The sequence below is a fragment of the Acanthochromis polyacanthus genome, chromosome 7 (genome assembly GCF_021347895.1).
Source record: "Acanthochromis polyacanthus isolate Apoly-LR-REF ecotype Palm Island chromosome 7, KAUST_Apoly_ChrSc, whole genome shotgun sequence".
Taxonomy (NCBI): Eukaryota; Metazoa; Chordata; class Actinopteri; family Pomacentridae; genus Acanthochromis; species Acanthochromis polyacanthus.
Genome location: NC_067119.1, coordinates 28,510,139 through 28,636,448, shown reverse-complemented (window position 1 = coordinate 28,636,448; position 126,310 = coordinate 28,510,139). Strand labels below are relative to the sequence as shown.

The following is a 126,310-nucleotide window of genomic DNA, read 5'->3' as shown; positions in this document are numbered from 1 at the left end:
CAAAATGGGGCATTCTGGCACAATTTGGAGCACATTTTGTTGTATTTGTAGCCATTTCCAAAAACTAAATTAAATACATTTTTCATGTTTCTTTTCTAAAAATTAGTGATAGGTAGAAAATATGACAAATATAAACCCACTTGTCCTTGCGATCAAAACATGTCAACTAGTCCAGTCTATTATATTCTGGTCAGATTTCCACAAGCCATTCCAAAATGCCACATCAGTTCTTTTTACAAATTTGAAAAAGATGACAAAGGACTTGAATCTGGAATCAAGTGGTGACTTTTACTTTTTTCCTAAAAACAACTACATGTTAGGTACCAAATTCTCACTTCATTTTTATTTAGAATAAAAAGGTTATGTCATGACCTTCATTTTACTTAAAAATGTGAAAGAAAACTTCAACTCTGGGTTAACAACGGGTTTTCTGAAGCAGTTAGTTCTGTTTCAAAACTGTTACCTTTTTGAACAGAGAACTAGAATTTGAACACAGAATTTGTTTTGCCATTGAATGATATAATTTCGGGCACTCTATAAATCATTTTATCAAAAGAAACTAGGAACTTTATATTCCGTTGAAATCATTTGTCTCGTTCGTGAGAACGGGTTTTGTCGTGCCTAAATGTTTTAATGGGAGCCATTTTTGCAGTCACTGTCAATTCGTATCGCTGCGGACAACAAAACAGTAAGCACACTCAGTAAAGGAAGCGAGATCGATGCCTACACTGCGTTGCTCACTTTATTTTGATGACATGCGATAGTTTTGATACTTAATTTAACATATGTCTGTGATACACACCTGCTTTTAGCCCCGAAAAACGAAACCATGGAGCGCTGCCGCTTCTTGTCCGCCATGCTCGTTGTTCGCCAATCGGAATGACCAACATTTGAAACACGAACTCGCGGGATGTCATACGAGAACTGAGTGTTACCGACCAACGGGGATGTGCCTTGCTGTCTTCACCCACGGCGAGAAAAGGCTGCCATTCTGACTTGTTGATTTCAGCGGCGAATATACCGGACTTATGTGTCAATGCTTTCTAATATTTAGCATTACTTTTTTTTTTTTTTTTTGGTGCGGACCAGTGAGGCGGCAATGTCGGCAAAATTGTAATGAGGCGGTGGCCTATACCAGCGAGGCGGCCCGCCTCGTCTGTCATATAGGAGGGGAAACACTGATATATTGTATATATTATTGTTAGTATAATTATTATCTTTACTGTATATTGCTGCTGTCCTTTATTACTCCCCATGCTGACATGGGGAGTAATAAAGGATTATCTTATCTTATCTTATCTGCTTTCTTTGCCAAATCCTAACATTTTATACAAGACAACAAGCAAAGTGTCATTTTTTAAAAAAAGGACTTTAATTCAAGGTGTGCTGTATATTTCCTCTTGAAGGTAACATTTAATCACAAACACCAAACTCACCGTAAATACAGGTGCATGTTTACATGTGGTTGATGTGATGTCAGCTATTTCCCACATTACATAAATGAACTGGACAAAAGACCTCAGTGTCCCAACATTTTTATTTATTTATTCTTTCCTTTTGAGTTACTTGCTACTAAAGTCTTTTTATCAGTTGACACTTTTGTACTCTAAGTCAAGCAGTGTGAGGAGCTGTGGAAAGACTTTTTGTTACAATAGATACTGTATAAGACAGGGGTGTCAAATTCATTTTAGTTCAGGACCACATTTAGCCTAATTTGATCTCAAATGGGCCAGACCAGTAACATGACAGCATAATAACCTATAAATAACCACAACTCCAAGTTTTTTCTTTGTTTTCATGAAAAAAAATGCATTGTGAAATTGTTCGCATTTATTGAAATATCTTTTTACAAAACGTTACGAACAATCAGATTTTTTTTTACAAAATGAATTCAATTTCAACAATGTTTTGCCTCAGTTTATCATTTACACATTAAAATTGTATAAATCACCGAGGATCTACAAAGACACAAAACATTTAGTCACAGGTATCTGGAACTAAATGATATAGTATTTTACTTTATGATCAAAACGACAGAAATCAGACAGACAAAAATATGACAAAATATAACAAAAATGAGTTGCAAAATGACAAAAACGAGACACAAAATGACAAAAAAATGAGACAACATGAAACAAAACAAAAAAGAGACAAAAAATTAGACAAAAAAATTTCAAAGCAACAAAAAATAAGACAAACGACAGAAGCGAGACAAGCCCCCCCATAAAGCGACAAAAATGATGCACAAAACAACTATAAAGATAAATAAAGAAAAACACAAAATGACAAAACTAAGACAAAAAACAAAAAGGAAATACAAAACATCAAAAACACTAGACAAATGACAAATCAGAAAAAAAAGGACAGATAATAAAAGTGAGACAAAATTTTACAAAAATGAGAAATAAAGCGACAAAAGCAAGAAACAAATTGACAAAGAAATGAGACAAACGATAAAAATGAGACAACAGAAATGACAAAAGCGATATACAAAACGTCAGAAAAATAGACAACACAAATAAGACAAAAAGGAAACACAAAATGACAAAAATGAGAAAAAACAATATGAACATGAGACAAATCACAAAAGTCAGATGAAATAGGACAAAAAGCAACAAAAACAAGGCAACATATTACAAAATGAGGCACAGAATGACAAAAGAACAATGAATAATCTAGTATTTTATTTTATAATCAAAACAACTTGTCATGGTCCAGAAATTATTTTGAATCCATAGTTTTACAAATGTGCGATTTGCAGTTAATGTCTTCTCTCTAATTTTTACACTTTACAAAGTCGCCAGACTGGACTCTCTGGTGGGCTGGTTTTGGCCGAGGGGCCGCATATTTGACATCCCTGACATAAGACATCCCTCTGATCTTAAAATGACAGAACTGAATTAGAGTGTTTGGTCTAACTGGAATTGGAGCTGTCAGGGGAGGAAAATTCAACATCTAGTAGTTTATATTCTACAGTGGGTTGAAACTGCACTATAAGTGATGATTGAACTGCTGGATTCTGCAGGAGGTTCCCAGTCTGTTGACACATTATAGCAAACAGCTATTGTAAGTCACACTCATGGTATCAATAATAGCTTTAATTTTGAGCTATAGTTCATTTAAGGACAGACTTTCCTGGCAATAACATGTTTTTAACTAGCCGTGCATATTTGTAAATTTTACAAAAAGTAAAACAAATGATTTCCACATTTACACTGTTAAAAGGTGTTACATATACATACACTACAGTTCAAAAGTTTGGGTTCAGAGATATTACAAATGGCCCTATTTTTGAAAGAAAAGCTGCTTTTTTCAATGAGGATAACAGGGTTCTCACCAGCGCATTACAGCGTAACGGGCTGTTACGCTGTCAGTTTAAAAGATTACGCTGTGATGGACTAGCCTGCCACATCAGTTTTTCACTTTGATTTTGGGGTGTCTTGAATTTAGCCCTCCTGGGGGGTTGATAATTTTCATTCCCATCAAACAATGTGGCATTTTTCATTCCTAACACATTATCCAGTCCATATCAGTGCTAATATCCAGTTTGTTTTTTCCCCATTTTGAAATATGAAGTATTTTCAAAGTGTTCCTTTAATTTTTTGAGCAGTACATATATATGTATATATATATATATATAAATTTAAAATGTATTAAAAATTTGTGTTCTTAGTATTTTTTTAAATGTCTATTTATACAGGTAATCTCATTAAGACACAGAGTTTCATTCTCAAGAGAGACCAGCCCTTAAATAACGTAACAAAACAACATTGAGTCGCTGACAAACAACACTAAGGGGCCTGTACTAGACAATACCACACTGAGTTACAGACAGACAGGTTCATGACAAAACACAACATAGACATCGAAATGGATGTGCAAAGGCGCCAGGCAATAAAGTTAAAATGTAAAAACACTAACAACAAGAACAACAACTGCTTAGAATTTGTTCTTTTTATGGTGTAGAATATGATATTATGTTCAATTCAAGGAAGAGTGTTATTTTAATTGTAAAAACGAAAGAGGACAAGAAGTCAGAATTTCCCTCATTCGTGTTAGCAGACCAAGTGCTGGGTGTTGTTAGTGAATTCCGGTATCTTGGGCATGTGATCAGAGACGATCTATATGATGATAATGACATTCAACGTCAGTGCCGTAAATTGTATGCACAAGCTAATATGCTTGCTCGGAAATTCGGTAAATGTACGGATAATGTTAAGATTGCTCTGTTTAGATCCTACTGTACACCATTGTATACAGCACATTTGTGGTGCAGGTACAGTGCTGCAAAGATGAGGAAACTGCAGGTGGCATATAATGATGCTTTTAGGATTTTACTCAAGCATCCGAGATGGATTAGTATTAGTCACATGTTCATAAATAGTAATGTGCCAACTTTTTATGCCATCCTGAGGAAAAGTATGTATAGTTTTATGCGTCGTCTTAAAGTGTCAAGAAATAGGGTCATTATGGCCCTAGCGATGCCTGGACTAAGTGACGCAAAATATATGTCACGCTTCTGGAAGCACTGGAATAGATGCTTATATGTTATTTAACTGGTTTGTGTTGTTTATTTAATGTACTGTCTGTGTGCTTTGTGTATGAACCTGAGTCTGGAATAAAGTTTATTATTATTATTATTATTAAGAACAAGTCCTAAAAACTGATATTTCCATTCTATTTAAGAGACGTTTGAAGCCCACCAGGGGAATCCAGTTGGACAGCTTCAGACTCTGCTGTCGAGTTCCAGGTTGAGGGGGCAGAGTAAGAACAATCTGTTTTAGTATTCTTTTGCTCTTCTGTTTTTCTTTCTTATATTGTGTATACATAGTGTGTTTACCTCACCTCTTTAATTTGTAGTTGTGTTTTCTTTCTTTTCTTACTATCACTTTGCTGATGTGACGTTGCAAATTTCCCCTTATGGGACTAATAAAGGATATTCTATTCTATTCTATTCTATTCTATTCTATTACTTATATATATATATATATATATATATATATATATATATATATATATATATATATATACATGTGATATAATAACCTTCATAACAAAATCAAATGCTTCCAGAGGAAATAAATGTAACAGTAAATTTCTTCCATGCAGCTCTTTACTGTTTTTTAATTACTAAAATGTAGTTTTATGAATTTCCTGTGGCAGCTGTGCTGTCCTTTCTGTCTGTGTGTACTGACAATAATCCAACATCCATTATTATGTAACTCTGCTGAATACAGATATTTATAATCTCACCATGCTGGAGTTATGACATCATCCAGCGCTGCTGACCATGACAGGCGTTTGGGGAAACATGCAAACTCTTCTGTCATGGTAGGTTATTGCTTGTAACAAACAGCAAATGGATCGCTCAGATGTAATGCGGCTGGTGTGCGGCTTAACTTGTGTGTTTGTGTGTGCCAGGGGACAATGGGCTGTCAGAAGACTTGCAAGGTGGAGAAGCTCCTGAGACAGTCTCAGAGGGAAGCAGTGTGGAGCCAGAGACAAAGGTTAGCCACCGCAAAGAAGAGCAGCCGGATGAGGAGCACAGATAAGGTGAGTGTGGTGTGCTGTTTGCATTTGTGTTGTTTGCTGAGCTTTCGATGAATAACTGCGTCTGGACACTGGTAGGATCAGCACTTGTTGATGCCTGCGGCCATAATCTGACCTCAGTCTGCACTCCTCCGCCAAGGCTCTGTACTGTCACCAAGGCTCATCATTAACAAATGCAACCATATGTGGCACCGGGAGATAGCATTTCCATCTCTTACGTAGACGGTTTAGCTACTAAACAAGCAAGATACTGTAACGCTGTGTTTATTTTAAGTGGCATTTGCTTGTTTACAGAGATTACCCAACATGCCATTATGTAATATGCATTTTAGAAAATAAAGCATAAAATACACAATCTCCTCAAATTAATTGCTTTCGGGCAGGTTTGCTACATGCTCCGCAGTAGCGTGTAATTGTAGATTTCCACACCGAAACATGCATTTTAATATTTGTTGAAAGCCTGCCTACCTATTTAGTAATTTTGTCAGGTTTAACTTTCTAAGCACAGTACTTGGAGCAGAATGAAAGAATATTCATGTCAGGGATTTAGTGCGCCACAAGCGTTATTTTTCAGATGTGCAAAATATAGCTGTGTTGATAAATAACCTACGCAGCTCATGACTATGTCCATGAACACATTAACTGTCTTTACAGGGAGGTATGTGTTTTTGTATTGTGTGTGGAGGACTTTGGGGGATGTGGGAATGGGTGAAACTGCTGCGGGGGTGACTGTTGACTGTTAACATTTAACAGCTGGACTGGATATGTATTGTATACATCTCAATGTATGTTCTTCCAAGTCAGAGTGAATGTTTCATGAATCCACAGTGACATTCTTCAAGGACAAATAATGTCACTTTCGGCATTCTTTCTCATCACAGATATCTACAGTTTAACTGCCGAATCTGACTAGTCTTCATTTTTTTCAAGCTGTCTTTAATTGCTCTCGATTTAAATCCTTTTTAGATATCTAAAATTAAGCTCAAACTTGTCAGAATGATCTAGATTTTTTTTTAAAACTGGAAACATGACTAGTCATATTGATACAGACATCTCAAACTGGAATTCTGCCTATTCAAAATGTAACTACAGACGTGCTGAATTCAAGTTTTGACAAGGCAAAATGACATTGTAGTTGTCTGAGGTTACGTCAGAAGCTACAGCAACTGGGAGGCAGAGGCGGGGGTGGCTTGCTTGTCAAACATATTATGTAATCTAACTGGGCTGAAACCCTACATTTTCAGCTACCATTATTCAAGAATAGGAGATCAGTGTTTGGTTTTGACTCCCTGTAAATTTTGACCACAACTCTTATTACCGTGCTGAAAACATCTTCGTATTTCATGGAATTTTCTAGCAATCTTGTCCTCATGCACAGCAGTCGCCATTGCTTCTCCTAACAGTGCTCAGATGCTTTCTTGACCAATATCCAATGGGAAGCCTCAACTGAGCAACGTCAGGCACAACAGTTTCTGCTTGTCATCATGATGTTTGACATATCTGCAGCTGTTACTTTGACCATTTATAGTGAATTTCAAATATCTCTACCTGTCACTTTGGCTGGTCACAGTGTAGTCAGTAAGGATATCTGTAATGCTCTTTCTGTATAGTCAAATTCAGCTAATAATTGTTAAATTGGTTTGCTGTAGTGGTTTCTGTGTTTTCTGCACCTTGTTCAGAGTAGATATTTAATGGAAACTAACAAACTATTATCATAGCTCGAGGACTCGAGTGGAATTCTACAATCTGACTCTAATTATGTTGTGCCACACACACTGTTGGCACATCTGCACAGTGGGTTATATTACGATTGTTCTGAAAATTGAACTGCCAGCTTGATTAAATGATCACTGCAGGTGCAGTCATTTGCTTATAGGGATAATAAGAGAGGGGGATGAGGAGCTCTATCAGATACTTGTATAGAAACTAGCGAGAGTGTGGCCCCACATGCAGCCTGTGCTCTGAGAAATGCATCATTTTGTCAGAGGTTGTTTTGAAAATCTTCACATAGTGCTTTGATACAGTGGAGGGTGTTACAGACGACATCAGAGTGGTTCACTCTGCAAGCAAACAGCAGGAGGCAGGGCAGGACCCGATGTTGAAGAAACCATGTGAATCAATGTGACTGAAGTCGTGTCACTGTTCTGTAACCCTTTGAAGTAATCCGACCTCTATCCTCATCAAATATACATTTATTTACGCCTGAAACATTTGCTACTTCTACAGGCTTAGCTCTCCGTGTTGTTGCACCGCACACAGTTTTTTATTAATATGCAGAACCCTTCACAAAAGGGAATGTCAAAACAGTTGTTCACACCTCCAAACGTGTCTCCGTCAGCTCGGTAAAGGCAGGCCCGGAGCTGCTGCGCTGCATTCTGACATCCTTTGACAGCTGTCCGCACAGGTTTGGTTCCCTTTAACATTCTAAGGTTGGCAAGCGTCCACTGAATCATTATTCATAGAATAAAATAAACTACCACAGGACCAGCAGCTTTGATGCACCCTGCACAGGTCTGCCCCAGTGTAGACAAAATGCCCTGATCAAAGCTCAGACTTCATTTGCAGCTAGTCTTTAGCACTTCATGATTTTATTAAAGTGCTTTGTCACTCTTTTGTATTCCGTACTTAAATTTGAAAGTACAGTATTCCACTTGGGTGGCTATGATGTGATGGGAGAAAAAGTACAATAGGACTAGAAATAAAGGACTGCATTATCCTTTTTCATGGTGACACTTCAAATCTGACATTTGAAAGGCATTTATTAGACTTGCAGTGATGAATAGCAGGATAAAATCACCTTCATGAACACAGTTTCTATGTCAAAAAGATTAAAGAAGTGGAATGCTCGCAGGCGTACTTTTAATGCTATGATTTTAGCTCTTTTACAAATTGCCCTGGAGGAGATTTACAGTGAAGTTGCCCATAGCAGTGTATGTGACAGTGAAAACATCAGGTGTGCTTCCTGCTCATTGTCTGAGCGCAGCACCTCCCCATTTAGTGTTTACACAGCAGGTAGAGGACATGGGCGGGAACAGTTGACATCAATCGTGTGTGATGCCGTGGTGCCTTGAGTCTTTAACAGCTGCTGTGCAATATAAGCTCTCAATTGGGATTGCAGAGAGTGTCCCGCTGGAGGAGGGGGGGGGAGGGACGGCTCTAAACAGAGGTAAAGAGCTGCTGTGGTTGCTAGGCATCCACGCTGAGGAGAGCATATCTGTTTTGGGCCCTGCTGCTCCTCTCTCTCTCCTCTTTCCCACAACGGGCTGCAGCTCCGTTGTCAGCCACAGGGGGCAGCCACACCGCACACCGCTGTGCTGCTCTCCTTCATATCTCCTTATAGTGAAAAAACCCAGGATGGCCCAAATAATCCCCTTTAATACCCTTCTGCACTTGATTTCCTGATCCGTGATTGGACAGTAATGGTGTTGCTGCTGTTTGTGATAGCTGATTGGTCTGGCCCACTGTTCAGTGAGTGAGGGTTTGTCAAGCTGAGCCTCTGGGGGAGGCTGTGTGGCATAATGACCCATGACGAGGCAAGGCAGAGTCCCTGTGTCAGCTTGCAAAAAAAAAAAAAAAAAGAAAAGAAAGAAAAAAAAATAGCTGAGAGTTACTGCAACAAATCTGGAAGCATGGACCAAGGCGGACGGCGGAGAACCTCACATGACCTTGCCAGCTTCAATCATGGCTGCTCATCAGTGGTGGTTAGGTGAGCAGGCAGTGCCGTGGAGCACGTTCCTGCTGGGAGCGTTTATTGACAGGATCGTCTGTGACTGCTGAGAATAAGACAGAGAATGACCAATTCTGATTAAAGAGGATGAAAGGCATCCTGGAGAGGGAGTGCTGCTCGGTGCTGCTGCTGCGCACTGCACTGCCTCTGCACCCTTGCGTGCTCGTGTCTGTGTGACTAAGCGAGTGTCTGTGTGTGTGTGAGAGAGAGAGAGAGAAAGTGAGAGAGAGCGAGAGAGAGAGGAAGGGGGCGTGTTGCTGTGTGTGCTCTGCTGCACAGCCACGGTAGTGTGAGTTGAATGATGCTCGCTGGCCGCCTCTCTCTCTCCTCTCTCCTCTCTCTCTCCTTGCGCTGCCTGGCTGTGCCTCTTTCTGCCGAGCATTGATGAACCATTTTATGCTACATAGCTGCCATAGCCATCGTCCTGCTCCTGCTGCTGCTGGCTGCTGGCTGCTTTTCTATCCTTCCAATACAGTAGGAAACACCTGCCATTTCATCGGTCCTTCCTGCTAAGGTAGTGTACCATCTACTGTCTGCTGTCAAGCCGTGTATGTTTTTCTGAGCCGGGGATTGTTGTTCTGACTCTGCTGCAGGTTGCCTGTGCTGCTGATGCTGCTGCTGCTGATGCTGGTGGTCGGATAAGGATGAGCAAAACATGTCTCAGTGTCTTCGACTCTTAGCGGCAAAGATAATTGAAATGCTGCCCATTACACACTCACAGCCCGCTACCCTTGTATGCGTTTCTTAAGGGATGGATCTGGCTGTTTTGAGCTGCTCTGCACAGGAGTGCAGGTTTGACAGCACAGAGAGGAGCCAGAGGACATTAGACATCATTTGCATGCAGTCAGGATCCATTGTCATGTTTTTATGTTGTTTCATTCTCTTCACCTGATGGAAAACAAGCTGCAATGAAGAATATTCCAGTTCTAATCGCGAACAGTGTGTGTATTGTCTGCGTGTGATATAACATGATTTTTGGGATGGATGTTGGTTCTGGTAATCGCTGCCATGCCTGTCAGAAGATGTTTCCTGTAGAATCTACATGCAGAGGAGATTCCTCAGTTTTAAGTTGAGATGGTTTCTACGGTTACTAAAGTTGTGTCAATTAACTGGAGATGTGAATGCTAATTGGGAAAAGATGAACACATTTGTACAGATTATCCATCAGTGTGACATACCAGTCGCCTATTACCAATACCAGGCTGTCAGGAAAACAGCTGGTTTATTTACACAAACGGAAAGGGAGCCTTGTGTGTTTATGTGTGTGTGTGTGTTATGATTTGACACTGAGTGCTGTTTGGGGACATTAGCAGACATGTAATCGATGTAACTGTTTGTGAATATTGTGCCAGTGGCTTCAGTGCTCAATTTGCAGTGACACAAGATCCTATAGGTGGCAGTCCTGAGAGCACATAGTGACAGTGGGAACAGACAGTTAAGGCTGAACTGTGGTAGAATATGTTGTCTGTGTGTCTATGTGTGTGTTTGTGTGTACGCACAGGTGAGGCTGTTTTTGCTGCCTCCCAAGGTCACTCATTTGAAGAGCTTCCGTAATTAGGACTGTCACTCTCGGCTCACGCCTCGGATATGAGAGAGCACTCTGACGCCAAACTCCCATTCATGCCGTGGCTCCTCCTGCCCACCTTGACAAGCAGGCACGGCCATTCATCATTTCACCGGTTATCCCTGAGCTGCAAGCAAGTGACTTTTATCTTCACTATGCACGGGAGACAAGTATTCATATTTCTAACCTAAATTTGTGTGCTCTCCAGTGAGCTGATTGCAAGAGTGGAGGTGGGAGCGTGGTGTTGGTGGTGGTGAGGGGGGTTCAAGGAGGGAGGAAGAGTGCTGTTGAACATTTATTAAATCCAGCCCTAGGTCTAATAATATTTGCACTCACACTAAGAGGGAGGGGTTTGCTGCACAGGGAGTTCAGACATTTAGTTTTTTTGTCTCAGAAGAGTATGCTGGATTTTCATTATGAAAAACATCTTGTCACTTAACACCATATATCCATCATCTTTTATTTGCCTATAAAGCATAGAACTAAGTGCATTAGATTTTATAGATCTGATATTGATATAATGGCTAACATCTGTTTCTTAAATTCAAAACCGTTAAGTATTTCTTTTTATAAATATCAAGTAAAGTCCTTCTCCAGTCATTCATATAACCACCCTAGTGTATCAAAGTTACGCATTTAATTATTATTATTTTTTACATGAAAAAGGCCATTCCTGCCTTAAAATGGCCTAGATATCACTCTACACCATTGCTTCCTCTGTGTGCAGGTCTATAAACTTCCTTCAGTCACCCCTTCCCACTCAAGCCCACCAGCTCACCAATGACTCTGCTCAATCACTGTAAAACTACTTTATTCTACACTACAGAAAGTTGTAATGCTGCAGTAATTCAACCACACATGTTCAAACTGAAGCAATGCTGAATTAGAATAACGGTACAAACTGACAGGATTGGTTTCTGAGATTTGCTACGTGTGAAAGCCCGACGGTCTGAATCCATTTTTTTTAGACTGTCAGCAGTATGCTGTGACTTCAAGGTAGAAATGCTCAGCCATAGTGCTGACAGCCATATAAAAACACCATATAGACATGTTAACAAGGTCAAAAATAGGGGGGTCCTAATAAACTATAGACCATAAAAATACACCAATAAAAATCTGGCTAAATATGTAATCAGCAGAACATTAATCTTGCTTTACAGATGTTTTTGGGTGCAACAAGAACATGTTTCCAGTATTTACTAGTCTTTTTACTCTGTGTGTTACTCTTGAAGGAAATATGTGCCTCTTTGACTGCTGATGCTTCACCGTCATACCAAGCTAAACACAAACTTTGTTGGCTGTTTTGCTGGGTGGTGTACGATGGATTTATCTGAGTTCTTTGTTGTTCAAAGCCTGTTGTATTAATTCAGAAATGAGGCTGTGTAAAGTCTAAGAGTGACTCGAGTTGTGCGCTGTACAACCAAAACAATGAGCTGAAAGCTGCTAAAATGGTCATGAGAGGTGAAAGGACTGTAGAGCTTCGTGATAATTCTCTGTTCAGTCACTCTCTTTTTGCATATAAGTATATTTTTGATCTATTAATGTAACATCGCTAGTCAGAGCAGATTAAAATTTGAAAATTAAACTTGGCAGTTCTCTTGACAGTGCAGAGGTTTTTAGAGGAGAAATCATTTCTGTGTGATCTTAAACGTTTTTGTGTTTGGTACACTGATAATGAAATACAAATCAATACCTGCGAGTGCTGACACAATAGGCAACGTTTCAAGAGAATATTTGAAGGTTTCTTTACATTAACATGAGGTGTGTGTTTGGGTGGCCCAGTTGAAATCTTGCTACACTTTATGTGTAATGTGTACATCGTTTAGTGGGCAAGCTGAACAGTCTTATTACTGTGAAGAATTGTCTCCAGCGGTGGTGTTAGAGAGAAATGATGCGCTGAACATGGCTGCTCAGCAGAGGATGTGGCAGTGTGAGTGGAGCATGCTACAGCATGGTCTTGAGTGACTAAAGCTAGGCTGTAGTAACAGCTGGAACACTGCTGCTGCTGGCGCCTGGATGTGGCCTGGATAAGGCACGTGACCCTACCATAGTGTGAGGCATTAGTGATATGAACAGCAGGGTCCACGGCCGCTGTTACATAACACCATCTTCACTGGGAAATCTCTGTAAAGATGGCTCCAGGAGACACTGTGACAGCAGAGTGAGAGTGCATTATCATCGTCAGTGACCACATCACTTGCTCGGATTGTTGGACAGTGTCATGCATGACAAAGCAGCCATGTGTCTCCTGAGGGTTTTTTCACGTGATTGAAGATTTATAGAATACAGATGTTTTGTGTTTTATAAGTCTCAGGACTCACATGTTCATGTATATGTTCTTGTCTAAACATGCGTATACACTTGAATGTCCTTACACCTGTGTTGCAGTCTGTACCATTACATATATGCATGCGTGTGTTTGCATACAGCACATGTTCCAACGTAACTCCTGCGGCACAAATGTAATGTAAGTAATTATGTTGTGCCAGCTGTCGTCATGTCAGCAGTTTGACTGACTGCTGTGGTGGGAACTGACTGCTGACATGGCTTGAGGTCAGAGCAGAGTAGCCTGTAATCACCTCAGGAATCTGACTGCATTCATAATTGATTGTTCCTGGAGTTGATCAGGCTTGTCCACTCAGTGAAATGGACAACGCTGCTTTGGTGTAAACGGTATAAGATCAGATCCTACAGTTAATGGTTGGATGTTCTTGTGGTGCTGTTTGCTTTGCTTCAGTATGCAGGCAGGTCAGAATACTCATTTCACAGGCAAGACTGAAGGCCCTGCCATGGTACTACAACCTATACTAAAGCATTAATTCCATGAGTGTAACATTGTTATGGATATTGATTGTCTTCGAAGGAATTAATAGATAGAATTCTTTGTTAATCCTACAGCAGCGGTGTTGTAGTGTTACAGCAGCTACTTCGCATGAATTGCAAAACAATGAAAGACCTAATTATATATACTCCAATAAATGGAATAGAGTAAGGCTGAGAGAGACTGAATCCATAGCTATACTACAGTACTGTTTGCACATGTTAGTGTTGTACATTTAATTTATAAAATAAAATATTTTTCCCCATCAGTTTACATTTCATAACACATTCACCACAACAAAGTGAAAAGATGGTTTTCTCCATTTTTGAAAATATAATACAAATCAAAAACTGAAATCTCAGTTGAATCCAAGCCATTACAGCTTGGACTCTGCTTGGGTAAGTCTCTATAAGCACACCTAAATTTAGGCAGTTTATCCCATTCTTCCTGGCAGATCCCTTCAGGCTTCATCAGATTGGATGGGAAGCGTCTGTGAACTCCCATCTGCATCTCCCTCCACAGATGTTCTATGGTTTAAGTCTGGGCTTTCATTGGGCCACTCAAGGACAGGCAGACTTGTCCTGAGGCCAATCCAGCATTGTCTTGGCTGATTGCGTTGAGTCATTGTAGTACTGAAAGGTGAACTGCTGCCCAACTCTCAAGTCACTGTACAGAGGAGCAGGTTTTCTCTAAGGACCTCTTTGTATTTGACTGCATTCTTTCTCCTTTCAATCCTGACCAATCTCCCTGTCCCTGTCACTCAGAAGCAGCCCCACAACATGATAGTGCCACCACCGTGTTTCAGGCTTGCAATGGTATTAATGTAGCAACGAGCATCTGGTTGGTAGACCTTAGTTTGAGTTCTACTCTTATAGTTACATTTTCAACTCAGCAGATCAAAGAATCTTCTTCTTCAAGTCTTTCAAAGGTTATTCCTTTCATTCAGAGAAATGTGTTTTTTTTTGGCAGAAATCAATGTATTTTCCTGTTATTACTGAATCAAAATCTCTATATAATCTATTACAATATTGGAATGTGAGAAACAAGATATTTGGAGGGAGAGGAGTGTGGGGTTGGGAGAGGGGAGACAGACTTATTCATGATATTTATAAATTTTAAATGAGGTAAATTTCTACCATGCATGCCTGAACATTGTCTGACAAGTACCTGAGATAGCAGTGATTTTGATATAGTAGCTCTACAGTGATGAGCAAACCATAGTAAAAAATGTATACGTCTATGCATTTACTTATTAGTATGTGCTGAATTTCACTGGAAACTGACTGATGTTGTAGTTCAAAGGCAGCTAAGGTGCTGCCACCTAAAGTTCCGATAGCTATGTGGAAATGTGAAGTGGGTGGTAAAACTAGAATAAAATACTACTGTTAAAACCAGCAAGAGAGTCAGATACTGCCTGACGCTAGGCGGTAAAACATGCAGTTGTGGATGAGAGAGTAGTTGGCTCTCAGAAGAAATTCCAAAACACGTTCCATTGTGTCATCATGAACTATGCAGATGTGCAAAAGCAGAAGGGATCTGAATACTCTCAGAAATGACTGGGTGTACACTGAACAATGATAATATAAAATACACAGTTCATTCATACCAGGAAGGTGAATATTGTAGAATAAGCTGCACAGTAAAATGCAGAATGTTTAGCTGAATTAGCTGCACTGAGGACACAGTGCTGTGAAAAAGTATTGGCTACCCCTCAAAATTTTTTCTCTTTTGGCCTATTTCTCATGCTTAAATGTGTCAGATCATCAAACTAATTATGATATAACACACAAACAACCCAAGAAATCACAAAATGCAGGTTTTAAATGATGGTTTAATTTATTGAAGGAAAAATGCTGTCCAGCCCCGCCTTACCCTGTTTGCAGCTACCAGTCTACCAAATTACCAAAATCATTTGGCAGTTGGGATCAATTTGACCATTCACATTCACATATGATTACTGCCAGGCTTGTTAAACCTAAACATCACTAAATCCTGGAGAATGTCCACCCTCAGTTCATGACCTAAAGCTCAACACAAATGGGTTCTACAGCAAGACAATGACCCAAAACACACAAGCAAGTCCACCTCTGAGTGGCTCAGAAAGAACAAAATTAAGGTTTTGGAGTCAAATCTAACCTTAAATTCAATTGAGATGCTGTTGCAAAACCTTAAAAGGGCAGTTTATGCTCAAAAACCATCTAATGTGGCTGAATTGAAACTGTTTGCAGAGAAGAGTGGGTTAGAATTCCTCCATGGAGATGTAAAAGACTGATCACAAGCCATTGCAAACATTTAACTGCAGTTGGTGCTGCCAAAGGACCAACCAGTTATTAGGTTCAGGGGGGCAAATGCTTTTTTATTGGGGGGGGGGTAAGTTTTGAATAATTCTTTAACAGAGGGTATCTTAAAATCAGATGAATGTGAAAAGTACAAGATATGATAAAGGAGAACAAGCTAATCTAAAACAAAAACCCTGACAGAGCAGTTAATTACAAGAGAAGCAGAATTCCCAGAAAAGCATCTTTCTCATCTACCAAGAGGATTTTAGGTAGCACTAGCCAACCTTGGCTAACAAAACCCAAAGCAAAGAAAACATAATTTTGTTTTTGTGTGTGTGTGTTCTGCTCTGAGCTGCCAGTAAGTCTGTGTTTGTGGTCAGCTCAGCGAGGTGGAGGCCTGTAGATGAACAGGCCTGAGGGCGGGGGTTGGGGATGATTATGTGGATCTTGCCAAAATCCACAGACAGTGACGATTATTTGTCAGGATTTGCTTTGTAATAAAAAAGCTTATCTCCACGGGTTCAATCTCAGTCCCTATCTCTGTCTCTCTCGTTCTGCTTATAGGTTTTTGCTTACTGTGTCTACTTTGTCCACACTGTGCTCAGGTTTTCTTTAAAAAGCAAAACTGTGTTGAGTTTCATGTTGCAGCTTAATGCAACATGCACCTGCTCAATGATATTTTTTCGTTTGGACCTGCTCTGCTGAGTTATTCGGGTCATAGTGTAAAACAGGAGGCAACAAAAGCAGGATGTTTTGATGTGTGAAGTGGTTGTTGAATACCATCTCCAATGTGCATGGCTTTTATATGGACACACTTCACTCTTTGTATTGTCCAGTATTGAGGTTAATTACACACGCTTTGATAACATATTATTGGCAGGCAGTGCTTACAGAAACACTGTGCCAATCAGTTCAAGGCACACTTGCTGTTGCTACACCACTTTTAATGTTGAGAATGATTAATGGGACGCTAATGGGCTCCAGAGTTAATGCTTTGTGTTTATGTGGATATGTAATTGATTCTAATGTCCCGATCAAGTGGAATTTCACAGCAGATTACTAGGAAAAAAAACCGTCCGACTGTGTATTCAGGTCCACGGCACAGTGATTCCCCTTTTTTTCACTGATTCATCTTTGTTAACTTAATGATAGGGAACGCTACATTGTTCTATGTTATTGGTCTCTGTGGGGTTCATGAGCTTGCTTGTCCAATCCGCTGCGTCCATGTCGGCCCATCAGTGAACAGGGGCACAGGATAATTGCATGAAGAAGCCGTAATTAAGGTGGATTGAATTAGCTTTGGCCTGACTAAAATGAATTAAAGAGGTCGTCATGACATGCAGACTCCTGAACTGACTCATTATACCTGCTCGGCCAAATATATCTTAATATGGTGTATTATCGGAGCAATGGCGACAGTCTGGGACTGCAACACAACATGGGTCTGGATGAATAGCTGCATGCTGGAAAAAAAATCTTAAGATGACAGCAGAACCCGTCAGTCATGACATTTATGACAAATAAAGATGTGTTGATTGCTCTGATGCTTTGCTTGTCATGAAATGTTTGTAGAAGTTGCTCAATTTGTTGTTTGTGAGAAAATTCAGAATCAGAATCAACTTTATTGGCCAAGTTTGTACACACAAACAAGGTGAATGGTGAATCTTAGCTCTCTGTGAACAGAAATCAGGAAAAAAAAACTTACTTAAAGTATGGTAAAAGTTGAGGAGTAAAGAAATAAACTAGAGCAATAAAAATAAGAGCAATATAAACACCCATAAATAGGAGCATTTACAGTGCGTGTGCAAAGTGGCAGGGTTACTGAGGTAGATGTGGTACATTCATATATCTTGTTACACTTTTAGATTGATAAAAGCAGTAACTTAAAAACATAATTTTGGAAAGTAGCTGATGGATGCAGCTCTCACCATTTTAAGTTAATAATTAACAATTCTAAATATCACTATCAGGATAAATACCACACATGGCCACCTTGGCAAACAAGTGTTTGGTTGAACTTGTTAAACTTGTCTGCTGCTTAAATTCCACACAAATTCAGATTTTTACTTTTTTTTCCCCCCAGTACTGACTAAGGGTTGAGGATAAGTCCATGTGTGAATGACATCAGATTAGAGAGCAGAGCTTCTGAGCACCTCTGAAAGTTGAGAAAGATGGAGGGACCACATGGCTTTAAGAGTTGTGCCTTGTGGCGTGGGTATGGGGGCAGGACAGAGACAGCCCGTGTCCAGATGTCTGTTTGCGTTAGGGAGGTTTTAGCACTGCCTCCTGCCACGAGAAACAAACACTAATTGCCCATTGGCCCCGGGTTGGAGATGTGCAGCTGGGGACATGCGGCTAAAAATAGCTCTGCTTGTTCCCATCAGTGGCGGGCACACAGCAACGTAGCATTAGTATTCAGGACTAACGCGTGGCATGGACAAAAAAGGTCATCTTTTGGCCATGGCCGTAAATGTCAGGGTGGGGGAACAAAGCGACACCAACACAGGGTGGCGAACTGCGAGCGGCGCCTCAGGCTTCATCCCCATATGCACCAACCTACTGAACCATTGTCCTCTGTCGGAGCTCCGGCAGGAAAATGTCACATGACAACAGCTGAGCGAGTGTCATGACATCCTGTGTTTTGTTTGTAGCTCAGCAGCATCCATGCTTGTTCCATGAAGTCTTTACCTCCATGCAGCGATGGCCTTCCATGCTTGAGTTGAGTTACAGCTCTCCCTCTATGACACAAAAGCAGCATCTGGTTCCACCTGACTGGAGCCATGAATAATTTAATAAGGGGCATTATTATTTCCAGCCAGCTCCACTAGCTTGGCAATAACAAGCAGTTTAGGTAGTGCTATCAGCGCTGCTGGCTAAGTGGTTGGACATGGAGAGAGGATGTTATTTTACCTTGTTGGCATCATATACTTTTGTGGGTTTGTAAGTATCTGGTTGAATAAGTGCAGAAGTGTTGTTACACTAGATTAACATGTTGCCGAGTTGTCAGCAGATTTGGGAGTCTAAGTAAACAGAGCAGTGTGAAACACCTGGGTGACTGGGATAATACAATGAAGCTGCCATTAAACGAATCCATTAATGCACAATTAACAAGAGCAGCCCATTAGGACTTTTCTTTGATTGTATTATAATAAAACACATTATGAAAACATTGCTTTTCTGTTTTGGCTCTGTGATGTTTTCACCTGAATTTCGCAGCAGTGCTTTTATTTTCCATGTGATGAAAGCTTACTCAGATAAAGTGTTCAAAGTGTGCTGAAAGCAGCAGGTGGGCTGGTAGTCCAGGAGTCACTTTATTTCCTTTACTGTCAAATGGAGCTTGTGAAGATCAATGAAGGGAGAAGACGTTCTGGTTGCAGTGTGTGTGTGTGTGTGTGTGTGTGTGTGTGTGTGTGTGTGTGTGTGTGTGTGTGTGTAGCTGTTAGATGTTTTCCCACTCAGACCTCCTGCTGGCTCTGAGCAGCTACTCACCTACACTTACTGATAGACTGCTAGAAGATTTTGTCTCCAGTGCAGCAGTGGTGAAAGATTAGCCAGAAGCTGCACAGTCAAACTCTAAAAAACTTCTTTGACGATTGTGACAACTAAACATTGGACAGTGTCTTTTATTTGAACTTGACGGAAAAGCCAGAACTGACGGCAGCTTTGTGTTCTTCTCTGCCCCCCACCAACCTTACAGCTCAGAAATGAAGTTTTGCCACTCCACCATTTGAACAGCTTTTGTCTACTAGAGGACAACAGCAGAGCTCTGCGACACAACCCTGAGACCCTGAGCCACCAGAGGCGAGAGCAGAAGTTACTGGTGAGTTCTCCGTGTGAAAGGGATGTAAAAGCTTGTTGATGCTGGAATTTGCATGGACCATTAGGGGCAGTTGAAGACGGCTGTGGAGGCATTTCCCTTCAGCGCTTTGTGGCTTTCATGCTCTTCTCCCCGGTTCGGACTGTGAACTCGTGAACCGTGAGTTATTTCTCCTCCAGTTGTTAGTTTAATTTTAAAATGAGCTGTGATCACTTCTGCTCATGTTCATTTAAAATCATCATTGTGACTAACTGGGGTCAAAGTGACAATTTTCTTGGTACTTCCTGACTGCTGAACATATCATGGAAGAGTTAGGAGACAATAGCCCTTTTCAGACATGGAATATGTAACACTGATGGCTTCATCAATCTGTAGAAGTGACAGCACTCTGTCATTCAGACATAGGTCACTTTTATGTTAATGTTCCTCACAGCTTCATTCTGACACCACAGTGATGGAGAGAACCATGGTACAGGTGATATTGCCATACACACGCTGTACAGTACATCAGTTATGTATAATGCTTAATAAAGCACTAATAAACAAAAGACTGAATCTAAACTAATAGCAGCTCATCAATCTGTACAAATACCACATAGCCTGGTTTATTAATGATCTTACACTGCAAATTCTTTCCACGATAATCCAGCCACTACTTTACAATAAGTTAAATACAAATATCCTGTCAGTTGAGCTCATGTCTCATGTCTGTAGCATTTTATTTACCTGCACCTGATAAACTGTGACTCAGTCTGAAGTGTAGAAAGTACACAGTGAGACTTGCTGTCAGATCCTGGTCAGATCTGTCGCCATGTTGGGGATAATTTATGATTATAAGTAATTAATGAATGTGCATAAAAACGCACAGCTCCCTTGCTTTGGAAATGCTCACATGGGACTCCTACAAACAGCTGGAAGCAACAAACCGAACTTCAGCTCATTTTGTCAAAACCCTCCTTGCATTCTGTTTCTTTGGCTACTTCAGTTTGTATTAGATACGATTGGAGAATAAAATGAACAATAAAGGCATTTTGTGATTTTGACAGCAAGCTGTCCTCGGTTTTGTGCTGTGCTGAATGTGACAGGGAAATGTTGCCAGGTTTGATCTAGTGAAACTGTCATCACAACTTTGTCAGATAAGTGAGCAGGGTGCTCATTAAGACATGAAGCCGAGGCGTTCAGATGCCATCATATTCACAGAAAGGAGTGCCTGTCTGAAAGGGGCTAATGCCTCTTAACTTTGGCCTTCACATTGATCCCATACCTGTCCAGAGAGCAGACCAAGTCAACGGGAGATTGTTGTTCTAATGTTGGTTTAAGTTACAAAAAAATGATTCTTTAAATCAACCATTTTTTTTTCTATTGAAGAATATCTTCAGAGGCCGTTTTATTTCCTGTCAGTGACACTGTGCAGCTGTTGTTGAGGTTGGAGTGTTAGTTTTGTGTCAGACATTGTTTAGATTTTTTTTAGCGAGGATGCTAATAGCAACTGTATTATCAAGGCTGCTTTAATGAATAGGGCCGCTTTGCTAGTCATCAAGGTTGGATTACCGTCAGTGCAAAGGCTCCAGGTTCACTGTGTTACGGTGACTTTAATTTCATAGTTTTTCATAGTACATTTGTTTAAACTGCAATGACACGGATCCTGAGGGTGTTGCTTGTCTTATGATTGTGTCTTTGTGCCTTGTATTTTTGTTAAATACTGTGTTAACATTTCGGCTAATATTAATTTTACATTGGTCATATTTTTTATTGTGGGCTGCACAGTGGGTCGGTGGTTAACATTGTCGCCTTGCAGCCAGAAAATCCCCGGTTTGCATCCCTTCCTGGGCCAGGGATCTTTCTGCGTGGAGTTTGTATGTTCTTCCGGTGCATGCATGGGTTTTCTCTGGATTCTTCAGCTTCCTCCCACAGTCCAAAAATATGCTTAGGTTAATTGGTAGTTCGAAATTGTTCGTAGGTGTGAATGTGGGTGTGATTGTTTGTCTCTATATGTAGAACTGTGATAGACTGGCGACCTGTCCAGGGTGTTTTCTTCCTTCATCCTAATTCAGCTGGGGTAGACTCCAGCCTCCCCATGACCCTACTAAGGATTAGGCGGTGTATGAATGATGATAGATGGATATTCTTTAATGAAGAAGGTGGGGTGAGGCCAGGGGCTGCACCCGTGGTTTCATCCGGCCCTCCTGATTATCTAATACAGTAGATCAGTTGTTCTGAGTTGTTCTTTTCTATTCTTATTTTTTGAAAGTATGGTGGTATATATAGTTGTGAAAACAGTGTATAAAAATCCATTTATGGCGAAGTCACGTGGGTTTATTTTGAGTCGCAGTGTTTAAACGACTTGTTTAAATGTTTGTTGTTTATCAGTCTGGTTTAGGCACTGCTACACCTGCTCACTGTGATTTCTTTTGGAATGAGGAGACCCTGTGGCCATGTTGCTGAAAATGCAGTGGACAGTAAAGAGCAGGTTTCCAGAGTGAAGCTGGCTTCGTCTTCCTCAGGCTTCCTTCAGGCTGTGATCTCACAGCGGAGGCTGCTTGTAATTCCCCCGGCTTCCCCTGACGTCTGTGGTTCAATATGAATGAGCTCCATCGATTAGACCTCAGTGTGGTGCTTGCGCAAAGAGAATGAGTCGTGTGTGTGTGTGTCTGTCTGTGTGTGTGTTGGCTTTCTCTCCCGTGTCTCCTCAGCACTTACCAGACTGTTGTTTTCACAGAGAGCGATGGTATGGGTGACATCTTTTGGCTGAACCATCAACTGAAGCTTTGTTATTAACAGCTTCTTCCTGCGTGTTGATCACCAGTGGAGCTGATATTTCCTAGTGATATGAAAAGATTTAGGAATGATATTGGCTCTGCCAGTAACCTAAGAAACTAACAGAGTCTGTATCAGATTTATCCTGCCATGTTTCCTGGTTTTAGTCAGAATGCAGAACACAAACATGCAGAAACACAGATACGCTCAGATGCCTTTCACATCCCACAAACCTTCTTGTGTCACACGCTCAGAGTGAGGCCTTGTGTCAAAAGTCTGCCAGCTGTAGTCTATAGGGGTGCGAGGTTAGCACTACTGACTGTGATTATTTACATAATGTGGGTGGTGTGAACTTTATTTTTAAACTGTCCGCCTGCTTGTGACAAGGCTACTTGATAATTAGCTTGTCAACATTTCTTAAGGGCTCTACTGCCATTTCAGTCACGTGCAAGAGCATTTTCCAAGCAACCAAATGTGAATAATTCCATATTTTTAAAAAAAAAGTGAAATGTAAATGAATTTATTAATTTGTCAGACTCCCTAAAGATATTCCAGTAATTCTGTGTTAAGGACATTTAATGGTGCATTAGCCTGACAAAATAACAGACATCAATATTTAATGGGAAATATGGAGCTCGTGGAATCACTTGGCATTTGGCCTCTTTTCAGTCCCAGTTCACTCTATCTTCTGACAATTACAACATCCTTGAAAGTTCTTCACCCGTACCTGCCCTGGTTGCTGGGAAACAAGTGCTTTCCAAGTTAACACGCATGCTATCATGTCATTAGTTGGTGTTTTGCAGCGTTCAGTCAACAGAGAAATGGACTGGGAGGGACAGGGGTATCGGTGAAGGGGTGGGTGGGTTGGAGGCGGTGTTGTTAGTTCCCTCAAGTGGAAAAAGAGCCGATTATGAATCCTGAAAGATTGCCATAGCATCGGTAATTACCAACACTGCATGGTCCTACGTAAGACAGGGTAATGAAAAACTGACAGAGCATGCGGCACTTCTTCAGCAAGCTCCATTAGCCTGCAGCTCTGTTATCTTATGATGGAGATGCAATCAACAAACCGCACATACACCCTGGTAAAGGTATCTTCCTGAAACACAGCTGTCTGTAGCCATTAAATCTTTCCATCTTACACAGAGAATGTGAGCAAACTTCATAAAAGTGACAGTTTTTTAAACTTTGCCCCAGAGACTCTGTAGGCTTTTTTATTTTTTTCTATTTTTTTTTTTAGCTTTGTCGCTTGTTCTCTTTGAGGTTTGCAGATTGGAGCTGAAAAGAGAATATCACTGATACGGAATTATAGTTATTATTCTGCACAAGTTTTCATTTTGAAATTCATGTAAGAGACAGAAGAAAGAATGAATTCTCTGTCTCTTACCAATTTCCTGCGTATGAGCTGTGCATCTACCGTTTTGAAAAATGCCTTCATAAAAATGCAGTGCAATTCAAGGATTCCTTCTGTTTCAACTGCATTTACGTAGAACAAGTAGCCCTGTAACAAGTACGGCCAAACAAGTTTATTTTAAATTGATCAAAATTGCACGTGTCTTATGTGGTAATGCCCCATCATGTTTTAAATCTGCAATACATTAAATACTAAACTGAAACATCAAATCACATGACAATGTTTGATTGATTGATTGATTGAAATGTTTATTTCGAATAAAACAAATAAAAAACAATTCAGAAATTAAACTGATTACAAAACATATTATTCGAAAAGGAGTAGGTTGAAGTGAAACTTATAGAAACCTACCCCCTTTACAATCTTATATTCATGAAATTAAATTGACATACTGTTTTAGCAGCGTACAACTGAATTACTTATTACGTTATTACCATCCAAAAATCACAACAAACTCACACTTCTATTCATGTGCTGACATAACTGCACAAGGGTTTTCTAATCATCAGCCTTTCAACATGATTAGCTAACACAATGTAGCATTAGAACACAGGAGTGATGGTTGCTGGAAATGTTCCTCTGTATCTCTATGTAGATATTCCATTAAAATCAGCCATTTCCAGTTAGAATAGTCATTTACCACATTAACAATGTCTAGACTGTATTTCTGATTAATTTAATGTCATCTTCATTGAAAAAAATAGTTTTTCTTTCAAATGTAGGGACTTTTCTAAGTGACCCCAAACTTTTGAACGGTAGTGTACATATATTTTCACCAAATCTTTGAGCCCAAATATACAGCAGAGTACTTCAAGTTTTGAATATAATCTTCCTCATCCTGGCTGGTTTGATCAGCTGTCAAGTAAATCTAATCAATTCACATCAACAGAATAGCAATTTTCAGCCAGTCTTGTTTGTACTTTTTGTAAAAGGTGACCGATTTTCTTGCAGCTTGTTCTCAAGAATTGAAAAGCAAACGACATGGTACTTAAGTCGAGCCCAGCTTGTGGTCCTCTAAACCTTCTCCTCATTAAAGAAGTTTTGTGTAACTTTAGCGGAACAGTGACCTCTCTGGCCAAAAGTCACAGTCATCTAAAATTTGTAAATTTCGTGTGAGTGTAGGAAACACAGACAAGAGTTATTATGTGAGGGAAATGTTCATGAAAGACAGCCTCTTGTAAAAAAAAAAAAAAAGAACAAAAAACTTTTTTTTTTTACCTTGTTAACATCTCCATATGGTGTTTTTTATATGCTGGTAGACATAATCATGAGGGAAACAAGCAGCCAGCGCTGTGGCTGATCATCTCCATCTGGAAATTCAAAAACGTGGAGTGTCATAAGGCGCCATCATTATTATCATCAGTATTCTTCTGCAGATCAGTTTCTGAATGTTGCATGTACTGCATTGAAATACTCCAGTATTTAAACTTCTCATTGTGTAGTGAGGGCTGCACAGTAGCTCGGTGGTTAGCACTGTTGCCTTGCTGTTAGAAGATCCAAGATTGTGTCCCCACCTTCCTGGAATCTTTCTGCATGGAGTTTGCATGTTCTCCCTGTGCATGCATGGGTTTACTCTAAGTACCTGAGCTTCCTCTCACAGTCCAAAAACATGCTGAGGTTAATTGGTGATTCTAAATTGTTCGTAAGTGTGAATGCGAGTGCGACTGTTTGTCTCTATGTGATAGACTGGTGACCCATCCAGGGTGTCTCCTGCCTTCACCCCAGGTCAGCTGGGATAGACTCCACACTCCATAGATGATTGATGGAGTTTGTAGTGTAAAGTAGCAGAGTTGAAGGGGAGCTGGTGTGCTTGAGCCGCCATTAATGGGGAGGGGTGACCGGAGACAGCAACATCTAAACCTTTGAGACAGGAAAGAATAAATTTAATTGAAAAACCTTCAAAATATGTAACTTTGAGACATGTTTCCAGGGATATAACGTATGACTGGAAAAGTAACATCTATCTGAATTAGATAATTATAAACTACTCGTCATCCCAGATCAAGCAGGGTTGTATTGATGCATTTCCTTGCTCAGGTTTTCTGATTTTACTTACAAGAGGAAGAGAGCATTGTTTCTCTTATGTAACTTTGCTTTAAATTGTCTTAGAAAACCTACAGAAACAGCCTTAGAGGTGATAGACGTTATACTTGATTGTTTTCTTAGAGTTCTGCAGGAGTAAAAGATTGAGGTAATTGGCAGACTTTCCAGGGTGTCAAAATATAGAACATGAAAATCCATCAGAGAATGGTCGAAGCAAGCACTTTATAGCACCGGATGCTTGATAGATGTGAGTTTCATAAACAAATGTGTCGTTTAAAGCGGAGAAAATGAGCTAATTTACTGCCTGATGCAGGAATGTGACTTGCAACGTTTTGGTGAGGAGGTGAGCAATGTGATTCTTTTTCTTGGCAAAAAAAAACCAAACCCTTCTGTCTCCATGTCAGTTGTTTTTTTCCTGTGCTCTGAACGCGCCACTTGCATATTGATAAGCGATCCGCCTCTGGGAGTCTTATTGTCACAGCTGAGATGAAAAGAAGCAAGACTTATTGGGATGTTTGTGAACAGTTTCCTCTTGGTTAACTCCAGCCCTCATAACTATTCATGACTGGGAGCGGGCCTACAGTCAGGCCTACAGGTTTATTTGAGATGCTCTCAGTTTGATGGTCAAGTGAATCATCTGCCCACGGTGCATTAGAGGGCCGATCAGAAATATGCATCACATAGATTGGAAAGATCACGGTGACTTTGCAGTATATCCATGTGCTTTCAAACTAAAAGCACTAGAATATTGTCGTGTCAACTTTATGTCTCTCCTCTTCTCGCCTACGCCACCATCAATATCAGATTTATCATTTATTCATACATATTAATATTCACAAAACCTAAATATCTCACAGAAAGTGCTGAGAATCTGGTCTCGCTTTGAGACGACAGTACTAACCGCTGATCCTCCGTGCTGCAGATTTAATGACACTTTGAATGCATCGCCGTGAATAGCTGATGCTGCTCAATCTCTCGTGCCTCATAATGCCGATTTTTGTCCTCCTGATCCATGTTTAGTGCCTCACAGCTCTCGCTAACACACAGGCATGAAATCCCAGTACGGTGGGACAGGATGTTCTGTGAAACAAACAGGTGTAAATATGTGGTTTTGTAATTTCTTTCTACATGAGCAGCGTGTTTCTGTGTTTGTACATGCATTGATGTGGGAGGCCCCTGTGCTGGGGGCCAACCTCATGTTTACATCACTTGTAATGAAATTAGAGCCGCGTGGCGCCCACACTACAGGCCTCCGCTGATCCTCTAATTCAATTACTCCCCTTATTAACGCTCAGATGCTGCTGGCTGACCCAGGACCGCACGCTGCTTTTGCTACACACCATTCACTCAGAAACCCTTTCTGCTTTTCCAGTGGATTGACTAGTTATTATCGTTTCATCGATGCACAGAGGTCATCCAGGTTCCTCCTCAACACCAACACGTTTGTTTGTGACTCTAGAAGCAGCTGCAAGTTTCTAGAATGATAGATAGTACACTAAAAAAGGAATAGTTTACATAGTCAACATAATGCTGCACATGTGAGAGATGACAGCAGGATTGTAGCTCCGGAGTATTTTTGTATGTTAATCTGTCTTCATGTTTCTGTCACATCGATTCTAGATAGATATGCAATGATTATTTACAACTAATTTAGTGACTGTTTGTCTTTGCAATGTTAAATAGAAGAAACTATCAGAGGCTGAGAGATGCACATAGCCATGATGGACTAACATTCATCCTCAGTAACATTTTACCAGTCTTCACCTGAGAAAGAAGCTCGACTGATGTTGTGATCTTTACCTCATGATCCAGTATTGAGTCTACGGGTGCAACAAATAATCAGTGTAGTCAATGTTATCTCTGTACTGCCCAGTATTGTTGTCACATTTCCGACATTCTGACACGATGCTTCCTAAAATGTATCGATACTGAGACAATACCACAGCAGATACCTAAAGCACGACAGATGACAGAAAACGGATCTTGAAATATCTTCACAGTGTCAATTAAAGGCAGTGGAGGATGTGAAAAGATGCCATGAAACAATAGCTGTGAATCCCTATTTCTGTACGTGTTCTTACATTTAACATCCAACCAGAAGTGGAGGAACTCTTTATTTAGATCAGCTCTTCACACATTCACATCTCTGCACCTTCAAATGTCACACCGCTGCTAATGAAAGGTTAAATTCTTGCCGAGATAAATGCAGCAGTAGTTCAGTGCACATTTTAATCACCTACTGAAATTCAGCTGATCATAAGTGCTGTTGTTGATTTGATTTTTAGCAGTTGGCCAGCTATGGTAAAGTTAATGTCAGTGTGGACACTGCGTTTGCATATAGGGATGTTTTCCATGTTTGCCGTTTAGTTGCAAATATCAAGCTAAGTTAATTGTCACTGCTCTGAATCACCTCGTTGAATCCTTTGAACAAGTCAGCAAGTCAGTCTGCTGAGTGGAGGTTTAGGCTCCACTGGTTAGCGCAAGTTAAACATCTTGTACAGACGGGCTTTTCATCACTGTTTGCTACGTAAGCAGAGTAATTCATTCTAGGTACACACAGACCAAGTCCCAATTTAAAAAAACAAAATGACAACAACAACAAAAACATTCATCTGCAGTGATGTACTGAGTGTATACCAGCCCTCTCTGCAGCAATTCACCTAAATCACAAAAAATGCATATTGTATATTCCAAGTACACAGTGAGACACTTTACTGTCTTTATTGTTAGTTAGCTTTAAACAACCTCATGCTGAATTCATAGACTGAAAGCTGAACAGTAGCCACTGATGGTGAAATCCATAGTCTGAATAGTTGGTAATTCAGTTCATAAATTAAACGATTATTGGACAATCAAAGCACTTGTCAGTTGTGGCTCAAACTGAAGCCAGACACCTTGAAGATTTCACAGCTGCAAGTTAGGGGCTGTTTCCAAAATGCATTTAAAATGGTTAAGAGAGCTTTTAAGATTTTATTCAATGCCATCCTCTTTTTTTTTTCATGGACACCACCATCCATGCATTCTGAACCTCCACTTAAAAAATTGTGGTCAAGTGAGCTATTATGGGCTGTTTTGTAGTCAGTTCCTTGCTCATAATAATAGCTGTTTAGACCATATTAACCTTCTCTATTACATGCAAAACCAAACTACAATTTTAAAGAGAATTTATGCAGTTTAGTCGAGGTCAGTTCTCACTGATACTTCCATACTTTCAACTCTCGTCTTGTTTTTCCATAATTCATTTTCTATGGCCCATTAATAGTTGCACAGTTTTATGTAGACTTAATTTCAAGCTTTTTTTTACAGCAGGTTTTAGATATTAATTATGTTTCATTATTGAATTAATGAAGATTACAGTTTTGCATTTTCACCCCTCAAAAGAACCAATAAGATTTGTAAAATTTGTAACATTTTCATCATTTTTTTATTTCCAAATGCAACATGTACATTCAATGTATGACAGACTTTTGGTTACATTTGAACTTTTAACTCCAGTCACAATACAAGTTTGGAGATGCCATTCCTCTATTTGGTTTTTTGTATTGAAAAACTGACCAGTTTATGTTGGGGCGTCTTCTATTCCAAACATAGTGGGATAGGGAGTCAAGTTTTTGCCAATGTCCAGCTGGGGTGTGGGATCGCTGAGCTGATAAGGTTAATGCGGGAAAATATTTATTTTGATGACTGAAATATGGGCTGGGACTGACGCTGGCTGGAGCCATCTATTGGTGTCTTCTTCTATCTTTTTTTAGAATTAGGAGTAATTTGTTTTTGTCACTGATGACGAGGAAATACTAATTTTTATTCCCACATAGAGAACATTAATTCGGAGGGGTGGAGACACCTTACTTTTGTCTGTGTTAATCAGCATCAGTTCAGATTTTGACAAATTAACTTTGTATCGTGAAAGGTATCTAAATTTTACCAGTATTTTTAAGACAAATGGGAGGATAACTTGCACATTTGCCATGTAAACTCATGTATCGTCTGCATACATGGAGATTGCATGAGAAGTTGAACCAAATGTAATAGGGGACACCTGAGGGGCATTTCTAATCATTTGCGGTCCAATAGATAAATTAAAAATTAAAGACAATTTGTTACCTTGTTGTCTGCTGCGTTTTGTCAAACAGTCCTGAGAGGCTATAATCTGTAGCATTTAATAGAAAAGTAAAATTAGAAAGGAAAAGCAAAATTGTTGATGACTGTTCAATATTTTGTACTTGAAAAATGACTTCAAATCACAATTAATACGTTTCAGTTTAATAATCACGACAGTTTTGGCACTGATCAGTGCAGATATATTTGCTATCATTTTAAACGGTTCTGACTCCTGCTATTTCCTGACTGAGATTCAAGCTTTCTATGTAAACTGTAAGAATGTGTTGCTGTTGGAGCAACGCCCATTGCTTCTGTGCTGTAACAGGTCTGCAAGGAGCTGGCGGGATGGATGGCATTACTTAACACACAGGGTGTCTGGTGCCAGCCTGCACACAGACAAGGGTGAATACACACACACACACACGCACATGCACGCACGCACACACCCAGCACTGCATGTTTTCAGTGGTTGGGTTTTTGCTCTACAGATAACGGTACACTTGATGCTGAGATAATGTTTATCACAGCCTTATCAGAGATAGCAGAGCGAGTGGAGAGAGTCCTTTCCAGTCTCCTCCAGGGTCAGGTGTTCCTGAGCCTGCTGACACCAGCCACCTTCATCTCCAGCCTGACCTGACATGATAGTCATGGGTTTTAGCAGCAGACTTTATTCATTCAGCAATGCTGTGGTCCCAGGAAGGATTAAAAAAAGAAAATCACCATTACAGCCAAACATGCAGATTTGAGATAACAACATGTTGTTACAGTGATGCTAAGTGAAGTGTGTTATTATGCCGAACTAAAAGGGACTGCCTTAAAAACAGCAGCAGAAACGTTGCTGCATATCACAGATTAAATGCTGGGGCAAGTGTCTGAAGTTAAGCCGGTTAATGGGTTTATCACAGGTTTCCAGAATCCCCTGTCTTTTGACCCGCTTGAGTGCATGCATGATACAATAAGGCTAAATCATCTCATGCCCATATTCAGGATTTCAAAGCTAAATCTCTGCCAAGTTTCTCAATCTCGAGCCACTGCATTGAGCTTATTAAATTTTCAATCTGCTACAGGCTCTCTTTCTCGCCTTGCAGGATGAATGTGCCCTTTTAATAATGTAACCGGTTTTAACAAGATCGTAAATTGTTCATCTAACTTTCATAAGCTCTGTTAGCAAAGTGACAAATTCATATGATGGCAGGAATCACTTTGGCAGTCCCTCAGTTTAAGCAATGAGAACACAGTCGCATTTTTTTCTCCTTTCGGTGCTGCTCCCGCTGTCCCAAAGTTTGGGGCAGCCTGCAGGGACGGCTGAGGTTGTTACTGTCACCCCTGTGGCTCTGAAATAGGGGTTAGTCATGATATAGGAGATTTAGATTGGCCTTCTGTTAACTGATAGTGCTCCACTGGACACTCCCCTTCTCCGCTGCCTCATCTATAATGTAGGCGAGTTACACAGGGCTAAACCCTGCAAAAAAACGCAGCCTTTTCTGCCACAGAACGGCTTTTATAAATCTATTTATGGCTGATGAGCTCTCTCTGTTTTTACTGTCTTTACCAGAGTATGTGGTTCAGTGATATTAGTTGTATTAAGGCAGGGTCAGGCTGGTGTGAATGCAGAAGCTGCTAGCTACTTTAGTGTGTGATTCGCCCTCTCAGGCATTGTTGAAGTAATGTGACCTTCATAGGGAGATTAAAATATGTAGCAGGCGTGCATTGATTTTTGGACTGGCCGCTGGTATTTATGGACTGAGCCAGTGCATAAATATTGATACTCGCTCTTCTAAAGAAAGATCTGAGTTTGTGTGCTGGTGTGTATGGGCACTCGTGCCAACTGAGATAAGGAGGAAAAAAGTATTAAAGGATAGTACTTGATGAAAAAGAATAACTGGTAGCACATGTGTTTTGGTAACCTAAATCTGCTTGTGACCCAGCAGCAGCTTAATAAGGTCATTCCTATTATGTGGTGGCTAATTACAATGCCTGTTATTGAAATCCCCAAGCTGCACTGTCACTGTCAAGTGACAGAGCAGTTTAAAGGGACAGTTCATACCTGAACATAATGATACCTGCCTTTTGTACTGTATACCCCTTCATTTACATTTTTTTGTTGTTGTTTTTTTCGTATTTTTAGTAATCTTAATCTTTTGGCTCCATGCATGTCATCATCAGTTTGTTGATCCATCCATTTTTGGAAGGTCTCAGTGACTGTTGGATGTGGATGACAGATAGAGCTGCACGATATATCATTTCAGAATCAGCATTACAGTGCACATATGCGCAACATCCCAGGAAGTGTAATGTTAAATAAGGAAAATTAACCCAAACACAACATGCTACAACTTTAATCGCTGCTTGATACTAAAAGAAAACTCCCACGATTCTTATTTTCCATGACTAATCCACAGGAGAAGTCTGTCTGACGGTGCATAATTTACTCTGGTTTTGCATAAAATAAATAAATAAATTTCAAGCCATAGTGTTTGTTGACATGTGGGTGCCACATCTGTCAAAATGAGGGAGGAACAAAAAAAAAAAGAAATGCAACAGTTGCAAATGCAACAACTGTGTCAGTTTTAAGCCATACATTTCATGGAATATTTGTCACAATCACAGTTCTGAATTCATACAGTTCAATAAGTTTAATCAACTGCTGCACTGACATTTAAAATAAACGTATGCACCATGTTGATAAATGTAGATTTTGGTCACACCGCTGACCGACTTCCTGGGGTGCAATAACTGAGTGGAGACTAGAGGCTTCTCTATGCACCACTAGCTTTTTAATGTAGCCTGGGTATGAAGTGTTTAAGGGACATCGGTTAATTGTACTGTCTATGGATAAGAAGATGTTTAGCAAATATGGTGTTTTGGGTACAATTGAAGTTTCTTTTTGCCTCTGAATACACTGCATTCAGGCAAAGAAGAGCCTTATTTTTAGACTTGTTGTGGTGCAGATTTGTGCATATGCAGGAAATTAGCAATACAACATGGAAATGAAAGCCATGCTCTATTTATTTATAATTCAGGTTCAATACCAATGTTTTTTTCTGTAAAATCAATAAATAATTGTGATAAGTAGGCTAATCATAATCTCAGTATTAATCAAAATAACGGTGATTATAATCGTGCAGCCCTAGTCAGTCAGTCAGCCCGAGTCGGCTACAGAGAGAATCATGATGACCAAATACAGGCCATGTGTTGGCGATGTCTTTGCGACTGCTTCCACTGCACTATACAACTAATTTACTGTACCATTTAGATCAGCACGACACATCTCTGTATGACAAGTACAACTGCAGACGTTATGTAAAACTAAAAACTATTTCAGATGCCAGTATTCCAACATGTCAAAGGTTCCAAACTGTTTGTACTCAAAAATAAGTCATCACAAAACTCATTTTTCAGGTTATTTAAAATAATTTGCATGCAGATACACTCCCCTACAAAAATTTTACAGGGATTACTTATTTTTAACTAGTTATTCAAGAGAAAAATTTGCTGAAAAAACACATCATCAATATTTTTTCAATATCTTATGCCCAAATTAGCCTTTGTTATACTTTTGCGTAGTGCTAATTAGAAAATGTTATGATGGCAGTCATAGTAAACCTTCGAGCTACCAAACATCATTGTGTTGACATTGTCATTTGGAGCATGTCAGCGAGCTGATATTAGCACACTGTTGAAAGCATCACTGGCTCTAAGTACAGCCTCACATTACAAACGCTTCAATCCAGAATGTCCCACAGATTGTTCCGAGGTTTTCAGCACCAGCACTACAAACATAGCCTTGCTGTTCTCTTCTTCACTCTACAAGCTGTAAGCTGAGTCAATATGTCTCAAAATGTTCCATTCAAGTCAAAAGTTGTAGCTTTTCCTGCCTTCATTAGAGAGTTAAGAGAGATTGCAATACATAACTTGGAATAAGAGGAAGGAGTGTGCCTGTCTGTTTGTATGCAACATTACTCAAAAACAGACGGATTTCATTCACATTTTCAGGGAAGGTCAGAAATAACACACGGACCAACTGATTAGATTTTGGCAGTGATGTGGCTTATAGTCTGGATCCACAGATTTGTTTAAGATTTCTGTATCATTGTGAGATGGCAACATGACGTCACTGTAGCCATGACTACAGTGACGTCATGTTGCCATCTCACAATGATACAGAAATCTTAGATTTGTTTAAGATTTCTGTATCATTGTGAGATGGCAACATGACGTCACTGTAGCCATGACTACAAGTGAACACTACATCAGCTGCCTGCTGACGATCACATGATTGCGATCCTTCTACACATCCACCTTTGCGGACTTATCGGGACTTGGAAATGATACACGGAACAATTGATTAATTTGTGGGAGTGTTTTTGAGTCTCATCAATTCCCGCCACCTGCTACATGTTTAGGTAATGCGATTCAGTATCCGTACATAACGTACACATGCATAACACACACCTGTGCTCAACGCATCATCATTTTGTTTGTGGGTACATCTATATTAAATGTCCACAGTCTATGGTGCCGTGATTTCTGATCATTGATAACTAATAAACAAATACTGCATTTCTTGCAATGCCATATGGGGGAATGCACAGCCTTGGAGGGGTATTGCGCTCTCTGAGTCCTTTTCTAGTTTACATTTGACTTTTTTTTTTTTTGCAAAATCTGCACATTTGTAGAACATGCGACCAGCTCTGAAAGCTTGGTATAAAATCATCAGGAAGTGGTAAATTATTAGGATGCTCCGTCTAGGTCCCCTTAATTAGATTGCTGCTGGGGTGAAATTAAAGGCCAATGATGGCTACCAGTGCTTCTCGTGCAGACAGTGGCGCTGACTGATAAGCCGGCCACTCACAGTGTCAGAAGAGTTGCAATGAGCTGTGTGTGGAGTGTTGTTATTGTATCCCACTATAACCCTCTCCTGCTTTCTCGAGTTGCTCCTTTGTCTCAGTCGGGAATGCTTGTTCATCAGAGCGTTTTGTTCGGTGGTTAGGCGTTTTTTTTCTTCATCTCTAAGCTTGTTGTTGACTGTTATGTTCAGACTCCTGCCTCTTGCTCCATTTGAGATGTGGTCGTCTTTGAGGTTTTGTTCTTGGTAGGCACTTTGGGATAAGTGTACAGGGCAAGTGGTCTTGACAGGCCGACTTGGGATGACTCACACTACTGACATGACTTTTTGTCCAAGGAGTTCACATGGAAAAAGGTTGTTTTCTGGGTCATTTACTGAGATTGCATCTCTCTTCCTTTCTCCCTCTCCTTCTCTTTCTCTATTTGTCAGTTATCAGTTGATGTTTTAGGTATCACACAGTAAAATGAGAACCAGTGTGGGGAAGTTATGTGAATGTGACCATTAGAACAAGATCAGGCTGAATAAATATCACTTACATTTTGTATTTTATCCACATCTTAAAAAGAGTGCAAAGAGCCACTTTCACACTCCTGGAACTGCTTTGAACAGTATCCTGCAAATTTAAAGTCTGGCAGAGGTTTTACAGAGCAAAATATGGCATTGAGCCAGTTTTAAAGAGCTACTATTTAACCTGCACTCTGTTAGAGAGGAAAGAAATCGTCAAAAAGTGTCTGGGAGTCAAAAAAAACCCACCTCAATTTTCAGAAGATTGGCACTTTTGTTGAATAAACAGACTGTCTTCCACATGAAATTGTTATGCTGGCCTTGAGTTCATATTAATTTACCGTTCCAAACACTCTGCTTATCGGTTAGAGGCTGTGATGGCGTATTATTGGGTGGCTGCAGCTCTGGCTACATGCAGTAACTTAATCAGCAGGGTTGGATGGCGGCATGGGCTTGGGCTGAACTTGAGGATCGGGTTGCAGACTTGTGCTACGGTTTCAGAATTCTGCGAAGAGCGGTCCGACTGTCTCGCCATCTCCACCACGCTACAGGCAGACGTGTGGAGACCGAAACCTTCAGCATTGCCGGTTGCCCGTGCATGGTCTGGATATGAGGGAACTAGTCTTTAAGGCTTGTACTGTGTCTGTGTGGGAGAAGGTAAGACCTGCCTTGACAGAGGCTTTTGGAGGAAGTAGTCTTTGTACACCATGTGTGACAATGTTCAGTAGGTTCATGTAGATTGAACTGTGTCCGTTTTCTGTTTTCTTGATGGGAGAAATAACCCGTCTGTTTTCGTCTGCTGACAAGTTCCTTGAAGGAGTGTTTAACTAAGATGTTTTTTCTCAGATTACTATGAAAACTAATTGTTCAGTCTTGCTTTTGACATTGAACCTTTAATAAATACCAAAAACGTGAGATAGCACCACCTCCTTTCAGTGCAGACCTTCAGGAACTTTCTTTACATCCCTGAAAGTTTCTTGAAACAAGCATCAATACTTCATTACAGTCACACGGGCAGATTTCACCAGCCGACACCGGATTTAGTGTCAGACTTTCAAGAATGTAGTTGATTCCGCTTTTCTGGCTTTTGATGATATACAATATATATGTTTAGTTTTCTATGTAGACAACCTTGGCTGCAACAAGTAATTATGTACTGTATATTATTAATTAATCATCTTTTAGGGTAAAAAAATGTCACAAAACCATGGAGCTTGTCCTTCCTAAGTTCCCTTCTTCACATTTCTTTTTGTGTCACAAACACTTAAACAACAACAAAATCAGTTTGTAATGATATAAAATTAAGAATAGTAGCACATTCTTAAATTTTATATAGTAGATGCCCATGCCAGATAATATTCAGAATTTTTGTTTAAATTGAGCATAAAAAATTATTACAATTTTTTTTATATCGGCTACTCCACAAATTGTTTTAACTCGAAAATGTCGCCATTTAGTATATATTTTACATTATTATGCAGAATATTGCATGTTTACATACCATTTCATGCTACAGTGTTGCGTGCAGGGCTGTCTTCATTACAGTAACATGACCACAATGGAAAGTCACTCATTATTATTCAGACATTTCGGCTTTGGCCCAACTCAGCAGCGTCTGACTCTCTGATCATTCAATAGGCCACATTGAGCCGCTGTGCTGACCTGTTCTCACACAGCACAGACATGGCTCAGCCTTCTTTCTGTGCCGCTATGAATATGTCGATGTTGGGAGTCCTTTACTTGTGGTTGTTTGCTATTTGTGGTGGATATCAACCCTGGTAAAGGGCAGAGCATTTGGTGTTTCCTTGCTGCATTGCTTCCATAAGCACTGTCTTCGACTTAAAGAATGCCTCTCCCCTCTTTCTCTCTCTGCAATGATGATGACTCACACTCCAACACGCCCTGCAGAAATCTTCTCTCATGCACCCGACACAGAGAGAGAGAGAGGGAAGAGAGGGATGTGTTCTTTTATGTGGCTCGAACACACACGATACCTGCTCGTCGGTTCATGTGTCCTGATCTACCTGCTCTGTCTGTCTGTTTACCAAAGTACCTGTTCTCATCAGTATTCCCTATGGTGTCCTGCAGGGTGGAAATGCAGCTGGGTTTTTAAAATTTTTTTTGCACTGCTGAACCCTTGAGTGCATTTTGCTTTTATTTGAGCAACTTATTCTCCTATCTGCAGGAGTGCATTTGCATTCACCAGATGCGTGTAATATCTCTACGGAGGCAAAACGCAGCGTTTATTCTGGCAGGAGTGGAGCGTGCGATCAAACAGCCGGGTGAAAAGGTGCCATTTATAGGTTGTCCTCGTGATCCTCTCACCGTAGGCTGCCCTCCAGTGTGCGAGTTAACATTGTGTGACATTTGCAGTGATGCTGAAGTCCAGCCTACACGTGCTGCAGCGCCGTAGGTCCGCTGCCCTCGGGCTCCTGCTTCTCTGGAAATAGAAAATAATAAAAAAAAAAGAGCAAAGAGACCGAGCGTGATTAATGACCATGTATGTGCGGCAGAAAAAACAACAGGCCTGTCTGCCGCCATTTCCTAACACACGGCCCCACAGGCAGAGAATTACATAACAGATCTGCAAAGTTGCTCATGCTAATTCTTAATTGCTTCAGCTCGTTTGTTTTATGTGAACGTGGCTGCGTGGTCTTGCGTGATGCACGCGTGTCAGGTGGGATCAGAGTCGCAGTGAGATGTGAGTGGTTTCAGATACTGAGTGGTTTACCCGGCAACGCTTCACTCTGCTCTACTTCACCATGCCCCCGAGTTCAGCTCTCAGGACCGTCTTGGAAGAAATGTTTTATCTCGCCCCTCTTGTGCCAGTCTGGATTTGCATGGCACTCTGTATTTTTTCCCCGTTAAGAGTGTGCTATTTTTAGCACACTGTGTCAAAACACGGCTGTCTCATCCTGTGTATGTATGTGTTCACTGAAATAACTTCGCTTCCCCAGAAGGCTTGAGTGGTCTCTTCAGCTACATGTGCTGAAGTCCTGTTTGCTGTGCTTCACATCGCATGCAGAACCATTATGCAACCCCGTGCATCAGCCGCGGGGCCACCGGGCCAGAATGGCAGCCAGCTACCAATCACTCTGCCTCTCATCTTACCTTTCTCTAACGTTTTCATCTCCTCCTCCGCCTCTCTCTTTTACCCTGACCCCCTTTTTTTGTTCTTAGTACGTATTTTTCAAGGTTTTCTCGGTGCACTGATTCATTTGCATACCAAATTGCAGCGGTCTACATTTCAGAGAGTCGGTTAAAGCTGTGGATTGTGACCCATCATGCAGCATTTTTCTCTCTCTCGGCGTACGGGAGTGTGAAGGCGGGTCAGTGGGGGCCAGCAGAAGAAGAAAGGATGATCTGTCCTTTGTTGTCAGTGGGTTTCCTGTGAGCTCAGCCTCATCTTAATGCAAGGTGGAAGTTTGTGTTTTCAGAAGTATCAGACTTCTGACTGGACATAAAAGGCAATACTGTATTAATTGTTTGATCTGCCATATTGCACAGTGCTCTTTGCAGCTTCAACAGACGGATGAGTCTGACTTGAATTTCTAATATATCATCCATTGATACTGATATTGTGTAACAAGCGGATCATGATGATATTCTCATGAGAAACACACAGTAGCTTGATATTGATTGTTGTCAAAGCAGATTTGATTGCATGTGTGAATGGAAATAGAGTTGCTTTTGAGAGCCAGTGTATTTTCAGGAGCTCATTAAGTTTTCTGTTTCTGCACAAAAGTGTAGAGATCTCACAAATACTTGAACAGCAAATGCAGTGGTTGAAGAAGGATTTAGTAGTTACAAAACCAAAGCAGTCTAAATGTTCTCCATTATTAGAGCCCTGAAAACCTAAATGTACATAAGTATTATCAGCAGCATGCACTTTTAAAAGTACCTAAATATTATTAGGAGTAATCATTTTTAGATGTTAAATTATTGATGCATTAATGTTGAGCAGCATTGTAGCTACACTTAAAATGTGCTTGGCTAAGCTAACCGGCAGACGGTTATAATGTATATGGTGGTTTTACATTTAGTGTGTGGACTCAGTCATTTTCAGATCTAAATTAGAGTTTGCAACAGTACAGTTAGAAAATCACAAAGGTTTAGCATATATGAGGTGTAGCTAATAATGACACTAATGCTATAATTAAATTTTACTTAATTTGAGCGGCTTTGAAGGGTTGTTTACATCCTCTGCTTAGTGCATAGCAGGTAGTTCAGACATGCAGACTGTGCTTCAACTAACAGAAACCCAGTCCTATCATTTAATAGCCATGCCTCACTCATTTTACAAAAAATTGAAACTGTTGTGTCTGGTTTTACAATTTTCTTGCTATCATCCTTTCATGACCGTCGCACTCATGAGGTGAAGCTCCATTACATCTATGACACAGTAAATATTTAAATTAAGCTTAACTTTAACCCTGTATGACCCAAAAACAGAAAAAGTGACCAAAAAATAAATAAAATAAAAAAATATAAACCCAAATATAGAAAAATGTGCAGAAAATAAAACTAAAAATGTAAATAATAGTAATATTAATATATACACCCAAATATAGAAGAAAATGAGCAAAAAAGCAACTCTCTCTCTCTCTCTCTCTCTCTCTCTCTCTCTCTCTCTATATATATATATATATATATATATATAAAGTTTGAAAAAAATGGACAAAAAATACAACTCAAAAGCATTAATAAAAATAATAATAATAAATATCAACCCAAATATCAATAATATAATCAAAGCTAGTCAGCTCCTGGTTGTAAGATCATATGAACACACAGATATGAGGGTTTCATATTCTCATCAACTGCTTATTTCCTATTAGCGTCAAGCTATTCATCGAAAGCGAGAGTGCGGGACTTAAAAATAAAAATACAAATGAACGTCCTTTTCATTCAAATCCTTGCCAAACGAGTTCAGCCGAGGCAAATGTAATGAGCACGCATCAACAGTGTTTGTAATTATTGTAACTGGCAGAAGGGGCAGAAAAAAAAATCTGCACTACTGCTTTAAGTTTAGTTATAATGACCGCTGACTAAGCAAACCATGTTCTGTGTAATTTCCGGCACATTAAGAAACATTTAATTTGATGAGAGAAAACATAGAAAAGTTATGTTCCACAAATTAAAATCTCTTTACGTCTTATTCAAACCCACTCAGTGTCTGATTTGACATCTGAACCTCAGGCATCAACATTAAGCAGAGTCTATTAAGGTGCTAAATGAGCCTTATGAAGATATTTGAAATAGTTCAGAGTATTAATTGAATGAATAGGAATATCAGAGGCGTTATGTTGACCCTCTCATGCACTCTTTCACACATAAACCCACATACAAAGTCTGCTTTATTATTTCTGTTGCTATATTCTGAAAGCATGAATGATGTTTTGAATATAATGGAGATACCTTTTGTGCCATATAAGACTGCACAGAAACACCTTTAATGTGGCTTTTCATCTCTTGTAGGGAAGGTCTGCTTTAGCTTGTATTTACAGTAGATGTAAAACCTTCAGCATCTCGTCATGTCAAATAAAAAGTTTTACCCCGCCAACGTTGTTCCCTGCCATGGCAACTGCTGAAAACAGAGCAGCATTTGCTCAAGTGTTTTCTTTGGAAAGGTAATCATTGTGGTGTGTTCCTTGCACAAAGGATACAATATGGCTCAAATGTGATGTGTATTGACTGACTGTTAATGCATGCTAGCAGCTCTTAAAAGCCAGTGAAACCTGGGCCTGCTTGTTTTAAACCATTCATCTTTACTATATGAGGTCTTATGGGACATGTGAGTTTCCGGTCTTGTTGTTGAGTTATGCATGACGCTACATTTTGTGGGAGGAATCATGACATTACTGTGGCCCTTCATGCTGTTCCAGGTTGACCTGAGCTTTTTTACGGTCTCTGTTGAATACAGAAAGGAACAATAACTTCGGTAATTAACCCGACTCCTCATAAAAATTCAGTGCAGTGGAGTGAAATAGACTTGGGAAAACAGAAACACCTGTCAGGGCTATTATTGTGGCAGTGAAGCCTCTCTCTGTCTTCTAACCTCGTGGCTGTTTTGAACAATTCTGTCTCAATTTTTCCAGCACAAACAGCAAAATTGGGGCTCTTTTTTGTCTGGCCGAATACTCAGATTGGACTTCATAGTGATAGAAAAGGAGAGTCCAGTGATTGACAGGTTGGAGTGTTGTTTTTCTGCTGTTTATCCTCTCCCCTGTGTGCTGGAATCAAAGTACTGACAGCCCCTCTCTGATCCCTGGATGAGGACCAGCGAACATATTGACAATTGAGCCTTGTGCAGCAGCAGCAGCCATCTACTCCAGCTCTTGTTTATATGCTAATGCTGGACTCTGTCACTCCGGCATGACAGACTTGTTTTCTGTTATGCCGTTGGTCGTGCACAGCAGACTTTGTATTTGTCTTAAGTTTGACAAAAACGTCACCTGTGATGATCTTTTGTGTGGAGCATTGCGATACCTTCTAAATTCAGATTAACAGTAAGGGTCTGTTGATCACAAAATTTGCTTTTCTGTGACTTCAGGGGAGCTACAAGCCTAAAACTAAATTAGTTTCAGATTTGCAGTCTTCGTTTATCCTGAAGTTACAGAGCTCTCTGCTGTAAAAAATAAGTAATTTGTTTTCAGTTGAGCCACAGCAGGGATGCCTCCTCATTTGTTCCAAGCTACTATGTCTGTGTGACCCGAGTGTCTTCACGTGTGGGTGGAAATGAGTGTTTGCTTTTTCTGATATACTTCCATCCATGTATGTTGTGCTCCATTAGCAAAACTCCCAGAGCATTTTTGTTGGTATAAATATAAAGAATAGCTTGGAATACTGTGAGGTATAGACTTTCATGTCACCTCAGGATAAATTGGAAGAAGCTTTGTGATCCCAAGTGTGGGGGGATAGATTTTCCGTAGAGGCACAACTGTTACCAAACGGATAAATTAAACATAATTTTACTCCTCATAGCCTGGAATAACAGATGCACAGATACATCCTATTTAACAGAAAATCTTTGTGTTGCTGGGTAAAAAATCAAATAAAAACATTGGGTCTCTGTTACATTTTATGAACCTGTAGTTCCACAGATTTTGTTGATATATTCAAATAGTCATGTTGTGATTCAGGCAGTTTCATTTGTATTATGCTAAAACAGGAAAAGCACTCAGAGAGCACAGTACTCCAGGCTGTTCATTCCCCCATATACCATTGTCAGAAATGCAGCATATTTTTCTCAGTTATTGATGATCAAAAATCACAGCATGATACAATGTGGCCATTTAATATAGATGTGCACACAAACAAAATGACCTTGCGCTAAGCACAGGTCTGTGTTATGCATGTGTATGTTATGTGCAGACACCAAATTGCGTGATCTAAATATGCAACCACATAAATGTTCAGTGGTTGAGGTCAGGTCAAGATGAAGTGAGTTCATCACAGTCAGCACTCCTTGGTCTTCCTTGGTCTTTAAGTCAAAGCTTTACGGTGTCTTTAGCTCATTATCCTGCTGCAGTATGACTCATTCCCTACAAAGATGCAAACCAGAAGGTGATGCATGTCTCTGAAGAATAGAGAGCTGCGTGTACTTGGTTAGGGTGGAACAGATTCAGTGCAACTTAAGAGAAGATGAACAGCATGTTTCACTGTGTTTCATCTGCTGTTGTTTAAACCTCTCTCCTGTTTGTCTCCTTATATGCTCCTTCTGTTACTGCCACTCAACTCTTGCTGGGATTCATCAGTAAACTGGACGTTTTCCATCATCTACTGTTGAGTTCTGCTGTGTCTGTGTTCCTCTCGTGTTTGTTCTTGTTTCCCTCCTGAGAAGTGGTTTAGAGACCGTACCCGTCCTCTGAGACGCCACCAGACAGCCGTCTTTTGGCAGTTCTTTGGCAGATTGGAGTCTACTGTTCGTTTTTGGAAAATTGTTTTGAAGTTACTTTTGTCTCGTCTGAATAAAGCCTGATGTATTGACGTTTTGATGATGTGCTCACTTTGGTTTGTCTGATCCAGCTTTGGATCCAGTTTCTACAGGAGGATACCAGTAGAAACCCTCAGTCCAACCATGAGAAAGCTCCTCTTTGGTCAGAATAACAAATTGATTTCTCACAACTTTATGATCATTGTTCTGCCAAACTCTTTAGGCCCAGTCATATTTCTAACAAGTGAACGATGGCTGCAGGTCGATTTAGCTGAACAAGCCTCAAATGAGTGGAGCAAACCCACCTGAGTGTCGTCTGTGCTGAATGTTGCTTTATTGGGAGGATACAACTGAAGGAAACCTGACCTTTTGGTACGAGTTTACATTCTTGATTCCATTAATTCTAAATTCAAATTCTGAAATATTTCGTTAGAGTTTTAGTTACAACTTCATGTGTTACTAAACAAATCTTCAAACTTTCTAATTATTTCCAGCTTCACTTTAAGGTAAATCATATTATTGATGTGATAAGACTTTGGGACCACACTGTGGAAGTTAGGTTTAATGAGGAAAAAAAACCACGGAACACTTTCAGACAATAACACTGAAGCATTCAAAATTTTTAATTTCAACAACAGTTAGCTTGTAATCACGTCTGCAATAACACTCTTAATGACCTTCCCAGCCTCACTTGTAGTTGCTTATCGGTTATAACATGAAAAGATTCAAGTTTATACCTGTCAAATGTCAGCATATTATCATTTGCTATCACTGTTATAATGTTGTCATGTTGAAGTTTTCATTTAGTTCAGCTGCTCAGTGCATCTAGCATGACTATAGTTTGTTTTGGACAGTGTAACTATATTACAATATGAGACAGTAAATGCTGATTCAGAAATCGATTCATTTAAAAAAAAATCCTTTCTAATTTTAACCAAATAACAGCAAAAACCAAAACAAAATAGGCATGTTTTGGCAGCAGGGGCATTTTCTAGTCCTGACTTTTTTAGTTGTGTGCTTTTTAATGTTTAATCAGGGATATTTAAATGTATAAAAACACTAAAATGATCTAGACTACACAATACAAAATATAAACACACACACAGATGTGCCCACATATATATGGTGATTGTCACTAATTGCATCTATATTTGCATCTTGCAAATATAATTACAGTATTACTTTTTTATCTATTAAATAAAAACATAACATTTGTGAAATTACAACAAATTTGATTGTATTTTAGTCATCTTTTTGTGTTAATTATTTCTCTTTAAAAAGAAGATTTTATGGGTGTTCAGAGCTACAGTTTTGTTTTGTTTTGACCTAAGATGATACCTAAGATTCAGTCCACTTTTGTAATTTTATTGATATTTCTGTGCGTTTAAAAAAATGCAGAAATGATCTGTAAAATTAATAGAAATTCCTTTTTTTAGTGTTCTAATGGGGCTCATACAGACACACATGCTCATGTTACCTCTGGCACTGTTCATTTGTGCGTTTGATCTGCTTGTTGTCTCTCGTCGTTTTATTTGCCATCCTACCTGCTCCATTTCCATACACTTAACCCACAGACTGAACCGCAAACATGAAGATAATGATGGAGCTGAACAGAATTAATCTCTGTCCTTTCCTGCCATTATTTGCTTTCTCCATCTGACCACTTGTGTGATTTGGCACTTGAAACCTGCAGGCAGCAGGTCCTGTGTTCACTGCTCAGGTTTGACCAGTAATTGAGTGGCCTGTAAATTGGCAGTGATGGTTAGAGATGGTCCCCCAGATGGGAGGCAAAAGCGTCTGTTTCGGCTGCGATTGTGCCAGACTCCTGTGGGGTGAGAACCTCACTCTTTATCTCCTCCTGGGCACCACCTGTCTCCCATTACTGGACACAGCATCTCCTTATCCACAAGCTAATGTGAAAACTCCTCACATCAGAGTCTGTCTGCTTATGCTGAGGCCAAACGCCAAGTCTGACACCTCACTATAATCAATTCACTGACAGGCAGTCTTTCAAACTCGCATGTTTACAAGCAAATGATCCTCTACACCAGGCCAAGTACAACCGTATTCCTCTGCTCTTCTCTAGTATTAAACATCCATTAATGGACACCTCTGTGGGTGCAGACTGAAATCAGCTATTGGTTAACATTGATGATTTGGGGTGAGGGAGGGATGTCAAAGGCAGGTCTAGTGCTGTTAGAAAAAGCAAGGATTTACTAAGACAACTGAAATAAATTGAGGTCAAAGTGGCAGCATGTGTGCCAGCTCTTGACTGCTCAATGGCAGCATTGTACAAACTCAGTTTTACCAGCAATAAGTTGGTTTCCTTTTGACAAAAGATGTAAAAGTTAAGTTGTACTCATTATTTTGGTTTTGCAATTTGGAGAGCAGACTAATTGGTCAGCAGCTGTTAAAATGTAGTTAATGAATGGAAAGGCAACGGAGAGCTGTTCCCTGCATCCAGTCTAGCTCCTCCCTGCAGGATGGAGCAGCATATGTCTGTGACTCTGGCACCTGATCAAAGCGAGAGACAAGCCACCACAGCTGGTGACAGCCCCTTCACCCCCCCACAGCCCCAGCTCTCACTGTGTGGGGCAGGAAGACGGTTAAATTAGCGGAATCCAGTGTAGAATTAGCGTTTATCATTACATTCTGTGGCTTCAAACTGAGACACAGAAAAGGATTGTGTCATCCAAACCTGTCAGTGTCAACTGTAAGTGCAAAGTGTGATGCTATGAATCATAATATCACAACACCATCAACACAGAAGTGTTTTTTTCTGTCTGGTACAGTGGAGCACTGGTGATAATCCAGTGGGTGGGAGAGGGAGTCCCTGTGGTCCTCAGTCATTTCATACATTTCAGATGAAATTATTGGACTTAATCACCACAGCTAATGACAAACAGTCCCATTTTAGCCAAAGGCAGCAGCAGTTTTGGATCATTGTATAGACCTTGTAATTATCCATCTTAGTCTACCTTGACATTTCATAGGTCAGTGATTTTGTATTACCAGGAACATCGGGATAACACTGGATCAGAACAAATAGGACAGCATGTAATATTTTGTGTTATAATCAGCTTATCTGGTTGGGGCCCAAGTGTGCAGACAAACAGGCAGCCTGGTTCAATGTGAATTAATTTGATCATGGCAGGTTGGTGAGATTCTCTTTCTCTGTTGGATCCTGACTGAGAGGAGCGCAGATGTGAGACACAACTCCCCGTAGAAAGTGAGCGATTCTGACAAAGTCATGACAGCATGAAGGAAAAACGGTTGCCTCTTTTTTTTACTTCTTTTTTTTCTGATATGTCTGGTTGAGCTTGTCTTCTGTCTGTTTGTGTCTAAACTGTCTTGTCATTTTTAATAAATACTGTGCATACTGCATATCCAGTTATCAGGCAATACTTGCAGGACAAATTTCTCAATCCTTAGAGCAGACAAATGTGGCCAGATTGACCGAATTTCTTTCCTGCTTGATTTTTATTTAATTTTTAAAGCTTTTTTAGCCAATAAAGGCACAATATTTCCAATTGTATTACAGAAGAATGCATTTTTGAATGCTTTAAACAAGAGTCCGTACTATATTTTTACAAATTACAGGAAACCGAAACAGCTGCTTACATGCTTACACATGATCACGTTTACACGAGTACCCTCACAGAGCATAAGGCATTTTCATTTTTGCAGATTTAGCATTTGAATCACCTAATTTTAATCTGTAAATGTCCATTCATGCTTTCCATTTTTGTCCCTGCACCCGACAGCCAGGCGAAAGCGACAAGCAATGGCCTCCGCTGTGGCTAACATGTTAGCTGCGCCCCCACAAATACCTTGATATCCTGCGTGTACAGTTGCATCGTATTAGTGTGTCTTGACTCATGGTTCATTTGTAGTCCCGTGTTTGCTCCCCTGCTCAGTTTCCAATGTTGACACGGCCTCCTGAGGGTTGAACACCCTGTCTGGACCGCTCACAGAACAGCCCATCATCTCAGCAGCTAATCTACCTGCGCATCTACTGGCTACTCTAATGTGACCGAACCAGCTGTGGGTGCCTCTGCCGTCAGGCCGCAGTGTTGTCTGTTTACACATATGACATGTGGGTGTGTTAAATTCTCAAAGGATGCTGCATGTTTCTTGTAATTGTTTTTTTATGCTTAATATTTAAATAATAAAAATAGGGCGGCAAACATCTTGACCTTGAATTAAGGCTGACAGCAGCTGTGGCAGCGTTGTTATAATGAAATAGAGCTCTGCATTCTTAGCCATCACGTAGGGCTCATTTCTGTCAAACTCTTGCTGGGTTGTTTATATATCCAAGTGCAAGTCTCAACAGGAAGTCACAGCATGTGATGTGACTCTGGCCAAAAGTGATGAGAAAAAATTAGATTTTTGCTTACAAAGAAATTGCAAGGGAGAAATTCTGTTAAATACAAGACTCATTTTTAGTTGACTTTTTTAATATTTATTTATAAAGCTATGCATGCATTGGCACCTGGGTACATTTAAGATCTGCTCTCCCTCTAATCTACCGCTAGACATCTTAGATCCTGCTTAGCTGCTGTTCACTGACTAGTGAGTAAAGGAGTGTTCAACAGCTTCACCTCTTACAATTCAAAGTTCCTCCTCCATTTAGACTTTCAATATGAAGCTCAGTATGTACATGTTTTAATTGCCTGTTGATTGTTCTTAATGGTATTAATATTTACTTGTTTTACATTTATTGTATTATATTTTAGAAATTGATGTCATAATCTGATTTTCTCTTCATCATGGCACCTGTTAGTGGGTCGGATATATTAGGCAGCAAGGGAACATTTTGTCCTCAAAGTTGATGTGCTAAAAGCAGGAAAAATGGGCAAGTATAAGGATTTGAGCGAGTTTGACAAGACGACTGGGTCAGAGCATCTTCAAAACTGCAGCTCTTGTGGGGAGTTACTGGTCTGCAGTGGTCAATATCTACTGCTCAGTTTCTACCGGTGACAGGGTCATGGGTGACCAAGGCTTATTGATGCACACAGGGAAAAAGGCTGACCTGTGTAGTCTGATCCAACAGATGAGCTACTGTTGCCTCAGGTTGCTGAAAAAGGTGATGCTGGTTCTGATAAAAAGGTGTCAGAATACACCGTGCAGTTTGTTGCGTTTGAGGCTGCTTAGCTGCAGAGCAGTCAGGGTGTCCATGCTGACCCCTGTGCCCCACTGAAAGCACCAACAATGAGGATCAGATCTGGACCATGGAGCAATGAAAGAAGGTGGATGGCAGGTGTGTGTGCATCTCTGACCTGGGGAACACATGGCACCAGGATGCACTATGGAAGGAAGGCAAGTCGGCGGAGGCAGTGTGATGCTTTGGGCAATGTTGCTGGGAAACCTTGGGTCCTGCCATCCATGTGGATGTTACTTTGATAGGAAACACCTGCCTAAGCATTGTTGCAGACCATGTGCACCCTTTCATAGAAACGATATTCCCTAATGGCCATGGCCTCTTTCAGCAGGATAATGCATCGTGCCACAAAGCAAAAGTGGTTCAGGAATGGTTTGAGGAGCACAGCAACAAGTCTGACTCAGATCTCAGTGTAATCGAGCATCTGTGGGATGTGCTGGACAAACAAGTCCGATCCATGGAGGCCCCACCTCGCAACTTACAGGACTTAAAGGATCTGCTGCTCACATCTTGATGCCAGATACCACAGCACACCTTCAGGGTCTAGCTGGAGTCCATGATTCGACGGGTCTATCTAGAAATATGATGTCGGAGCATGTTCTCTCAGCAGATTTTGTTTGTTGTTTCTGAGCTTTTAGCTTGTTTGTTTGTGTATGTGACAAAGCCAGAGGGATTTAGTATGAACTTAGATTAATAGGTTGACCAAGTATGTTAAACCCAGAGTTTTAAATGTCATGAAGATAGCTCTCTTAATCTGCTGGCTCACTATGGCAATGGATGTTGCACAGCTAACCTGCTAATAGTACTTTTACTGTTCAGAGTTGGGATTCCTGATGATTCTCTACGAGCGGTACAGATTCTTAGCTGAGTGAATTTGTTCCATGTGCTGTGTGTTACATGTTGGGCTGTACTTTAGTTATGCCAGACACAGGCAGCAGACTATGTGTTTCGTTGCCATGAGAACCTTGCTTGCATTTAGTTGATGATGCAAAAAACCCCACATATTTATGTTCAGCTCTGATTTGCTGCCATGTGAGTTGCAGACAGTTGAACTCGGATCAGAAAACTGTTTACTCTGCTGTCTTTTTATCACAATAAATATTCAATCAATTATATTAATTTCACTTTCATTTGGCTAACAGCTAAAGTGATTACATATCCTTCATTATGGGATAGCATCAAACCTAAATGCACCTCTTGAGAAACAGATTTAAGTGAATTGAGTTTGAATGTTTCAGAGCTTGTGTGTGTAGCTGCCACTTTACAAATAAATAAATACATAAATACACTACATGATTAACAGTTTACCAGCATCACTCTCTTGCGTCATTTGCAGTAGCAGTGCTTTTTACCACATTTTTTTATACTCTTCACAGCCCTCCATTACAACAACCTGCTGAAGTAGATGGCACACCATTGGCCCATTTAGTGAGGAAGAAGAGAGAAATGATTTGTGAAATGCACCTTTCAGGCAGAGCACACAGAGCCTGATGAAGACAATCTGGTTAACAAAGAAAACTGATAAACACATTCATGATTCACCTGTTCTCTCTGACTGGCGTTGTAGGTTTTATAAAGCCAGCTAACACAAACAAAGCCTGGCTGTGTCAAATTTGCGTCATGTTTACACCCCACAGCCGTGTGTTTTTTCATTTCCATGGACTAGAAATCTGGTATCCCTAATAAAAAAAGAATAACAACGGACCACCACGTCTTCATGGTTCAGGGAGTCAATCTCCAAAGTTTACAGTCCGTATAAAGAAAATAACTTCCTGCCCACACATGTAGCACTTAGTAGGTCGTGCTGTATGCTTGATGTGTTGGTTCAGAGTCTTCTCTAGACTCAGTCGCAATAAAATCTGCATGTTTACGAGAGCTGCCTTTGTTACAAGGTGCTTGCTGCTCCGCCGTGAGAGATGAAGGTTACCATGTGAACTGAATGACAGTCTGCAGAAGTCTTGGCCAGCGAGTCCAGCTGGGGATGAGTAAGCCTCCGTGTCTGAGTGGGCAACAGCAATGGGCTGCTAGCGTTTGCTTCTCGGTTGCAACACTGATCATCAGATGTTCTCGGTGGCCCTTTAGTCAGAGGAATGGTTTCGGCTGCCAAAACATGGAAATAAAACCGCTTTATTTTCTGATAAGACAGCAGTTTCTCTATATAACACTGCATTATTGAATCCAGCATTGTCACAGGGAAATGAATAGATATCTCAGCGCTACATAGCACCCTCCTTTATCTCCGTAGGAGTCTGTTGTGGATGCATGAGTCATTGTTTAGTTTCTATTGAGGTAAAAGTCTCATCTGACATCTTTGTGGTCATGCAGTGGGATTATCAGATTTACAGCCCTCTCTCTGGAGCCTCTCATACACTCTGAACCTGCTATTTCAAATTAGCCTTGTGTGCCAGTTGCCTCGCATTTTATTATAGATTCTAGTTCATCATTTTTGCTCTGTTCCTATCACTTCCCTTTCATCAATCCTTTCATTACGCAGGCCTGTGATAGCAGCCGAATAGCTCCTCTTCTTGTTTTTTTTTTCAATCATTATCATTCATTCTCTTCTCCCCTGCCTTGTTTACTTTATTTCTCCTTCATTCCCTCCTTCCTGTCCCTTTGTGCTCTTCAGTAGTAGTGTGTTCAACATCAGCAGGCAGGTAGTGTAGCGTCCGATGGCTCAGAGAGGTCAGAACCCGGTGAAAGTGGCAGCTTCATTTTGGATTCCACAGCATGCTGAGGCTTGTGTTTCATTGTGGGCAGATGGAGAGAGTACGAAGGGAAAAAAGTGAGAGAAGGAAGGAAAGAAAGTGGAATCCAGACTAGGCTACTCCTTTTGACACTGCTGCATGGTGTTTAATATGCCTGATAGTGGGTGCCTCACTGAGGTGTTATACCCAGGACAGAATGCTGCAGAGCTGAGGAGCTTAGACGGTAAATCCTGCCTCCATCCCATTTTTCATTTTGCCCGTATTCCCTTCTTTTACATTTGCATTCATATCTAGGCCTCTCTGCCTTTACATATCTCTCCCATGATCACATAATTCAGTATCCCTCCTTCTCTTCTCTTACCTCACTTCCTCACCCTTCCTCCCTGTGTGCGTGTCGTTTCATTTGTCCTGTGTGTGTGTGTGGAGGGATGTACTAGTTGACCTCTGGGAGTTACTCTTGTTTTTCCTGTAAATCTGTGATTCAGCAGTCAGTCTGCATTTTGCTGTGCATACATACACGCACACACACACACACACACACACACACACACACACACACACACACACACACACACACACGCTCTTGCAGGCGGCAGACGAGTACAGTATTAGTGGAGTGCAAGCATCTGTGCCTGCGCATACAGACTTAAGCTGTAGAGGTTATGTAACTCACTCTGCCATTTCAAATGATTTGAAATCACAAGTGCTTGCTGTGCTGGACTAGATTACAGTGTGTTTCGGCCAGCAGTTTGTGCAATATAGCCATATACTAAGAGAAACTGCTGCATGGGTTGTAGGTAACAGAGGGGAATCCTCTCTTAAAGATCCTGACCTTGAAGTGTATACACAGCGCCCTCCATAATTATTGGCACCCCTGGTTAAGATGTGCTGAAAGCCTTAAAATAAATTCAATTTTTATTGCAGAAGCATACTCTCACACTGAAAATTGTACAAAAATGTATTATAGGAGAAGATTAGGTGCTGTTTTGTTGGCAAAAGAGGGTTGTACAAAGTATTAACATCAGGGGTGCTAATAATTGTATCACACATGATTTGATGTAAAATAATTATTTCTTAATGTGTGATTTTTTTTCCCCCACTGAATAAATGCACTTGAATTAAAGGTTGGATTTTGCTCTTTTTCATTGTGGTCCTATATTATTTAGAAAAAATTGAATTTATTAGAAGCTAAAGAACACATCTTAACAAGGGGCGCCAATAATTATGGAGGGCGCTGTATAGGGAGCTGTTGATGTAAGAGATACAAAATTAGCTGTAAATTTACACTCTGTACTGATTATATCTGAGTGTGATAGTCCCAGTAAAAATCAAATTGCCTTTTGAGATGCGGGATGCTGTCTACCTGCAATATTCAGAGGAGTAGCATTCACCTTTCTTCATATTTAGTTGTGAAGTTAACCTAAAAGATTTTGTAAGAAGAACTGGGTCTGCTTTAAATCCACCCTGGGGCTCGTTTTTCTCCACTGCATGCCTGTCTAAATATGATATCTGCTGTTTGCATAAAATCGCCCCCTGGTAGAAAAGTTTTAGTTTTTTCATTCCATAGGCAGGATTATTACCGTATCCATCATTACCCATCATGCATATTCAACACAACAAGGAATAAAAGAAAGAGAGAGAGAGAGGAAGAGAGAGAGAGAGAGAGAGAGAGAGAGTAATGAGGTTATCCCTGCTCACCAGAGATTATACACAGAGCTTTCCCAACTCTGAAAGATCAGAAGACTGAACGCTGAGAGTAGGATGGGGAAAGCCTCCTGTGTTAATTAGTCATTGCGGAAATAATACTGTAGTATGTGAACCTCATTTAATCAAGATGTAGCCGTGCAGTAAACACACAGTAGAGTCAACAGCAACAGAAATAGCTGAAGTAAACTACACGGAGTTTAGACCACATGCTGCTGCCGTGTTGTCCCGAGGGAACTCTCCATGGTGCTGAACTCCCAGACGGCTGTGTGCAGAGCTCAGGGTCCAGGCTGTCATCCATTGCTTTGTGCTGAATGCTAAAAACAGCATGCTAAGATGTTCACAAAATAGTTGCTAATGCTCCCATTAAGTAACCGCATTTGCCATCACTGTTTTGCATTTTTAGCACACAAAATGATGCAGGCGATTGTTTTGTTGTTAATTTTAGCAGTAATTTTGTTCATTAAAAATAACGTATCTAATATTTTAGTTCATTATAAGCAGAACTGATTTGATGATGGCGCAAGATGTTAAAACCCAAGGGAGTCAATAGATTTTGTACAAATCATCTTTAGGGAAAAAACTTCATAGAAAAGCATTCAATGCCTGCTGAGATGCATTGAATGAAAAAATATACACAGCATGCAAATGGTATTAATTTCTGACTTAGAGATGAAGATAAAAAATCTCATTGTTGCTGTTACTGTTAGAAATCTTTTACATTTAGCCACTTGTGCACAAAACGTGTTTGAGCTGTTCAGCTGGTAATTAATACTTGGCAGTTAATCTCCACTCTAGTCGGACAATGATCTGATAGTTTGACCAGCACACAGACACTTCTGTGACTAGTGACTGTAGGAAAAACACCTTAAAATGCTGCTTTATTCAAATGACATGGTGCCACAGATGACAAAAGAAAAACAAGAACATGCTGTTGGCATGCAGGATGCTGGATGTCAGTTAGGACTGTAGCCAAGCAGCTGAATGTCCTCGTGTCAGACATCGTGATCCCGTCCTCCCAAATGTCTGCCAGCCTCTCCAAGCCCTGCAGGAGGAGTGAAACAAAATTCCACAAGCAGATATGTGACTCCTTACTGACCCAACTCTCGCTCTGTTTTATTATTATTTCCATTATAGTCTATACTTGGTTATTTCCTGATATCTGTTCGGTTGTAACAATAAATACTTATTTTTCTATGGAAATCACAAAACCTTTTAGGACTTATTGTCTGTAAGCACTGAATACTGTACAAATCTTTGTGACAGTCCTTTAATGGATTTTAAAATTTTGCACAGGATAAGTCAAAGGTTGAGGGGCAACAGGGTTCATCCCATACCCTATTAGCATAACTTGGCTAAAAACCCGTAACTGAATAAGCAACATTTAATTAAATTTTATTTATTTGGATGGGACAGGGGCTGCACAGTGCCGAAGTGGTTAGCACTTTCGCCTTGCAGCAAGAAGATCCCCGGTTCAAATCCCGGCCTGGGTCTGGGATCTTTCTGTGTGGAGTTTGCATGTTCTCCCTGTGCATGTGTGGGTTTTCTCCGGGTACTCCGGCTTCCTCCCACAGTCCAAAAATATGCTGAGGTTAATTGATTACTCTAAATTGCCCGTAGGTGTGACTGTGAGTGTGACTGTTTGTCTGTATACATAGCCCTGCGGCAGACTGGCGACCTGTCCAGGGTGTCCCCTGCCTTCGCCCGAGTCAGCTGGGATAGGCTCCAGCACCCCCCACGACCCTAGTGAGGATAAAGCGGTGTATAGAGAATGGATGGATGGATGGATGGATGGGACAGTGCAATCTCAGTAGTTTACACAAGGTTGCAGTAAATAGGCCGGATTTAGCACAAAGCTAATTTCCATCCGTTGTCCCACACATAAAAGATAAACATACAGGATTGCAGATGTACAAAAAAACAATATCGTAATTCTGGCTGGGTTAAACCTACCCTAAAGTAGTATGACTTAGTAACATTTTTATTTTTTGGGGTGAATTGGTAAATAAGTGAGATATGCTAAGCTGCAAGCAGTAATTCCTGACTGCCTCGTGTCAGTGATTCTTGTAATTCTATAAAACGTCAGAAAATACATAAAAATCTACACCTCATGTTCCTGCAGAATAAGGTGTTGTTGTAGGTTGGACAAAGTCATGAAAAGACCTTAGGCCGTATTTAAGCGAAGCAGTGACTCATCAGATTTGAGAAGCTGAAAACTAAGATGAATTAACAAAACTGTGGTTGATTGATTTTCTGTCACCACTGAATCACCAAATCTTTTCACATATGGTCAGAAGTGTGATCAATCACAGCAGTGAGAACTCCTAATAGATAAATCTCACATTATAGTGCAAACCACTTTGGAGACGTTATGTCGCAACCTGAACGAGATATTGATTTTTTGGATATGTTGTGGAATTAAACAGAATTTGAAGTGGATCCTGAATATAGCACATAGTAGGCTTGTAGGTACAGTGGTATAGATCGCTGTGGATTCACCTCTCCCTTGCATGCATTTGCATTAGTGCCGCTGAGGCACAAATGCTAGACACAGCCTAAGGGGATGGTCTTTCTCATCTATCTTCATCTGCTGCGCAGTAAACGCCTCTTCACTTATACAGGAGCTCATTACTCACAATGGCAGCCATTTGAATCTTTTATCAGAGGGATTTTTAATTGAACATTGGCAAATGTGCTCCAAACAAATGGGCCTCACCCCAGCCTAAGAGCTACGGGTTTGTATGTGTGTGTGAGGGTTCGTGTGCGTCTGTAAGCGTGCAAGTGAAATATTCATCGTGCAAGTTGGCACAATGTCGCAGCCGTCTGGTTCTGAAGACTGTACACATTAGGTACCAGCCCACATGGGAGATGGCAAGCTGTCTGCGGAGGCTCTGTGTGATTCACTCACAGGAAATCATTTAGAGTCAACATGGTAGCGTATATCGTGGATGTGTATACTTTTCTCAAGATGTCCAATCTTTTCGGTTCCTTTCATGGTTTTAATATTTCATTCATAGTTGTATGTACTTAGCTTCATAGTGTGTTGTGAGGAAGAATAGTAGAATCTTAGATCTCTGAGGCATTTTCTGGCCTTGTTATTTGAAATATCTGCAGTGTTTTCCACTCTTCAGTAGAGATTCTAAATAATGGGTTTCGGTTGAGTTGAATCAAGGATTTAGTGAAAAGTTTGCACAGCCTAACCACACTGTGATCATTTTAATGCACAACTACAACTATTCTGTTACTTTCATCAAATCCCAACATAGAAAGCATTGAAATAATTCTCAAACACAGTTTTAGGATACCTCAAGGGATCTCTCTTCCTAACTTTCCATCCCAATTAAGTTTAATCACGAAACTCTCACTTTAGATGACATGTTATTTTCACATTTTTCTACTTCTGTGACAGTTTAATCATTAAAAGATTAGAAATAAGCATGTTAATGTATGTAATTATACACATAATGACCATACAGTTGGGCTGGATCGCTGGTGGACCAGCTACCACAGATAAAGGGTCAAAGATTTAATTATGCCAACTGTCACTCGCCTGCAGTGAAACGCCTCAGGGTTAGAGATCACAATAGGGCCCAAGCTTATTCCTCCTCCTTCTGCTCGTCCTGTTCTCCGACCTTATAGCTCACTGTCTTGTTGAATATCGTCAGGACTCGCGGGTCAACAGAGAAGCCAGCAGATCTAGCAAAGTAAAAAAGTCTTCCATTTGAATGGATTCCAATATACATTCAAAGTCAAACCAAGCTGTGAGCAGAGCTGTGCTGAAGTGCACATTCATGCATTCTCACATGCTGTGGGCTCCCAGTGGCTCCGCTGGTGCTTATTTTAGTCGTGCTCGGGGACATGTGCTGCTACACTGCCATAACGTGTGTGTGTGGGTGTGTGCACAGGGGTGGCACATACTGACACAGATAAAATCCTGTTTAATTCTATATACTAATATTGGAACATACAGCTGCACTCTCACCCCCATCCATAGCAAGAATGGTCCTGGTACACCGATAGAAAGCTCCGTCTGCCGATGAACAGAGGATCGTGTTAGTGATTTAACACTGTCATAAACCGTGTACTGTAAGAGCAGTGCAATAGCAGGCTTTGCATTGAAGAATAGCTATAAAGAAGCTGAGTATTCTCTGTTCAAGTGGCTACGTTTCTCATCAGAATGCACCAAATCTGCCAGAAAATGTCGCCTCCATATTAGCATCGAGTTAGAAATAAAAAAAGAGACGCATGTGGCTTTGATGGGGATATCCCATTTCTGTGTGTCTGCCCCTACTAAGAAACACCAGTGGAGTTGTCTGAGCAACACTGATAGACTGAGCAAGTCATCCTCTGTGGTGGCTGTGGCAGACTTTAGTCATGTTTTGGCTCTAATCACACATTGTGAAGAAGGCTGAACTTCATTTCATTGTAATTCCAGCTAATGCAGCATTCAGCTGTCGGCTCAGTTAAATGCTGCTTGATGCAAACACAACAGGCCTCAGGAGGAAATACTACACAACTGTTGAACATTATATTATGACAAAATGACAGAGAGCGCAGTCTGTTGTACACGTGAAGACAGATTTATGTTTTTACATTTGACTGGTGTGTTTCTGTGCAATGGCTCTGCTATGTTAAATGATATGAATAAAGGGTGCGTCCTGTGTCATACCCCAGTACTGATATTGTGCACACTGAGGCCCTTAAACACACAGCTCGCCCACGTAACATGTACATCCCTCATTACTCATTGGATTATAGATTTATTGTAAAGCTTGTCAAAGTTTTCAGCCTTCGTGTCGGCAGCAGCAGGGGTGGAGGTATTACGTTTTCAGTTTGTCCTTGTAGCAATCCGATTCTCTCTAATGTGGTATCTTAGCTATGTCTGCATGGAATTGCTTTAAACGTTCACTTTGGCTCAGCGATAATCTGATTTTGAGTTTGGTGGTCAAAGATCAAAGGTTGCTTTGGCTTAATAAAATGCATTTTTGGTCATAGGTCAAGCATTCATTGGCGATATTCAAAAAGGTCAAGGGTCAGCCTCTCTGTAATGTCACAGTGTGCTAAAAAATACTTTCCTGGTCAATATGTAATGTCATAACTTGACATTAATCACTGATCTTGTACGCTGTTGTACTGAAAATGTGGGTGAAGCGTCCACGTCTTAGAATCTGTGCCTTCTTTGCAGCGACATCCGTATTTTAATCTTTGTTTACTCTCATGGCTCATGCTGGTTTTCTATCAGAGTCAGATATATTGACCAAACATGAACAAACAACAAAGAATTTGACTATGATTTTTATCTCTCTAAAGGAATTTCTGCACTAGTGCAGTAGACATACAGAAGATCAAGAACAACAAAGCTGAATTAAGACACTTAAAATCAACTTTTGTAGTTGGTGGAGGCATACAACAGTGAGGCAGTAATTTTAGTTGGTTAAATATTTGTTGTCACATTGTTGTGTAGTCAAAGGTAACCTCAGAACTGTACTTGCAAACAAACATAGTTATGTTTACATCAAGTGTTACTAACCAAAATAGATCTATCACCCATTGATGTGTTTGTCTTTTGGTTCCTTCCTACAACCTATAGATAGATAGATAGATAGATAGATAGATTGATTGATTGATTGATTGATTCTCTATTTTTGTGTCATGCACACAAGTGTACCCAACTCTCATGGGTTTATAAGACGCCAATATACTAGCATTGCAGCAATACATCCAAAGCACACATTATTCTGCTGCTCAGTCCTCAAATAAAATGCATTCCCTTTTATCCCAGGCCTGGCAAAGAAATTCTGCCATGATAAAAGTCTCATTTCTAAAACATAGCTCTAGTTTTTCATGGTCATCCAACCAATAGAAATCAGCAGAAACAGAGGACATCTTACTGAAAAGTACCTCCCTTGTATCTTCCTATACAGGACTGGAAAACATAAAATGTTTCTTCACATAAATTAAACAACAAACAAAGTCTTTCCTCCTCTGGAGCAGCATTAAACCTCCCAGTCTCTAAGCTAAGGGTAATGTTCCTGAGCGTAACTGTGCACGCAGGGATCTGTGTCTTTTGCTGAAATTATACTTCACATAAGGTTCCTCACTGTATCTGTCCTTTCTAAGACAATAAGTTCGTAATTTTGGTTTATACCAAATATCAACAGAGCATTTTTCTCTGAACATAAGGAACATATTACTCCTCTTCTCCTGAATATCACAGAATCACCTATAATGAAAAATAAATAAGTTCTTCAAATGAAATAAAGATTTTTAGCTCATTAGCCCAGGAGATTCCCCAAATAAATTTCTTTTCTGTGATTCTCTGATTGGACATCTTCATCAATATATTCCAAAGGCGAAGCATTTGGCATTTACGTCTGATGTTTGAAGGTTCTCATCCCATATCTCCAGTAATGGCCAAAACTGAAGTCAATTTATGGGCTCCCAGAAATGATCGAACCACTCTGTGATGCATTTTTATTACCACTAAAAACAGCAGTTTTTTAATATTACGTTTTAAATGCTGCATTTTCACATCAGTGCCACCTTTGAGTTCTCTGCTTTGCAGGTGCAATGCTTTCTTGGCTCATTACAGCCACTTGCAGATAATTTCCGTCGTACTGAACCATTGCCAGGAAGGCGGCACATCACCTGAATGCCAACATATGCACTGCTGTTCATTAGACAAATAAAAACGGTGCTTTTCCTGCAGTGAAAAAAAGTCTTCAGATTCAGCAATTTGTAAACCTGAAGACAAAACTAAAAACTCCAATTCCAATGTCCGTAAACAAGCCGACATGCTGAAGTCAGATGGTGCAAACGGTTAATATAATATTTACTCAACAGTACAATGTTAGTGTTGTCGTTGTGAGCATGTTCTTGTTTAGCTTAAAGCATCTCTGTGCCTAAGAATAACTCCACTGAGGAGTTCTCACAGCTGCTGAGTCGTGCTCATTTACAAAAGCAGGGTCAAACTGAGTAAAGTCTTTTAAACTGATTTCTGTTTGATCTTTTCCATCACATTGTTTGTAAAGGACTGCACCTCAGCATCCTCAGCCATTCAATATTAAACATTCTGGCCTCCTGTCTGTTTCCCTGACATGAAAACGTTTTGTAATATCTCGTAGATAATCTCTGGAAATCTCTCTGTTCCGCACACGCATACGTTTACTCACGAACCCACACACGTACTCTCACACACCTAAATGCTGCCTCTCACCCTGCCTGCTTTCACTGAGATCTCTCAGTGAGCTTCTGTTCCTGACAAACCATAGCAGCCGTCCTTTGCTTTTTCTCCCTCTCCCCAGGAGACTGAGATCAGCACCAGCAGGAAGGAGTGTGAAGCACTTGAGGCAGAGGTGAAGAAAAAGAATCAAACATGTCAGACTTTGGTAAGTGCTCCAAAAATATACCTTGGCCTCTGGATGAAAGGACGGAGGCTAAAATTGATTTGTACCTGAGAGCCTCGCCTGCTATCATCACACACAGACATCCCCTGAGAAAATGAGTGGCAGTGATAGCATGGTTTTCAGGCTGTGAGTGAAATTAAAAATATGTGAGCAATTAATTGCAGGCTGCTGTATCTGTGGGGGTTTAGCGAGCACGAGGAATACATTTGAGAGTAAGAGATAGTCTTTGCTGTGGTAATTAGTGATTGTGTTTTTGCACAAACATAAAAAATGGAGTGTCTGGTGCTGAGATGCATCTAAACATGTTGGATATTGCAAGTGGTGTCCTCAGGCTGTGGCTGTTATTGGTCTCTTTTGTAAACATATATACAGAAATACACCGCCATACGTGTGTTCAGTGACCACTCTAAAAGGTCAGAGATATGTTACACAACTCTTGTATTTTCACATGGTGTTTGGTGTTTCTTGAAGGATGTTTTCTCACAGTGCCCCAGAAATGTCATTCTGCCAGCTGGAGTGGCTTTGACTCGGTACAAAAGGTAAAGGGAGAAAGAAAAAGATGAAACAGAGGGATCCTGCTGAGAAGAAAAAACTCTACATATCTCGTCTTGGCATTTTAGCTCAGGGCTATTTGAAGACCCCCTCCGATGAACATCAAGCTTCTTTTTATTTTTTTTTACATTGTTACACGTCTGTGTTTTATGTTTTCATATATATGCTAGAAGACATTTCTTGAGTGAAATAAGCTGTCAAAACCATGGCTGAACATTTCTGCCTTGAAGCTACAGCGTACCGATGACAGCCTCAAAAATGAAGCTTCAGACGGCCAAGATTTTCACAACTTTAGAAGCCAATTCCAACATCTTTCCTGTCGGGATCTGAATCTGTTTCCAGTTTGGTGGTGTAAGGCTAAGCTACTCCCCTATTGCAGTTTTCCAAAGTGTTGCATGGAGTGGTTTTACATTGTCTGTGCCTATGTGAGCTGGTGTGCTGGAGCTGCAGTGAATATGCACTGAATTTTTGGGCTTTTCGATAAAGGCTTTGTATTAGTCCCATGTACACTGTAAAAAATGTTTGTATATTTTACAGTGAAAAACTGTCAAACCATGATGGTAAAAATGTGTAAGCTTTAAAACAGTTTGATGCAGTTTATTTAACACTAAATCACCATAAATAGTGTGTTTTTTTAAAGACTTTTTTTCTCTTGAATAAGTACATTTCACAGTTTCTAATGTAAAAATGCTGTAATATGCATAACAATATTGTAATTTTTGCATTTAATTCTCAAAAAGAATACAATTTTTCCCAGTTAAATGTACATACTGTTGTACTATTAATGGAAACATGCTGCAATATTTAGAACAAGTAACACTAACATGGCAATTTCTGCATTTATTACGTCAAAATTACAGTTTGTTACCGGTAAAATTCATGTACTTCTGTGTTAATAATGGACATATGCTCTCTATTTATGATAGCTTTAGCCAAATATATTTAATGTTAAATACACAAACTGTTGTGCTAATAATGGAAAAATGTTGTAATATTCATAATAAGTGACACAAACTTTATTTGATATAGTATTTTCATGTAAATTTTGAAAGGTTCAAACTTTTTTTTTTACAGTAAAATATGGAATGAAGCATGTTTTTTAACCCTAAAATCAACAATATCAATAAATTTTTTTTACTGTAAAGGAAGAAAATGTTTTACCGTAGTTTTATGGTAGCGTTCTGGCAACCACAGCTCCCAGAATTTTACTGTAAAAACAGCAATTTTTTTTTACAGTGTAGCTCTTAATTCAGTTCAAGTTGTATACTGTTGTTTCTACTGAGCGTACTGCAATGGAAGTAGCTTAGCAGTTAGTAACGTCTCCATGTTGATGTGACGCTAATGGCTGCCAAATGTTAACTCCCGTATAGCTATCAAGAACTGTTTTCTGTGGCAATTGTTCCCTCCTGTGTTGTATTTTAGAAGGGAAACATTCTGTACCTGTGACAAGAGGAGTTGTCAGGTTTCAGCAGTCTCTCACAGCAAGAGGACATGTACATGGTTCAGGGCTGACAGATTTTACCATTTCAGCTGTGGGAGTCCTGCTAAGCACAATGACTAATCACTTTATATCACAGCATACTGAGATGGAGAACTCAGCAGACAGCATCTTACTGCTATATGTTCCAGCAGTTCTTGCTAAAGTGGAGTCCCAAGGGCTCTGCAGCCAAAAGCCTGATTTTATTTAATTCCACAAGAATTATAAAGAAAAAGTGTAGATATTTATCCTGGGCTTACACTGTGATTTTTGAGCTGGAAAAAACAATATGGGGGTTTGTTTGACTGACATAAAAGCCTCTTCATGGGGTTGGAAGTTTAGCACTGCATAAAAATTAAACATGACGCAGAAGTAGACGGAGAGTTGTGCAGATGGCCTCAAATGAGATTTTTCCTATGAAAGGTAAAATCTGGAGGGATTCGGCAGTAATTTAAATGACATACTTTTTTTCTAGACAATTTAAATTCATTCCCTGGTGCCCCCAAGCCCTCCTCTTCAGACAAACTGTCTTTGTGTGTGGCTCTCTGCCCCAAGTAAACACTCCATTAGGACTGTTTTCTTTGCTGCCCTCCTCTCTCGCTCCACGCCCAGAGCAGTACTTCCCTCCTCACCCATTGTCAGCCTGCTGAGTCCAGGGGGAAGCTACCCAAAGGACAAACTCTCCCCAAATGGCGAGCAGAAATGGCAGGCTGGTCTCCACAGACTGCAGCGGCACAGCTCTTATCTCCTCCTGCGCCAAGCTTCCAGAACAGAGACGTAAACACAGACAAGACCAATGAACGCCATTGTGAGAGGACGACGAGTTGACAGTAATGTCACTCCCTGTTTGGTCTAAAGTGACTTACCTCTCTCTCTCTCTCCTGTTTTTTCCGTCTCAGTGCTAGTCCTAAAATACAGATTATACATACAGAATCAGGTGCAGCTGTTAGTGATTCTGCACCTGCTCTGCTGGAGGATTTTTAACATTTATTTGCCAAACACTCACAGCCTATATAGGAATGTACATAGATTTTTCTTACAGTGTCAAAATTCCGGGTTTTATTAATGTCTCCTCAGTGTGAGTTCAGCTGTCGTGTATGTAAACACATAGACTCAGTGTTTCAGTGACAGTAAACACTGTCATCGCCATCTGGCACCTCCACCTTCGTGGGTATCGGGTGTTTAACTACAGACCATCAGCCTCCGCTAGCATTTAAAGCCTGTTGCCATGGCGACAAGCATTAGCTGTGCCAGCATCGCTCGAATATGTATCAGTGCCGATCGAGGATCAATACTGAAGCAGACAACAGGTGGACTCAACAAGTCCGAGAGCTGATCTGCGTCGCTTTGCCCTTGAATTTCTCTCAATCGCCGGGGTGAAATGTGCTTTTGTGGTCAGATTCACGGTTATCATGAGCTGTTTGTAAACACAGACACCTTCTGTCAAAGGTGTGATTGGCATCTTCTGTTTCTTGAACACATGGCAGGCATTTTGAAAAAGCAAAAATGGATTTTAAGATAGACACTAATTCTCTGTCGTGTTTTTTCCCTTGTTTTTTGTACAGTACAGTAAAAGCCGATATTCATTAGCCCTGCAAATGTTCTCGCATTGTACTTTATGTTTGTGAGTTCTTTGTTTATTTATTCCACAATGTGCGATGCAAAGAAGACTTCTGGTTTGTGGAGCTACAGTGATGCAGAGTATCACTTTAGAAAAAGAGAAAAAGAGGAACTGTGTAACGGGAAATGCAGCTCGTATTAAGACTGCACAGTTGATTACTTTGAATGATATTTTCAGCATCTTTCTGGACTCAGAATTTTCTAAACATGAGGTTGTGTATACTCCTGTATACCTACTGTCCCCTCCTAAGAACATTTGTATGTAAAGGTCATCAGCCTTATGAGAAATCAGTTGTGAGGAGGAGCTGTGTGTTTGCCTCTTAGATGCTGATGGTTTGTTTTGGAAAAAAAAAAAAGAAAAAAGAAGCAGGCAGCTGGCTGTCATCTATTCCGAGCAAGAGCAAATGATGCTTTTCCCCACAGCCAACAGTGTCTGGTGAACAGAGAGTAAGTGGGTGAGATGTTTGCGTTGCTCGTGAGTTAAATGGCAGGGTTGATTCATCTGTCAGGCTTGTCAAAATTAAGCACGTTGCTGTTGCACAGCAGACTGAGTCAGACAGCGTCTGGACAACACACGCGTTTAGAGTAGGAGTAGTCACAGGTACTCTGCCCCAGGCCTCATTATATTTTCAATACTGTGTTATTTCAAAATGATCCAGGCTGTCCCATTCAGAGCGAACTTCAAAAAGACTCTCTTCTTTTTTAACATGTGTAGTAATTATGTTTTGCGTAATTTAGTCTGTCTGTTCGTTAGATTCTTTTTTTTGTCACACATTTTCCAGCCAAACGTAGTATTGTTTGTGTGTACATTTTCTCTGTATCTTGGTGCTAGTATTTAAGCAAATCTCTCCTCGGCAGAAAATCTCAGCTGAAAAGTGCTGGAAGCAGCTCAACACAGACCGCAGTGTTTCTGCATGGCATTCTTTCCATCACTGGGCTCACTGGCTCACCGTAGAAATGTGCCTTGCCAAGGGATTATGACGTATACTGATCTGTTTAAAATGTTAGCATGTCAACAATAAAGGAGGAGACACAGCTGATTCTCTCTGTTCAAGACAATTTGGTTTGCATAATTACGTGCGTGCTATCACATCTGAATTCCAAAAAGGATTTTAAATGAGGATGGCAGTCATGTTGAAATGCTTAAATCAACAACAAGCTTGAATTTCTAAAGTACTCCAGTCTATTGTTCTGTGTGTGTGTGTGTGTGTGTGTGTGTGTGTGTGTGCACAGTAAAATGTGAGCTTTTCATTTTTTTTCAGTAGCTGTTTGTCCTTCAGAATGAACACCTGGAGGCTTAGCCAGCCCATATTAACTCTGAATTGAGGGATCAATGGATATGAATAGGAATGTCAATGCAATCTACTGCTTGTACGGGAAGCATTAAAATTGACTGGGCACAATTGATGCAGGTTGAAATGCCAATAATATTTTTTTGGTGACAGAACTGAAATTAATAGAAAAGCAGCAGACCTCAGATGTGACTTTAGTACTGTCTTCAGGCTTTTGTTTGCCTCGCACTGCTTGTCCTTGACAGTATCCAGCCTCCATTTGTTTACTTTATTCCTACAGTTGTGGATATCAGCATGTATTGCTCTAATCATTATTGATAGTTGTAGTAAGTAGTAGTGGTAGGGTTAGTTGTAATACTAGAAACAGTAATATTTGATACCATATACTATATGCATTATAATCACAGACTGTATATAAAGATGGATGTACATGTGGCATCAAGCAAAGGTTTTCAAAACTATGTAACCTAGCCATCGCCATCTTGACAGCACCTGAATCCTCTTAATTCTGAATGAATCCAAAAATGAACCAAGAAGTGAATCAGGAATTAATCTGAAATGGTTCATGCAAAAACGTCTGGCCAATGGACTGTCCTATGGTGGCGTCCTCCTGTTACTTTTAGTGGTTGCAACCTTAATTAGGCATAATTTTAAGCCCCAATACAATTTCAATGAGTCTGTTTTATCAGATTTCCGCCGTTCCCCGGTCATTATGAATGAAGAAATTATTGATAGAGACCGTAGAAAGCTGCAAATGTCTTTATTTCCTTTGTAAAGTTGGGCTTTTTAACATGAGGTTAAGGGGATTGACTCGCTTTTGTAGCCAAGACTAAAAGGCCATTTAAGGAACTGCAGTTTGTGGCCCCTCTTTTTTCATCCCCAGATGTTTCTGCATAATTATAATTATGCATTAATACACAAATATGCCTGAATGCATTTTCCTGTCAGTATATTATACATGGCTATTAAGTCATATAATGTTGGTTGGTTCTCCTAGTTTTTCCTGTTCATGTAGGAGACAAGTCAGGCAGATTTAATAGTAGTTACTGTGAGCAGCAGCACAGAAAAGGAAATAGCTTAACCTTTTCTAGGATGTTAACATATGTATCCTTGCAAGCCTGCTATATTTTCATGTTTGCTTCTTTCTTCAATTGTCCTCTGAAACACCCTTCATAAGTAAAACATAAGCAAGCAGAGGAGGCACACCATCACAGCCCATTAAGAAACGCTGTAATTACTGTAAATGTATCATGCATGAGCAAGTATGTTACTTAGCTCCTGACAAGAACCACCCTTGGCCTACATGCTGCTGGAGCCGCAATAAATTGCACATCTCAGAGAACTCTTCAGTTGACACTGCAAATTGCATCCACGGCGAGCCTCATGACTGTTGATTGAATGTAATTAACTTTTCCTCTTCTGCTATGAAGAGATTTTTTCTTTACTCCCAGCTTGACACTTTTGCTAGATAAGAGTGTCGTGTGAAAATGTGTGGTATTTCAGTATATGTCTGATGCACACCCACATACAGAGCAGTGAATATGAAAATTTTAGGGGTTTCGTATTACATCTATTGCTCTGACATCAACGCTACTATTGAGACATTACTATTGTGCTGTAGTGGCTGAAATGGTAGCCTCTTTTATTCATGCTTTCTACAGCCTACTAGAGAACCTCGAGCAGTTTCCACAGATGAATGATGCATGGGCTATTGCTAACAACATGCTGGGTTTGAGTGCTGTGCGCTGGTCCAATCATTGGGACATCTTGGGTTCTAAACACTGTTTTTTTTCTGCCTCTTTTCGCCTAGGAGAATGAGCTTCAAGATTTCCTCAAGGAGAACAAGCACTTGAATCTCCAGTTGTTCAACAACAGCCACAAGGCTTCTGAGTATGAGAAGGTAAGAATACATAAGAAGACCTGGTATAGATTTTTAAGTTGAGTCTACGCAACTAAGTTAGCAGTCAGTTCTCAGTGTTGCATCTTCGTAGATAAACTATGGCTTTCTTTACAAAGCGCAATCTTGGTCACACTTAGCCAGAGCTGTCTCAGTATGCTGGATCGTTGGAGCTGTTTTCTCCATTGGAAGCAAATCAATGTTTTCTGTAGAAACACCAACGCCTTGGTTTTAGCTTCAAGACCTTGAAGGCCTTCGAAGCTGATATTGTAAAGTCCAAGTAGATCAACAAACAAAGAGCTCCAGGCCTCTCTGTGAAGGGAAGGACAATTTCCTGAGGCAGCTGACTGGCAGGCGTTTGCTGCTGGGGTTGAAGAAGGTCGGGATGCTGGTTATTGATGTTTTATCAGGACATGGGTGGCTCACACAGCAGCCATTGCGAACTGTTATCAGACTGACGGATATGAGAGCAGCACTCTGCAGGGCAGTGCGGATATTAGCCCCTCGCTTACACCCCTGTGCTCCTGTCCCTGTTGTCTCCGAATGATTAAGGAGGGGCTACAAAGGGCACCTCCCCCTACCCATAATAGACTGTTGACCTGCTTCTGCTCAATCCAGTATAGTTTTGTTCGATCTGTCTACATTAGGTTTGACAGTCGCTCCTATCCATGCGGATGGTTTTTTTCTCTGTGTGCAGGCGGGCCGCTAAGAGGCAGACTCCCTGGTCTGTGTTTGTGTTTTGCTTTGCTGGTGTTTGTTGAAACACCCTCCTTGAGGAATCATTAGTCATTCATGGCTGCTCTGAGGAAGGGGCATTACCACATTACGACTGCAAGAACCAGTCATCTCAGTGCTTTTAAAAAGCGGATTGCCTCTTAAGTAACAATACAACTGATGTGTAGGAGACAAATATGGAAAATATGTAGAAACAGAAGCAGTCATATTTTTCAGATGTTGTTCACAATGTCTGTGGAGACCTTGCTGGAGCTGAATCAGTGTAAAGTGTGAATATAATGTGCAATTGCTTGGTTGAATTGACTGCTTAGTGCTTGGTCGGTACATAGAAATGGGAATGAGTGAATTATGCTACTCATGTATTATAATCGTAATTAAATGTTTTTTTATCAGCAAGCTCCCACGCCTGGCCTGTAAGAGTTTCTGCCTGTTTTAAATTGAATTCTTTGTGCGCTTAAAATCAGCACTGAAAACAGGAAAAAATAGCAACAGCTGAAAAATTGCATTCAATCCAAAGCAGCAACTCCACCTTTATGAAGCACAATATGTTCCGTTATTGTTGATATTATATCAGAGAGGCATTAATTAATCATCATAGTCAATAGTGGGTCAGATTACTGAGTAGTGTTTCTGACACTTTGTGCACCCTCAAAAAAATAATTCACGACAAAATGTTGTGTGTAACTGGAACATTGAAAGAGTCTGTTAATTGGAATGCAGGTGGCAAATGGTTGGACATCGTTGTCATAAGTTTTTCTGGCTAGACTGTTTGATTGAAGGTAGTTATTTAATAATAGCAAAGGAGCGTCTCTAAGACTTGTAAAACCACAACTGGGCGTTATTTTTGTTATTTTTGTTAGCTTCTTTGCATGAATCACAGGAATATTTTGCCAGTGCTCCTGAAATATGTTCATGATTGCCAACAGGAGGAAGTGGTGCTGATTTATCCTGTGGTATTTCTGACAAATAATGAAAAGGTTCAGACACTGATCATAAGGAGGCAGAAATGCACCAAAAATATACAAATTGTCTGACACGGATGTGAACAATGCAGGTTTTTATTGTTTGTTTGTTTGTTTGTTTTAATAAAGAAATGGCTTTGCAAATGTTTTATGAAGAAAGAAATGCATTCAAAATGCTACTAGGTAGGCAATGGAGAATGCACACGTTGAGTTTTAATGAGAAACACTGAATGTAATGAAAACTCCACGGGGTGCCTTTAATTTCTCTGTGCAGGGAAACCTGTGTGGGACTCCTGTAATAAAGTAGTTCCAAAGCTGAAAGTAACAGCTTGTCATAAAGGAACATAGGATAATAAAGGCACACAATAACTGTACGTTTATTAAAATTTTATGCCTATTTTCTTATCTCTGTCATACATTGAACTTACCTAACCTCTTAACAAAAAGAGGGGAGAGTTTAGAGTGAGTACACTTGTGGTCTGAAGTAAAAGATGGGCACACCAAGTAACCTGAAACAGAGGCTGAAAATCAGTTTAGCAGACTGGTTTAATGCAGAGAAAGACATGTTGTATTATCGTTGGACACTCAAACTTTCATTGCATTTTTTCTTGTCCCGTCTGCACAGGTGAAGTCTGAGTATGCCCAGCTCAAAGAGACCCTTGGTGCTGTGACGCAGGAGAGAGATTTAGCCCTGTGGGAGAGGAACCAGCTCCAAGGCAAACTGGAGAACCTAGAGCAGGTGCTCAAGGTGAGGAAGCTGGCTCCAAGGGCAGACTCTATCTGTCAGTGCTGTGTGCATTTCTAGTTCTAGTAGTCCATCTATCCTGGGATTCTAAATCAGGTGTTTTTTTTGGAGCCTAACCCCAAACCAGTACCCCTTCTCCTACCTGTGCTACTCTGCCTCCATCTGGTTATGTTCCGCTATTCTGTCTAATGTCCTCGACATGTCTGTTGCCTTCCAGTGTCGTGTTGGGAGGTCTGACCAGGAGCTGTGAAAGAGTAGAAGCTTGGAGCAGTCTGCCCTCTTTCCTTTTCCTATTTCATGTTGTCCTGCCCCTCCTGATCTCTCCCTTCCTTCCTTCCTTCCTTCCTTCCTTCCTTCCTTCCTTCCTTCCTTCCTTCCTTCCTTCCTTCCTTCCTTCCTTTCTTCCCTCTGCCCCTTCTCACCCTGCTAGATTTATAAGGTATCACTGTTATGTCCATCTGTTGGGGAGCAGCCCTGTTCAGTCCCATTCTGAATGCTTTCTGTCCACCTCAGTGGCTGTGCTTATCTCTCCCTCTATCCGTGGGCTGCTTACCAGACATACGAATGGTCACGTGGCTATAAGACCACAGCACTGTGGAATGTGATGTATGCATGAGGCAGGACAAAGAGTTTGGCTTTATGATGACGGGAGGGGGAGGACGAGGAGATAGAGACACCGGGTCACCCTTCATGATGATAATGTCACCCACCAGTTTGATGACATTACCTATCCTAGACCTCAATTTTTACTGGCATGAAAATGTCATTTGCTTCTTTCACCTTACAGTGTTGCAAATATTCACACATAGTGGGAGCAGTGACATGACTGGATGACACAGGCATACTGTGTTATGAAGAGCCTAGCATTCAGTCCCTTGTATTGTATGGCTTCTTTTGTTGTTATGGATGAACACAGACAAGTGAGCACGCTACGGAGTTTGCTCACCCTTTTCATGTAACATAAAACCCTGTATTGATCATGCAAAGACAACATCCCTGAGGGTTTCAGCTTTTCAAACAGTAACCAGACTTCCAACAGGTATTGTGTTACCTAAAGGGGGCAGCAAACCTTACTGTTGATTGAAGTTTTGTTTTTTTTTTGTTCACACAGCAAAGCATCTCTAGTCCTCATCCATAAGCACATTTTGTGCAAAATTTGATCTGATCTTTTTCCCGCTGATCATTCGGCATAAACATGTTATCACATTGCATTTTGCCGTGGCATAGTTTATGTCTTGTTAATAAGGGTTTAAAGGTCAGTACACTGTTAACCAGCCTCTTGTATGTGTGATGTGTGCACATGTAACACCTGTGTTGTCTCTGAGTGTGGAGTCGAAGACTGGAGATGCATTTTGTGTTGGCTCAGTGCCGTTGGATTTTAGTTCCACTAACAGCAGCCCTCTCTATGCTCCCCCACAATCTTCCCCTCCGGCTCTCCATCCCTACACCCCTTGCGGACAGCATATGCGCGAGGCTGCAGAGCGGAGGCAGCAGCTAGAGTTGGAGCATGAGCAAGCCTTGGCTGTACTCAATGCAAAGCAGCAGGAGATTGACCTTCTTCAGAAGGTAAGAGAACTCAGGTTGCATAACACTCACAGCACCAGAGGGCTGGGCTTTCTTGTTTGCCCAGGCTTCGGCTTGTGTCATGGGTCAAAGAGCTTTTTGTTGTACACCGTTGTGATACATACAGTGCAGCAAAGATGAAAGTCGACCGAGAGACTGCTTTTTTAAAGCGACTACAGAGCTCACCTCTCTCAACATTTTCATCACTAGAGCTCTCCCTGTGCATCCTCTTAAACCCCATCCTCCAGCTGTCTATCACTCTCCAAAGTCTGAGTGCTGAACATTTCAAAAGCACTCCTCTTGTTTGTTACAAGCGAGCAAATCAGACATTCAGAACCCAAAGTAGGTATGACACTTTTTAGAGGCTTGTTTTAAAGAAAGAATAAAATGCAGGCCTGGGCCATTTGATGGTCGGGCTTCCTCTTCTGTGCACTGGAGCTGACTGTAATGTCAACGCAAAAACCCAGCGACGGCTGAGATTGCTGATAGTGTGAACGTGATAGGAATTGTCACCAATGCCTCCTCTAGACACAGTGTGTGTACCACAGTGTTGCTGTTGCTGCAGTGTTCCAACTTCACAGTCAGCCTTTCACAGGCTGTAGTTCTCAGCTTTTTTCTCTCATTAACAGAAGCTCATTACGGCCTTATCTTCCTTCAGACACTGGCTGCTCTCTGTATTCTGGTAAATTAATTGCCTGCAAAGTAGATTTATGAAATTGTAAAATCCACAGATGCTCTTCATATTCATGTGGAACACTTGTTTTTTCTCTACAGATTTTTCCAGTTCCCATAAGAAAATAACTTGCATTAAGCTGTGTTTCCCTTCTTTCCTATAATATGTAAACAAATGTTCAAAACCTCTGCAATTTCTCATTGGAACATAATTTAGTTATAAATTATATTTGCTGCATGTTGCTACAAAATTAGTTCTTAGCTGTAACTTAAACAGCCGTTCAAACATAAACCAGAGAAACATGTTTAGTGCTTCACTGACCGTCATATGAAGAACATGTAACTTGTATGGTCAGACTGGGCATTCAGCATATTTTAACCAAAAGCCAAAAGGATTTCTGTTCAAGATTAATTATATGAGGTCTCAGACTGAAATTACCTGGAGGCCTGTGACTAAGTTGTTCTAGAAACCTTCTGCTTGTTGTATAAAACTCTGTGAAAACATTTGACTTCTCTTGGAACTGTTATTTTCTCCAGATCAGCCTTGCTTTTACGTTCACAGACCTGTGTGGTATCAGGTGTGAGAAGAGTACTGCTGGTCACTTGTTGCTCAGTCTGTATTACAAACATGTCAACCTATTACAGCATGTCAAATGTGAATCAAAAGCCCCTGTTAGCTCTACTGCTGGTTTTACAGGAGGGGAAGGATGCTTGTTAGAAAAACAAAGGATTTCCGTATTTTGGAAAACCAAAATGGAAAGAATGAAATGATGCAAATGTTTCTGTTGCTGAATCTCTTCCTGGGCATGTGGTTTGGGATCCAGGGTTTGCATACTCCCAGGATAATGCTTCCTTCATGATATTAACTTTCTTGCATGCACACAATTGTTTCTTGTTGCATAAGTCATGTTGAAAAATAGGCTTAAAAGAACATAAAAGATGAAAAGTGAAAATGGTGTTGAGGTGATTTTGGTAAAGTACCAACGGATTTCTGCTAGAATCAAGACACTGTAGGTGGGTCAATATGTAATAGAGGGACTTTGACAGTCCATGGGATATATCTTGCATACATTTTTAGTGAAAGAAAAAAAAACAACTGTTTTTATGTTCATTATGATCATGTCTTTACAAATTCCATAATTATTTATGATGGAAACAATCATTTATTAATAAAAAATCTCAACTAAATAACCATCCCAATTTAATACAATAATAAAATAATCTTATTCAAAAATAGTTTTGATTGTGTTCTTTTTATTAAGTTGAGATAATCATGACAGATATTGATTTTTTGGCAGTATATCCAATTTATATAGAAACTAACTAATTGTATCTGTGTCTGAGAAATCACTTTCAACTCAGCTACCCATTACAAAAACACCTCTCAAGGAAGTGTGTTAATTCCAGATCACATGACCTGCTCCCCATGATGTCATTTCCTCCTGAAGAAAACACTGGCAAGACTCCAAGGCTTTCTGAGTTATTTAATATAAAGTAGTGTGTGAGTCAAGTGTGGATTTATCACATGCCAATAGGTTTACTACAATATCATTATAAATAACTTTCAATTTCAATTTTACTCACTTGTATATGTAATATTTAGAAGAATCTTTGTCTAAAAATACCATGTGGTGTTTGGTTATAGGTGGCCGTGTTGATTTTAGGCCTGAAAACAGCAAAAATGTCAACTATGATACAAAAAGTTCCACAATTATATATTGACCCAGGTAAATGTCAAATGTGAGCAAAATAATTAAACTGCTTATGGTGGGCGCTTTCTTTTCAACCATTTTCACTCTGAGCACCAATGAGCTTAAATGTGTCTCCATTTTGTCTGTTTAAGGCTTTTCATTGGTGTTTTAAACTGAAACTAAACTGCCTTCTAAACTGCAATTTGAGTGAACTGCACCTTGTGTTTCCCAGGCTCAGGTTGAGGCTAAAAAGGAACATGAAGGCGCTGTCCATCTGTTAGAGGTGAGCGTCTGGGCTCTGGGGTAGAGCATGCGGGGGAGCTGAGTGTGTGTTTTTGTGGTTTCTGCTCGAACATACGGGACTAGTCAACCCTCGAGGTAGACCTGTGTAAACCTAGAGTCATTTTTTCCTGCTCGTCCTGACCTCATTTCCTGAAATCCTGATCTTCTTCTTTTAGTCGTCATGTTTTAAAAACTGAATCCTGAGTGTCTAGAGTTCTTTACTCACTGTTGTTATAGTGGCTTTAGAAATACGTATTTACCCATCAGAGTTAAGGTGAATAAATCGTTTAAAAAATGTCAAAATCCCTTTGTTCGTCTTTAAATTAGTTTTGTAATACGGTGATATGCGTGTGTGTGTGCGTGTGTCGTAGATTGTAATTTCAAGAGTGCTGTGCTTTCAAGATGTGTATGAGTGATCACATGTGTAATTGTGCTTTATTTCTTTCCTACATCTCTTTTCATTGTATGGATGTGTGTTTATGCTTAAACAGAACCACTTGGACAGCATGCAGGTATTTCAGCATTGCTTTTATTTACTTGATATTTTTTTTTACACCTTTGAGAAGTTAGTCGATAGAATCTGCAGTGCCTCATGTTTACTTTGGCCCCGGAGGTGTTTTAGCACTACGCTGCAAAATAAACAACTATTCATCATGGTCACTTGAGTCGATTTTAAATGCGATATATATCTGGATAAATGGTGATCAAAAGGTGACATGAAGCACACACCAGTTATGAGCTGATTTAATGTTTGGTCACTGCTTTTTGGTTTCCAGAACGATTCAGAGCTGCTTCAGAGCGATCTGTCTAGGGCTTTACTACCCACTCAGCTCTGTTTCACGATTCCCATCAAAGCAAACCCGCAAGATATTTTTTTGAAAGGCTAGAACATGACTGACAGCATAAACTGGAGGTCTTTGTGATTTGATCATAAAGAAAAATTCAGCTACACTCACTTAACAATTGATGACGGACTCACAAAATCAAGTTACAAAATATGGATGGACTTCAATTAAACATGAGTTCCTGGGGCCTCAATCTCCAGCCTCAGTTCCACATAACCAAAGCCACCAACACACTGAGGTGTACAAATCTGCTTTCAGAAGACTAAATATGTGTTAAAGTATCTGAATAAATTAGCAAGACGATCTTGCAATAAATACAGATTTTGAAGTCATTATGTTTATGCAGACATTTCAGAACTTTTTCAGTTTTAAAGAATATAAATATTAGTCATCACATTGAAGCAACAGGAGCTTTTTGAACATAAAAGACTATTTTTTATTAATGAAACCATGCCAGACGGTGATGAATGTGATCCTTCTCTTTTGTAGCGTTGCATGTGTGTTCTCCAGCATGTGTTTACACAAAACTGTCTCCTTGCCATACAGCTGCAAACTGTATGATGCCAATAATACTAATATCTCCTAATTTACTAATTCTGTTTCACAAATGCAGGATTCCTTTGTCGTCAGTCTGCTAGCAGCATGTTCTATCCAGCAGCAACCTGCCTGCATGAAGTGGATTCAGTGTTTTATTAGAACGGCGTAGGAAAAATAACTGAAGCAGCAGGCGTTGCTGTGTGTTGGGCAGTGTTAAAACAAAAATAAATAGATAAAAATTCCACGGTTGCTTCGGTGTCTTCCAGAGCATTTCTGTTTCAGACTGTTCTCAGTTCCAGACTGAGAAGTGAATCACTGATCTTGAGAATTCTGCTCTAGCACCTGGAATTTCCATTATACCTGCCTACAAACCTGTGTTCAGTTGATCAGTGTCAGTTTGTGCAGTCATGTTTCTTGCTCTTAATATATATATTAAGTGCAAGAATATACAGTATTATATACAAATAATGATATTTAATATTTCTATTATTGTTAGCGTCCTGTGAAAAGACCACTATCAACAATATTTTCAGATTTCTCTACCTTACCTGTGGCTCTCGGCCCAAAGCCCATTAATTTCCAAGGATGGGTTTAAATATTTCCAAACACATTTGCTTTTTTCAGCAAACGTGACTCCAACTGAAGTGAACAGTGCATTTGCTGCAGACTATTCTCAGCTGCAGATTAGGACACATTTGGTGCTCTCGTGATTATTTCCAGCAGCAGGATGGTGCACAATGTGTGGGATTGACTTAAAATAAACTCCACTGGCAGCGTTCATCATTGTTAAGGAACCTGTTACCCTCGGCAGCGATGTGCTTTTATTAGTTTTTGCTTTAATAATTTCAGGCTTGCCGGATAAGCTGCAGCAGACTTCCACTGCACAGACAATACTAGTTTGTCAGATTAAATTATTGTTGGTTCAAGTCTTTTCACGGCATTACTTGACAATAAGGAAAAATATTGAATATCATCAGCCTCATCCTCTAAGACAGTTTGGCCCTGCATACTGCCTTGAAAGTAGAGGTTTTTTTTAATGTTTTTTTCTATTAATAGCTTTAACTGTTCTGTAATTGTGCATGTGATTTGTATAATGTACTGTCAGTAGTAGTTAAAAATGTCATTTCAAGACTCTGCAATGACTGATCCGTGTTAAAAGTCCTACTGTAAATGTGATTCCATTTTCAATTTGTGTGTAGACAGTAGACGTATGTACAGCGTTGTATACATACCTACTGTACATGTGTGCTATTTCTGTGTGCATAATGTCGTGCTGTGGTGTCCTTATTTCTCTTGCTCTGTTGCCTCTCTCTTTTCCCACCCTGTCCCTCCCTCTCCCATTCTGCCCATCTGTTTGTCTTTCTGTCTCTCACTCCTCTCCTGATGACTCTCCTCCCTCACCGTAATCAGGCCAAAGTCCGTGAGCTGGAGGAAAAATGTCGGAATCAGAGTGAGCAGTTCAACCTCCTGTCAAAAGAGCTGGAGAAGTTCCGGCTCCAGGCTGGGAAGTTCGACATCCTCAGCACTGAGCCCCTAACTCTATGTGAATCTCCGGGGTCTCCCAACAAATCCCTGTCACAGCTCCTTAATGGACTGGCTGCCCCCATAGGTAAAGGTATGTGGAGGACTTGCTGCTTCAAATGTGTTTGGTTTTTTTCTCTAACAGTTGGTCATTCCACCTCAATTCACCAAATTAAAAAAAAAAAAGTTTGCACCTGACAATCTCATATTTCTGTGCATATATGTACACTACCATTCAAACATTTGGGGGTACTTAGAAATGTCCTTATTCTTGAAAGAAAAGCATTTTTTTCAATGAAGATAACATTAAATTAATCATAAATACAGCCTAGACATTGTTAATGTGGTAAATGACTATTCTAGCTGGATTTTTAATGGAATATCTCCATAGGGGTACAGAGGAACATTTCCAGCAACCATCACTCCTGTGTTCTAATGCTACATTGTGTTAGCTAATGGTGGTGAAAGGCTAACTGATTATTAGAAAAGCCTTATGCAGTTATGTTAGCACATGAATAGAAGTGTGGGTTTTCATGGAAAACATGAAATTGTCTGGGTGACCCCATACTTTTGAACGGTAGTGTATGTTATATAAAAAAAGACTAAAAGTCTTAAAGTCTTCCTCTGACTGACACCATATACATACTATGTTTTAAAGCTCCTGTTGGTGCCAATAGTAGAGGAAAAATCTGCCTTTTATGGTTAACAATAAAAGTTTTATGGTTGGTAGAATAGAAAAAAAAAAACTTCAAAATAGTTTTGACCAAATTTGGTCAGATGGAAGGCATTTGGTGAATTGAGGTGGAATGAACCATTTCTGTGTGACTCCTGCAAATCTTCTGATCAAATGATCTGCTACTGCATTTAACAAATCTGGCTAATATATGGGCCTCCCCCTAGTTTCATAAAAATGGATGGGCACATCTCTCCTGGGAGTGTCACCGTTTCCTGTGATGTCTGGCAGTGGAGCCTTTGGGCCCTGTGGGTTGTGAGGTGCAGGTCTCTGTAGATTGGGTTTGGGATCTGCGGAGTTTGGAGGCCAAGTCAACACTTGAGCTCTTTTTCATGTTCCTTGAGCTGTTCCTGGGCAGTTTTTTATGTTGCGGTGAGGTGCATTGTCCTGATGGAGGGATGGATTCATGTCAGGATACAAGGTTTTCCTTGTATTGGTGATCAATGTCATACACTTCACCCCAGATGTTGTGACTGATCAGTCTGTTAGCACTAAAGAACTAAATATTTGAGCAAAAAGTGTTTTTCTACAGATGCATCCCAGGGGTTCAGGTGGCTGTGATCGTACCTTACTCTTGCTAAAGCACTGCACCACTGAATAAATACTCTGTCATGTGAGAGTGACTGGTAATGTCACCACACTGTACAGTATTTGAAGAGGAGTCAGTTCCTTCACAATGAAGTGAAGAAAAAAATCACATCTGAAATATGAAGTCTGAGGGGCTTCTGACTTAATCAGCAGTAAACACAAACTGGTAATAAAATAATCAATCACTCTGAGAAATAGCCGCTAGCTTGCAAAACTTGTTCTGTTTGTTTTTCCTCTTGTTTTGATGAATACACAAGTGCTTCACTAATTACAGCACTACGCATTGTTCAGCTCTTGTTATGTAGCCATAATTACTTTTGTGTGTTTTGTTTTACAAGTGATTGGAAATAGAGGAACATATTACAGTAAGACAGAAATCCACATAAATTATGCCTGCTTAACAGAAATGTTAGTAAATTATATTTAGTGATAAAGTAAAACCTTTTCAGTGACTGTAAGCCAGTAAACTAATACCATATTTTTAGTAATATGTACCGTTAAAGTAGATGTGAAAACATGCATGAAATAAGATGTGAGATGCACATATGGTGTTAGTGCTATTCTTATGATTTTCACTGTGATAGTAGTTCTGTTATCTTTTGAGTATCTAATGAGATGTGTTGTGTTTGTTCTACAGGCAATGAGGCTCCAACAAGCAGATCTTTGATATCTGAGTTCATTCGACCTCTCCAGATCAGTGGAGACAAGCCCGAGCTCCTCTCTGTCAAGCCAACATTCCTCACTCGCAGTCGAGGCAGCAGCCCAGCACGGGCTTTCCTCTCAGAGGTATCTGATGCCATCCGTTTCTGTCCCATATGGCTCCTGCTTTACTGCACATTTCTCTATTCAAAACCCATTGCATACATCTCCAACAAAATAAATCCAACAAACTTCAGGCTGCACAAGGCTCGACTATCTAAACATCCTAAATTTACTCAAATGAATTTCTGTTGCTGTTCTGCTTCAACAGCAGGTGACAAGTGTCTGTTAGATCCACTGGCTCATTCATACCTCTGTTATCATTTATTATAGACAGCACTTTGGGACTATATTAGGAAACGCTGATTCACTATAATCTAAGTAATGTGTTTGGGCTGAATGAGAGAAAATCCACACAGCAGGGATCCTGGGGGCTTCCCAGTTTTACTTATGCAGGCTGATTGTTCAGGATTGATCAAAATACACTGAGTGAACATGAGGTTAAAGATTTAACCAGATGGAATATCATACATGTTATATATCTTTTGGAAAATACATTTTTGTGGTAGACAGATCCCATCTAAGGAAGACATGTTCACATTTTTTTTGTTGGGGGGTGGGGGTGGGGGTGGGGTGGGGGGGGCAATGTGTGAAATACAGAGCAGGGTAAAAGATCCTGCATTTTGTTTTTCTCTTTGTCTCTGAAAATCTTGTCATTTTTACACAAAATATTCAAATGGGTTTGCTAGCTTTGTCCTTTACACAATGTAAAATGATTTCAGGAGCAATCGAGGTTGAAAACTGAGTTATTTGTACATTTTTCCTTCTTCAGATGGACAAAGAGCTGAGCTCAACTACCAGGTCCAAACCACGGTTCACAGGGAAGGTTCGTCTGTGTATTGCTCGCTACAGGTATGAACACAAAACACACAGTTAAATATTCGCCTGCTATTTACAGTGGTTCTTTTTTTTGTGTAAAATTAAGCTGTTTCTGCTGTAAACATTATTTTAAGTCATTGTAGTGCCTTAACTTAATTTTTTTAGTTTATTTTTTAAAGAATGCTTGAACAGGAGCTTTGTGCTTACATTAGGGAAACCCACCGACCAGCAGTGCGAGACAGAAGAGCGTGATAATTAAAAAGACGGATGGTCAAAAATCCTTCACAGCAAACTGAACCGTCTGCTCTGTGTAGACAAGTCATGGACAGATCCTGCTGAGATTATTTGCTGAGAATATTTGCTTTTTCTCTCAGAGCTTTGGGCTGTGGTCTTAAAGATGATTCAGTGTTTCTATCGCGGAAGAAAATTACCTGTCAGCACAAAAAATAATTGGAATCCTCAGCACACTGATATGTGAAACAAGGCCAAAGCTTTCAACCCACACTGTCCTCAGCTCTCTCATATTTGCAAAAAGCAAAATATTTTTGAAAAAATAGAATAGAAACAAACTTTGGATTTTTAAAGCCGTATTTAGCAAGTATTTTTTCCTTGACATGTATATGAGATATGCAGCATTTGATGCAACTTCAAGAATGGTTGTAAAAAAAAAGTGTAACATTTTGGGAATTTACTTGTTTTTGATGTTTTTCACTGTAGTTACAATCCTTATGATGGGCCTAATGAGCATCCTGAGGCAGAGCTCCCTCTGGTGGCAGGGAAGTACCTCTATGTTTACGGAACAATGGATGAGGACGGCTTTTACGAAGGTCTGACATATTTGTTTTGTTGTTTAATGCTGTGTACAGCATCTCCACAGTACCAACTATCTCCTTTTTATTCCTCAGGAGAGCTGCTGGATGGACAGCGGGGACTCGTCCCGTCCAATTTTGTGGATTTTGTCCAAGATGACGAGACGACCTCTGTCAAACACAGGGACACAGTGGTCAAAGAACCTGGCTACCTCAACCACAGTAGCCTGGGGTCTCAGAGACTGGGGGTTGGCACAGGAACGGGAACAGGCATAAGCAGCCTGCTGTCTGACAGTAAACTCGACTGTCTAAGCACCAGCAGCTTGGGCATGGACCTCCTGGGCTCCTCCAGCAATGGGACAGGAACCTTGGACGTCAGCATTGACGAAGTCGGTGAAGACATTGTGCCTTATCCCCGCCGCATCAACCTGATTAAACAACTGGCCAAGAGTGTGATTATTGGGTGGGATCCTCCTGTGGTCCCACCTGGCTGGGGCTCCATCAGTGGCTACAATGTCTTGGTGGATAAGGAGGTTCGCATGAGTGTCCCCTACGGGGGCAGGACAAAGTCTCTTATTGAAAAGCTCAATCTGGCCACAAACACTTACCGCATCTCAGTGCAGAGCATCACTGACCGGGGCCCGTCGGACGAACTCCGGTGCACTCTTCTAGTGGGAAAGGACGTGGTGGTGGCACCTTACTACCTGCGGGTGGACAGCATCACGCAGGTCTCTGCTGAGCTCTCCTGGATGCCCAGCAATAGCAACTACAGCCACACCATCATCCTCAATGGTGCAGAGTACGACATGATCAAGGCCGGTGGCTACAAGTACAAGTTTTTCAACTTGAAGCCGATGACAGTTTACAAGGTGAAGGTTGTCGCGCAGCCACATCAGGTGCCTTGGCAGCTTCCAATGGATCAAAGGGAGAAGAGGGAAATCTCAGTGGAGTTCTGCACTCAGCCTGCAGGTCAGAAACATTACTCACATTGGCACTTTAATCGGTTTTGTAAACCACAGCGATGCAGGGTCTTTCTCCTACCTGGTGTGTGATTGTGTGGCCTTGGCTAGCACTTCAGGGCTGTTTTTAGCAATTCTAGCATGGCTGAAGGGATGACAATGTCAGTCTGTTGTTTGGTTGGTTGGCTCTAATGAAATACTGCCTCACAAAGACCCGGCTGGCATCGCTTCTGAACCACATTTGTCCTAAAAAATTAACGTTAACTTGTATTTTGCCTGCCTAATTTTTGGTCACCAGGGGAGTAGCAGTAAGTTGTTGAGGTGAACGTTGACTATTTACTCATCCAGTGGACACAAAGCAACATTTGCAGTCATTCACTGGTATGTTTGGCCGCCTGGCAGATTTAAGTCTGACAGTCGTGTTCTTTTAGGCCCCTGTTAGATCTTTTTGATGTCTGAGAAAAATCTCACGCTTTTTAGCCGCAAAATGCTTCACTTTCTTCTGCACATACATGTACAGAGGCTTCATAAGTGCTTTTTCATTGAATACAGCTGCCTGCTGTGGCAGCAAATAAGACTGATAAAAGAACTCAGTCTGAACCAAAGATGTGTTAGTGTTTGCAGACACAGTCAGTTTGTAAGTTTTGTTAAGAGGTGTATTAAGGATAAAAGGGAAACATTGTTCTACTGTTCTCCCGCCAATGTAACTGTTGTTCTTGTAGTCCTTCAAAGTCCTCTATTTCACAAAGAAAGCTGATAATTTACACCCAACCCAGCAATCTGTGTATTTACTCAGCCTCACACTTCAAGCCCATTACATCTACAAACGTGACAAACATCTTAGGCATTTTCATTTCTCCCCAGCCACTTTTAGATTGCCCTCAAGGATTTGTGTGTGTGCTACTGCGATAAGACACATGCATGGCAGGGGGAAAGGGGGAAAAAAAAGTGTAATGAGAAAACATTCAGCAAGCATTCTGTGAAAAAAGAGCTGCATAACACTGGAAACAAGAGTCTCTCGATGCCAAATGAGTGTAAATAGTAAACATAGATCTCTGGGACTTCTTCTCCCTAGAGGCTCTTTGTTGCTTCACTGTTGCCAACACTGACTTGGGTCTCACAATCTGACTGTCTTTTAAAGCAAGACTGCAATAGAAGGGATTTTTTTCCACTGCCAGCTACATTTATGGCACTGTGTTGGTGTATAAATGTAGAGGCACAGGGTAATTAGCTAATTGTGGGTGCCGATTAAATGTTGTTCATATTGTTGCTCCTGGGGCATCGATTGTGATAATTTAACCTTAATTGGACATGGAAAGGAAAAGGTCACTGCCAATGTTTAGGTAGAAGTGTAGAAAATCAGACGCCACAAAAGAGGACATAAGACATAGGACATAAAAGAGAAATGATGAACTGGAGCGATGACAAAAAGAAAGAGAGGGGAGGACAGAGCGGGAATTGACATTTTCTTTTGGCAGCTAACGGGCCCACATGCTGAGAGTTCATTAAATGATCTATTTATTGAACATGTTAATTAGCCACGTCTGAAATAGTCTCAGTATTGGTGGAAGACAGACAATTGTTGCCAATAAGAAGGACAGTGTCTGGTAGCACTATATTAGGTTTTAGCACTCAGCATGTGTTCTTCAAACAAGTTCCTTCATTAGTCCACAGTGATACCCCGTTATGTGAGATGTCACCAATTCAGTGGCTGGAAAACAGCGTGTGCTGTTTGTGTCCAGTATTAATGAAAGTGGCTCCAATGAAATATTCATTCAAACAGTCATTTCACTGGTCAGAGAAGATTGTTTGTTTATGAGAGGGATAGTTTAAAATGACAAGAGGAAATGAAATCTCCTAACAAGCGCCGCTGCCGTTCCAAGGCTGTGCCGTCCACTGACAGTCGCTGTAGAAATGTGATTAAGGTTGTATTGATGCAGATTCTCCGATGTTCACACAGCTGCACGTTGCGGCTTGGAGACACTGCTGACTGCATCTGCTCGCTCTCGCTCACTGTGTGACGGCAGGTTAGCAGCAGCACTGCACAGATGGATATGTTGTTTAGTATGCAGGCAGCGCTGACAGATTGTAGAAATCGCAAACTGTGTTTTTCTGACGCTCCATACAAAATTGTCAGCAAGAATTTGGCAACAGGATATTGCTGTAGATTCACTGACGGCCAAATGTTGGCAAACTGGGTTTTTTCCACCAATGTAAAGCCTGCAAATACGTATATGAATGAACCTTTGCATGCACACCATGAACCTGCACAGAGATGAGCATAAATATACCAGAATCATCCTACAAAGCACCATATTTGTATGTATTAAATGGGACTATACAGCTGTCTCATTACTTAATAGCAAATACGAGCACATATTTAGAATTTAATATCCGATTGCATTGTTAACACAATTTCTGGTAATACGGTCAGGTTTTGCTGTATACACTGCTTACTGCAGAGGTGAGACATACTACAGTTCCCAGAGAATGAGAGTATCCCTGTTTCAACCCACAGTGAAATGAATATTGAATCTGAGATACTACCAAGGTCAGCACATTCATTTTTGATCAAACAGTGTCAGCTGGTTCAGCCACTGTTGAGCTGTGTTTTTTTTCTCTCCTTATCCAGTGTGTGTGTTGTGTTCTCCAGGGCCCCCTCTCCCTCCACAGGAGGTGCAGGTCCAGTGTGGTCAGACACCTGGGTTCCTGCAGGTCAGATGGAAGCCGCCACCCCTGACGCCTTCAGGAACTTCCAACGGGGCCAGTGTGATTGGCTATGCCGTGTGCACGAAGGGACAAAAGGTACCAAATGTCAGAACAAGTCTTTACATTTTTCCCGATTTTACAGCATAGATCTTAAAAGAAGTAGCCTTTGCTTTTCTCAGTGGTGACTTCTGTGAGTAGTGCTCTATTGCCATCTCCTGGAGACATGATTAAATGATGATATCCAGACCCGAGGGACAGGACATAAGACATATACTCATGAAGGGAGCAGTAGTAAGCTCCACTGAGTTATTATTTACTTTGTGTGTGACAACATGTGTGTCTAATAACCAAAACGTTTTTTATTCTAATTTTGAAAGAAAAACCAGTATGCTGGTTTAAAAGCCACAAACAGGTGTGAAGTGGGTGATGATCCAAGACTGCACATCTGTTTATTGTCATTTATAAGTGAATAAAACTGGTATTTTTCTACAACCAAGGTATGAGAGCTACCAATTAGATCTGCAGTCATTAATCAATTAATTGACAAGTTGTCAACCAATCAGTTAATTCCCACTTGTTTTGATAACTGATTTATTTATGTAATCCTTTAAGGGAAAAACTCCTCTGATTCCACTTCCTAAATTTAATATATTCTAGCTACTTTCCTCCTTCATGACAGTAAAGTGAATATCTTTGGATTATGGCTAAAACAAGAAATTTGAGGACCTTGTCTTAGGATTTGGGAAACACTGATATTTTTTACCATTTTCTGGCATTTTATTCACCAATCAACTAATCGATTGATTGAGAAAATAACTGACAGATTAATGGACGGTTAAAGTATAAATTGCAGTGGCAGCCCTGCTACAATTGTATGTAGTTACATGTTTGTTTGTGTCTCGGCACATCTGCAGAGTGAGTGCTTGTGCATGCTGACATTCTGAATTGCCCTTTGGTAAGGACTCTTTTCCTCCTTTGTGAATGCAGATAGCAGAGGTCTTGTACCCCACAGCAGACTATGTGACCGTGGAGTTAAACAGGATTCAGTGTCTGGAGGCCAGGGAAGTCATTGTAAGGACGTTATCAACACAAGGAGAGTCCCAGGACTCGCCTGTGGCCATCATCCCGCACAATCTCCTGGGCTCTCCACGTCTCTCCCACAGAACCACAGCACCTCCACATTCTATGCCACATCCGCAGTCCCACCCGGTGCACTCACAGACCCACCCTCCTTACCCGTCAACATACCCCCCAAACCACCCCCAGCCCCAGGTGCAGCCTCTGTCTCGACCCCAGCCCCACACGCTGCCCCACGCACAGCCGCACTCGCAGCCTGTCCACCACCCTCCTCCTCCTCATCCCCAGCCTCATTTTCAGCGTCACTCTATGCCCAAGTCCAAACCATTAGTAAGTGCCAGAGAGCCAGAAACCAAAGAGCATGAGGTGGGCCTGCGGCCAGCCCAGCCCTGGGAGCGCTCCCCTTCTCCGTTGCCTCCCATGCGCGGACCCAACCTGGAGCCGCCGCACTTCCCGCCTCGGCGTTCACCCTCTCCTCAGAGGATCCTGCCGCAGCCTCAGGGAGTCCCCATCCCCAACACCATCGCCAAGGCCATGGCCAGGGAAGCTGCCCAGAGAGTGTTTGCTGAGGGCAACCGGGTGCGTGAGAATTAGATACAAAACAGTTTTCATCTCAACATGTAACAGAATTGAACACTGAACCTAGAAATCTTTTTTTCATTAAGCTAATGTGAATATCTGTCAGGATAATTTTACTTACAAAAGATAGAACTGTAATATCCTAATATATCCAGATCATTGTTTTTTCTTGGCTTCTCCTTCCTCATTGTTCTCTCTTTATCGATATAAAAGTCTAACATTTCTCTCAGCAGATTGAGAAAAGGAACATCTTTAGTGAGCGAGGTAATGCCCTGCATCCACTCAACTCGGATGAGGAGGAGGATGGCTACGACTCTCCTCATGCGAGGAGGAGAGGAGCCTCGGTGGATGAATTCCTCAGAGGCTCAGAGTTGGGCAGACAGGTACTTTACACAACATAACACAAGCGGTGCTCAGCCTATCGGTGCGTGTGCATCTCTTGTTTCTAGGAAGAGAACGATGATGGAAGCAGTTACCTGCATCGAACTGAATCAAATCAAATCAAATCAAATCACATTTGATCTCAGCACATTACACTGAAGGCTCCTTTACTGTGTATTTCTGCATCTGTATTGAGGGCTCCTGTTTTGTTGAACCTCCCATTGTTTAGTTTTTGAAATAAATACTTCTATGAGAAAGTGTTTAAATTTAAATTTTAGCCACAGGGTGTAGCTACAGGATTGTTTTCACTAACATGCACAACTGTGTGAGCAGATTTTGGCTTCGAAAATCAACCGCATAGCTGAACCCTGCAGCCCGTAGAATTGTTCACGTTTAACAGTACCGAAACCTTAAGGAAAGTCTGGACTGGAGGTTAGAGCTGCTTTTGCTCCTGTGTGGAGGTGTGTGATATCACTGGGGCCAGTCAATGTTGTGGTATTCTCTCAGGCCACATAATTCAACATCAAAAATGTCACCAAAATCTAAATACAAAACTCTATGAGCTCATTGCTCTGTGTTTGTTTCAACTTTCTGTCTCTCCCTCAGCACCACCATCACCACTACAGCCACAGTGAGGAGTACCACACAGAGAGCAGCCGGGGTTCTGACCTGTCCGACATCATGGAGGAGGACGAGGAAGATCTATATTCTGAGATGCAGCTGGAGGAGGGCCGCAGGCGCAGCATCAATTCTCACAACACTCTTAAGGTACGTACTTAACTCCACACCTCCAGTCTGTAGTGGCCTGGGGGGTGGTCAGAGGAAGGTGGGGAGAAGCAGGGGTTTAGGGAGGGATGGAGGGAGGATCCTGCCACCTCACAAGCTCTACAACCAAGCCCATCATGGCTTTGCCCGGCTGAACTCCCGTGCCTTAGCTGAACCAGCCTCCCCACCCCAGCCCTTCTCCACCGCACCTCCAGCGCTGCTTTATTCATTCCAGGCTGAGCTCACATACTTAACTGTACAAGATGCATGTGAGAGGGGAAGTCAGTAACCTAAATGCATAATAATGTTTAAGGTTTGCATTGCATTTTGCTACTCTTTACACTGCACCAGAATAGTTTTACAAGTCAAATGTTCCAATGTGAAATTGAAGTGCAAATATTAATATACTGTACTGTATCAAAGGGTCATGGCATATCAAGTGCATATGGGAATCTCATTTAAGTGAGTACTTAAATGGAAATATCCACTTTTGTTTATGTCTGTCATGTCCTAATGTTTGATTTTAATGTTAATGTTAACATTGTCGGTACATGATCCTGTCTTCATTTGGTCTGTTGCTGGGGATGTGTGAATGTACAGACGATAGAGAAGCATTTTGTTGTGAGAGCAGTGGCTGATTTGTCCTCTGTATTACAGCAGACTTGTTATGAAAAGTTGGTACAAAATCGCTTCAAGTTGGATGACGTTATCTCTGTCTTTGTCCAGTCAAAGCCGTACAGTAACGTGGTGTCCATGAGGGGTATATGCTGGTGTATGAACTCTTTGTATACACCAATACTGCATCTCCGTTTTGTCATCAACATCTATTTGTAAATCACTGTTGCACATTTTCCATCCTCCTTAAATGTCTGTAAAAATGTTGTAAATTAAATATATGTGTAGTCGTGCTATAGACATTTGAACTAGATGTTGTTAAGGCAGTAGTTCACAATGAATTTGCTGCTGTTATTGTTTTCTGTGAACACATAGATGGGAGTTGTGTTTTGTCTCAGTGTGTCTTTAGTTGCTGATTCTTCTTCTCACTCTGCTTCTATTCATTTCACCCACATTGATGTTTTCATTTCTCCTTCACCTGTGGCACTCGATGGTAACTGAGCCTATCACTTATTTTTTGTTTGGATATTTTCAACGTTTAACCTCTGTGTCCAGTTTTTTACAATGTCACTCCATCTTTGAGCCTTGACAGATTCCTGTTCAGAGCATGCCATTTCCTCCTCACGGAATGAGATTGCATGTCTTACTACATTGCCACAAATAACTAATTCTGTCTTTATTTTGTCTTCCCTCCCCCATTTGTTCTATTCACATACTGTGTTGTTTCCTGCCTGTGCTAAAAACCTTCGAAAAAAACTTTTCAAACCCCCACACAAAAACTCTAAACTGAACGTTTTGAATTGAACTGACTCTCAATGAACTGTGAAATTGTGGAACATTGCCTCCTGTTCATGACTGAAGGCATATTACAAGCGTCAGGACTTAGCTGAGGAAAGAGACTGCTGGGATCTCCAGAGGGAGGTGGTGAAGCAGAGGTCGCTGCGCAGCAAGCGTCTCCACAGCATCCCCGAGGTGGCTGAGGAAGAGTCGGACAGTGTGGACAGCATGGGCCAGCGCCTGTGCTTCGAAGAGAGCGGGCGGCCGGGAACGCCACACACCCAGCGGAGGATGTACCCTCAGGACCCTCACATGCGCAGCCATCTCACCCCCAACAAGAACTCCCGCCTGCAGCGCCAACGCTCGTCGCCTCGCTTCACCGACAGCCGCTACTGCTACAGCGCAGACGACCGCAGTTTAGGGCGACCCAACCGCCAGAACACCAAGAGTCCTGACAGTGGTTTAGACTGCGGCAGCGAGGAAGAAGGCTCTCTGGGACGGGGTCATCGAGGGTACTACGCTCACGGGAGTCCCATGCGGGGGCCTGTGCGCATCATCCACTGTGAAGGCCCGGTAGAGAGGCGGGCGCTGGCTATGGGCCGTAAAAGAACTCTGACCCGCCAGTGCAGCGTGGAGGAGGAGTTCTCTGACGTCCCACTGACTGCAGCCATGTCGGTACATACGGGTGACTTTAGGAACAGGGAGCACTTTGGGCCTGGTCGGGAGGCTGGGCAACGAAACTACTCCAGGGAAGGTGCCCTGAGCGAGGGCAGGCTGAACGAGCTGGACAGGGTCTATTACAGCCCCCACAGGGAGGCTAGGGCCCAGTCTTTGTCCAGGCTCAACCGGGACCAGCCGCTGGTGTGTGATTCAGACTTTATGCTGTACTTTCCATCAGCAAGCTGCAGCCATTCTGTTCCTTAATGTTGTCTGTTTTTCTTTTCTTTTTCTTCAATGATAACCCCCTTCCTTTCATTTGGCTTTTTTTCCTCATTCTTGACAAGTTATCACACGTTCATGGTTGGTCTGATTTGATGTTTTATTTTTGTGCGAATTACTTTGCTTGTATTGAGAGTGTTAGGTGGATTTTAAAGTACAGCTTTTTAAATTACCTAAAGGCCATTTAACAACGTTTTGACTTCTCATGTCTTTGAGGGGAAAGGCTCCATGTGAAGGAGAGTCTCTTTGCGGTGCATGGGGACGTGCTGCTCCTGTCTCTTCTTCCCTGCCTGTGCCTTCTCTCTGCCAGCTGCCAGCTTCATATGTTGCTCTTCATGTCTCACCCTCAAGAGCTGCAGCCACAGCGCTCCGCCTCACGCTTGGAGCTTTACTTCAGCTTCTCCTACATTTCCATTGCCTCACATACAAAAACAAGGCCAAAGCAAGGCTTTTGCAGCCTGTGGGGGTTCATTTAGCCCTCGACCCATTCACATCATCCGTTGCTTGTCTCATTCACCTGTTTCAGCAAAAAAATTCTCTTGTTCATCATAACTTTTCATTTAATAAATGTTTCGATTGTAGTGCTGCAAAGCCCCAGGCTGAAGCTATAATGGCTTTGCTCATCCGACCACATCTTTAACCATTTTCACTCACACTCAACTCTCCACTTTTATTCCTCCTATTTTCATCTGTTCTTCCTCTCTGTTCTTTATACGCTGTGTCTGTCTTTTCTGTCGTCTTTCGCTTCCTTTTCTCATCAAGGAGCTGACATGCACAGAACAAAACAAACCAAACAAATGGTCTTTAGCTAAAACATCTGACCCTTCCTGAACCCCAGTCCATGTTGTTGTGTTGGGAGTTGATTTGATTTACTTGTTTTGATGGTTTGTTGGGTTTCTTTATTTTATTTTTCTTCTATTATTTTGCCTCCCTAAGGACAAATGGAAGCCACATCATTTGCTCTTATGGTTTTTCAGTTTTTTTTAACAGGATTGTGGGATTCTTTTAAATTATTTAAGAGGTTTAATTGCCCTCATTGCGCACGGCTGACTGTCCTAACCTCCTATCTGTTGTTTTTTACTCTAAAGATCATTGGGAACTCACCATCACATGGAAGCGCAGATCGTCTGGACCATTCAGGGAGGAGGCCGGTTCACATCGGCACCCCCCCTCAGCGACGACCCATCCCATCCATTGGTTAGTGAGGTCACCACATGAGGATCTCCACCTGCAGGGCCACTGATGTTTGTGCTGTTTATACCATGTGTTTCCCTTTTATCCATATGAGCCGAGCTATACATCTCTCCCATAGAGCTTTAACAACCACGTAGACCCCTTTTTTTTTTTGTGGGGTGTTTGCGCACCCTGTAGCTGTCCATCCTCATGAGCTGGATTCGCCAAATGTTCACATGCAGTTTTGCAGGAAAGTTACCTCAGACACACTCCCTATGCCTGTGTTTACTGTGGGTTAACATTTTTTACATGACCACGCAATCTGACCTCCCCGCAACAGTGCAAGCATTGCTGTTTTACACCCAGTGACTCCAGAGTGAAATCTGTTGCCTTGTACACCTCCCCCTCACCTCAGGGCAACCTCATCATCCTACTGTCTCAGCATGAGTGAATGGGCCATGGGGTAGAGCAGAGTGTGTGTGCGGGGGATCTCTGACCGTTGTGATTGGTGTCTTCTGTAGAGATCACCATGGACAGTAACAGTGAGGGGAGTGAGGGGAACCTCTCACCCGTCAAGGAGGATGTTTACTATGGCAGTGTAGCTCGGCGCAGGATATGGCGATCCATGTCCTCAGAGGATCAATATGGTATGTGGCGCAGCTTCTCTCCAAGATGACAATTCACCTTGACAATGCCAGAAAAGGCCCAGAGTCCTTCTTGAACACATGCAGTGATATCATGGTGGTCTTTGTTCTGTGCTGGACAGTTAGCTGCTGTGTTTACTTTAGCTTAGCTTAGCTGAATAAAGCTGACGGGGGAAGTCAAGACTGGCCACTTTTCCTGTTGCTGGAGAATGAAAATCCCTTCCCTGTATGTACTCCTACACCTTCAATCCCAAGAAACCCCAACCCACCCACTCTTCGCATTCACCCTCCATACCCAGGCCTCTCTCCACCCCACTGCAACCTAGCCCACCCTCCTCTTCCTTACCTGCTCCGCAACCTCTTTTCCTTCTCCTCCTGCCTTTGCCAAAGAGCAGCCAGGTTCCTTTGTTAATTTTGCATGACTCGTTTAAAATACAGTGAGAAGGAAAGATCCATTACCAGATAAATTGGTGCATTCTTGCCTTGATAGTATCAGTGGGTTGCACATTCATTTATTCTGCTGTCATCCAAATCAAACATGTTTTACGCTGTTGAAAGACATCTTCCAAAAGGCACATTTCAGTCTCTCTGTTAGTAATTGTTGCTAGATCTCTGAGCCATTATTCAGACTGACAATCTGCCATTGAAACATTTAACATGGTGATCCATGAGAAGCATGGGGAACTGATATCAGGTTCATCCCTTCCCCCTCACTGTCCCTGATATCTGCATTGCCAGGAACTGCTGGGGCATTTGATGTGTTATCTCCCATGGGAACGTGCCTCCTTTGCCCTTTTCGCTGCACATTGTTTCCAGATGTGTCCTAAAAGCATGACATTACACCTGCATTTGATGTAGGAATGCGCTCCTCGTCATGTCTGATCCCGGGAAAGCATGCATGTTACTCAGCCTCTGTGAGATAAGGCAGTGAAACAGCAATGAACTATAGTGCAGTGGTATTTGTGTCCTCCTGATGTGCACCCTTGCACCCCCAAAAACTGCTTGACACGTGTTTCCTGTCTGTGGTGCGTTGTACTGTGTTCTGTGATATTTGGTAACTGACACGCCAGCAAGCAGAGATGTGTGAACAAAGAACCCTGCTGTACGATGATTATACAGTAAAAGTATCTTTTGCGTTCAGTAAGTGGGCAAAACCCAAAAATCATTTATCCAAGCGAAACAGATTAAAACTATAGCTATCACATTCGACCTCTGGCTCTTTTTTCACACATGCATCTCATCGCCCTCTCCCCTGTCAGCTCTAACAAAGAGACATCTTCTGCTCTCATTGCCTCTACAGCCATCGTGGCTGTATAAGGCTGGTAGTAGCAGCAGAGGCCTCCTCTATGTTTCAGACGGCTATGGCGGGCGTAGGCACGGCCGGGGACGGCGCTCTTCGGATTACTATGAGGAATCAGAGCTGGAGGAGCTGACCCGAGTGTTTGTGGCTCTCTTTGACTATGACCCCCTGTCCATGTCTCCCAACCCTGATGCTGGTGATGAGGAGCTGCCATTCAAGGAGGGCCAGATCATCAAGGTGGGGGCTTGATTCTTGAAATTACTAACACCTATAGATATGGTTAAGCTCCAAAGGATTCATACCCATCACAAGTTTTGATCTACAGTGAATTTTTGTTAGACTAATAAGTTTTTTCTGACTAACCATTACATAAATAAATGACAAATGATGGTAAGAAGTCATTAAAGAGCTATTCCCAAATAGCAAACTATGGGTGAATCAATGTTGAATCTATGTTGAGACCTAACGTCGAAATTATACAGAAAGCGCAAGGTTGATAAAATGTTGAGTCAACGTTTGCTTACATAGATTACATGTTTTCAAACATAGATTCAACATTAATTAAACATTGACCTGTCAAACATTTTAATTAAACCAAAATACAATCTAGATTCAATGGCATCTTTTAAACACAAACTTCAATGTTGACAAAATGTTGTTGAATCAACGTTGATCCAACCATCAGTCTTCAACCGTAACCAAAATTCAACCTTCTTAACCCTAATTCAACATTGATTTAACATCTTTTGCTATCTGGGTAAAGTGTGATTTATGGTTGAAAAGCAAACGTTGACTCAACATTTTATCAACCTTGCGCTTTCTGTATAATTTCGACGTTAGGTCTCAACATAGATTCAACATTGATTCACCCATAGTTTGCTATCTGGGTTAAGATTACAGTTAAATTATTTCTAATCTTTTTGTCATTTTAAAAAGAATATTTTACCTGAAACACAATGTCTAAAATATACCTTTTCTCAGAAATCAATGACAAAACCTTTACTTGCCACCTCAGCACTCAGTTTTTATAACTGCTAATGAGCTTTCTGCATGTCTCCGTTGGGATTTCTCTCCGCTCCTCTTTTGCAACACTCTCCAGGTCTCTGAGGTTGGACTGTTTCTTTGCCATCACTCTGGCCCGTAGTTCCCTCCACAGATTCTCAATGGCATTCAGGTCTGCCTCCAACATGTTGATATTATTTTCTATTGACTTTTGCTCAGCCATTTTGGCTGTATGTTCCAGATCATTGTCTTGTTGGTAGGTCCAATGCTGCCTTTGACCTAGATTTCCTCCAGATTACCTGATGTTTTCATCCTGAATCTCACTCTTGTCCTCTTTTCTCATGATGCTGTTTACTTTGATGAGGTTGCATAACCCATCAGCTGAAGAATACCTTGAAACTTATATATTCCCACCTCAATGCTTGATTACTTCTTGGTTTGTTCTACTACTCAAAGCTTCTTTCTTGTGTCCATGCGACTCCATTTTCATTTCATCACACAGCCACAGAACTGATGAAATAACATCCTCTGCATGAAAATTTTATGTTTTGTTCTTGGAGAAGTATAGTCCTCCTTGGTCAGCATCCAGTAAGACCAGCTTTAGGCAGTATTTGTCTGTCTTGAGTAATTAGTGTTCAAGACGAGGAGAAGTGCTGGTCCAGAGCAGTGGAACAAGCTTCCCAAGGTGCGTGGACAAGATTGGAGTTGCCCTAGTGTAAGATCAAATGGACAGAGCTGTGGAGACCGGAGTCATACGTTCTATGTATGACACCCTTCCTCCACCATCACATTTTTTGGGGCTAAGAGACGACCCAAATTGCAATCTCTGTGGCCAAAAGGGGACACATACTCATGTACTGTCTGAGTGTAAAACGGCCCTTACCCAAGGCTGGTACAAATGGCACAGTGCTTTAGTCCATTGTTGACACAATAGAGTGGGAGAGATGCAGAAAGAGACCAGTAGCAACAGGACTGTGCAAATTTCTATCACTACCTCTGGACTCGCTGCAGTCTTTCTGACCGAAGACTTAGGCCAGACTAGTGTAGACCCAGCACACATTCAACAATATTTCACAAGGACTGAAGAAGACCATCACTTTTATTAAGGAGGGAACCAGGCCAGAGGAGATCAAGAGAGCACCAAAGTTCAACCTGCAAAATGAAGGTTCGACGTGGGGAAGAAACTGCTATTCCCGAATGTGTTTCAAACAGTTCTTTGTCCGGACATCGTTCTATGGTCAGACAATGACCACAAGATCATCCTGATTGAGCTGACTACCTTGAGAGGAGGGCTGTATGGAGGCCAACAAGAGGAAGGCCTTGAAATTTCAACCTCTAATCCTGGAGTGCAGAGACAATGGATGGAATGCATGGCTATTCCCTGTGGAAGTAGGATATCAAGGCTTCCCTGCCAAATCAGTGTTGACAGGGAAGACTGGGGGAGGAGGCTGGTAAGGCATCTTGTTGGTTATGGTGTAGGAGGAAGGAGGAAAGCTTGAATTCAGGAGCAGATGGGCAGTGACTTGGCCACTGCTTCCTTATTCCTGCATAAAAAGCACCCAAAAAACTATTAGTTGACCACCTGGAGAGTGTCGTGTTTAAGGGTCGAAGCACTCAAAGAGGGTTGGGCACCACCAGATGACGTTTGCTCCAGGCCGAAAGCTTCGGTCACCTAAAGAGGTGACCGTGAAAAGCACTCACCAGATGTATTTTTACAACTTGCCACCAGAACTGCTCAGAATCATTAGGATTCTTGTATTCTTCTTCACTTTTGGTTCTCTACGATTGCTAGTGAGTTTATTCGTTCATTCTGTGGAACTCCTTGTACTTCTTCATTGTTTGGCCTCTGGCACTTGAAAACACTTGGCTATGATTAATAGCCTCCATCTTGTGAACGACCACAAAATACAACTCTATTTCAGTTATAAACCCTAATATCAAGATGACTAAAAACTCTTTGGTGTTAGCTATGACTTAGAGTTGACTAGGAGTTGACTAGAGAACTACAACATCAGCTTTTCTGAACATATTGTGTATTTCAAAACTCTGTCACATGGTATAAATTTTCAGGACCATTTGGAATGGTGTAGGAGCTCCATTTTCTCAAAAATAGGAGACATTTTTGGACATGAAATTTTTAGAAAAATGTGAAAAAAATAGAAATGCACATTGTCTTACTGTCTTTTGTGAACTGATTATGTCATTTCAAGCCATAGGACACCTATTGGTCAAATATAAATTCAGTATATATTCAACTTTAGCATGGGTATGAAGAATTTTGGGCTTGACTATAGGTATCTTTCATACGTAACTAAGAACACGGAACTAAAAAATGTAAAAGAAAGTCTCATGTCTTGTACTTCTCTCAGTTGTCAGTGCTTAAATGTTGTGTTAGCTAATGCCTTGAGAGTAACATAAATAATGGTCCCATTTGGCAGTCTTACATTGCAGGTTTCATGGCATCTGTCTGTTGTTTCTGGCTGAGCGTCTTCCACTAAAACTTTGTTGTTCTTTTAGGTGTTTGGCAATAAAGACACAGACGGTTTCTACAGGGCGGAGATCCGAGACCGAGTGGGTCTGATCCCCTGTAACATGGTCTCTGAGATCCAAACAGAAGATGATGAAATGATGGACCAGCTCCTTAAACAGGGCTTCCTCCCACTCAATACTCCTGTGGAGAAGTTAGGTGAGACACAATTTTCCAACTCACTTTTTTTTCTTTTGACCTTATAACCTCTGTGGTTGTCTGGCCAACTTAATGCTTTACTGGACTGCTTCTTACTGACTCGCTTTCCTCTACTTCTCCCACTTAATTATGTTTTTCTGCTTTCCTGTGAAGTGAACTGTGACCGTTTCAAAGATGGCCGCTCAATTAATCGCAGGTCCAGAAAGTCCAAGAGAGGTCTGTTTCCAGCGAGATGCTCTTCTGCTCTCTGCTTCATCTTTATTGCCTTTTTTTCACTCCTTATCATCCTTATTCATGTGTGAACTTTTAGTTAATTTATGCTATATTTGCCACCACTAAGCTTTCCCTAACTACTAACATGGACACAGTTTTAAACATTGATGGCGTTACAAGACTTCTGTGTGTCGTCACTGACTGTCACACTTTAAGTCAAGTTTTTTATATTCTCATCATGAACTACTCTTGTCTTTGTGTCTGTATTTTATGGCTTTTCCTCTTTACAGAAAGAAACAGGCGGAGTGGGCGTCAGCATCCGATGTCAACGCGGAGAATGGTGGCCCTGTATGACTACGACCCCAGAGAGAGCTCCCCTAACGTTGACGTTGAGGTACTGTCCTCCTTTAGCTCTGACTTTTAACTTTGTCTTGACCATTCTCTGTCACAACCATCATGCTAACAAAAACATAAAAGCAAAGCACATATCATTTTGAGCTGTACAGGCACTAAGACGAGAATATTATACTTGTACTTGATAAGTTCATATTTTAAAGAAATGGTTCGACATTTTGGGAAGCACAGTAAATTGCACTGTTGCCGAGTTACTTGAGAAGATTGATATCACTGTCGTGTGTGTCTGTTGAAATGAACATGAGAACACGAGCAGGCTCGTCTGTCCATAGCATTCATAGTCTAAATAATTTTCTGCAGGCAGACAGTTGAGCTGCTTAGCATGAATCCGAGTTTTTAATTTCAGCAAATGTCCAAATAGAATTTCAGCTAAAGGATAGCAATAGTTTTAAAGTGAAGTATTACTCAAAGTGTCTGATTTTGCTGCTTAAATGCAACAATATTTGCAGTACTGGCAATACGCCAAGGAACACAACAGAGTTATGTGTCTGTCTGTCCGTCTGTTAACAACATTATTCAAAAATGGACTAACGGATTTAGATGAAATTTTCAGGGAAGGTCAAGAATTACACAAGGACCAAGTGATTAGATTATAGTCTGGATCCACGCATTTCTTAAAGACTTCTGTATCATTGCGAGATAGCGGCACGGTGTCACCATAACTATATCAACAAGTGAACACTACGTCACCTGCCTGCTGACGATCACATGATTGCAATCAGAGGTGGGGAGTAACGAGTTACATTTACTCCGTAATTTTTTTTCAAAAAGTACTTCTGAGAGTAGTTTTTCTCTGCCATACTATTTACTTTTACTTGAGTAAATTTGTGAGGAAGAAACGCTACTCTTACTCTGTTACACTGGGCTACTCTCCACTGTTACTTTTTTTATTTACCACATTAGATGTGCTTTATTTTGCGGAGCGATGCCCCCAGTGGATCTACCACATGGCTGTGTTTCACCAATCAGACGAAGCAACAATAATCACGTGACTCCGTTTCACAAGACGTCACCCTGCAGTCACATTCGTGACATAAACTCTTCGCACATAGCAGACAGGGAATGAAAAAACGGAGACATTTTCGAGAAATTTCATCTTGCTTCGGTGTCCAAAAATCCTTAGCATAGCATTAGCATGGATTTGTCTGTCTTTTGTCTTCTGTTTATTAACACGGGAAGTGAAGCGTGACGTCAGGCTTGATAGGTCCGCGTGATACGGGGGGGGGGTACAGCATTCACATACAGTCTATCTTGTTACTGGAAGTAGTTTGCACTGTTCAAACATCCAGACGTTGCCTTACTACAGGTATTTGTTTCTAAAGCTTTATGTTGTGAAAAACTGAGATTTGGAAATTTGTGTTTTTTGTGCTTTCACTTGTCATTTTGTAAAGATGTTTATTTTTACAGTTTTTTTATTATTTGAAAAGAATTTGCTCATTATTTTACATTTTTGTCTGTCTGATCACATCATTTCTAAAAAATAAATCGGACATTACAATCAAACAGTTACTCAGTACTTTCAGTACTTGAGTAGTCTTTTCACCAAATACTTTTTTACTCTTACTTGTATAATTTTTATTGATGACTACTTTCTACTTCTACTTGAGTGATATTATTTTGAAGTAACGTTACTCTTACTTAAGTACAATTTTTGGCTACTCTACCCACCTCTGATTGCGATCCTACTGCAGATCGACTGCTGTGGACTTATTGGGACTTATCCATCGTAAATTGTACGACTGAGCAGCCTTGGTGGAGTACTGCGCTCTCTGAGTGCTTTTCTTGTTCAGCATGTCGTGATTTAATCACCAAAGAAATTACAAACAGGCAATAGCCTTTATTAAAAAAACACAGAGTTAATTATACAGAGCCTATGCTTTAGTTGGATCAGCGCAAAGATGTGTATCTTTATACATGAAAGGAATGTCAGTGATTCCTAAACCATGAACTCAATGCAAAAATGTATTATCATTATTATTATTAATAAGAAAATAGAAACAAAAAGTAGTAATTGGCTCTGATGTGTATTTGGGTACAGGGCTTTATATTTTGGGTGCTGTATTATTGACCTTTAAGATTTTACAGTGCTTCAGTTATAAACCTTTTACAAATCAAATTAATTTCAACGTTGCCTCATCAAAAATACAAAAAAATACAGAATAATAATAGAATACAAAAAACTGAGAATGTTAGTGGTGTCTGGCTATTTAGAAAGATTTAATTTGAGATGTGAGTGAAGAGCTATGGTACTCTGAAAAATCTACAGTTCTAGTTTTTTTTCCCTTCAACTGCTTTATAGTGTAGAAATAATCCAGATTTCTACTGTCTGCAGTCTGGTTTGTGAGCGTCGGTCTCACCGCACAGAGGCTGCACCTCCTCACAAATAATAATTTCACCCCTGGGATCAGTTTACAGTTTCTCCCCATTCTCCGTCTGCATGCTAAGCGTGGCTAATGAGATCTAGTCTTCTGACTGTAGCTTCATATGTAACAGACCGATATCAGTCTTCTTATCTAACTCTTGACAAGAGATTATTGAAATATTCCTTTAAATTACATTAGGGGCAATGTGTGCATAAGTGAGGCTGAATGGGGAGTTAGAGTTAGTGCTATGTTAGTTAAGGGATTTAAAGTACATTCCCGTGCTGTTATTTTTTTTTGGCCCTTCCCCCGTGGTTTCACTTACTCTCACCTTTCTATTGGCACTGCCACCGACACAGTATGAAGGCAACAGACTGAATGAGGAGGTGAGTGAGGGTGAGGAGGGTACGGTACTGTCTGCTCTGTGTGTGTTTCCTCCCCCGTTTGTTGGAGTGCAAAGGAGGAGGTGGGCTTTGGATAACGGGCCTCGGCCCTCTGTCCTTGGTGGTCATGAGCACAGCCCCCACCCCCCCCATGCATTGCCTGAGCCAGCATCTCCCCTCCTCGGTTTGGTCTTTTGTGTCGACCTCTCTCCTACATACTGTACATGCGCTATGTTTGGTTTGTGTGTTCTCGAGAGTCCCATAGGAGAGATGTGCCCAGTGTGTTGCAATCCTGTCTTCAAAGCTACAACATTTGATGCATTTGCAGTTGCAACAGTCCGTCTGCCGAGACTGAATTGACACTCGTGTTTAAAGATGCATCACATTGATTTGGAGAAGGAAGCACAACATTTCAAACTCATCAAACGCCACAAGATTTGATGTTTTGGAAAGTTTTCTGGCATGAAAGTACAAAAGCACAAATGTATCTCAAGGCTTTTTCTTTCTTTGACAGGCTGAACTGACTTTCTGTGCCGGTGATGTCATCACAGTATTTGGTGAAATAGATGAAGATGGCTTTTACTATGTAAGTACTAAACATTTCACATATCACAAAATAAAGCAATATGAGGCTGTTTAAGATTCTACTGCACTACTGTGCAGAAGTAAGGAAAAAAAAGTGCTATTAGTACCTTTTATCAGCTGACTATAGCAAGTGCAGTAACTTATAGACCATGTTTGCCTTTATCCCAGCACCAATGAAGGCATGCAGTTTTTCTATGTACTTGACAGATACTTCCAAGCCTCTTGTTCTTCTGTGGATTTGGGCTGTTTCAGTTGCTTTTGTCCCTGCAGTCTGACTCCATGATGTTGACATCAGGGCTCTGTGGGGTCCATGCCATCTGTTGCTGGACAGCTCGTTCATCCTTCAGTTCCAGAAAGTTCTTGATGATTCTGCCTCAGTGCATGCATGCAGCTTCAAGTGCATATTCAAGACTCCTTTATGGGGTGCCCATTTTAGAAGTCAGATTGAAAGATTAAAAGGCAGCTAGAGATTGTTTTGAAACCGTGAAAGAAAAAGGCAATTAAATGGCCTGATCTCTTGGAAATGACTGGTGCAGTAAGTTTTTGCAGCTGTGGGAGAACTTAAGGATTTATAGTCTTAAATCCCTTTCAGACATGAACTCCTTTCTGTTAATCTGACAACTATGTGTCACCTTCATATCTCAGTGAGCTCCCTGTTCACTTTTCGGCCACCTCACGAGGTCACACCTAATAACATCACTTTCAACATGGCACAAGTCTGATCTTCATGCAATCACATTAACGGAAATGCACACAGAGGGAGCGTACTTTGAGTTGCATGAAGTGATTTGGATTTCAGCACCACCTCTTATATCCACTTTGCTATACAATTTCAAATCAATTACAAACTCAAATGTCCATAAAAAATAAAACTTTACGGTGATGAAAACAGAGATAAACACATTAATCAGCACTCTTGGTGGTATGAAACACCTCAATAATGAATGTAATTTGGATTTTGGCAAAGCATTAACAGAAGCTGGAGTTCAGTTTGTTGCTTCCATTTCTTTAGGAATCTTTCCTCTTAGTTTATCAAATAACTGCAGAATCGCCGCAGGATCTATATGAGCACCTCTAACATGAGAGAGTTGTGTGCATTTGTGCACATGGAACAACAGCAGTAACTTGGTCAGTTACTTACAGTTATAAATGGCATGGAGACAGGATCAGTCTGGATCAGGATCTAACTGCAAGTCACACTGTGTACTTTTCCTAACCTCAAACACACAGATTTACAGTTTATCGGCTGTAGTTACATCATCACAAGCCGAGTTTTTACGTATTTTATATATACATTTTATACGTAAAATAACAAATTGTATCTGTGCCTGAGAAATCATTTTCAAATAAGTCATCCGTTACAAAAACACCTCTCAAGGAAGTGTGTTTATTCCAGATCACATGACCTGCTCCACATGATGTCATTTCCTCCTGAAGAAAACACTGGCAAGACATCAAGGCTTTCTGAGTTATTTAATATAAAGTAGTGTGTGAGTCAAGTGTGGATTTATCGCATGTCAACAGGTTTACTAAAGTATTTTTCTAAACAACTTTCAATTTCAATTTTACTCAATTCTATATATAATATTTTAGAAGAATCTTTCTCTAAAGATGCCATGTGGTGTTTGGTTATAGGCGGCCATGTTGATTTTTTGGCCTGAAAACAGCAAAAATGTCAACTATGATACAGAAAGTCCTGCAATTATATACTGGCCCAGTTAGATTATCGTCACACATGGGCAGAGTTTTCAGCGATTAGAACATCATTAATAAACTACACTGCTCAGACACTTTCATATGTTTGCTAGCGACATATATTCAGTCTTTTGTTTGTTAGTGTATTATTGTGTATTTTACGTCGCTTGATGTTCTGTCCGATGTGTCGTCAGTGACAAATATCGCGGCAGTACCGTGGATCTCTCCGTCACTGTGGTAGGTATGTGTGAAAGAAGCTGTGAGGAGCGACTGCTGTCACTTTAACAAACCAGTGGCAGTAGAAATGTTACGTATCACATTTCTAAACAGGGCTTTACACAAACCAACAAAAAGAAGTGGGTCTTAGCAAACAGTGAATTAGCAGTGGACAAACATGATTTTGGCATCAGTCGTTCCTCCCAAACTTCAGCTCTACTGCAGATTTAAAGGGGGCATTTCTGTGTCTGTCTCAGCTTTGAAGAGATCTTGTGAAAGCGTTAGGCAACATTTAAAGTGAACTACAGCAGAGGGAGTCTCACTGTTCTTGTGTACTCTACAGGGCGAGCTCAATGGACACAAGGGACTTGTTCCTTCCAACTTTCTAGAAGAAGTGCCTGATGATGTAGAGGTTTTTCTCACTGACTCACCATCTCGGTACCCCCAGGACACTCCAGCACGGATAAAGACCAAAAGGGTACATGCTCCTTCGCAGTACTAGCCCTCTGTCATCCATTTACTCTTTTCAGTTCCCTCTATCTCCTTTAGTTTTGTGTCTGTGCGTGTGTGTCTCATTGATCAAAGTACAAAGAGATTTCTGACTCTAGAGCATTACACTGTAAATACATAGATGTCTAAGATTGATGAAAAAAATGAAACTTTAAGACTAATACTTGACAGAGGTACTTTTATTTTTCATGTTTACTGCTGTGAAAAGGGGGGAAGTTGTGCATTGTATAATACATGGGTATATTGTATTCATAAAGCATTCTCAATGAGAGTAAAATGGAAAGCGAGAAACTCCTGTGACTTTCTACTTGTTATGTCATGTCTTGAAAAAGAGCAGTTAACACTTTTTTGCACATGCATATTTAGCATTCTAACAGATGCTTTATGAATATATTCTGTGTTTGATTCATTTCTAATAGAGTAAATAGTTTTGTTGTACTGAAAGATGAACTATGTAGTGTGTAGCTCAGCATGGTATATAGTCCAGATGCATGAACTCTTGAACATTTTATAAAAAGATAAGTCTAGTGTAGTACAACTTTTGTATCTGCTCCTGAACGCCTTGTTTTGTAAATTGCTTTCTTGTAAAGTAGCACGCAAAGGTCACTTAGCCTATGTTGCCATCAGAGAATAATTTCAGAAGTAATTATTTACTAAATGTAAATATGTGATGTTATTTTTGTGTTTAACAACTAATGCAATTGTTAAAAATATGAATAGGTGTCATCAGATGTTTCTTTTCCTGTGTTCTAATTTGCCATTGTCATAGTGCAAACTATTGAAATGCCATCACCATATTTTTTTATTTCTTTTCCTCACCCGCTTGGCAAAACAGAAGAAGAGTGTTCATTTCACACCTTAAAGGCTCTGTTTCCGTCACGTAAGTGAGCAACTGAGGATACCAAGATTACGCTCCCCTCGTCTAATGCAGATGACATGGGTCCCCTTAGTTTCTGGTATGCAACATGTGTACTTTGTATGACATTCCTTTAGCACTGTTATGCCTCTAGGTAGCTGTAGGAACTGTCTTTGTTTCACCAAAACAATCGATGCTCTTTGTTGGTAGGACGTAGTAACCCTAGCCAATGCATTAGACAAGAAGTATGGTATCTTCAGTTGTTTCTCTGAGTGTTGTACATGACAATGTCCGTCTCCTGCAATAAGCTCCTGCTGTAACTCATGGTAAGCTAAAAGGCCATTGTTGCACAATAACCTGCAATTTTTGAAAAAAAAAAAAAATACTGCTAGCAAAGCAATTTGTGTCAGTGCAGTATGACATGCAGAAAACCTACCAACTCTATGCAAAGACTCCAAAAAGCATACCAATTTTTAAGGTTTTTGTTTTGCAGTTCGGATTGATTTTTTGTTTCTGTAGCCAAATTTAGGAGCCATTTTGTCACATATAAGGAGTAAAGTGAAGTGGTAAAAACAAATGCATCGTCAAATCAGGTAGCATTGTGGTTTTCAAACCTGTGCGAATTCTTTGAACCGAGATAAATTGATTAACTAGTATAGTAGTTACTGATTTAAAGTGAGACTATGCAGCTTTTGCTGAGAAACAACTGCTGCAGCTACATGACTGCATCACTAGCATTTGGTTAAAATGCCACGTTAATGAAACAGTAGCACAAGCTGTGATGAGTTAGCGTTAGAACAGTGTGTCTGTGTGTCTCTAGTATACACACAGTGATGTTTAGCCACCATAAAGCTACTGGTTATACAAGCCTAAGTAAGGCTTCAGCAACAAATCCTCAGAGTATTGATTTTTTAAAAAGAATTTAGCTTTTTATTTCCAAAACTTCACAATGTTTTGTTCTCTCAAAAGCGGTCTAGTCTTGCTTTAAACTCACATATTACATTTCCTGGTGTGTAAATTCTATAAATATAACCTCCGACAAATTCAATCTACGTGTCTTCCCAAAGTGCAATTTAAAAGAGCCTTTTAGCTCATGATTACAGAAAAGGAATAGTGACTAGTAGTTTCTCTGTAACCCAGTTGTACCAGTAAATCTTTATCTATATATATTTGAGAGGAAGGAAAGTGAATGTGATATAAATATGTCCCCCACTTGTCCCAAAATGCAAATGTATCTGTTAATGTGAGAGGAATTGCCCTGCCTTTGATAGTGATTGTTGGGAAATGTTGTCACCTTACACTGATGTGGAAGTTAGTGAATGTCATGCTTAAATTCTGTGTTGTAGCTTATCCATAGCAGCTCTCATTCAAAAATACAAACACTTTTTCTACCTGACAGACGAGGGAGGGTGGGAGGGTGTATCTATACCTGAGTGCGCAGGACAACATCCAGGGAGGTAGACTTCAGAGCTATGGTGGCCCTGCTGAGACAGAAAGGACTTAAGAGAAGGAGGGGAGTAGTGACTGAGGTGTGAGAGACCGCTGGCTTTTTAACACCCTCAACTGTCCCTTACGGGTCTCCCATTAGGTTCCATTGGAAAAATCGGCTCCGCCCAGAAGAGCAGCCTCTCCCACAGTGCGTCCACACATCCCTGGCTCTGGCCCTGCCACCGTGGGGCCCGGCAGTCCCATCAGGGGCCCAATGGACTTGTACTCCTCCAAAAAGAAAAAGGGACTGCTCTCCAAAGGGAAGAAACTATTGCAAAGACTTGGCGCTGTAAAATAATTTGTTGACATACTTGGAGAGTGTCACCCACTTCCTCGTAGTGATCTTTTTAAAAAAAAAACAACAAAACATTATACAGTGGACAAGTGGCATTTGTGAACTTAGCAAATGCTTTATTCTTGTACATCTGTTGTATACTAGAATATTTGTATTTTGTTAACAGTATCGACTGCATATTTTCAATAACACATTTCATGTTTTAGTCCCGAGACCTCATGGTGTCAGACGATGTAGTATCTTACCTCTGAGTCTCTGGCTGATGAGGTTTTGCTGTAGACAGAGACAGGGCCCAGGGCAAATCTCCCTTTTGCACTTGGTCAAATCTTGCCCCTAACAGACCGCATGAGTCTGACTCGTGTCTCTGTATACAGAAACCAGAATGTCATTCAAACACAGAGGGCTCAAATAAACCTCGGAGTCCAATAGAAAAGATGGAATTGGAGTGTCTTGACAGTCACACAAACTGTATGAGAGGTTTGCATGCTTTACTTCAGCACATTCCCTCCTGAACCCCGTGAGAGCGCATGCAGTGCAGTGTGTCGGGCTCAGTGTGGAACCTGGAGCATGCACCACTTTAATACGGCTGACCTGCTGTGCAGTAAACTTTGACAAATCAGCAGAATCAACTCCTTCTCTTCTGCCCTATTTCGACAAACTGTGACAGAGGTATGTGTTCCTCCTCCTCCCCTACAAACATGTTGGACTCTTACAGAACAAGCACACCTACTACAGGGTCTCTGCAGTAAAATCAGCCTGAATGGAAATGCCTAGTAGATCCAACCTCCATGTATTTGCCTTATAATCGCACAATGGTTAGTACTTTGTCCAGTAGAGCATGCAGTTTCATGCCTACTATCCGTTTATGTTGTTACTTCATAAAACTAAATCCGTCTGCAGATGTTAATCCTGACTCGTGACATGCAGGGTATTGTGTGAGTGTTGTTTTCCATAGACTCCCACATCGACGACGTCCGTCATTCATTAAAGCCCAAAAAACACATTGTTTATAGTGTTAAAAAGCAGATACAAGAAAAGGGCAAACAATCTCCCTTCATACCAAATTTTGGGACTACAGAGAGAATGAAGGGACTTTATTTTTTACTTCACTGTTGCTTATCTGATTTAAAACACGACTACTCTACTTTAACGATATTACGGATTATATATAGAAGTAGTAAATCTGTACGATAGAGCATCAGCAAATTAAATCCTGTTATTGTACCGCATTCAACTCGTAACATGCAAGACTTTGGAGCTTCACTAAAAGACGATAGGTTTGACGATTTCACAGTAGTAAACAGTGAGACACAAGGCTACCTCTATGCTGCCCCCTCTTACCCTTCTAACCCAAAATCTACTAGATCTGAAATATGCTTCTTCAAGCCAATCTGTCATTGATGCCTGTGTGTTCAGTGTCCCACATTCTGTTGGTGCAGGAAACAAGTACTGTATATCAATATATATCTACACCTTAATGTAGAGTAGTGAATGTACAATGAATTGAAAGCCAATGTATTTTCAAAGATGCCCAAAAGGATTGTGCAGATGTCCGTCTTTGTGCGTGAAATGAAACAGTCCACCTCCTGTCTCCTCACACCGTTCTGTTCTCCATTTCACCCTCTCATGTATCTGAAAATCTAGCCTATTTTTTCTACACACCAGAGTTGAACTGAAACTGCCAAAAAAGAATGTATGCAAAACATTCTGTAATACTTTCTGTACAATTCTCGGCCGAACAGCCATGTGAACCTACAGTAAACTGATGAACATCTTTTTCCTGTTTCTGGACCGCGTCCTCAGACATTGCTTCTGTTCATTTTGAGTGACTGTTGCTCTTTTTGTACTTTGTCCATTTGTAAAATTGTTTTTAAATGTTTATACTTGATTTTCAAACTGCCTTTTTTGTACATTTAAATTTATAATCAAACAGTGCAAGCTTTCCCCATGGTGTCTTGAAGACCATATTGTTTAAAAGTCTGCAATTGTGTGCTAGCTTTATGATAAGAATTATCAGCCTATATTGATGGTTACAAATTATTGTGTGGGTGTGCATGTGCAATCTTTTATATAAAAAAAATCTAAATAAATTTGATATTTTGTAATGTTTGTATGTCTGATTAATGGTAAAGCACCACACAGTTCATACCACACAAAGCAAGGTTTATTGCAAAACAGTTTTTTGGAACCTAGAAGTTGACCTATGAGCTGTACCAACAACAACCAGGAGGCTCATTCAGATAAACTGAAAACAAAAAACCCTAGGTTCCCTTGTGAAAAAGAAAATGCTTTGAAACTTTCTCAAACCCAACAATTCAGATGTAATGAACTTAGAAATGACATATGGATAGTCTTCATATCCAATCTACTGTATACTAACCTACTAGTGCATCTTTACTCTGGAGATCTTAACCTTCTCTGTCAGCACGTTAACAACACATATGGTGCATACTCACTTTGAACACATTGTGCTTTTGTTCTTTGCATTAGAGTTAAAAATAATGTGTAACTCAACACAAAACACTATCTGACTTTAGAAATGTAAACTATTTCTCGGTGAACTCCGAGCTTAACTTCTCCTACAAAAACTCGCACATATGATTCTCTATAAGGTAAGTTTAGAATCAGAAGCAAACATTTTTTCTTGTTTTATCCTTAAAGGTAGAAGAGGTAGTCGTCCAGCTGCACACTGGGCTCCCTGTGAATGCTCTGGCCAACGAGGAAAGCCAGCTTGTGGGCGTACTGGCAGGGAGCGGGCACTCGGATGATCCCCTAAAGCACAAACGGAGGAAATTAAGCGTGTTCAACACAATGAGAAAATCACTCTTTGGCTTTTACACATTTCTTGGGGTAGTCATCACAAATTCAGCAACAAGTTGCACTGGAAGATATTTTCTGTCCAACCGAACTGATAAGTAAAAGGTTCAAAGTAGAACTCAACATTTCTCCAGACCTGTGGACAAGTACATACATTAAGGATAAAAAAATACGAAGGCTCATTCACCAGTGGATTTCCTTCACTTTTCTATGGATTAAAAGTCATTTTTATGACTGAATATTCTGTAGTTTCTGCATATGATACATTAATAAAATAAAATCCTAACTACATTTACACAGAAACAGGCTGGGTGGTCATTTCATATATTTTACTGATCAGTAGCACCACACTGTGAACATCTAATCATGTTTGTAAACTTCTGCTGCCTCGGTAATTCAGCACAACTACAAAGGACTAAAACTACAGATTAGTCAAGGTTTATTTCACACATTTGTAAAACACGTTTGAGACAATGACTGTAGTTTTTTTAATCTTACATGTGCCTCTGCTGTTTTTGCTGACTTGACTCAGAATTCACATGAAAATTTAGATAAAAAAAACCATTTACATTTGACATTTTTTACCCTTTGATGCACAACATTGTTCAAAAGGGACACTAATCCAATGGAAAATGGATCAGTGTGGGTCAAGATACACCTGACCCACACTGCACATCAAAGGGTTAATGAAATCAAATTATTGACATTTGCCATAATGAAATGAGCCTCAAAATACAACAATGAATAAAACATTTGTTCTTGCAGTAAGCTATTACCTACTTTGTAAAATACACTGCTGATAAGTAAATAAATCCTTCTTTCTGTAAAACTAACTGATAACTGCTGCGTCTTTCACGCGTACAGGATATTTGTTTGCTACAGCAGTGAGGTAGCTGGCCGGCTATAGTTTGTCAGTAATGAAGCAGACAGAGGTTAGCTTCAAAGCATCTCTTTCCTTTAACAGCGTAGTGTGTTGAATCTGTTGAATGCTGCCGTAATGCTTCTTTGCCACTTTGATGGTGAGATGCAGTTCTGCAAAGTAATAAACAATGTGCTCAACTTTTACTCTTGTGTGACAATACACTAACATCACTGATTTTCTATCAAATCTGTTTGCTTCTGTACCGAGCTGACAAACCTGGAAGCTGCTTTCACAGCCTGTCAGCTGAGTGGAAGCAAATGTGGTAGAATTAATGCCCAATGTCTCTACACACTGTAACATTAATAGGAGTCTAATGTTTACGCTACATCTGTTAACTGCTTCGGACGAGCAAGCTGATGGACCCTCCAAACGTAATTTCAGTCACTACATTTACAAAAGCTACAATTTTACACTTCTTTTCCACCAGATGCATACAAAGCTTTCTCTGAACGTTGATAGCAGAGGCACTATTCATGTCTTGACTGGCCTGAAGTGAATCATGAGCTACTGTTTGTGACAACTGTACATTAACGGTGATACTTAATAAAAACCCATAAAGCATTTGCAGATAAATCAACAGATGATATCTAGGAACACATTCACTCCAACCTACCTGCCAGTTGTAGTACATGTGGCACAGCTTGTAGGTGAGCCGCTGCATGTGGTCCGGCTTCAGGCCACTTTCATCGCACACGACGTTGTAGTGGGTTGGCGAGACGCTTCCTGTTTGTACAGCCTGGCTCACAATGTAGAAGTCATACCTAGCAAAAATAGATTGGAACAATTATCTACTACTACATTAATAAAAGAAAAGGTGCAGAACAGCTTAAATCTAATCTAATAAAATTCTACCACTCTGGCCGGGTGACATCCGTGTCAATGACGGTGCCTGGGGGAGGGTTGATCACGTTGCCGTCTTTGTGGTAGAAAAACCGGCTGCTGATGCGTTTCTTCACCACCACCACACTCAGCTTGGGCCTACGACAAGCAGATGGAGAGACGCCAACAAAAACTGGTCATTTTATTGTACAGTTGTATAATTTGTTGTAGTTGTTTTTGATGTAAGCTTCACTACTGACCTACCAACAGTAGATTTCAGTTTATCAGTCTTTGGCATTCAATTGGCTTCAACAACTTTTAATGTTTAATACAGTTCACTTCTGTATGTTGTCAGTACATTCATGTGAATGGGTGTATTTAAAAGCCCTCTTACGAAGCAGTTTCTTAAGTAGACTTGTAAACATACAAACTCTGAAAAAACTCACGTGTAGTCCTGCCCGATGGACCTGATGGAATCCCTGATCTGTGAAATCTCGTAGTTGACCACGCCGTGCAGCTGGCCATCTCCCACTCCATCTCGGTAGACAATTATGCGTGAAGGCAGGCATTTATTGTACTTCAAATAGTCCTTCAGTGCAGCTATAAAGCAGAAGTTCAAGTTATTAAGAGTTATGTCAAGATTCTCAATGTGTATATTAAAATAAAAAATATTCAACTGAAGAAAACAACTTGCCAGTTAAGGCCATTTTCAGTCCATCCATGATTTCCTGACCTCTGTGCTGTAGCACGCACTTTGAGAACCACCTTCAAAAGAAATAAGGGAAGTATCACTAAACTTAGAAACGTGACTATGCCACTAAATCCAAGACTGGGAGGCCGCCATACAACTGTTGCAATGCCAAACTGTGCACTTCGAGGATAATCAAATTCAGATCACAAAAACGGGGGGTCCTCAATTTACAATGTCATCGACCTACAGTGTTTCATCGTTATGTCGGAACTGGTTACGTATGACCAGAGGTGGGTAGTATCAAGTTACATTTACTCCGTTACATTTACTTAAGAAACTCTCTGCCATACTTTTTACGCTACTCTTACTCTGTTACACTGGGCTACACTCAACTTGTTACTTTTTATTTACCACATTAGATGTGCTTTATTTTGTGGAGAGATGCCCCCAGTAGATCTACCACATGACTGTGTTTCACCACTCAGACGAAGCAACATTAATCACGTGACTCCGCTTCACAAGACGTCGCCCTGCAGTCACATTAGCAGCATAGCGGCAAAACTCTTTACACATAGCAGACAGGGAATGAAAAAACAGAGGCATTTTCTAGAAATTTCACCTTGCTTCGGAGTCCAAAAACGTTAGCATAGCATTAGCATGGATATCTCTGTCTTTTGTCTTCTGTTTACTAACACGGGCGAAGTGAAGCGTGACGTCAGGCTTGATAGGTCCGCGTGATACGGGGAGGGGGGGGTACAGCATTCACATACAGTCTATGTCATAGACTCTATGAGCATGCAGTCTATCTTTTCACTGGAAGTAGTTTGCACTGTTCAAACATCCAGACGTTGCCTTACTACAGGTATTTGTTTCTAAAGCTTTATGTTGTGAAAAACTGAGATTCGGAAATTTGTGTTTTTTGAGCCTTAACTTGTCATTTTGTAAAGATGTTTATTTTTTCTATTTTTTTATTTGGAAATACCAGAATTTGCTCAATATTTTACATTTCTGTCCATCTGATCACATCATTTCTAAAAAATGCAGGGTTCTTGCCAGCACATTTCAGCATAACAGGCCGTTACACTGTCAGTTTAAAAGATTACGCTGTGATCAGGGCCGCTACGCTGCCTTTCAAGTTGTGGTATTGTGTTTTGAGCACATTTGCATGAGTAATTTTTCCATATTTGTGTGAGAAAACTTCTTTATTAGGGCAGTTGGTGCTGTGAAAGAGAGTTATTTTGATAGATAACGCCATGTGCGTTTGTTTTTAGCAACTGGGTGCCTATCTAGGTTAATTTATGTCTCCCCACCTCAGTCGTACTTTCCTGTTGATTGACCCGTTCCCGTCTAAAATCAAGAGTCGCTTCCAATCTCGGGGTTACAACTATCATGTCTCGGTTGTTTCTGTGATGCAATGTATGTTGAATAGTGACCTAAATCACGAGCATTTGGAGCATCTGCATGACGCTCATTGGCTGACATCAGGGCCGGCCGCTCACGAGATTTAATGAAGGCTATTGTGCATGCGGGAGGACTTGTCATTACGCTGTAAAAAAATCCTGGTGAGAACCCTGAAATGAATCGGACATTACAATCAAACAGTTACTCAGTACTTTCAGTACCTGAGTAGTCTTTTCACAAAATACTTTACTCTTACCCGAGTAATTTTTTGGATGACTACTTTCTACTTCTACTTGAGGGATATTTTGAAGTAATGTTACTTTTACTTAAGAACAATTTTGGCTGCTCTACTCACCTCTGCGTATGACTAGCTGACGATCGGAGCAGACAAAAATACAGGTACGCAGCGCTATAAGACTGCTTTGTTTACTAGGGATGGACCCGAATATCTGAATATTCGGTCGTGATGGTGGTATCCGAATATTTATTTTGAGATTCTAAGATTCGGATATGAGGATTAGGCGGTGTATAGATAGCGGATGGATGAATGGACAATTATCCGTCTCTGTTGTTGTGACTTACCTGCTCATGCTCTGATTGAGGCTCGCCACAAGCGCTCCAATGGACCTTTTCCCAGCAGTGGTGTCATGGTAACAGTCAATACCCACAATCATCAGCTGCTTCAGCTGCACAAACAGGTGAGAAAATTTAGCTGTGAATGGTTGCTTCCATTTTAAGACTTGTGTGTTTTTACCTTTGAAAAGATTCAAAGCTGTCCTTGTAACTAATACACTGTCTGCCTCTTATGCTTCTGTACACTCAAAGACAGACAATTTCAAGATTATGCAGTGTGAGTATATTTACACAAGTTTACAGGTTAGGGCTAACAAACAGTATGAGCCATGTCTACTGCGTATATCTCAAAGATTTTTCAAAAAGTAAATATCTTAACTGTGTAGTACAAAAGTTAGACAGAACAAAGCATAAAGTCCTCCAAACAAGATAAGGGGAAGATGGCAAATGGTAGATGGCACTTTGGGTGTTTATTACAGCCTGAGCTCATGTGAAACAGCCCATATCTACTAAAACATCCTTGATTTTCAAATCTACTTGTGAAACCTTGTTGAAATGTGAACTGGTGATAGAAATTAATGAAACACAAAGTCCCACTTTCATCTACATCACTTCTAAACAAATCTTGATGTAGAATCCATTCAAAAATCTTTTCAGAATTAAGACGATGTAACTTTTTTTCATGTTTATAATATTGTGTGCATGTGACGTACAGGGATGTCCACGCTCCAGAGCTCTCCTCCCATCTTGCAAGCCATCTGCAGTGCAATCTTTGTAGCAACAGTCATGAGTGCCTGAGGTCGGCTGAGGGTACGAGACACCACGCACTGGCTGGGAGTAGGACAGTCCACACACAGGTACTTCTTAACACTGTCGTACTTGTCCTTCCTGTTGCTCGAGAGGATTACCACCACCTAAAAAAATAAAAAAAAAATTGTCAAACGTCTTTAATTGCTTCTACATCAAGGTGCTTCCTTAAATAAATTCTTCCTGCCTGGACTTGAGCTGAAGTTATTGACAGTGTTGTAAATGTGGCAGTCCAAACATTTAGGCTGTGGTTTATACGAAGTGTCACAGAACTATCTGCATTATTACTGAACACATATTTAGTCACTAACCATCTGTATTTGGGGTCCAACATTTTGTTGCAGAGCTCTCAGAAGAGACTCCTGATGATCATCGTATTCAATCCTGAAAACAGGGAAAATGGGATGACGTAAGAAAAAAGATCAAAAATAATATTTTTAGTTTACTAAAAACATTTAAGTATACCATGTATAACAAAAATTATTGGCATATACCACATAAATTAGAAAAACTGTTACAAAGTTAAGGAATTACATATAACCCTTTACACAAATTGCATACACCAGCAATTAGAACTCATGCTTCCCTTTAAAACAAAAAAAGTAAAATTAAAACATTTTAAGTTTTTAAGTATTAGTTCATCGCTGTCCACTGAACTTACACGACAGGTCTCTGTATGCGGAAACCCAGTGGACCTGAGACTTTGTTGAGTGTCTGGACAAGAGACTGGGCTTCGTTGTAGTTACGTCGGGTGTGAAACATGAGCCAGGTGCTCAGCGGAGGAGACTGCATCAGAGGCAAGCCACGCATTTCTCTGGCCCAGTCAGCTGTCGCTGGGTTGTAATCAAACTAGGTGACACAATTTGTTTGATTCATCACTCAATTGAGACCAATAAGAAGAAATCCATCTAATTATTTCAAAAGGAAATTTATGCAACCACAAGCGTATTATACCGATCTTGATCCCTGGAAAATCGTCTCCCCTCGAAGGACTCTGCCAGTCACATTTAGAAGTTGCTTATCAAAGCTGAGTCCCCACTTCTCCAACTCTGTCTGTGCATCAGCATTCCTATGAAATAATTTTCAGGATTTAAATCAAAGCCAGGGATTATACTGCCAGAAGATGTTGACAAAATTTTGTTGTTATAACTTCTGTGCATATGAGCAGACTAATGACACAAGCTGCTTAGACGAGGGCAACTTGTAAGTTAAAAGCCACAAAGTTTATGATCAACTGAAAAATACATATCAACACAAAGATATGTCACATTTTAAGTGAGCAGGATAAAGTTGTAACACGGTCAGTGCAAACAACTGGCAAACTGTGCAACTGTCGGGATGTAGCTAATAATGAGAATTTTCAAGCCTTTGAAATCACATCACTATCTAGTCCGGTCAAATATCAGCATTTCTGAGTTTGACACATCTTGCCAAGAATACACTGACAAAACACATCACCTACCTCTGTATATTACCGACGAATCTGTTGAGGCGTTGTTGCCTCTTATCTGGAGTCAGTCTCGTGTGGGTGCTCAAATCCTTCATGATCCTGTAGTCAGCTCGCATCTTATCAGTTAAGCCTGTCAAATACAAGTGTTACTTTAAATTTCAACACATTTCATTGAATTCTGTACTGTGGATGACATCTGATCAGACTAAGGCGTTTTGAAAGTAACTGCTGTCACCAATAACTACACAACAATCTCAGGAAACACTTTATGCTCCTGATGGCAGTCTTGTGATCAGATTATATCACCCATTAACATTCACCGAATCTTCATGAAAATCTTCAACTACAATAAAATTGTTTCATAATAATATATTTCTTTAACCCAATGCAACAAGCAATGTAATAAAAGTAATAAATAAACACTGATATAGTCATCTTGAATGAGAATTAAAACAGTGCTGAATAAGGTTGAACCTGTAAGGTAGCACAGCTCTGGGATGAGCATGGCTGGGCCAGGAGGAGGACCTCCAGAAGGGCCCATCCTCTTCACATGGCTGACCAGCAGCACCTGGTTCCCATCTGTGATGTCCAGGCCATATTGCTAAGAACAGAAAGTATAAACATTGAACATGGACTGGACCAAGAGTAGTCCATTAGTTAGGCTAACACTCAGGTCTAGACTCCTTAAATAGTTTCAATGATGCAAACTAGTGTAACGAAAACAACAAAAAAAGAAACGTCAGATATTCAGCTTTCCCCATACTGCTTAAAATAATGACATTTAATCAAAATTTATCTCATTTTAAATTTTGCAACAACAAAAAACGTAGCCTGGAAAAAAACATTTATTTATGCCATTACTTTTTATTATACAAAACACACTTAGAAGTTCTCTCTACTTCTAGCCATGGTTGTGCAGTTTCCACCAATGTGCAGGATTTTATATTACAGTAAAAAAAATAAGCACACAGAGTGAATGTGGCAGGAGCAAAAAAACTACTTAAAAGTCTCTCATAATTATGTGTCAGTTATTGTCACGTTACTGCAGAAAGGTTTGTCTCAAATATTCCCATGTGCTGAGGGTACAACACTTACAGTTTTGTAGTAGTTTTTGAAGGAAATGTCTGTGTCTCCCCTCTTGAAAGTATTGTTGGGAGTGTGATCCCATGCAATATCATCAATCCTGTAGGTTTTGTTGTTGTACCTTGAAAACAAGAGTTCAGGTGAGGTTACGAAGAGGTACACAGAAACTCATGTATTTGTTAGGATGGTTAAAAAAAAAAAATCACTTTCAAGTCTAGTAATGTAAACATGTAATACTTGCATATGAATACAAACAGTCCTGTATGAAATGTGGCTCTTACTTGGTGAGGATTATGAGCCCAATAAGCTCCTTAGCACAGATCTCAGAAAAGCGCTGATTTCCGCACTGCTGCCTCAGGCTGGCCATAAAGTCGAGGACTGTCTCACTACGCAACACCCTGTGGCTCACGTCAGTGCACATCATAATGGCTGACTCATACTGCAAGATTGTAGTGGTGAAGCCTGGCCAGATGGTAAGTCTGAAACAACAGTTCATCCCAGTATTGTTTAATCACTTAACATTAACTTCTGACTCTTCCCTGTGAGCTCCGTTATAGCTTCTCATTCTGTTTGAGAAACTATCCAACAAGATAAGATTTTAACCTTTAAACACCTTGATATCTCTCTTCAGATAGGAAAAAATAGGGCTGCAACTATTTCCATTATCAATTACTCTGCCTGATATTTACACTGATTATTTGTTTACACTATTAAACATCAAGAGATTGTTCATTTAAAAACCCATCACAACTTTGCTGAGCTCACGACATTTAAAAATTGACTGTTTTGATACTTATGTTAATATACACTGCTGACATTATTTGTTGGAGAAATTTTAGACATTTAAAAAAAAGCAATAGTTGATAAGGTTGATGTACTTGTGCTGTGGGATGTTGAGTGGATCACTAGGGCTGTAGTAGTTGCGTCCTATCTGCTGCATGTTGAGAATTCTCAAAATCCTGTAGAAGTAAGAAGAGATGATTGAGATGTTTGGAAGTTTCCCATAATCCATCATACTGTGCTGAGCTGTACTGAGAGCTCGGATATCAGACGGATGTTTGCTGGAACTCGACTGACATGTTAGCTATCTGATTCATTTAGATGTTTTTAAGAAGACCTGTAAAGCTTACCTCCTGAATATGATGTTGTAAAACTGAATGCACACTGGTGATGTGGGTGGCAGTTCATTTGTCAGGGTGACAGTTATCTCAACCTTCTCTCCATTCCTGGTCATGCTATGCAGCACAGTCTCCTAAACATAAGATTAGACATTTCATTACTAGAAAGGAAACCCAGATATGTCTGCAGGGAGCAAATATCACCGAACTTTATGCTCAATGAAGTTGCAGTTATTAACGTATTAGTTAATATATTAGTTCTATAAAATGCATTTTGTCTGTCAAGTGTATGAATACCTTGTTGTGCAACCTCTTCGGCAGAAAAAGCATAGCTCCATCATAGCTTTTAGCTGGGCCAATTGTCTCCTCATGCTGGAAGAGGAGGGCAGATCTCAGGCGTCGAGATTCCATTTGCGGTTTGAAGTCCACATGGTACTGATACAAAACCCACTGAGGGCGGGACAGGATGCGAAAGTAGTTTGCAGACAAGGGAATGGGAGAGCCAGTTGTTCCTGGAGAAGTACACAAATGCAAACACACAACTTTACAGATTCAAACTAAAATTGCACATTTGCCAAATGTGTTAGCGTATGCTTATTGACAGACCACACTTGGAATCCCTGACATGCTCCATCTGATCTCTGGTGTTGATCCCCACATCATGAAAATCCCGACGCCGTCCACCTCTTTCTCCCAGCTTCACCTGTTGAAATCCAGCTGAAATCTCGGAAAAAGCTAATGAAAACAAATCAAGATTATGATGAAAGGTTTGCATACATAGCAATGCAAAACTGAAATGCCATACATTGTATGAGCATGCATGAGTCTGCACTCTCTCTAGTCCTTAGACTATTTAATAGGCACAGACACGGTCAATGTGTGCAAGTTCACAATCCTACAATTTCACTGAGAAGATGCTTTTATCCAAAGCGATGCACATCAGTAGATACAACACAAGCAAGGATCTAGTCAGGAGAAAACAACCTGGATAAGTGCCATAAAACAAGTTTAAGTGTGATAATAGGAAAATGGTGACTACAAGCAGTGCTGACATAACGGGATTACATTTAATTATTTATTTTTTCCGTGTGTCAAATGCAAAGGTGTTCAGTGAAGAGCTGGGCTTTTAGTCTTTCCTTAAAGCCTACAAACTTTCTTTTCCTTTATTCCACTGATTGCAATACTGCTCTGTACTTCCAGCCCTCTATGGTTAACTTTTCTCTGGACATTATTCACTGCTTTTCCACATCAGAATTTAAAAATACATTAAAAAAAATAAAAATAAAAATCAAGGAACGACCACAATCATTTGACACAAGAAACAAACACATGTTGACTGCGTTTGGGCTTACCTTCTTCAGAAATTGGTCCTGGAGCACCTTTCTGCCTCCCTCTACCGCCTAAGTCCCCCTCTGCAGGAGAGGGAGCCGGTGGTGTAGGGTCTCGAGACTGTCTCTTCAAGTAAGACAACAGTAACATGTGATGAGAGACTGACATTAACATTGTCCTTTCTTACTATATCGAGATGGTCAGTCTGGTAGACCTATTTTTATGAACTAGCCTATTACCTTCATGATGCACATCATCAACACTGCTCGAACTAAGACAAAAATGACAACTGCTCAGTTGCACTTTCTTCAACATACTGTTACAATTACCTTGACTGCATTTTCTCACCTGAAGTAAAATTGTGACAAGTGCATACTATTAAGAAAAAGTAACATTCTTTCCATTAAAGCTTCCTAGTTCAACAAAATAAAGCATTTGTTTCTCCTCTTGGTTAATTTCTCTAATTTTGTGGTTCACTACACCCCCAGCACCAAAATGATAAGAACTTTATTAAAGTATTTTTGAACCAATTGGGTTTTAATGTACTTAAACATCAGACACTTCGGTTTATCAGACAAAAATGAGTCACAAATAACAGGAGAATGCAAAGATTTCTCTTAAGTAAAGCAACAGACTCATTGTCTTTACTGCTCCCGGACCAGTCATTCCTACGGTCGTGCACAATAATCCTGGAGACGCAAATTCTGAGTAGGGCTGGACATCATGCGAAAAAAAATGTCATAATGCGATTTCTTTTTATACAGATATTGGGATGGTAACAAACTCCCAATTGTAACATGAATGATCTTTTATGCTAGACAACCCACGGCAACGAATTTAATTCTCTGCCAGGGTGGGTCTAGTTACCCTCCATAAGGCTCCAGGCTGGATGCTCCTAAAACTGGCCGGACCAATCACCATGAAGTGTAGAGTCAGAAGGCGGGCGTAACTAAGTGATGACAGAGGCGTGACGATTCTGACAGAAACAACCGGCGCACAATAAACAGTTATCTTTCAACTCGGCTTTGGCCACAGCCCTTAAAGATTTGAAGCTAAAATTCAACTTGAAAGATAAACAAAGAACGGCACTGAAGTGTTTCATTGAGAAGAAAGACGTATTTGGACTTATGCCAATGAGATATGGCAAATCCTTAATATACCAGTTGGGTCCGCTGGTTGGGAAGCTAATGGGACTTAGCCACAATCCGGCGCTCTCGGAACTACGTCAGCCTATTCGTTGCGCTGACTGGTTGTGTGCTGCAGAGGGATTTGAAAGACAACCTTTTAGCCCGACTCCCTCCCTGTCCAGCGTTCCTAGACCCTTGTGTCTTAAGAGCTGGGTCTAGCGCGGCTAGGCTACTTTTATGCACCATTTATACAGAAAATTATACAAAAACGCACCAAACAAGCATACTCTGTCTTGCGTCGGGAGAATATTATTTTTTATGTGGTAGTATCTCTGAAGCATTACAGTGCTTCATATATAAATTGCATGTTGTGAAAGACATTGCATTTATCAAAAAAAAACTGCAGCTCCTGTGATATGGACTTTTAACCATATCGTAGTTTTGATAACGTTTTGATGAACAGTTTAGATATGACTCTGAAGGAGAAAAACCTCAAAATATTTTGGTTTGAAAAGAGGTAATGAGTACCCAACTCAAGAAAAGTGGTAATGTCTGCCATTGTATACCATAAAATACTAACAGGTTCACGGGGAGCTGGGCCTTGGCGATGACAAACACTTCATCAGTATCAAAAAGAAAATTGCTTGATAAAATGTTTAATAGTTTCACGTAAATGCATTAGATGCAATCTGCCATAAACACCATGAAAATGAAAAAAGACTGACCCTAACCATAACCACATTCATAACAGCCCCTCAGATCCCTCAATAATGGAGCCTCTTTGTTCTCTGTCATTCTCCCTGCTGGTTTCTGTGTAGGTCTCCATGTTTACATGTTTGTCTGGTCTTTGCCTCTTCCCCTTCACAGCCCTTCTGTGGCAGAACCTGGTTGCTGCATTTATTAGATGGGCTTTGCTGTCTAAAAACACGACTCTTGGTCCCCCTACCATCACCATCTAAAAGACCAGCTCCCAGCATCCTGCTCTGCAGTTGGACAGACTTGCGGCGCATGCAGAGGCTGGCACAATGTCCCCATCTGATGCTATTCCATTCCTTATTAGTCACTCAGAAACTTAACCTAAGTGTGGGCAGCAGCTTCACCTGGTCATATCCTATTTTACTTGCTTTCTTTACTGACTGTGTTAAGGTGAGTTTGCTATTGATTTTTAGGTATGACAGTACTTCAAAAAGTTCAACGCCTCATCAAAAAAAGGGCACAGGGAAAGGATTATTCTTGCATTATTTTTTAACATATTTCAAGCTGGGCTATCCCTTCACAGAGGGAGGTCACATCTTGAGGGTCCAGATACTCACGGCATGGATCACTTCACTACAATCTGAAAACAGCAACTACACAAGTGTAATTTAACTGTGGGAAGAAGACAGACGGTGTGAGTAAGGTTCATGGAGCAACACTTTTAAGATACATCTGGGTGCTTTTGCCACCTGTACTGTGTGGATGCATGCATTGTAATGGAGCAACAGCTTGCAGCTTTCCCCTTTATGTTTGATTGCTTAAAATATTTGAGGTTTCTTGGAAAGAGTAAGACTTAATAGCATATGGTTACGCTGCACAATGGGAGTTACACCAAACCTACCATGAGAAATAAGTTCTAGTTCACAGGTTATTAAATAAATATCAACACTGATGAATTTAGGTGAAATGAAACATCGTGATACACTCTTTTTTTTTTTTTTAATCCACAGCAACCTGCTTAAATAAACCTACCCTACAGATGCCACTAGTAGTAAACAGTTATTCTGCTAACAGAGATTTTAGATGGCAGTAGACAGGAACATTGCTCTAAACACATCAAAGTCCCAGAAGAGTCAGGAAGACGAATAAAGGTTGACTGACATGTGACATTAGGGCTCCAGACTAACTTTTTTTCTGAGGAGCACAGTGGCCCCGAACTTAAAATTTTAGGAGCGCAATCAGAAAATTTAGGGGCATACACCAAAATCGACTTGCAAAGTAAATATTCACATTTCCTCTCATTTTCATTGTATTAATGATAAATACTCAAACAATAAAAGCAGTAACTATAATGTTTTCAATTCACATTTTGCTGTGCAGCAATTGACAACATAACAAAAAAAGCACTTGGAGCGTAGTACTCCACCAAGGCTGCTCAGCTGACGTATCATTCCCGACGGATGAAATCTTTAATACAAAATAACCTTGTGCTGAGCAGAGGCATGTGCTATTCATGTGCATGTTATGTATGGTTACAGAATTGCATGTAAATTACTCTTATAGAGATCTATTGTTCATCAATTTTGGCAAGCCTTTGTTTTGCTGGTGTTAAAATAACCATTCCCTCCAGGCTTTTATTTTGAAGGCGTATTTTTAATGTTACGGCCTTTTATTTTGTCACCATTCCAGGCACAGGAGGTTTTTCTCTAAGAAGAGATTTCTTGACATGAAGGCGCTTCCGAAAAGTACAAAAATTTACATAAAGATGACAGAAAACGGTTTCACGCTGTTGCTGTCTAGCAAAGGATGTGTCTAAACTTAGAAGCATCTAGCTGGAATGGGGACAAGACAGACAGGTGAATTTGTGTTCGAAATATGGCTGAATCTAGGCTTTGTGAAACATCAGGAGCTTCACCATCATTCGCCCCCTGTTCTCACACACATTGGCTCGCCTTCTTCTTCTTTGGTGTTCTTCGTTTGGCGTTAAACCAGCTCATTTGCCCATTACTGTCTACTGTGCTATAGTGTGGAGCAGTCAGCAACAAAAAAATATTCGACAGTAATTTAAAAAAATAAATAAATCAGCAAGTTTACTTGTGGCACATGCGCGAGTAGATGAAAAATTGTCTCAAATTTTAGTCGCAAAATGCGACCATTTAGTCGCAGTCTGGAGCCCTGGACATCACAGTGAAGCAGCTCTTACCGCTCCAGGTGCTGCGGTCTCCTGACCACGTGCTCGCCCCCGTGATCTGGCTCGCGCCCGACCAGTCATCTTCAGACTTGAGGGATGTCTCAGTCAGCAATATTTCAGTCTGCCAAAATGTTCTGTTAAACACATGAGCTCAAACATTAAAAGTACTTAACTTACTGTAAACGTTATATTTCCATCAAAGTCACCACAGGCTAACTGGTACAACTGGCTTGTACCAACAGGGCGCGGCCTACTGACCAAGTCAAACATTAGCATTAACTCGATGCGAGTTAACTACTACATGCTAACAGAAATCAACTCAAATGAAAAAGAACTTCTAATAGCACACGAACGCGCATATTTTTAGACAGCATGTATTCTGTTAGCCGTTGATGATAAGCGTAAGTTACAGCAATTTTACATGAGCAGACCGTTTGACAAAGCACAGGGCGGTCTAAAAGTGATCAATTTCGACAAAAGCTACATTTTAAAAAAAACATCTGATCCACCTATGTCATTGCCAACGCATACTGTGAGAAAAACAATAAACGTACTCACTTTGTAACAAATTTTCTTCAACTTCCTTGGAAATCTTGCACAGGTGCACAAAGGACGGACATGACCAAAAAGCGGCAATTTAGTTAACAGGCCTCTTCACTAATAAAATTAATACGCTTATAAATTTCCGTTGACTTTTGTTTGACTTTTTTTTTAGGTTTGATTGTCTCATTTACCATTAAAAAGGCACATTTTCAAAATTACGCTTCTGAAAATGGGTTTTCAGAGTGGCTGAAAAAAATAAACTACTCAAACGTGTAAGAACTACTTTTTTAAGCGTAGTGATCCGTTCAAACTAGTGCCGTTACGTGTGCATGTTTTTAGAGTGTCTTCTCCATTGTGGCCACTAGATGGCAGCAAAGCAGTGCAGGAAATCTACGGGCTGCGGCTGCTTCAGAAGCACTGATGAAACTCACATTTTGGTGGTGATTTTTTTAAAAATAAGCAACAAGCTGACGAATGTCCTGCTGAGCTTTCACACCACAGCTCAATGAGAATAAAAACAGTTCTTTAAAATGTCGCTTTCTCAAGGGTAAACTATGACTATCAGTTTATGAACAATACAAGAGAACATCTGTGATAAATCATCAAAGGCTTTTTTATACTTATTTTGGTGAACTCAGTGAAGATCTATTAATTCACTTTGTTTACATACAAATGCTCAATGCTGAAATGAAATGAGTCATGAATAAAAATAAAGTGCCACCATTGTTTTTTATTTAAACTACAGCATAGATCAAAACTTATTGTCTGATATTGACCTTCTAATGATTATGTAGATAACTAAGATATCAGTCACTATTCAAAGACTAAAAGGATTCTGTGTAATTCCCTTTCTAGACAAGTTAAACTGTTCACTGTGATTTTTTAAAAAATGATTCTGAGGTGTAGGGACTGCATTATAAAGTCAAAAAATCATCTTATGCCATTCTTTTAAGAGGAACCTGATCATGAGCTATTATTTCTTCTCAAACTTTTCTTCTCTTCTCTACATCCTACCATTTAAAACAGAACTTGGCACCTCAGAGGGCATTTTTAGGAAGATGTACGTAAGTCTTTCATGTCTGAGATCTAAGAGTGATTACATATTCAGACCTGAGGGACCAGTCTGGGAAGACCTGCTTTAGTCCCTGTTTACCTGCTGGAAGAAGACTAAGGGGAGATGAAGCAAAAATGCAGGGACATCAGTGTCATCAAGCCTGATTGTTGGGAGAAATGCAGCAAAAGCTGCTTAAAACAGAAAAATCTGCTATGATGTATGTCTATGAGCATGTGCGCAGCATTTCACACAGATAATGATATTATGTTGACAGAACCTTCCACAAAAGCTCCACTAACTGTAAAAGCTTTGATAAAAAGAAAAAAAAATTTTTTTTCAAAAAGCATGCTATCTCTTAAAAAACAATAAAAGCCACTGCAAAAAAAAGAGTAAAAATGAAAGCAAAAGAAGAAAACGGGGCCAGGGAGAGGACTGCAAGCTGAGTGGTGTGAGGCTGAGAAAGGTGCACCCTGCCAGGGACGTTGATGAATGCGCTTCAGGGTTCAAGCTCGCCCTACAGCCCCCAGTGGCGTGGATTCCACGCTTACGCTAATCATGCTCTGTGAGATACTACAGCCCAAAGCTGATGAAAGGAAACATGGAACACAGTTAGTATATCAAACTGGTTGTTCTTTCACAAAATGCACAGCCTGGATTCTGACATTAACGTCAGCACAACCATCATCAGCATCATCATCAGCATCCTTGTCACAAACATGTTTCTGTATTGATGCATGTGATATTCACAGCTTCAAAACTCATTTCCTGGTCTAACCATTAAAAACAAAAACAGGATCAAAGCTTTCGTTCTACATAAATCACAGCGACTCCATTAAGCTTGAACCCCTGATTGCAAAAGCAGAACAAGAAGGGATTCTGAATAATAAGGATCTACCCTGCCATGATATCAGTAAGCGGGTTAGGAAAATTAGATTATTCTCCTTTGCCTGCCGTGGAATCTAATCTGCTCCGCATCAGTGTGTTTCCCCTTAAAAAAGACGCAGACATTGCATCACACAAACAAACACACATTTGCACCACGGGTTGCAAAAGCTCATGCAGAATAAGCAGTCAAAGGAAGCAGAAATCTGAAACAAACTGTGGTGTTCTATTTATAATGAAGACAGAAAACACCATAACAGCTCCTGGCTTTGGTAGCAATGGTGCACAGCTGGTTTTGTCAGAATCACTGAGGTTCACTTCCAGTAGCAGCTTTCCATCAGAAGATAGTTTCCATGCAAATTCTGAACAAAAAATACCAGAAGAGCATTCATTTTTTCCTCAAAATGTCTGAATTTCTTCCATATTTACAAATTAAAATGTGTTGCCCTTAATAACTAATAAGCAATATATTGTGCTTCAACTGGATTTAATTACAAATTTTGCAATTCATTGCTCTTATTGGAAACAAATTCTAGAGCAGTGAAGTAGCATTAGCAAACTAACATTATCCAAAGCTGATTTTAGATGATGTTATTGCTTTAACAAAATAATATTGAACCTTTGGTAAAAGGGAAATAGCATCATGTAAAAATGTCTCCCAGTTTTGACATCAGATGTTATTACCATGACAACTGAGCAAACTCTATCCACAAAAAAGCTGTCAAGTGGACTTTGAGTCTCTTTTTAAACCTTTTTTTTCCCCAAATTGAACATTAAGATCTTCTCTTTCATATTTTATTTAGCATAACTTAAGGCCCATTTTCACACTACCATTCAAAACTGATACATTTCAATAGATTTGTTGTTTTTAATCATCTTGCAGTGTTCTTTTATGTGACAGCATTGTGGGACTTTTTGTTTGTTTGGCGTATTTTGAAACTGTGGTACATTTTTTATTTACAGAGAAACTCAATATTGTTACTTGTCCAAGTGGAGAAATATTGTTTTAGGTGATGCTTTTATTTAACTTTGATTTCTGAATGTGAAAGATGAAACTCTGGGCAGCAAAGCATCTGGCAATGGACAGATGATAAGACTTTAGATCAAACTGAACCTAAGCAGGGGCATCGACTTTGAATTTTAAGGGTTTACATTTGACTCCTGATCATTGTCACATATGATCCCTGCTTTCTCTTCCAGGCACTTTCTAAACATAATCTTTCACTGTTAACCTTTAAATTAAACACAAGCCATCATTGAGGTTTTAGAAATACAAAAGCGTATTTAAATATTATTCAACTTCTTATCCACACTTCCTGCAAACATGAACTCCAAGGACAAGTCCCATTCAAGCTCCATTTTGTTTTCACAGAACTTGGCAAATATGCTGTTTCCTGTGCAGTTGATAACAAAAACCTCTGGCGGCCTTGACTTAATAGAGATTATTTGTGTACACAGAAACAGGAAATCTGGGTGGAAAAACTATTTGATTCAACAGGCCACTGAATAGCCTACTGTATAGGTGGAAAGCAAACACTGTCAATCATTTGTCAAAGAGCGACTACTGGAAAGAAAGAATTTGGGTCATTTTTAATATCTTGTGGCTGTGAATATGCTCGATGTTTTCAAACACTAACTACTGCAACTGTTTCGTTCTTTCTTTTTTTGGTGTGGTAGGAGTTGAAGACAGCGGGATGAGGAGGGGGCCCACACTGACCACAGCGGAGTCCAGCGGAGGCAGAACCCCCT

General features: G+C 40.5%; 2 protein-coding genes across 25 annotated transcripts; one reads left to right on the top strand and one right to left on the bottom strand.

The window, feature by feature from the left end:
• The first annotated feature begins 5,258 nt into the window (after positions 1–5,258).
• On the top strand, positions 5,259–107,163 carry rimbp2b (RIMS binding protein 2b). 24 transcript variants are annotated; one of them, XR_007942871.1, is made up of 30 exons: positions 5,265–5,331; positions 5,422–5,553; positions 19,639–19,761; positions 60,237–60,320; positions 67,090–67,179; positions 69,499–69,621; positions 71,080–71,184; positions 73,777–73,827; positions 74,318–74,338; positions 76,619–76,823; positions 78,688–78,836; positions 79,582–79,661; positions 80,346–80,455; positions 80,534–81,406; positions 84,029–84,201; positions 85,093–85,761; positions 85,995–86,144; positions 86,749–86,910; positions 88,384–89,160; positions 90,327–90,435; positions 90,933–91,058; positions 92,411–92,592; positions 95,875–96,043; positions 96,197–96,259; positions 96,547–96,650; positions 99,390–99,416; positions 99,928–99,999; positions 102,253–102,387; positions 103,255–103,375; positions 104,864–104,986. XR_007942871.1 is itself a non-coding variant. In XM_051950346.1 (30 exons), exons 1-29 carry the CDS (start codon positions 5,266–5,268, stop codon positions 103,279–103,281), a joined length of 5,157 nt encoding a protein of 1,718 aa, XP_051806306.1. In that variant the 5' UTR covers position 5,265; the 3' UTR covers positions 103,282–103,299; positions 104,864–104,987. The 24 variants fall into 24 exon arrangements, 23 of the variants coding, with proteins under 23 accessions (XP_051806314.1, XP_051806316.1, XP_051806300.1 ...); XM_051950346.1 differs by having other exon boundaries at positions 103,255–103,299; positions 104,864–104,987; XM_051950345.1 differs by having other exon boundaries at positions 103,255–105,004.
• A 41-nt stretch (positions 107,164–107,204) lies between these two features.
• piwil1 (piwi-like RNA-mediated gene silencing 1) lies at positions 107,205–122,217 on the bottom strand. The gene is made up of 20 exons (XM_051950827.1): positions 122,078–122,217; positions 118,092–118,192; positions 117,346–117,474; positions 117,037–117,251; positions 116,752–116,873; positions 116,500–116,580; positions 115,903–116,100; positions 115,634–115,742; positions 115,013–115,139; positions 114,551–114,668; positions 114,043–114,157; positions 113,750–113,937; positions 113,400–113,472; positions 112,995–113,195; positions 112,291–112,394; positions 110,311–110,381; positions 110,063–110,216; positions 109,650–109,775; positions 109,411–109,558; positions 107,205–107,830 (listed from the first exon to the last, which is right to left on the bottom strand). The coding sequence occupies exons 1-20, from the start codon at positions 122,161–122,163 to the stop codon at positions 107,714–107,716; spliced, it is 2,583 nt and encodes an 860-aa protein (XP_051806787.1). The 5' UTR covers positions 122,164–122,217; the 3' UTR covers positions 107,205–107,713.
• Between the last annotated feature and the right edge of the window lie 4,093 nt (positions 122,218–126,310).

Excerpts from the sequence above, each read along its gene's own strand:
- rimbp2b (XM_051950337.1), top strand. The coding sequence starts at position 5,266 with ATGACATCATCCAGCGCTGCTGACCATGACAGGCGTTTGGGGAAACAT. Across the intron at positions 79,662-80,345 it reads CTGTGTATTGCTCGCTACAG|TTACAATCCTTATGATGGGC; the intron begins GTATGAACACAA and ends TTTTCACTGTAG. Across the intron at positions 96,044-96,196 it reads TACTCCTGTGGAGAAGTTAG|TGAACTGTGACCGTTTCAAA; the intron begins GTGAGACACAAT and ends TTTCCTGTGAAG.
- piwil1 (XM_051950827.1), bottom strand. The coding sequence starts at position 122,163 with ATGACTGGTCGGGCGCGAGCCAGATCACGGGGGCGAGCACGTGGTCAG. Across the intron at positions 117,252-117,345 it reads TGTCAGGGATTCCAAGTGTG|GAACAACTGGCTCTCCCATT; the intron begins GTCTGTCAATAA and ends GTACTTCTCCAG. Across the intron at positions 109,559-109,649 it reads GATGTCACCCGGCCAGAGTG|GTATGACTTCTACATTGTGA; the intron begins GTAGAATTTTAT and ends TATTTTTGCTAG.